Consider the following 122,677-nt stretch of genomic DNA (forward strand, 5'->3'; position numbering starts at 1 on the left):
CCGCCCGATCCCTCATCTGCCCGCCCGGCCCACAACAAATTTCTCGGGGGTGGCAATTGCCCCGTTGCCCCCCCCTGGATCCGCCCCTGAGTGGATGAACCTCTTAAGACATTCTACATACGCTGTTATCTCCATGATCTTGTGAGTTCAAAATTGTCTGTCTTAGAATAAAAATGTTTTAACTCTGCTGCACTAAGATGGAGCTGCTCTCCTTTGTGTTTTGCATTATACAGAGCCCCTTCTAGCTCGTCACGAGGTGGCAGCCGTCCAAAGTTAGCCCACCTGAGACCACCATTACATCTTGTGCTGCATATGAACCTCCATACATGTACTCCCTTTTACAGAGAGTTTTTTAATTGCCTGCTCTCTTCATCCAGCTGATAGAGCACACATGAATATATGCATTTTCCTGTAAAGCACATTTCTATTTTTTGAAATGTTTTTTGCTCATGATCATGTGGGGCGATGGGGATTTAGGGTAACCATTCACATACCTCCCAACATTTAGAGATGGGAATGAGGGACACCTATTAGAAAAAGTATGTAGGCATAGGACACACCCCCTAAAGGAGAATTATACCAAAAAACAATACCGGTAGTAAAACTCAAAAGTGCTTTTTTTAATCATTACTATTCCTTTATACTGGCTTTTTGTATTTACAAATGCAGAAATTGGATGAAAGGATCAGCACTGGGAAACACTTTTTAAAAGATAAGAAGTGAATTTCATATACAACTATATAGATCAAACCAAAATGAGGAGGAAAGAGCGACAGAATGACTTTGTTTCAAATCAGGGACAGTCCCTTGTAATCAGGGACAGTTAGGAGCTTTGTATTCATCTTATAGCATATCCAAAACCTCAAGTCACCCTTCACCCTTCCATGCCACAGATGGGAACAACAATTCCAAAACCTCATATGCTGGTCAGCCAAGTTATTAAGTTATTATACAGAAAGGCAGGACAGCCATCAGAAATTTTTGGGCCCCTTACACAGCTTTAGGCCTGCCTGCCCCCCCCCCCCCCCAGGGCTTGTCTATGGGCCATCCTCCCAAATCTGCACTCAGCCCCCACCCCCCTCAATCCTGTATATTTGTCAGCCCCCCTCACACCTGTATATATGGCAGTCCCCCCCCCACACTCCTGTATATATGGCAGCCCCCCTCACACCCACACCTGTATATATGTCAGCTCCCCCCACACTCCTGTATCATAGGCGTGCGCAGGGGGTGTGCCAGGTGTGCTTGGGCACACCCTAATCACTATGTGCATTCCCAACTTCCCCCTACTTCTTGGGCTACCCTCCCCCTTGTTGCCCCCCCCCACCCTGCAGTGCTGCTGGCTTCCCTCCTCTCTCCTGTTGCTGAGGGGGATGTTTCAAGATGGAGAGCAGGGAAGGGGCTAGTAAATAGTTCCTTTTCTTAATGAAGACAGTGAAGACACTTGCTCACTGTGTCCATTCATAACTGAAACATAGTAAACTGTGTTTACTATGTTTCAGTATGTGAATGAGCAAGAAGCCACTTAGCACAGAGCACTTCCCATTCATTCACTGCCCCGTGTAGTTGAGGCTGCAGAGAAAGATATGTGTGTTTGAGCTTTGGGGTACACACCCTAATGCAATAGGCTGTGCACACCTATGTCCTGTATATATGTCAGCCCCCCACACACCTGTATATTTGTCAGCCCCCCTCACACCTGTATATTTGTCAGCCCCCCACACACCTGTATATATGTCAGCCCCCCCCCCACACACACACACACCTGTATATATGTCAGCGTCCCCCACCACACACATCTGTATATATGGCAGCGGCCCCCCACACACCTGTATACATGTCAGCACACACCGCCACACACCTGTATATATGTCAGCGCTCCCCACACATACACACCTGTATATATGCCAGCGCCCCCCCACCTGTATATATGTCAGCGCCCCCCCACACACACACCTGTATATATGTCAGCCCCCCCACACACACACCTGTATATATGTCAGCGCCCCCCCACACACCTGTATATATGTCAGCCACCCCTCACACACACACCTGTATATATGTCAGCCCCCCTCACACACACACCTGTATATATGGCAGCCCCCCTCACACACACCTGTATATATGTCAGCGCCCCCCCCCACACACACACCTGTATATATGTCAGCCTCCCCACACACACACACCTGTATATATGTCAGCCACCCCCCCCACACACACACCTGTATATATGGCAGCCCCCCTCACACACACCTGTATATATATGTCAGCCCCCCCCACACACACACACCTGTATATATGTCAGCCCCCCTCACACACCTGTATATATGTCAGCCCCCCCACACACACACCTGTATATATGTCAGTACCCCCACACACACACACCTGTATATATGTCAGCCCCCCTCACACACACACCTGTATATATGGCAGCCCCCCTCACACACACCTGTATATATGTCAGCCCCCCCCACACACACACCTGTATATATGTCAGCCACCCCCCCACACACACACACCTGTATATATGGCAGCCCCCCTCACACACACCTGTATATATATGTCAGCCCCCCCACACACACACCTGTATATATGTCAGCCCCCCTTACACACCTGTATATATGTCAGCCCCCCCACACACACACCTGTATATATGTCAGCACCCCCACACACACACCTGTATATATGTCAGCCACCCCCCACACACACCTGTATATATGGCAGCCCCCCCACACACACCTGTATATATGGCAGCCCCCCCACACACACCTGTATATATGTCAGCCACCCCCCACACACCTGTATATATGTCAGCACCCCACCCCCCCACACACACACCTGTATATATGTCAGCGCCCCCCCACACACCTGTATATCTGTCAGCCCCCCCACACACACCTGTATCTATGTCATCCACCCCCCCACACACCTATAAATATGTCAACCCCGACACACACCTGTATATATGTCAGCCACCCCCCCACACACACCTGTTTATATATGTCAGCCACCCCCCCACACACACCTGTATATATGTCAGCGCCCCCCCCCACACCTGTATATATGTCAGCACCCCTCCCACACACACACCTGTATATATGTCAGCCCCCCCACACACACTTGTAAATATGGCAGCCCCCACACACACACCTGTATATATGTCAGTGCCCCCACACACACCTGTATATATGTCAGCGCCCCCCACACACACCTGTCTATATGTCAGCGCCCCCCACACACACCTGTATATATGTCAGCTCCCCCCACACACACACCTGTATATATGTCAGCCCCCCACACACATCTGTATATATGTCAGAGCCCCCCCCACACACGCACACCTATATATATGACAGCGCCCCCCACATACACACGCACACCTATATATATGACAGCGCCCCCCACATACACACCTGTATATATGTCAGCCTCCCCCCACGCACACACATGTATATGTGTCAGATCCCCCCACACACACACCTGTATATATGTCAGATCCCCCCCACACACAAACCTGTGTATATGTCAGCGCCCCCCCACACACACACCTGTATATATGTCAGCGCCCCCCACACACCTGTATATATGTCAGCGCCCCTCCCACACACACACCTGTATATATGTCAGCCCCCCACACACACCTGTATATATGTCAGCCCCCCCACACACACACACACCTGTATATATGTCAGCACCCCCCCCCCCCCACACACACCCCTGTATATATGTCAGCCCCCCACACACACCTGTATATATGTCAGACCCCCCCCCACACACACACCTGTATATATGTCAGCCCCCCACACACACCTGTATATATGTCAGAGCCCCCCCCACACACACACCTGTATATATGTCAGAGCCCCCCACACACACACCTGTATATATGTCAGCCCCCACACACACACCTGTATATATGTCAGCCCCCCACACACACCTGTATATATGTCAGCCCCCCCACACACACACCTGTATATGTGTCAGCACCCCCCCACACACACCCCTGTATATATGTCAGCCCCCCACACACACCTGTATATATGTCAGACCCTCCCCCACACACACACCTGTATATATGTCAGCCCCCCACACACACCTGTATATATGTCAGAGCCCCCCCACACACACACCTGTATATATGTCAGAGCCCCCCCCCCACACACACACCTGTATATATGTCTGAGCCCCCACACACACACACCTGTATATATGTCAGCCACCCCCCCCCCACACACACACACACACACCTGTATATATGTCAGCCCCACATACACAAATCTCTACACACACAAGCCTCTGGCTCCTCCCTGTACACAAACAACCCTCCTCCCTTACCTTCACAGCCCCTACTTGTAGTTTCCTACCTGGTCCCAGTTCGTTTTCACAAGTTGACATGTTGCTGAGAAGCATAGTACAGGCAGATCACTGTCTAACGAGGGGTGCACATGCACATAGTAGCCAGAGATGGCAGTAAAGAGCTTGATGTCTGAGTCAATGACACGAGAACTGCAGAAACTGTGAGACCGTTTCTATACTGCAGAGCACAGCATGGATCCCCTTCACCTGTCCTGCCTTCTTCTGGCCTGGGCGGGCCACTTAGGCCCCTTTCACACTGGGGCGGTAGGGGGCGTCGGCAGTAAAACAGCGATATTTTTAGCGCTGTTTTACCACGGTATTCGGCCGCTAGCGGTGTGGTTTTAACCCCCCGCTGGCGGCCGAAAAAGGGTTAAAACCCCTCATATAGCGCGGCTATAGCCGTGGTATTACCGCGGTATAGCCGCGCTGTCCCATTGATTTCAATGGGCAGGAGCGGTTTAGGAGCGGCTGACAGGAGATTTTATCTTCTCCTGCCAGCGCACCGCTTCAGTGTGAAAGCCCTCGGGCTTTCACACTGAACAAACAGCGGAGGCTGTTTAGGGGCGGTTTGCAGGCGCTATTTTTAGCGCAATAACGCCTGCAAACCACCCCAGTGTGAAAGGGGCCTTACAGTTGTAACGGCTGTACCCCCTGATGGCGGCCCTGCAGGAAGGTATTAGATGATAGCATTGTTCTAAAGGGAAAGCATCCAATCAGATGATGGTATTTTTCAAGTACAGTTTAGAAAATGTCAGTAAAGAAACATATTTATCACTTATCAGACATTATAAAATGATAGCTGGCAGAGAACAAAAGAATTATTGTTCTATCTGGATCAAGTGATGTCATATTTATAGTACACGTCTAAAAATGTCAGCAAATAAATATATTGCACTTTTTCCACAAGTTTTCTTTCAGTCATTCAGTAAGTGTGTCATTTTTTTATGCTTATATAATGTGTCAAATATCTGTGTATCCCTGCCAATGATAAATTGCTTTGCTTGTTATACTGATGTGTTTCTATACCCCCACGCTTTTCTTTTTATGTACTGTAGTTGCACCTTATTCTTTCTGGTATGCTCTCCTACGGGGAATTCTGTGCCGCTGCCATTAGAATGTAAATGGATTTGTTCCTACTTTCTGCTGCTGTGCCACATCAATTTCCTCCACTCCACTTTCCTATCAATAGATGTGAATTCCCTGCCAGATAGCACACCATAGTGCCTTTTTTAAGTATTGGCTTTTACAATGTAGTGTTCCCAACCTACACTTCATCCGCCAACACAGCGGCACAAAGCTAACCCTACTGAGCCATTATTTCTTAGTAATTATGCTAACTCCGAGCTGGCTGAGATAGCTACATGAGATTGTTTTTCTCATTTTTTAATTGATGTTGTTTTACTTTTAGTGGAGCATTAAAAGTTAAATTCAGTTTTTAGGAAAAATACAAACTGTGTTGGTTCATAAAATAATTTATCTTCTCTCATGCCGCATGGGTCAAAAGAAATCTTGTTTGAGGCTACATGCAGCCAATCTTTCATGACCTTACTTTATTAGAACAGCTTTTCTTTCCGTTCTTTCAAATTACAAAATTGCTTTGTACAAATCTACAGTTTATTGTGAGTGTTCTGCAGAACAGAACAAATGCAAAGGTTAAAGAATATTCAGAAACCAGCTTTTGAAGTAAGTCATGTGCTGTCATGTAGCAACAGTAATAGTAGAGGTAGCAACTGATGCCAGGGAGAAATCACAGGGCTCCCTGTACGTCATCATGCTTCAGGCGCTTACCCACGGTTAAATGATGTTATATGGCAAGACCATATAGCCTTTTTTGCTGTAGCAACTCAAGCTTTGTGACAATTTTGATGACAATTTGTATTAACTGAACAGCTGAGAAGGTTGCGGGTGACGTCACAAATAGACTCCGCCCCCGTACACGGCTTTACGTCCATACCGACTTCGTCAGCGAGGGTGGAGTCTGTGAGTCACCCTCGCTCCTCAAATAGCCGCCGCCTGTCAGCTGGGAGTGATTCATTCCCGAAAACGGAACCCACCTCGCAAGTAGAGGGGCCGCTGCATGGGAACACTAATACCAAATCTGACAGGAGCAATTTATAAAGGCTAAATAAAGGAGAACAAAGTGTGGGCTTAATTGGCCTCATAAAAACAATGAATTATCATTAAATGAGAAACATCAAACTGTACTGATATAATATACTAGAAAATAGTTAAAAGCAACCCCAAGATACTACAATTGGGAAATTAAGTAAAAAAAAAAAACAAAACTTTATTACTTATATAGTTTAATAAAATACCTAAAAAATGATAACCTGTGTGTACCCGCAACCTTCTCTTACAATAAAAATATTAATGCAATATAATCAAACAATGCTTTTTATCATCAGAATAAATACACTATAAATGAAAATAACTAAGATCTCATAACTAATTTTATTTGTCAGAGATAAAACAGTTGAGGTCGAACTCAACATTCAGACCTCTTGGGACCCCTACCCGTGTCTCATGTATCCATAAAGATTCTCTTTGGCTTAACTGCCTGATAAAATTGCCGCCTCTCCAATGTAGGGTTACTTTCTCTATCCCCCAGAATTGAAGTTTTTTCGGATCTCTATTATGACATAATCTGAAATGTTTGGACACAAAATGTGTCTTGAGACCTTTTTTGATGTTATTTACATGCTCGCTAATGCGGACTCCCATAGACCTAGAGGTTCTTCCAACATACTGGAGACCGCATTCGCATTGGAGCATGTAAACTACTCCGACAGTGTCGCAGGTGATTAAATTCCTAATTTGGTGCGTTCTATTAGTGGCGGTGGCTGTAAATTCTTTCCTCCTTTTGAGGTTAAACTTACATTGCTTACAAGCTGGACATTTTTCTTCAAACTCTCGGTGTTGCCATGGGCGCACGATTTGCACCTAGCGTCCCAAATATTTTCATGGCACACTGGGAGGAGGAATTTGTCTTTAGTAGTAGACCAACACAATTGGTCTGCTCAACGCTGTATCCTGGCCTAGGCCAACAAGGTCCAGGCCTAGGGCAGCACTTTACAGGGGGGGCAGCACAGAAAGAGTCACCACTGGCTTGTGCTACAATGTTAGTGTAGCGCCAGTCTTATGGGGCAGACTGGACTGAGAGGCAAATTAGTCTAGCGGCCCCATAAAGCGGTCACACTGCTTCCGGTATGTGGGTGTCCTGCTTTCAGCAACTTTGGGTGGGTCACCCCTTCTAATTTTGACTGTCCTATCATTCTGGACCACAAACTTTCCTCACTGTGCTATATGTTTTCTGCTGCACCATTGGCATGGTTATATCTTCTTAGTCCTCTCCATAAAATGATCAGAAATGTGTGCTTAAAGTAGAACTATAGGCAACACTTTTTTTTCATTTTGGATAGAATAAGGGAGGGTTATAGCCCCTGTCAGTTTATTTTTTACCGTCCCTGTCCCATTGCAGAGATTTATTTCCTTCACTTCCTGCCCCATAGCCAAACAGGAAGTGAGAGGAAATCTATGCAAATTAGGGGAATCCATTGCCCCCCCAGGCCCTCAGAACTGGTGTCCCCACTCGAAAATTTCAGGGTGGGTCTTAAACAGCAAGAGGTGTGGCCTTGACAGGAAGGGGTGGGTCATATTTAAATTAGGGGGTGCATGAGTTTAGTCAGGCCTAGGGCAGCACAAAACCTAAATACACTACTGGGTCTGCTACCAAAGATATATAGATGACCTATTCATGGTATGGGAGGGTGATCTTATTAGCCTCCAACTATTCATGTCTAGGCTCAATGTTAACACCAAAAATATTCGTCTTTCTTGGAATGCTGATGCTTCCTGCATAGCCTTCCTCGATCTAGAAATTTTTAAGCATGATGGGACTTTCAAAACTAGGAATTATTGCAAGCCAACAGATCGTAATGGGTACATTCCCTTAGACAGTTGTCATCATAACTCATGGTTGCTCAATATACCTAGAGGACAATTCATTCGCCTACGACGTAATTGCTTTCTCCATAGTGATTATTTCTCTCAGGCCAACGTTATGGCAGAGAAATTCATACAGAAAGGTTATACTCAGGAGCATATATTAGAAGAATTGACCAAAGTGGGCTCCATTGACAGATCTAGGCTGGTAGCAGATTCAACTAAAATAAGTATGGACCAGAATCCTCCTCAATATAGGATCATTTTAGATTACAATATAAAAAAGTAGAAAAAATCATTCTTAAACACTGGGACATTTTAAGAAGAGATAATTTATTAGGCCCAACTCTCCCAGCCCGCCTTAGATTTGTATACAGGAGACCTCCTACCTTAAGGGACATTATTGCTCCCGGGGTAGTGGATCCTCCTGTGTTTAGGGAAAATATAATTTTTTATTTTATGTCCGGATTTTACTCCTATGGAAAATGTCCAGCTTGTAAGCAATGTAAGTTTAACCTCAAAAGGAGGAAAGAATTTACAGCCACCGCCACTAATAGAACGCACCAAATTAGGAATTTAATCACCTGCAACACTGTCGGAGTAGTTTACATGCTCCAATGCGAATGCGGTCTCCAGTATGTTGGAAGAACCTCTAGGTCTATGGGAGTCCGCATTAGCGAGCATGTAAATAACATCAAAAAAGGTCTCAAGACACATTTTGTGTCCAAACATTTCAGATTATGTCATAATAGAGATCCGAAAAAACTTCAATTCTGGGGGATAGAGAAAGTAACCCTACATTGGAGAGGCGGCAATTTTATCAGGCAGTTAAGCCAAAGAGAATCTTTATGGATACATGAGACACGGGTAGGGGTCCCAAGAGGTCTGAATGTTGAGTTCGACCTCAACTGTTTTATCTCTGACAAATAAAATTAGTTATGAGATCTTAGTTATTTTCATTTATAGTGTATTTATTCTGATGATAAAAAGCATTGTTTGATTATATTGCATTAATATTTTTATTGTAAGAGAAGGTTGCGGGTACACACAGGTTATCATTTTTTAGGTATTTTATTAAACTATATAAGTAATAAAGTTTTGTTTTTTTTTTTTACTTAATTTCCCAATTGTAGTATCTTGGGGTTGCTTTTAACTATTTTCTAGTATATTATATCAGTACAGTTTGATGTTTCTCATTTAATGATAATTCATTGTTTTTATGAGGCCAATTAAGCCCACACTTTGTTCTCCTTTATTTAGCCTTTATAAATTGCTCCTGTCAGATTTGGTATTAGTGTCCCCATGCAGCGGCCCCTCTACTTGCGAGGTGGGTTCCGTTTTCGGGAATGAATCACTCCCAGCTGACAGGCGGCGGCTATTTGAGGAGCGAGGGTGACTCACAGACTCCACCCCCGCTGACGAAGTCCGTATGGACGTAACGCCGCGTACGGGGCGGAGTCTACCTGTGACGTCACCCGCAACCTTCTCAGCTGTTCGGACGCGAACAGCTGAGTCTCTCACTGGACGGCTCTTTGTGAAGTTCACTGCCTTTTTTACATTGCGCTTCAGCGCTTTTTACTGTTATTGTGCCTTGGAGGTCTTTATTAAATTAGTATACAGTCTGCACTTAGAGGACTCCTTTCTTTTATTTTTATTTTATTTTTTGGGCATCCCACCGATGTGTTTTCTTATACACCTTACTGAGGATCTTGTAAAGGAAATTCAGAGTGCTGTGATTTATTTTTTTTTCCTACAGATTTAATTTGCAAGAGTATCAGTGAAGAAATCATCTGTCCTATTTCGATCAAGAGTGGGATTGTATTCCATTTATGAGTTATTAAGGACTTTTATCTCCATTATCCATTTATAGATATCCTATCATTATTTTCTATACGTGTACATTTCTATTGCGCTGCACTTGTTTTTCATTTTTTATATATTTTGGGTTGGTGAATCCTTTAGTGTTCAGCCTGCATATTCTATTCATTTTCAATTTTTGCGCTGATTGCTTTCCATTTTAATTTGTATTAAAATTAGAGGTGAAACCTGTTAATTGCAACATTAGTAATGGGAGGAAGGAATCCCAAATGGAGACCCTCTACACATTAGACATCTAGTGTCTGGTACCACATCCTGAGAAAAATATGTGCAAACAAATACCCTATCTAAAGAATGATGGAAGGACTTTGAAGGTACCACAAAAGATATATAAAAAAGATCAACATTTTATTATACATATGTTAAAAAACTTTTGTTAGGAGATTTAAAAAGACAAGCATCAGTGTATATTGTCATACAGGTACATGGGTTGTTAGATCATCAAATAGTTCACTCAACATCCCCGACAAACTTGGGTGATGAGTTTCTTGCTGTAACTTTGACGTGTTTCATAGGTCGTTGCCCACTTCATCAGGACGATAACTACAGTTAGGATCTACAATAATGAAAAGTATATTTATCAGAACAACAATTTCAGAGAATTACATCCAATACAAGTCTCTCCTGCCCCCCCCCCCCCCCCCCCGGGAACAGCAGTACTACATACCTGTTATATATGTGCAAAGTTCATAAACACATCAATACATACAACCACCATTTGCACTAAATCAGGAAGTGGACTATTTGTCCCTTAGGGGTCCCGCACCAAGGACCAGGCTTCTGTCATAGCTGGTTGGGATTACTAAAAATGGAAAGGAAGGACATAATGGCAGTGGTGGATATATTGGTGAAAAATCATTTACATTTATAACATATGTATTCCCTGGTCATTACCCTGTCACCCCAGTAATTATATGTCAACTGCAGTATCGGGCACACAAATTCCCATATACACCACTACTCCACAATATTAGCCTCCCAATCTATTTCCCCTGTCATAAAGGGTCAATGTAAGTAGCCCGGTAATCACTTCTATAGTTATAGTCCCCTTGTACAAAAATACCCACCTATTAATAATATGACTCAGAATGTATAAAGGATATAGGTGAACTGTAATGGGTACAATCCTAAAACACGTAGCAGATTGATATCAATGGCAGACATCTGATGATTGATTTTTCCATTCTGTGTAGATGGTAGGTGATTATTATGTGATACATAAAAATGGTTTATTTTTTCCCATGCTGAGCTGGCATTAGAGTTTTCTTTATAGGAGGCAAAGACTTCAGACAAGCCTTTCATGACCTATCAGAGGTCTACCTGCTGTTTTTTCTTTTCCAGCAAAGTACAAAATTGCTCTGTATAATTATAGTCTCTTTTCCTTCTCAGGAGGTGGGTGTTCTGAGCCGCAGACACATATATCATTGTTCTGAGCTGTATTTATAAACCAGCAGATCTGAACCCATTTGTATAAATGCTGATATGAAAAAGTGTGCACGTGCATTTAAAAAAAATGTGACTGCAAAGATGAAACATAAGCCATTCTATGTCTGAGCAGGATAAATAGAAACTTGTCATATTTTATTGTAGAGCTGTCACTTTAAAGTGGTTGCAAATCTCAGACATGAACACACATATCCCTCTATAGTGTGTACTTGTTTCAATCAAGAGCACTAAGTGTCATTTCTGTCTGCTGCTTTGTTCCTCCGCTATCAGCATGAATCACTTCTGAAAAGTTTTCCTGTCACCAAGGAAAAAAGGTGACTAGGGAGGGGTCTCCAGCTGATTGACAGCCTCAGCTCTGTTCCTGTGTGCTGTGTAAAGGGGGGTGTGTCCCTTCCCTCCAATCAGCTCCCAGAACTCTCCTCACTGAGCTTTGCAGAGTGTAACTGCAGCTCTCTTCCCCTTTTTTCTGACAGCTCAGACAACTTTATAAATTCTGGATTTTGAACAGATGTAAAGAAGAGAGGGATGCCAATGAACAGTCACTTCACTGGGTATAAGTATGGATTTACAACCACTTTAGGCTTAAAGAGAACATGCCAACTGTACACTCCAATTGTCTGTCACAGTCCTTGATAATAACTTATACTTCCAGTTATGGGGAGCATGTGACCCTCTCCCCTAACCCACAGGATGCAAAACCTTGAGGTTGAGTGGCCATTAGCCATGCCCGAACACTGTCATCAATGGAAATGTTAAAAGGTCATTAACCTCCCTGGCGGTATTCCCGAGTCTGGCTCGGGGTGGATTTTCAGTACCAAAAGAGGTAACCCCGAGCTCTGAGGATCGCATCGTAGGATCCAGGAAGAGCTTACTTACCTTGTCCCCTGGATCCTGCAATGTCTCTCCACAGTGTGAGCGAGCCGTCCTCCACTCGACCTATCACTGTGCCCGGGCTCCGTTCCCTGCGAGCGTTTCAACGCACGGGGGCGGAGAACGGCGCCAAATTCAAAAAGTAAAACACACAATACACATACAGTACACTGTAATCTTACAGATTACATTACTGTATCAATTTATTTCACATCTCTTTTGTCCCTAGTGGTTTCTCCAGTGCCCTGTATGCAGTTTTATATTATAAAAACTGTTCTTTTTGCCTGGAAACTGGAGATTGTCTATAGCCACCAAACAGTTCCTTTACATCAAAAGCAGGTTTAGACCAGCTAGAAAACAGCGATAATAAGTTAGAATCACTTGCAGAATTGAGCGATAGTGATTTGTGGGGAAATCCGTCATCAAACACTGAAATTAACGACAGCGACAATTCTGCAACTGAGCAAATTTCAGTGTTTTTTATTTGATTACATTATTGAATCATTTTTATTATATTGTTATTTGTTATAATTATTTATAGCTATTTATTATATTATAATTTATGATTTAGTGTTTCAAACTTTATCATACCCAGGATGTCTACTAGACTCTTGTTTGGACAGATTTAAGCGAGTTATTCCTAAGAATTACAGGCCTACAATATAAAACGCCAAATTTCCATGCAAAATAATGGTACTGCTTTCAGCACCAAAAATCTGAAATAATCATACCGCCAGGTAGGTTAACCTATGTAAACTTCAGCACAGACCAACATAGAGAATACACAACTAGACTCCAACAGATGACTGTTACATCTTAGTTTAGGAATTAGGATGGTGTTAGGCAAAGCTATTGTTCCCACCAGACACAAATGCAAGGACATTAGAAAATCTAGTTTACAACAGTCTGTTCCTGTAACAGTAATAAAAATTTAGCCACTTTTCTTATTCCAACACATGGTTTATTTAGCACAGGAAAATTCTCTTGCAGAGAATATAATGTTCTGTAACTTTCTTTGGTTGGCTTTAATATTGTATCTGCTTTTTTATTTAGGTAAAATAGTACAGATGCCGAAATTATGATTTTCACAAAACACAACTGGGAGTTGAACTTTTCTTTTTACCCAAAAGGAAAATGTAAATCAGCCTTTCTCAATCTTTTTTATCACAAAGGAACCCTTAAAATGGATATAAACCCTCTGCTATACCCAGTGAAGTGAACAGCCTCAGATGATACACAGAGTATCCCTACATAAGTTTTACGTGTATTTCTGCTGTCTTCAGCTTTCTACATTCTTTCGAAAGTACACATTGCATTACAAATCTTTCTTCCTGTTTCAGCAGTGGGAGGGGAGCCTCGGCATACTCTGTGTGTGAGCTGATTGAAGGAAAGGCTCATCCCTCCCACATAGGCAGAGGAACCAAGAAACTTGCAGAGCTGTTAATAGACCAGCTCTCTGCTTATCTATCTCTACATTACCTCCCAGACACAAATTTCCAGCTGCTTTTATCCCTTGTGTCGGAGAACTTGTCAGAAGTTATCATGCTGATAACAGAGGAGCGCAGCAGCAGAAAGACACGGGACTTAGGGCTTTGGAGAGAGATTAGCAAACAGATATATGTGCTCTGGTCAGATTTCATGAATGCCTTACTAAACTACAGCCCATGGAACATTAGCGTGAACAGTATGTTATTTTATATAAAATAAATAAATGAGTAAGGAAAGTGGCATACTTATCATATTTGATACCCAGAACTGTCAAATACCACAAAGTGTTTTTAAGTAATAATAATTAAATAAAGCAATTGATAATAATGGACAGAAACGAAAGGCAGACATGGAAATAGTGATGTTCCTTCGTATTGGAGATCAGTGGAGAATTCCACCCTTACATTGGTGGTCAGAGGTAAAAAGACCCTCTTAAATTGGTGGTCAGTGGCAGGAGGACCCTCTTACACTGGTGGGCAGTGGTAAAAGGATTCCCTTACATTGGTGGCCAGTGGGAGAAGAAACTTCCCACTGGTCATCAATGCGCCATACATTAGTACTTGGTGGAAAGAATATCCCCCTTATGCCACGTACACACGATCGGAAATTTGGCCAGCAAAAGACCGATGAGAGCTTTTGGTCGGAAAATGCGACCGTGTGTAACTGTGTATGCTCCATCGGACTTTGCTGGCCGAATTCCAGCCAGCAAAAGATTGAGTGCATGTTCTCAATTTTTCGGTCGGAAAAAGTTCCTATCCGAAAATGCGATCGTCTATAGCAATTTCGACGCGCAAAATTCCTACGCATGCTCGCAAACAATTCGATGTATGCTTGGAAACATTGAACTTCATTTTCTTGGCTCGAAGTAGTGTTGTACGTCACCGCGTTCTTGATGGTCGAAAGTTCAGCGAACTTTTGTGTGACCGTGTGTATGCAAGGCAAACTTGAGCGGAATCCCGTCGGAAAAGCCATCATTTCTTTTTCCGACCAAAATCCCGATCGTGTGCACGCAGCATTACAGATTCTTAAAAAGATCAGTGGTTACTTAAAAGAGAGGCAGAAATTGTTAATTGCTCCAGGAACCCCTAGCAACCTCTGAAGGAAACTTGAGGTTTCAGGGAACCATGGTTAAGAAAGGTTGATTTAAATAGTAATCTAAATAGTGATCTGGTAATTAACCATTTGTTTCCAGGAGTATTTATACTTTGGAGATGTATCAAAAGTCCTAATTTACTAAATATGAGCCACTCCACTAGAAGATAGCTGATGATCCTCACTTCTGCTTATCCAAACAATGAGGGGATTTAACTAACATTTGTACGCCAGAATAATGGAACAGGGCTAGTAGGTGTATGGGACTTTAGGTGTACATTCTAGGGTATATCAAACACAGGCAGCAAAAATATAAAAAAAAAAATAAAAATATTTAGTAGAAATCATTTAAGCTAAAAAGCTGTTTTTTAAATACATAGTTACATTGAAACTATCAATGCCCCCCCCCCCCCCCCCCCCCGCTGAGACCAGGGAGGGAAGGGAATTCCACATCCTTGCAGCTCTTATAGTAAAGAACCCTCTACGTAGTTTAAGGTTAAAGCTCTTTTCTTCTAATTTTAATGAGTGGCCACTTGTCTTGTTAAACTCCCTTCTATGAGAAAGTTTTATCCCTATTGTGGGGTCACCAGTACGGTATTTATACATTGAAACCTTATCCCCTCTCAAGCGTTTCTTCTCCAAAGAGAATAAGTTCAGTGCTCGCAACCTTTCCTCATAACTAATATCCTCCAGACTCTTTATTAGCTTAGTTGCCCTTCTTTGTACTCGCTCCATTTCCAGTACATCCTTCCTGAGGACTGCTGCCCAGAACTGGACAGCATACTCCAGGTGCGGCTGGACCAGAGTCTTGTAGAGTGGGAGAATTATCGTTTTATCTCTGGAGTTGATCCCCTTTTTTAATGCATGCCAATATTCTGTTTGCTTTGTTAGCAGCAGCTTGGCATTGCATGCCATTGCTGAGCCTTTCATCTACTAGGACCTCCAGGTCCTTTTCCATTCTAGATTCCCCAGAGATTCTCCCCCCAGTGTATAGATTGCATTAGTATTTTTGCCACCCAAATGCATTATTTTACATTTTTCTATATTAAATCTCATTTGCCATGTAGTAAGTTGTAGTGGTAGGTTGGGACTTTGACGAAGCCATGGACTGGTAAGGCCGTGTATTTTCATCCCAAGGGACTTTAATGAAACTATGACCTGGTAAGGTCAAGTGTTTCAATCCCCAATCGATTCAAAGCAAGGGGGGGAACAAGGGGAAAGGGGATATTGGGACTTTATATGAAGCACGTAGTAGCAAACGAGTGAATTGGTGAATAGATAGGGATTTTTATTGATTACAATAATAGTAACATAACATAAAATGCTGGTAACATGGTAAAAAAAAGTAATTACAAGACGACATTGATTGGCAAATATGGTAATGTTTAGACATGATAAAAACATTGGTGTCACAAGGTAAAAGCACAATAAAAATCCAAAATTCACCAAGGCATGATTGGATAAAAAACGTAAGCAAGTTGATGCCTGCAAGACCAAGGGCCTCTTACACCTGTAGAGGTAGTAGGTAATAACTTGAAAAACTGTTATGTTGGTAAGAACACGGTATATGGTGGCTCTGCGCGTTTCGTGGCCTTTAAACCACTCGTCAGGAGCAAAGCGCGTGATAATTCTGTGATAGAAATATGGTATGTAATTAATTGTAAAAGATAAATAAAATATAAAAATAAAAGCAAACTTGAATTAATGAGGAGGCACATGACCAGGGGTGGGGTAAAGGGAACCCCATACCAAGTACATGCTTACTTACTCAGGTATGCATGTTGGTGGATTGGTAGGTCGGCCCCACAAGCCGTCTGCAGGTACCCCCCAACGGGAGCCATGGCAGGCAGCCCTGAGGGGACGAAACACACGGGCCGCAAACAAGGCAGGCATGGAAAACCACAAGGCACTCCTGTTTGGAAAAGGTGGACAATGAAAACTATAAAAAAGTTCAAGAAACTGTGCATGAAGAGAAGTAAAGTCCCAATATCCCCTTTCCCCTTGTTCCCCCCTTGCTTTGAAACTTTTTTTTGGCCTACAGATGTGAGCACATGGCTTGCTGCCGCCATGTTGATTTGATGGCCACCAATTGAGAACAACTGAGTGCGCTCTCCTAAAGTCGTGTGACTGTCTACCCAAGCAAGTTTCCATCCATGTCCACTAAGAGTGGTAAATGCCTTTTTGACCCATCTGTTAGTTCAGGGGTCCATTTGCTGAGGTGAGCAGTTTGGCTAACTGGTGGTGGAATCATGGGTTGCATTGCACTGTATGAACTGTTGTGAGCACCCAGACCACCGCAGAGGAGACCTTTTTTCTGTCAACCCATCTATTTCTACATTTAAAGGGGACTTTATTATATTTATGCAATGTGCAACATTTGAGTCTTCTGGTTGTATTTATACTGCACTGCTTATTTATTTTGTATTCTTTAAGGTCTTATATGTTTGCCTTCAGTGTTCAGCTGCTTTATTTTACAGTTAGGATATAGTTTTTTGCGCTGACTGAATTTCCATTTTCATTGAATCATTTGCCATGTCATTGCCCACCCCATTAATTTGTTCAGATGTTTTTGCAAGGTTTCCACATCCTGCGGAGAAGTTATTGCCCTGCTTAGCTTAGTATCGTCTGCAAAAACAGAGATTGAACTGTTTACCCCATCCTCCAGGTCGTATATGAACAAAATAAATAGGATAGGTCCCAGCACAGAACCCTGGGGGACCCCACTACCCACCTCTGACCATTCCGAGTATTCCCCATTTATCACCACCCTCTAAACTCGCCCTTGTAGCCAGTTTTCAATCCATGTACTCACCCTATGGTCCATGTCAACGGACCTTATTTTGTACAGTAAACGTTTATGGGGAACTGTGTCAAATGCTTTTGCAAAATCCAGATACACTACGTCTACGGGCCTTCCTTTATGTAGATGGCAACTCACCTCCTCATAGAAGGTTAATAGATTGGTTTAGCAAGAACGATTCTTCATGAATCCATGCTGATTACTGCTAATGATACCGTTCTCATTACTAAAATCTTGTATATAGTCCCTTATCATTCCCTCCAAGAGCTTGTATACTATTGATGTTAGGCTAACTGGTCTCTAGTTCGCAGGGATGTATTTTGGGCCCTTTTTAAATATTGGTGCTGCATTGGCTTTTCTCCAATCACATTGTACCATTCCAGTCAGTAGACTGTCAGTAAAAATTAGGAACAATGGTCTGGCAATTACTTGACTAAGTTCCCGAAGTACACTCAGATGCAAGCAATCTGGTCCCAGTGATTTATTAGTGTTAAGTTTCCTAAGTCTAATTTTAATTCTGTCCTCTGTTAACCATGGAGGTGCTTCCTGTGATGTGTCATAAGGAGAAACACTGCATTTTTGGTTACTGAAGCCCCCCGATTCCCTTGTGAAGACTGAGGAGAAGAATAAATTCAATACCTTTCCCTGTCCTCCCTTTTTTACTGTTTACATACTTAAAATTTCTTGGGATTTTTTTGCTCTCCTTCGCTATGTGTCTTTCGTGTTCCATCTTAGCTGCCCTAATTGCACCCTTACATTTCTTGTTGCATTCTTTATAAAGTCTGAATGCTGATGATGATCCCTCAACCTTGTATTTTTTGAAGGCCTTCTCCTTTGCTTTTATATGCATTTTTCATTGGAGTTAAACCATTCAGGACTTTTGTTCGCTCTTTTAAATTTATTACCCAATGGGATGCATTGGCTAATGCCCTTATTTATTTAATGCCCTTATTTAATATACTCTATATCTCTCCTTTGTGTTCTTTGTTCCTAAGATTTTATCCCAATTCATGTCTTCTAACAAGGTTCATAGTTTAGGGAAGTTGGCTCTTTTGAAATTCAGTGTCTTTGTATTCCCCTTATGTTTCCTATTTGTGTGATTTATACTGAAGCCGATTGACCTGTGATCGCTGTTTTCTAAATTGCCCCATATTTCCACATCCGTGATCAGGTCTATATTGTTGGTAATCAGTAGATCCAGTATCGTTTATTTCTAGTTGGTGCGTCTACCTTCTGAACCCTGAAATTGTCCTGCAAGAATTTTAGGAACTGGTGAGCCTTAGACGAATGCGTGGTTCCCTCCGCCCAGTCTATGTATGGATAATTAAAATCCCCCATGATAAAACTTCCCATCCTTGCTGCTAATCCAACTTGTGATAGGAGATTCCACCTCCTCCCTAGCTCCCTTAGTGATGCCATCTCTCACATTCACTTGTACATTATTCTTGATATATAGGCATACCCCTCCCCCTTTTTTACCCTCTCTATCCCTGCGATAAAGGGTATACCCTTGAATGGTTGCCAGCCAATCATGAGAGCTGTTGAACCAGGTCTCTGAAATTCCCATAAAATCCAAATCCTCCTTGTACAACAGTATCTCTAGTTCACCCTTCTTGTCCGCCAGGCTTCTGGCATTGGTGAACATGCCACGTAGTTTAGACCGGTCGCATACTATCCTCTTATTGGGTGTTCCGAGATTGCAACTAGGACTTGTTACTATACTTACCTTGGGTTTATGTGCTTTAGTCAACCTACCACTAATGCCCCCAATACTACCCTCTGGAATATGTTCCACGCTGACTATCTCTACCTCTGGGCCCTCCCCCCCGTCGCCTAGTTTAAAAACCCCTCTAACTTTTTGCCCATCTTTACTCCCAGCTGAACTGCACCCTCCTCATTTAAGTGCAGTCCATCCCTTCTATAGTACTGTGATCGACTGAGAAGTCGGCCCAGACCTCCAGCAACCCAAACCCCTCCTTACTACACCAGCTCTTCAGCCACTTGTTTACATCCCCAATCTCCCTCTGCCTTTCTGGTGTGGCTCCATGTACCGGTAGTATTCCTGAGAATACTACCTTCGAGGTCTTTTTCCTCAATTTAGCTCCCAAGTCCCTAAAATCGTTCTTTAGGACACTCCATCTGCCTCTGACTTTGTCATTGGTGCCAACGTGCACCATGACAGCCGGGTCTTCCCCAGCCCCTCCCAGTAATCTGTCCACTAGATCTGTAATGATGTGCCGAACCCAAACACATTCTCAAATTTAAGCAGCCACATAGATCTCAGGCTTGGCGTTGGGATCCAATTAATTAGCCAACATGTGAAACCCGCTTCATCAGGGCCTCAGATCCTCTAAAAAGTACTGTAATCCTATACAAGACAAACATATATAACACATTTGCTTATTACAAAGCGTGGTGTCATAAGACATTTCACATACATCTTTTCAATTCAGTATACAAAGTAAAACATATATCCACCATGAATATAAGAGGAAGAACGGACCAAATCTTACACATTTGTGGTTAGTAACTTGATATCAATCAAGAATGTGTAATATAATCCATTGCTTAATGTGGGTCAGTAATTTGTCAGTTGAAAATATTTGTCTGTAAAAGAAGTATGTGCAGAGATGATATTAGATGCCATGCACGTGGGGAACAGCACCAAATTCTCCAAGGCTACCTTGTACCCAAAAAGGGGGTACCTGAATGTGACAATCTGAATATTAAATAATTAATTATATATCAAAATTACGTTTTTTTTTGGGGGGGGGGGTTGAGGAGGGAGGGGGAAGGAAAGAGGGAAAGGAAAAAAGGGGGGAGGGGGAATAAAAATAAAAGGGAGAGTGGAGGTGATAAGAGGAAGGAAAGGAAATGTGGGCAGGGGAAGGGAGTGAAAAGGGGGAGAGGAGGGGGGGGAGAAAGGGGAAGGGGGGGGGGAGAAAGGGGAAGGGGGGGGGGGCTAAAGGCGGATGCTAAATAGGATCCCCATTAAATTCTTACCACAACTCTAAAGTGTCAGGATCTACAAACTTTCACATATTTCATAGAAGACAGAAGGACCCAGAACCAGGGCGGGCTGTGTTACTACAAGAAAATATACCTCCTACAGATTGGAACTAGGGTGAATGGTACTGGTGTCCTTATGAGAGAAAGATAGAGCAAACAAAAGAATATGCACCTCTAGATTTTCGAAGGTGGCTTCAACTTTGTAATTTTGTTAATAGCCTCCCAAACCCAAACATTTAGACTCTTAACCTGATGGAACAGGTATTGTTGCACACATCTGGGCCCTGCTAAGGTATATCACGGTTGTACAAACTGCTTCTTGCAGTAACACTTCATGGTTCACTAATAAAACTATATTGGAAAAGATTATCAACCTTAAAGTTCACCACTATAGCTTTCTCAGGATCACTGGGTACTCTTATACACAATATACCTATGTCTGTTTCTAAATTTACGAGATCATAGATACCTCACTTTCTTAATGCAGCCAAGAGCCTGTTTCCAAATACCAGAGAGCCTCTAGAGCGGGGAACGCCACACTTTTCAGTACAAGGGCCCCATTAAATACTTGACAAATATTCGGGGGCCCCAAGAAAATCAGTTTAATATTTGAATGTATACATTTAAATGAATGATTGAACACATTATGAGTAATAACTTCATATCAGAAGCGCCATATCATATCAAAAGCCTCCACATCACATCAAAGCCCCTCCATCACATCAGAGTCCCCCTTCACATCAGAAGCCCCTCCCCCAATCACTTTATAGTCCCCTTACATACCAGAGTCTCCTCTTACATCAGGGTCACCATCAGAAGTGCAGACCAGCTGATCTGAATCATCAGTGCACTGAGTTTGCACCACTGCAGGACAAATAAAATCTCATAGTGGGCAACATGTGGCCCACGGGACATAGGTTGGAGATCCCTGCTCTAAAGCACCACTAGTGGTTAATTGGATAGTATGAGTAGATAGGCTACATTGGAAGGAAGAGATTGCTATTCTTAAAAAAAATGCTAACTGTATGCTGTAGTATTACAATACATGGGTGAGCTGACTACATTTTAAAAACTCTAATTCCTGTAAATAGTCCCAGATTTTATTTTATAATAGAACATATTATCATAAATACTTAGCAGCATATGAGAAGTCCCACTAAATAAAGCACACCATAGCATAAAAGGTGGCTTATTTAGTAGAACAAAGATACACCCCCCTCCCACCCCATGATTCTTTTGTCTTTGTGTTCATGGGTTCTCTATTTGAAGATTTTGTTTCTCTGTTGTCATTGGGTGCTTAGTAATGTTATTCTTATAGATCATACTTCCCAGTCTTCCTGCAGTGGAGTTGGACGCTGCACCTGTCCTTGCCAGGCACTTGAAAATGCCGGGAGGGAAGCACTGCTCCTAGATGGCCCTGTGTGCAAGAGGATTAAAAGTCAGTCAATCTTTATAGACACATTTTTTTATTCACCTCTGCCTGCATTCAATGTAGTCAAAAGTGATGAGAAAGAAAAAGACAATTGGTTTTCCTTCCATCTATTTCAGGGAGCTATAAATAAAGACATTACTGCAGGCTCGTGTTTTTTAGCATTAGATGCATCAGGAAAGGTCTAAATAGAGAAGAATGTCAATTTACCTGCAGATTCATGTAGTCGCTTTCTGAGTTTCTTGATAGTCGAAAGGTGAAGGTTTACATCCTTCAGTATACAGTTTTTTCTTATATACAGTGCCTTGAAAAAGTATTCATACCCCTTGAAATTTTCCACATTTTGTCATGTTACAACCAAAAACGTAAATGTATTTTATTGGGATTTTATGTGATAGACCAGGGGTTTTGAACTAAAATCCAACGAGGTCTGGTCAGTAAAATTTTCTTCCAGCAGAGGTCCGAACATCATGTCGGTACCAGTGGCTCCTTTTCGCATGTGCCAAACTGCATGTTGCTGCAGCACCATGCAGCCTAATTCTGCATGATTGTGGAAAAAAACGTCAAGATCTTCTTTCTCCGTGTTTCTTGCGGGTAGTGCAGCACATTAAAATGGGCTGACTTGCCCACGATGTGTGCACCTAATGCACATGCACAGATCTGAACCCATTCTTACATCAGTGTCCTCAGACCCCAGTGCACATCCCAGTCCCCTCCCCATTTACATCAAGATCCCCACTAGAGTGTCCTCAGGTCCCCCTTTACATCACCCTCCTCCACCCCTTTTACAGTAGTGTTCTCACACCTCCTTGACATTAACCACTCCTGACAGTACTGTCCTCTGCCCCTATTTACATTATCCCCCCACATTACTGTCCTCAGTCCCCAACCCCCCCCCCCCCCCCACAATACAGTACTCAGCCACCATACATTACTGTCCTTATTGCCCCCCACATTACATTTCTCAGTCCCCCACATTACAGTTCTCAGGCCCCCCCCCCACACACACACACACATTACAGTCCCCAACGTTAATGTTCTCAGCTTCCTCCACATTACAAACATCAGCCCCCCTACATTAAAGTCCTCAGCCCCCCACTTTAATGTCCTCAGCCCCCCACACACACACACATTACAGTCATCAGTCCCCCACTTTAATGTCCTCAGCTTTCTCCACATTACAATTATCAGCCCCCCTACATTAAAGTCCTCAGCCCCCCACTTTAATGTCCTCAGCCCCCCCCCCACCCCCCACACACATTACAGTCCTCAGTCCCCCACATTAAAGTCCTCAGCTTTCTCCACATTAAAATCATCGAATAATACATAAATGGAACCGGCGCCAATAATAAAACAAAAAGGAAAGAAGAGTTGCTGCACCTGAAATTAGTGAAGACTAATGAAGAATGAATGCTGTGATAAAGGGCGCTCCCAATGAAATCATTAAAATGAAAAAAGTGATTTATACAAATAGTATGCATACATTCAAAACCGTGTATAAACCTGTATTAGACTACTTTCACACTGGGGCAGGCGGGCGTGCGTCGGCCGTAAAGCAATGCTATTTTTAGCGCTGCTTTACCATCGTTTTAACATCGTTATTCGGCTGCTAGTGGGGCAGTTTTAACTGTTTAATGGTTTTGCAGTGCTGCCCCATTGTTTTCAATGGGCAGGGTCGCTTTAGGAGCGGTGTATTCACCGCTCCTACAGCTCTGCAAAGATGCGGCTTAAAGGACTTTTTTTACCGTCCTGCAAGTGCACTGCTCCAGTGGGAAAGCCCTCGGGCTTTCCCACTGGAGAAACAGGAGAGGCTCTATACAGGCACTATTTTTAGCGCTGTAGCGCCTGTAAAGCGCCTCAGTGTGAAAGTAGCCTTAGTGAATGGCTTCACTTTATACACATTTTAACCTAGAATTTTCTTTTTTAATAGGCTAAATGTAATAATATATACCAGTGATGGCGAACCTTGGCACTCCAGAACTACATTTCCCATGATACTCATGCACTCTGCAGTGTAGTTGAGTATTATGGGAAATGTAGTTCCAAAACATCTGGGGTGCCAAGGTTTGCCATCACTGATATATACAATTTATTCAATTCACTATGTAAACAATTGTTTAAAATGAAATAACAGCTAAAGCTGGCCATACAGAAAGATCCGGCCAATATTTGAGGATTGAGTGATGCTGTTGGCACCCTCTCACCAAACAAAATGGACCAAACAAAATGGAAGTAGCCTGGTGGAAAATTGTAAGCTGAGCAACAGCTGCATCCAATTAAAAGAAAATTAAAAGAAATCTATTGATTCCCTATCCATGCTAAACAGCATGGATGGGGAATCAATAGATTTCTTTTAATTTTCATTTCATTTATGTCTACCCAAGACTAGTATTTAAGGTGATTGTAAACGATCACCTTGTAATACCACCCATTCAGTTTAAAATAGAAATGAAAGGCAAAACATTTTTGTATAGATATAAAAAAGAAAAAAAAAAAAAAAACAGAAAAAAATACCCTTTTCCCCTTTTTTTATAAATTATCACATGCCCTCTGTTCTCAGCTGTGCATATAAGCTAGGGGAGGAGAAGCAGCAATAAACTGAACTTGCCAGTGAATGGCTGTGCTGCGGAAGTGTGTCAGGACAAGTCTGATCATTGGAGGAGAGTACACTGGGTTCCCAGCATAGCTAGAGAACTGACCACAGTGTACTCTTCTGCTTAGTGTGGTCAGTTTTTAGGTTATTAGGTTATTAGGAAAGCAAGGGGACTAGCAGGAACACCAGGGAACAGGATACATTCTCATATACTGTAAGTACATGGTACAGCAGGCACATATCAGGAATATGAAGTGTTTGGGTAACAAACGCTTTAATTTTTTTGTTAGATGGTCGGGGGGGGGGGGGGGTAAACATTTTTAGTAAGCCTATTTAATTGGGACATCTAAGGTCCCAAGCACACTGGGCATTCATTTAGCCCTGATGCCCCAATATCAAATTGGGAGCAGTGGCTAAGTCTGTGCAACATCTAAATCACAATTGACATGAATGGGACTACCTGTATGGGGATGCATGGAACACCTGTGCATCCCCATGCAGGTAAACACATCCCTTACATGGGTGTACGCTGTAATACACCTGTGTGAACAAGGCCTTATCCATAGAGATCAGTTTTTACTGACATTACCTTTATGAGCTATGCAAAAAAAAAAAAAAACAAACTGGTATTTTGCAGTTTACTTTATTACTTTATAAAAACATTGACATTTTCAAGTGTCAATATATCAAACATTATGGATTCACTGGACCTTAACGTGTGGGTTTCCATTTGTAACTTCTTCAATATGTATCATGTTTTTTTTTTGATATTTATAAAATAAAAATATATGTGTAGATATTACTTAGGATTACTTTTGTATTGGCAATAACTGAAAGTTTTTCAAAATTGTCTGTTTGTTGTGGTTTTATTATTAACAATAGATTCAATAAAATAATATATTTTGAACACATTGGTTTGGTAGACTATAGAAGCCTTCTGAAACTTGTTCTAGAATACATTGTATTTATGAAGGCAAACCAAAAATTAGAGAGAAGTCGGACTATATAGGACAAAACATGAAGTCCTATATAAAATCATTAATTTTACTATACATGTTTTTTTTAAAACAAAAAGATTCCATAGAAACAGTTATCATGGTGCAACGGATCAACAGTACATGTAGACCAATTGTTAAAATCTTGCTTGGTAATTCCAATGACACAAAAAGTCTTCATGTGTCAACGGGTTTTGCCAAGCTATAGCTTCATCAGGACAAATGAACACAATATAGTAATCCTCTAAAGAAAAATTATAATGCTCAGAATATATCAATACATACGATAATATAATGCATTACTTTATTTGCTGTGTAGAACATAACTTAGCAACCTAGCACCAAATGCACATAATCACCACAGCAATGGCAATTCTATAGTAAAGAAATTGTAAATTCCCATAAGGTCTAGCATTGCATAAATCAAATAAAAATCCAGAGAACCACAAAGTGGGGGGATGGTAGTTACCTTGTTAATGCTTCCTGGGTGATATACTACATATACATATTTGGAATGAAAGGGATCACAGAATCGCATATAAGATCTGGCCCTAAAAGAAAGGGGAAGATGGGACAAAATAAACTCCACTATAACCAAAGAGAGTCATGGCTATATAAGGTTAATCACTTGTTCAACACATCATTTTACCTAATAAGATAAGCTCATAAGTAATAAGGTCCAAATAGGAAGTTACTATGTTCACATAGAAATAGCCATATAAGGGAACCTCTAAAACAAACAAAAACAACATCACTGGTAAGTCTATCTATAAGTATCTCCCATGCAGCTTCTTAGACAATTTATTTTTGAGGGCTTCCACTTGCTCTATAATGTAAGGTTTCCCTAAACCAAGGCCAGCCATGTCTTCCCTTCCAATTACATAGATAAGCCACAGGAGGTATAGCTGTATTGATAAAAACAAACAAAAAATGGATCAGCGCAAAAACAAAACATGCATCAGATTGTGATTCCGGCGCACAAACTAAAGGGAAATTGTCATATCCCATATGTGTTGCCTCATTAACAGCCTCTTGGTACGTGTATATAATAAAGGCAAATCCTGGTGATCTAAGGAATAATGTTTATTGGTAAAAAATAGTCCCAAACATAATAAAATGATGGTAAGTCAATAAAAGTTAAACGGTAAAAAATAGTACACTAGCAGAACTGACGATAAAAAGACCAGGCCGCTGTAGAAGGTGCAGTGAAATAGACCTGGATGGATCACTACTTTTGTCCCTGGCCAGGGAAGAAGACATGTAGGAGAAACAAGAAGAAAGACACACTGCTCCAAGCAATAATCAGGTGAAAAATAGATATCAGGTGCAGACCCTGGCTTACCACCATTCAACACGAATAAGACAAAGGAATGGTCGCACTCTGAAACTCCAAAGTTTGCTTGATGTTGCCTTTATTGTCACAAATTTGTCAGACAGACAGGAAAAGCAGTTGACGCATTTCACAAGCGATAGCTTGCTTGCGAACAAGCAAGCTATTGCTTGTGAAACGTGTCAACTACTTTTCCTGTCTGTCTGACAAATTTGTGACAATAAAGGCAACATCAAGCAAACTTTGGAGTTTCAGAGTGTGACCATTACTTTGTCTTATAAGAAGACATGTAGCTGGGGTGCCGAGATGGTGTAGACCGCACAGGGGATCGCTCAGCCATCACCACCAATCAGGATGGTCACCGAAGTTGCAAGCTGCTGACAGCTCCGGAGAAGAAGCTTGCCTGGCTGGATGGTAATCTTAGGCGCCTCTCTGTCAGCCTCCATGCTGAAAACAGAGCTGGGAGGAGCTGGAGGAAGTCACCCCTATGCAGCGCTGGTAGAGCCAGGATGTAAAGAACCTGCCGAAAATATGCAACTGGAGCCCTCCAAAGACTGAGCCAAGGGGGATAATGAGACTGGACTGGAGCAGGCTGATGATCCTGCAAATAGCTCATTTCCTGTATCCACTGCATCTATAGAGGAAGCCTGGTTGTTTCATAGGCTGGACTTTACACATGCCTGCCTTTGTTCCAAATGATACCTGAACAAATGTGGTTCTATCTTTCTAGAGTGACTATTTTTTACCAATAAACTTTATTCCTTAGCTCACTAGGATTTGCCTTTATTATATCCATGTACCAAGAGGCTGTTTAAGAGGCAACATATATGGGATATGACAATTTCCTTTTAGCTTGCACACCGGAATCACAATGTGATGTACAGTATGTCTGGTTTTTGTGCTGATCAATTTTTTGTTTGTTTTTGCTAGTAGTCCAGTCTCCATGGACATTTCAGCAGCATTCCATACATTCTGGGGACTTTATATCCGCAAGATCTTTTTATATTACAGCGCTGGTTCATGCCCCCTTCCCCTGGGGGGTGTTTTCAGCTTTTTAAAGCTGTATTAATGAAAGCAAATATCCAGCCATAAGTAATTCACTTCAGAGGCAAATCAACTGTGTCTCAGACAACAACCTACCAAGAAAACATCCGATGTCCGTAAACATCTGGGTTTGTTTTAGGGGTTCCCTTATATAGATATTTCTATGTGAATATAGTAACTTCCTATTTGGACCTTCTCACTTATAATCTTACCTTATTAGGTAATATATTATGTTGAACAAGTGATTAAGCTGCTGGGCGGCGGGGTATATAGGGGGACGGCCCAAATGTGGATGCTTTGGCAACTGTATACCCGGATGTTTGCGGACACTGGATGTTTTCTTGGTAGGTTGTTATCTGAAACGATGATGGATGCTTGGCTTGCCCCTGAAGTGAGTTACTTACGGCTTCATAATTGCTTTTATTAATACAGCTATATTTCCTGTGGCTTATCTATGTGATTGGAAGGTAAGACATGGCTGACCTTGTATATAGAGTAAGTGGCAGCCCTCAAACATAAATTGTCTTTGAACCTGCATGGGAGATACATATAGATAGACTTACCAGCGATGTTGTATCTGTTTGTTTTAGGGGTTCCCTTATATGGATATTTCTATGTGAACATAGTAACTTCCTATTTGGACATTCTTACTTATAAGCTTTTCTTATTAGGTAATATATTATGCTGAACAAGTAATTAAGCTGACACAGAGGGGAAAATAATTATTATCCCCTGCAGATTTTGTAAGTTTGCCTACTTACGAAGTAATGAAGGGTCTATAATTTTTATCATAGGTGTAAGTTAAATGATAGAGGCAGAAAATCAACCAAAAATCGAGAACAAAAACATAGAAAACAAATGCTATAAGATAAACCCTTATTGGTAAGCACAGGTAAGGTAAGACATTTCTTGTAGTTGGTGACCAGCTTTGCACATATCTCAGGAGGGATTTTGGTCCACTCTTCTTTCAAGATCTTCTCTAAATCCTTAAGGTTTCTTGGCTGTCGCTTGGCAACTCAAAGTTTTAGCTCCCTCCATAAATTATTTTATAGGATTAAGGTCTGGAGACTGATTAGGCCACTTCATGACCTTAATGCACTTCTTCTTTATCCACTCCTTTGTTGCCTTGGCGGTATGTTTTGTGTCATTGTCATGCTGGAAGATCCATCCACGACCCATCTTCAGTGTTCTGGCTGAGGGTAGAAGGTTCTCATCCAAGATATTACAATACATGGCCCCGTCCATTGGCCCCTCAATGCGGCAAAGTTGGCCTGTACCTTTAGCAGAGAAACAGCCCCAAAGCATCATGTTTCCACCTCTGTGCTTGACTATAGGGATGGTGTTCTTAGGGTCATAGTCAGCATTTTTCTTCCTCCAAACATGGTGAGTTGAGTTAATGCCAAAGAGCTAAATTTTGGTTTCATCTGACCACAGCGCTTTCTCCCAATCCTTCTCAGAATCATTTAGATGTTCATTGGCATGACTGTAAATGTGCCTTCTTGAGAAGGAGAACTCGCCATGTTTGGAGGAAGAAAAATGCTGACTATGACCCTAAGAACACCATTACTACAGTCAAGCACGGTGGTGGACACATAATGCTTTGGGGCTGTTTCTCTGATAAAGGTACAGACTGACTTTGCCGAATTAAGGGGTTAATGGACGGGGCCATGTATTGTAAAATTAAAAGGATGTACTGGAAATGGAGCGAGTACAAAGAAGGGCAACAAAGCTAATAAAGGGTCTGGAGGATATTAGTTATGAGGACAGGTTGCGAGCACTGAACTTATTGTCTCTGGTCTGGAGAAGAGATGCTTGAGAGGGGATATGATTTCAATAAATACCATACTGGTCACTTCAAAATAGGGATAAAACTTTTTCGCGGAAGGGAGTTTTACTGTAAGTGTGGCAAAGATGTGGAATTCCCTTCCACAGGCGGTGGTCTCAGCAGGGGGGGGGCATCGATAGTTTCAAGAAACTATTAGATAAGCACCTGAACGACCGCAACATACAGGGATATACAATGTAATACTGACATATAATCACACACATAGGTTGGACTTGATGGACTTGTGTCTTTTTTCAACCTCACCTACTATGCAACTATGTAACCCCTACCCTCTGACGTCACAAGGGGGCGGTTTCCAGGTGGCCCCACTCTTACCTTTATAAGAAATGTCAAACGACAAGCCAGGCATTCAGTAGTTTGCCTTCATTGACAGCAGAGTGTTTTCTTTTTCAGGTCCAGCGGTGGCGTTGATTGAAGATAGGTCTACATTGGGGGACACTGTTTTTTTGCTAGGTTGCTAAGGTATGTTCTACACAGCAAATAAAGTAATGCATTATATTATCATATGCATGGATATGTTCTAAGCATTATTATTTTTCTTTAGAGGATTACTACATTTTGTTCATGCGTCCTGATGAAGCTATATGAAGCTATATCTTCGGGAAACGTGTTGACACATGAAGACTTTTTGTATCATTGGAATTATCAAGAAAGATCTTACCAATTGCTCTACATGTATAGTTGATAAGCACCATGATAATTGTTTTTATGGAATTTCTTTGTTTTTATAAACCATATATAATAAAATTTATAATTTTATATAAGACTCCATATTTTTGCCTTTATAGTCTGACTTTTCTCTAGTTTTTTGTTTATCTATGCAATACGGATGTTGGCCTAGAGTGTCACATTATAAGGTATGTATTTATGAAGGTGTTGGGGGTCATTCACACTTGCGGAAGCTCTTGTTATCCATGTGAAAAGCAATCCATTGTGTTTTCTTTTTGGTGTACGCAGTCAGGGTAGGTAAATGCATGACTCAATTGCCTATTTTTACCACCCCTGGCTGCCCTTGTAAATGAGGCCTTAGTCAATACTGTGAATATTTTGTTTTGTATTTTTGTCAAATTCCCCTTGGGAGGTCGCATTTTCTCTCTATGTGTTTAATTTGTCATTTTAACTCTTGCGTGTTTTCAGCTTCTTTCCCTTCTCCTGACTATGGTCAACATGCAGAGTCCCATTTATTTTAATGGTCCCTGTTCACAGTATGGTCAGTCACTCTATGTTCTACACCCTACACTCAAAAAAGCACTTGAGCTTTTTTTCAGGGTATTCAGGTGTTTGTTCCCCCACAGACTTCAATGAGTGCGGCAGTAAATGCATGTGTTTTTGTGCATTTATAGAACTGTTCTCCTGTCTTTGCCCAGCCCAGGAAACACCCGAAGCTTGATGCACATGCAGAAACACATGCTCAGTTCAGGTAAAATGCTTGTACAACTGCAGAAAAAAAATGCTTCAAAATCCCTAGGAATACCCTCGGCTCAGTTGTGAAAGCAAGCTTACTTGTAAATATAAAAAAAGCTGATATTCCTATTACTGAATATGGCATATGCTTTCCTACAGCATATCTCGCACAGACTCCAGTATTGAGATCTCTTTAATTCCCAGGTGTGCATACCTGCTGTGACGATTACACACTTGCATATTATAATATGGATGATATATTAGAACATCTGCATTATGTCCTGTTTATAAGGACTCATTCATATGGGCGTACCTATGCGCATACCCCTGTGAAGGGCTATCTTTGCCTGTACATGTATGCACATGTGTGCAGGCAGTCCCATTTATGTCTATTGGGATATATTCTGTCTGCATTCGGGGACATACGCTCACATAGCTGTCAAATTGGGACCAGCATCCATACACGTGAATGGGCTTGCCTGCATGGAAGCCTGGAATGCATGGAATTGGATGCATGGAACACCTGTACATACCATGCGAGTAAAGAGGGCTCTTCGCAGGGGTGTGTGCATAGGTAAGCCCATGTAAATGAGGCCTAAAGCAGTAAAACTTCAAAGTGTCCAAAACTGTATACCGGTAATATAGTGGAGAATCTCATCATGTGATTTAAAAAGCCAAATATTTATTCTGCCAACTAGTCCTTATCTCTAATTGAAATGCCACTCTAAGGTGGAGTGACCCTTTAAATTTAGCCATGCCGCCTATGTCTGTAAGCTTATAAAACATCAAAAATATTTCTGCCCAGATATAAGGGAAATGTTGGGTTCGCTTAGCTTTACAGTTTCCTGATGAAAGGTTTAGGTTTAGCTCAGCTGTGACTGATGAGGGAATTAACATTCTTCTGTTCTTCCTCAACAAAATGAGAGAAAAGGAAAATAAACACAAATATATTCACACGTTGTAATTTGCATAGGGAGGAAGTGCAGCACTGGTTCATTAACAGGAAGCACAGTTCCTCTTATCTCAACAGACTGGCATATCATAGACTGGTATGACATGTGCAAGTAGGTCACAGTGATGATCGCTTGTGATCATAATAACAGATTGTCTTTCCCCACACAGAAGGGAAGAGACGTTTTAGAAAGTGCAGGAGTTGCATCGGGAACATAGGCACCACTTTATACATCGCCTGCAGGCGTATATATTTGTATGTATGAGAGGGGCATACGATTGTCTGATTCCAGTATTGCTAAATCCGTTCAGCTAAAATAAAAAGAGAAAATAGTCTGGGTTATTTGTACCATTTTGTTAAATTTTGAGTAGGGATGGGCGAACGGTTTGGCCCGAGCATGAGTTCTGGCCGAACTTTGACTGTTTTTGGACATCCTCCGAACAACCAAATTATAGGGTAGTTTGATCGTCAGTGTGGCCCGCCGAATGACCACAATGCACTGTGCCGCCACACAGTGCATTGAAAGGCCAGAATTGCTGAAGCAATCAACGCTTCGCCCAATCAGAGCACAGAGCACTGTCAGAACTATGATTTGACGCTGTCATGATGACTATCCAATCATGGCTCATTGCTCTTAATCCCGCCCAACACTATAAAAGTATTCTTTCCATAGCAGTCATTTGTAGTGTGATAGCGGCATGGAGAGAGATAGAATAGGGCTCTGTTCAGTGCTATTAGGCAGTTAGTTTGCTATAGTGTGCTATTCTGATTCTATTGTCAGTGTAGAATATCAGCTTAGTGTGTATCTAGGGAGAGTTTAGTGTGAGTGTAGTGCGACCATTCAATATTACATAAGCGTGAATGTAGAGATAGTTCAGTCATTGTGAGTGTAGTGCCACAATTCATCTTTACATTAGTGTGAATGTAGGGATAGTTCAGTCAATGTGAGTGTAGTGATTGTTTAACACAGTATATTTCATTGCATTACTGCAAGTTTAACGCCATATAGTTCTGTGCATAACTGCAAGTATAACGCTGTATAGTTTTGTGCATTACTGCAAGTTTAACACTGTATCGTTCATTGTGTTACTGCAAGTTTAACGCCATAAAGTTCTGTGCATTACTGCAAGTTTAACACTGTATAGTTCTGTGCGTTACTGCAAGTTTAACGCCGTATATTTCATTGTGTTACTGCAAGTTTAATACTGTATATTTCATTGCTTTACTGCAAGTTTACCGCTGTATATTTCATTGCGTTACTGCAAGTTTAACACCAGATAGTTCTGTGTTTCTGCAAGTTTGACGCCATATATTTCATTGCGTTACTGCAAGTTTAACGCCATATTGTTCTGTGCGTTACTGCGCGTTTGACGCAGTATATTGCAGTATATTATAGTGTATCCGTGGAGTGTGTCTGTGTGGTGACTACTCAAATTAAAGTGCACCAAACACCACTTCCCATTGATTAAAATGCATCCACGTACACATTTCCACATTTGTATTACATTTTGTTAATAAGCACCCCCCACTCCCCCCATCATGTCTGGGAGGACAGCAAGGAGAGGCAGATGTTCCCATGGCACTGTATAGGGGCCAACAGCGTATGTGTCCACAGGCAAAGGAGGACATGGTCGGTCCTCAGGCAGGGCATCATTTCCTCTGTTTAGTGATGTTGCCCATGCTATCCAGCCACAGCATGCAGAGGAGGTGGTGGACAGGCTTACTAAACTGTCTTCATCCTTCTCATCCTCCGTCACCCAAGCAGAGACTAGTGCACAGTCTCCTGCAGCTGCCAGAATGGCAAGACCTCCTCCTTGTCCACAGCTATTCCTGCCATAGCCCCAGCATCAGGCATGGAGGAGTCAGTGGAGTTATTTGAACACATCGTCAGCCACTTGCTCCTTGACAATGCACAGCCATTACTCAATTCAGATGTTGGTTCTGAGGTTGAGGGAGGCAGGAACATGAGCCTACAGAGAGGGGAGAAAACTGGTACACAAATTGGCATTCATGTGCCCCCCAGCAGCACCGTATTGCCAAGTTGTCTCCAGTGTCAATGAGAATGGAGGAGATGATGATGAGGTCACTGACTCGACTTGGGTACCGGATAGAGCAGAGGAGGTAAGTGAGGGTGAGGCACAAACCCAACAAGGCAGCCATCATGCAAGAGTAGAGAGCAGCCACCCTATTCCATCACATTGTGGAGCTTTTATCTCCCGGCCCACTGCCCACAGCTCAGCTGTCTGGGCTTTTTTAAGGAAATGTGCAGCCGAACGCACTGCTGCTATTTGCAAACTTTGTCTCCAGCACCTCAAGCGTGGCAAAAACACCAACCATTTGGATACCACATGCTTGACAAGGCTTTTAACCTCTCACCACTCAACAACATTGGCAAGAGCACCTAAAAGACACACAAAAGGGGCAGCACATATCTGTCCCTCCTCCCTTACTCACCTCAGTCAATGATGGTATAGCGCAGGATGTCCCAGGCCCTTACAGCACATCTGCCAGCAGCACATCACCAGATGTAGACTATAGCTGGCAAATTTCTCTGCCCCATCTGCTGCAGAGGGAAAAAAATACAGTTCCTGTCAAATTGGTGCAGAAAATTAGTTTTTTGGGTGTTAAATTGTGCCCATGAAACCTACACCAAAAACATTCTTCCAGATGAAATCAACACCCACAACACTAGGCAGCCTAGAAGTCCTGCAGAGATTCAACATCCCAAAAACACTTAATCGGTGACATTGGCATCAGGGGCTTCATAGCTGCTGGTAATCCAGGGCTGATTCATTTTGATAAAAGTCAGATGGTCTATTCTCATGACCCAGTAAGCCAGTGGATGGTCGACTGGAAAGCTCTCCATCTCTGTTTTCGCCCCTAGATATTCATCCACCATGTGATGCAGACGCTGCTGATGGTATGTAGAAGCTGACAGCCCTGGGCGGCAAGGACTAAATAAATTCAGAAATGCATCACTTAGGCGGCTGCCTTCTACACCGCTCCTCTCTTTACCAACAGAAGCCTCAAAACTACGTTTTCCACAACACTGTAACCTACAAGAATCGGGAAAAGTGTTTGATAAACTCCTCTTTAAGGTATCCTCAAGAGATTTCAGCTTCTGCACTCTTTGTGGGGATGGGATGAGTTCTGAGACTTCCCCCTTATAATGGTGATCAAGGAGGGTTGCCAACCAATAGTGATCCTTTCCCTTTACGCCACGTATTCTTGGGTCCTTTCGCTGGCTTTGAAACATGAGGAAGCCCATGCAAACAAATTTGCAGAGGCATGAGAAGCAGACTCCTTGGGGTAACTGAGGATTACAGTATCTGGAACTGCCTCCTCCCAGCCACGTACTTATCCCAAGGGTTCTGGGGATGGAAAACCATCACTTACTGTTTTTTTAACAACGAGGTTGGTCTTTATTTGAGAGTATGATATACAGAATGTAAAAAAAAAATGAAAATAGTGTGACAAATACACAGTACAGTTATGTAACGTATAGATATTATACAGCAGACATTATTAGCTCAGCATTTAAGTGTTGTACAGTTTGGTATTGCCAGGCAGTGGGGGGGGGAGGGGGGGGATGTCAGCATAAAATACAGATAGTCATTGCACAATACATAGGGGGGGGGGGGGTCAACATACCCATTACACACCACAATCCTGCCCAGCTCCACAGCCCTCAGAGACCCAGCAGGGAGGTCAGATCGGGTCAGTCCATGGTTGCCAGACTTTGGCGAATTTTTGGGGACAACCTCTACTTATATAAGTTAATTTATAAAGCGGTATGACCGCATTTATTGAGTCTTCCCAGGTTCTTATTGTAGGGGGACGACTAGACGTCCACTTTAACAGAATCACTTTTTTAGCATAGAATAACAGTAGGGCCAGTAGTATTTTGGTATAGCGAGGTCTCTGTTCGTCATCTTGGATACCCAACAGGGCCAATTCTGGCGATAGGGAAATTTCCAACTGTAGTCTGACCTGTATAAATTCCTCTATAGCAGCCCAATATCTGGAGAGTCTAGGACAGTTCCAGAACATGTGGATATAGTCACTATCCGGCGACTGGCACCTCGGACAATTCGAGGATCTCAACGGAAACGCTCTGTGCAGCCTCTGAGGGGTGAAGTACACCCTATGCAAAAACTTGGTCTGGATTAGTTTATCCCTAGAGGAGATCAGTACCTGAAGACCATTATCAAAGCACTCTTCCCAAGATTCCCTGTCTAGGTTCGGAATATCTGTCTTCCACTTAACCCACAAGGCTTCCATCCTGGGCGAGCCTTTCTTAAGTATTGTAAAGTATAGCGTAGACAAGGGTTTTTGCAAGGCCTCTTGTGAGAGCAACTCCTCAACTGCATCGGCCTGAATAATAGGCGGGGTCGGAAATTGTGCTTGGAAGGCATGTCGCAGCTGATAGTAACGAAAAAACATCCACCCCGGGAGATTATGTCTAGTCGCTAGTGTACGGAATGGGATAAGGGATCCTGACATTATAATATCTTTTAAGACCTTGATACCATATCTGGCCCAGACCTGCGGATCCAGAATGGTCCGAAAATGTGGGAGGGTGGAGTTCCCCCACAACGGGCAGAATGGAGACCACTGGTTGGCAGCTAAGAACCTTTTCCTAGCCATTCCCCAGACTCTTATGGTAGTTTCAGTGGGAACAGGCAAGGAGGGGTACGACGACGTCCCGCGGTAGGCCAGGTTGCTTAGTTCAGTAAGGGATCCCACGATAGCCGCCTCGAGACACACCGCTGCGTTAGCTCTAGATTGTTCGAACCACCACCTGATCGTGACCAGGACAGCCGCCCAGTAGTACACCGTCAGGTTAGGTAAGGCTAGGCCACCGAAACTCACAGGGAGCTGCAAAGTGGTGCGAGCTATACGTGGAGACGATCCCCTCCATAGAAAGGAGCCAATACACGTATCCAGATTCTTAAAAAAGATTTGGGGTATCCATGTTGGGCAGTTTCGGAATATATAATTGAGCTTGGGCAGGTATATCATTTTCAAGACATTAATCCTCCCAAGGAGATTTAGGGGCAGATTAGCCCATCGGGAACAGTGCTCTTTTAGTTGCGCGACTATTGGAAAAAGGTTTAGGCGCTGATATGCCTGGGGTTCTCTTGCAATCTTTATACCCAGGTACGTGAATTCGTCCACCCATCTCAATGCTGTCTGAGGAGCCAGCTCTTTTGCCCGCCCATCTAAGGGGAAAAGGACTGATTTGGACCAATTTATACGTATCCCTGAGAATTGCCCAAACTCGTCAAAGGCCTCCAGAGCAGCCTCCAATGAGGGACCAGCATCCTGCAAGTAAAGCAGGGTATCGTCAGCGTACAATGATATTTTCTCCTCCAGAGGACCAATCCTAAGTCCCACTATGCGGCTGGATTCCCGGACCAAAATCGCCAGGGGCTCCAGGGCAAGTGCAAACAAGCTGGGGGAAAGGGGACAGCCCTGCCGAGTGCCCCTCTGGAGGAGAAAGAAATCTGAGAGGGTATCATTTACTCGAATTCTTGCCCTAGGACCTTTATACAGGACCCGGAGCCATTGCATGAAGCGAGGGCCTATTCCAAACTTCTGCATGACCGCCCATAAGTACTCCCATTCAACAGAGTCGAAAGCCTTTTCTGCATCCAGAGAGGCTATGACTCTAGTTCCTCTGTTATCATGGGCGGCAGCTAGATTCAGAAATAAGCGACGGATGTTTATGTCGGTACCCTTGCCCGGCATAAAACCGGTCTGATCGACCTGCACCAGGTCCTCCATCACCTTACCAATTCTAATAGCCAGTATTTTGGCCAGTAATTTAGCATCTGCATTGATGAGGGAAATAGGCCGGTAAGAGGCGCAGTCTTCCGGGTCCCTGCCAGGCTTGGGCACCAACACAACAATTGCTTCGGATAACGAATCTGGGATGGATCCCAGTTCCGCCGACCGCAGCAGGAGCGAGGTGAGTCTTGGTGCCAGGAGTTCTTGGTATGTGGCATAGAATTCTATAGGGATGCCGTCCGGTCCAGGGGATTTCCCAGACTGCATAGCACCCAATGCCTCCTGGACTTCCTCTAAGGAAATGTCCCTATCTAACTCCTCACGCTTCTCATCCGTCAGGGAGGGGAAGGGAATCCTCTCCAGATACTGGAGTAGCTCCTCACCACTGAATCCCGCTCTAGCTGAGTACAAATTCTGATAGAACTCAAGAAACCTTGCATTGATGTCCACTGGGGTCGTCAATAGCCGACCATCCAGCGCCTTCACCCTTCCAATATGGGTGACACCATTCCTTCCCTTTGCTAACCAAGCCAATAGTCTTCCGTTCCTGTCCCCGAATTCGAATACTCTCTGCGCACTATCAAGCATAGATTTCTGAGTTAGCTCGACTCTAAGAAGGGACAGTTCCCTCAGAGAGTCCTGCCAGGGCACATAGTGGTTCTGATCAGGGTTTTGTATATACTCCTCCTCTTTCAATTTCGCCCGCACTTCCAGATCCCTCAGAGACTGCACAGAATCGCGCTTCTTGGCTGCGATGTGGGTCATATACTCCCCCCTAAGCCAGGCCTTAAAAGCATCCCACTGTACTAGAGGCCCGGTGGAACCTTCATTGTTTAGCCAAAAATTGCATAGAGCCTCTGGGAGCTCTTCTTGAATGTCAGGGTCCATAATCCAGTATTTAGACAGCCTCCACACTCTTTCACCCACCACATGAGAGAGTCGAATAGTAACCGATACCGGAGCATGATCCGAGATACCTCTAGAAAGGATCTCAGAGGATTCAATCCTCCGAAGTAACGTAGAGGAGGCAAAAGCCAAATCAATGCGGGACATGGTCCGGTATGTGGTAGATAAACATGTGAAAGCCCTATCCGAAGGGTGGTAGTGGCGCCAGACATCTGTCATGTGGAAGGCGGAGGCCCAATGAGAGAGTCCATGCTGGGGTGGACCGGAAGCATGGAGTCTGTCAGCATCTCTGGAAGGGGCCAAATTGAAGTCACCCATAAATAACACATTTTCGACATTATATAATATGACCTTTTGCATAAGTTCATGGAGGACAGCGACATCTGCCGGTGGTGGCAGGTACAGCCCCACTATTACAAAAGGGATTTCAGAGATTAAGGCATGTAAGAGAATGTACCTGCCCCCTGGGTCTAACTTCACCTCAACAATCTGAAATGGGAGGGATCTATGTACTAGTATACTAATGCCTCTCGCATAATTAGAGTATGGTGCATGGTAGTGCGCGCCCACCCAGGCCTTTTTTAGACTTAAGATGCGAGAACCGACAAGATGTGTCTCCTGAAGTATACACACTTGTGGGCGGAGTCTCCGCAGGTAAGCAAGTACCAGGGAGCGCTTAACCGCCGAGTTAAGGCCTCTCACATTCCAAGAAACCACCAAACACTTAGCCATGGGATAGGCGCGTCAATAAAAATAAAAATGGTAAAGTGTTAAATGTGTACAGGGAAAATAATTTCAAGGGAGAACCTGTCCCTCCCAAGCCACGCCGAGGATCCGTAACACACAGAACCTCAAAAAAAAAATCGAGCTCCATGCGATAGGGATGTGCCCACACATATCTGCCCATAAAGACCAACCGTGATTTGCGTTTACATTTTTGCAGACAAAAATAATAAGTAAAAACAATAAAACAAAAAAATAACATGGGTGCCCAAACATTAGCATCCCAAAACACCCCCCCCCCACCCCACGCACCTCGGAAACAGGAGTTGCGCTTGGATCCCCAAACACCCATAATACTAAGATTATAGACCTAAGTCAGGGTTGTGAGCTTGGATACAGACCTCACATCTCCCCTGAACCAGGGTTGTATGTGGGAGTAGTAAGTTCCTTTTAGAGCTATTGGAGTGATCGAGAAAAAAAAAAAAGACCAGAAAACAAAGATAAAAGTAACCAGGCATATTTAGGTAGAGAAATTGCAGCATTCACCTGCCTAAACAGGGGCACATTCTTAGAGTTCGTTACCATAACTTGCATCGTCCTCAGAAGATCCAGAGAAATCACCAGTATAGTCTGAATCGAAAGCAGCCTACTGTTGAAACTGACGGTCAGTGTAAGAGTACTTCCCGTGCTCCAAGGCAGTCAACTTGCTCAGGGTCCGGCATAACAAAACCACAGGAGCCGGGGGCACCTAACATAAACTTTGTCGAACACGCTTGTTGAAGCTGGAGCCCCAGCCTCTGTTATGTGGTAGCGATCAGAGTCAGGAAGTAAACAGAGATAGTCGGTTAAGTAAGATAGGAGAAACAGTTTACTGGTAAAGCAGAGCCTTGTAGAGTGAACTTCTTATGGGGGCAGAGTGTCCAGCCAAGCTGAAGCATCCCTGGGGCTGGTAAAGAAGCGCGCCGTTTCCCCATCGATCACCCTCAATTTGGCCGGGAATAAAACGCTGTACTTTATACCTTTCTTCCGCAGGGTCGCCTTCACAGCATCAAAGGATCGCCTCTGTCGTTGTGTTTCCATGCTATAGTCCGGGAATAGTAGGAGTTTGGTGTTCTGGAAGGGTAAATCTCCCGCAGCACGAGACGCCCTAAGCAACTCGTCTCGGTCCCGAAAGTTCAATAACCTGAGGATGAAGGTTCTTGGAGGGGCTCCCTCAGGACCAGGTCTTGGCGGTACACGGTGGGCTCTTTCGACCGCAAAATAAGGGGAGAGCTGAGCTGCCGGTAGCACGGAGCGTAGCAGCCCCTCCGTGAACTGTGACGGGGAACGGCCCTCCACTCCCTCCGTGAGGCCCACGATCCTCAAATTGTTCCGGCGGCTCCGGTTCTCGGCATCTTCTGCACGGTATTCGAACGCCTTGACCTTAGTTTGCAATATGCGAATGGAAGCAGCATGGTCGTTGACTGTGTCCTCCACCATTCCAACTCTGTTCTCAGCCTCCGTCACTCTGGCACGGATCTTGTCCAGATCTTGCCGAATCAGGCCGACATCTAACTGAACCTCCTCTATTTTTGAGGCCAAGGTAGATTGGCAGGAGGTAACGGCAGCTTGGCAGGTTGTAATTGCCGCCATGATCTCTGGCAATCCCGGAGACGCCGACACTGAGTTCTCCTCATGGTCTGTTTGCGACGCCATGTTGCTATGGCGCGCAGGGGATCTCGTGGAGCCGGAGTTTGAGACAGTCTCTACGGATAAATCAGGGGGGAACTTCAATTTCTTGCCCCTCTTCTGGTAGCCCGGAGTTCTGGAAGGCATCCAGATATTATTAGGTCTCTTTTAAGCAGGTGAGAGTAGATAGAACGGATAATTTACCGGATCACACTCCAGGAGAGCTCAGGAACACGTCCGCTCAGTCTTCCATCCCGGCCACGCCCTATCACTTACTGTTTGACGTATGGCTTCCTCTGCTTCAATGCCTCCGAAACTGCCAGAATCCTCCTCACTCTCCTCTTGTATGTTCTGTGGCAAATGGAACAATGGTGTCTGCATAAAGTGGGCCTTGAGAGGTAAGGAAGTACTTCTCTTTGTCCTGCTGCTCTGCCTCAAGTGCCCTGTCCATAATGCCCCGCAGAGTCTGCTCCAGCAGGAACACAACAGGGATTGTTTCACTGATGCATGCATTGTCACAGTTCACCATCCTTGTGGCCTCCTCAAATAGTGACAGTAAAGTGTATGCATCCTTTATGAGCAGCCATTGACGTGGGGAAAAAAAACCCAAGCCGGCCTGAGCCTGTCGTTGTGCCATACTCACACATATACTTGTTGACGGCCCTCTGCTACATGTGCAGCTGCTGCGGCACATGTAAACTCGAGTACCACCTGGTGGGTATGTCACAAATCAAGTGGTTTACGGGCAGGTGGAATTTTAGCAAACCAAGCACTGGCTGTGTATGATCATCTAAAATGGCTACAGAATCTTCTGGCCTGCTTTAGTAGATCTTCCAACCCTGGGTAGCTATTTAGGATATGCTGCACCACCAAATTGAGGACATGTGCCAGGCATTGCACATGTGTCAACTTTCCCTGTCTAAGGGAGGACAGGAGATTTGTGCCATTATCACACACCACCATCCCTGGCTCCAACTGGCGTAACGTAAACCACCTCTGGACCTTTCCCTGCAGAGCTGCAGGAATCTCTGCTCTGGTGTGGTTCCTGTCCTCTAGACACACTAGCTGAAGCACTGCATGGAACCTTTTAGTCTGACTCATGGAATAGCCCTTTGAATGCTTAGGGGGTACTTGCGGTTAATAGGTCAATTCAGCAGAGCAGGACATAGAGGAGGAGGAGGGGGTAGAGCTGACAAATTTCGCATTATCACCAGCTGTATGGAGACGTGAGGGCACAACAAGCTGCAGCACTGAGCTCTGTCCTGCATTCTTCTGAGTTGCAAGCAGAGTTACACAGTGTGCTGTGAACAAAATATATCATCCCTGCCCATGTTTGCTGGACCATGTGTCAGCAGTAACGTGGACGCGGCTGACTGCCTTGCTCAACGATGACACAACATTGCCCTCCACGTGATGGCAGAGCTGGAATGGACTTACGTGAAAAGAAATAGCGACTGGGCTGACAACCTGTCATTGTGGTACAACACATTCTGCAAATTCACGGAAGGAGGCAGATGCTGGGCTTGTACTGTCAAACTATTTTTACGCATCTGTTTGACAGGTGCATATCATTGCAATTTTTGACAACAAGCAACAAGGCGAATTCTGGCTTTCATCAGGGAGGGTTATGGTGTGAAGGAGCCACCGACACCCAAAGAACAATTTTTCTGCACCTGTTTTACAGGTGCATATCATTGCAATTTTTGACAACAAGGCCAATTCTTGCTTTCATCAAGAGTACCTCTATAGGGTTATGGTGTAAAGGCACCACCAACACCCAAAGAACAATCTTTCCGCACTTGTTTGATGGGTGCATATCATTGCAGTTCTTGACAGCAAGGCCAACTCTTGCTTTCATCAAGAGTACCTCTATAGGGTTATGGTGTGAAGGCGCCACAGACACCCAAAGAACAATTTTTCTACACCCGTTACAGAAGTAGAAATCCAAAGTCTGTGGTACAGACACCATAATTTATCCAAAAAATCTCTAATCTTGTTCCCAGTGCACTACATTGTGGCCTCATCATACAGACTGGATCCCCAAGCCGTTGCTTACAAAATAAAGAAGGCTTGCAAGGAAAATGTCATTTTTTGGGCTTTGTAAATGCAACTATTTCTGCAGCAGCTTCTATACACAGTACTGATGTGCTACTTTACAGGTAGACTAAGGGGACCCCCCCGGCACTATGTTGAAAGGAATTTTTCATTTTTATACTTTCACTTTAAGCATCAATAAATCACTGCTCATTTAAAAATTATGTTTTTTACAACCATTTTTTTTTATTGATACATGTCCCCCAGGGCAGGACCCGGCCCCCTATAACCATTGTATGCCCAATTACTTGCATATAAGCCTTCAAACTGAGCACTTTTGATTTTTCAAGTTCGAGTCCCAGGGGTTCGTTATTCGATTCTGAACTTTCCCAATGTTCGAAAGTTCTGGTGCGAACCGAACAGGGGGTCGTTCGGCCCATCCCTAATTTTGAGCATATAGGACATTGTGCATGGTAAAGGTCCAGTTTTGCTTACAGGGTGAGAGCTCCCATTATTTACGGTTGCTTTAATATAATATATGTACGGTAAAAGCATAATTCTATACTGAAATATCACAGGTCAGTTCTAAATTATTTTTCTGTATTATTAGATTTAATAGAAAGCTCAGTTGCAGTGTTAAAGTAGATGCAAACCCCAACTAAATGACATTTAGTGGCTAAAGCAGTGTGTATAATAATCAGTTGTCATTTTGTTTTAATTAAAATTATTGTAAAGCCTATTTTTTTTTTTTTATTAAAATAAAAAAGAGGTTATACTTACCTATTGTGTGTAGTCATTTACCTTGCCGATGCTTTTTGCTCCTGCTTTCCTGCATGTGCCCCCATATCAAGCCGTTTTCGATGTGGGCACACTCCCACACTAGGCTGTGTGCGTCCATAGACACAAATAGTGTGGCGCGGCCACACCCCTGTTCTCTCCTCACAAGATTTGACTGACAGCAGTAGGAGCCAATTGCTCCCGTTGCTTCCTGAGTCTTCTGTGAGACCAGGAAGTGAAGGAAGAAGAGCTGCAGCCAGGCACAAGACATGGATGGATTTGTGAGTTTGCTTTAAATGTTAAAAATAAATTAAATGGCATGTTTGGTTTGCTGTGCTCAGATTCAGTGCCGTTCTTCTTCATGGTAAAAAAAAAACAAACAAATACTTTAGAACCACATTAATAATTTATTTAAACTTTTTTTATCCTTTGGTGCATCACATTTATAAGTTCCAGTAAAAGTTGCGTGGCATTTCTCTGGAAGGGTTTCCTGATGCTGACAACAGTGGACCATGCCTGCGTAGTCTGTGTCTAAACAGCGACTTGTGGTCTCCATCATAAACTCTTGTGACAGGATCAAAATGCAGGGGGACCCAATAGAGAGACAGGGACAAACCATTGTCTTCCTCCAGTAGAAAGTGCCTAAACAAGGCCCTCCATGGTGGATGTCTGGGTAATGTTGCTGAACAAAAAATGATTGAGTTTATATAAATTATTTAAACACATTTTTCTTTACTAACCACCATGGTATCCTGGAAAAAAAGTTTGACTTATTAGCAAAATAAGTGTAAGTTTTGAAACCATGTTCTAGAAATAATAGTCAATACATTTTTGAGACATTGTTGAGATATGCAGTGTTTTGGCTTGAGGGCTCATTTATTTTTCATGTTCTGTGGTTTACTTCACACTTTTCCTTTGTGAAGCTTCAAAACTTGTAAAGAATCTACAATGATTTTTTTTCTACTCTCATACAGTAGTTATGAACTCACTAAAACTTTATTTTAGATATGTCGGACTAAACTCTGAAATCTTACAAAATGCAAACTGCATAAGTTCAATGCACTTTGCCTTAACCACTTCAGCCCCGGAAGGATTTACCCCCTTCCTGACCAGAGCACTTTTTACAATTTGGCACTGCGTCGCTTTAACTGCTAATTGCGCGGTCATGCAATGCTGTACCCAAACGAAATTTGCGTCCTTTTCTTCCCACAAATAGAGCTTTCTTTTGATGGTATTTGATCACCTCTGCCATTTTTATTTTTTGCGCTATACACGGAAAAAACCCGAAAATTTTGAAAAAAAATGATATTTTCTACTTTTTGTTCTAAAAAAAATCCAATAAACTCAATTTTAGTCATACATTTAGGCCAAAATGTATTCGGCCACATGTCTTTGGTAAAAAAAATGTCAATAAGTGTATATTTATTGGTTTGCGCAAAAGTTATAGAGCCTACAAACTAGGGTACATTTTCTGTCATTTACACAGCCTTTAATTTATGACTGCCTATGTCGTTTCTTGAGGTGCTAAAATGGCAGGGCAGTACAAAACCCCCACAAATGACCCCATTTTGGAAAGTAGACACCCCAAGGAAATTGCTGAGAGGCATGTTGAGCCCATTGAATATTCATTTTTTTTGTCCCAAGTGATTGAATAATGACAAAAAAAAAAATTACAAAAAGTTGTCACTAAATGATATATTGCTCACACAGGCCATGGGCATATGTGGAATTGCACCCCAAGATACATTTAGCTGCTTCTCCTGAGTATGGGGATACCACATGTGTGGGACTTTTTGGGAGCCTAGCCGCGTACGGGGCCCCGAAAACCAATCACTGCCTTCAGGATTTCTAAGGGCGTACATTTTTGATTTTACTCCTCACTACCTATCACAGTTTTGAAGGCCATAAAATGCCCAGATGGCACAAACCCCCCCCAAATGACCCCATTTTGGAAAGTAGACACCCCAAGCTATTTGCTGAGAGGCATGTTGAGTCCATGGAATATTTTATATTTTGACACAAGTTGCGGGAAAGTGACAATTTTTTTTTTTTTTGCACAAAGTTGTCACTAAATGATATATTGCTCACACAGGCCATGGGCATATGTGGAATTGCACCCCAAAATACATTCTGCTGCTTCTCGAGTACGGGGATACCACATGTGTGGGACTTTTTAGGAGCCTAGCCGCGTACGGGGCCCCGAAAACCATTCACCGCCTTCAGGATTTCTAAGGGTGTACATTTTTGATTTCACTCTTCACTGCCTATCACAGTTTCAGAGGTCATGGAATGCCCAGGTGGCACAACCCCCCCCCCCAAATAACCCCATTTTGGAAAGTAGACACCCCAAGCTATTTGCTGAGAGGCATGGTGAGTATTTTGCAGCTCTCATTTGTTTTTGAAAATGAAGAAAGACAAAAAAAAAAATTTTTTTTTTCTTTTTTTAAATTTCAAAACTTTGTGACAAAAAGTGAGGTCTGCAAAATACTCACTATACCGCTCAGCAAATAGCTTTGGGTGTCTACTTTCCAAAATGGGGTCATTTGGGGGGGTTTTGTGCCACCTGGGCATTCCATGGCCTCCGAGACTGTGATAGGCAGTGAAGAGTGAAATCAAAAATTTACGCCCTTAGAAAGCCTGAAGGCGGTGCTTGGTTTTCGGGGTCCCGTACGCAGCTAGGCTCCCAAAAAGTCTCACACATGTGGTATCCCCATACTCAGGAGAAGCAACAGAATGTATTTTGGGGTGTAATTTCACATATTCCCATGGCATGTTTGAGCAATATATCATTTAGTGACAACTTTGTGCAAAAAAAAAAAAAAAAAAATTTGTCTCTTTCCCGCAACTTGTGTCACAATATAAAATATTCCATGGACTCGACATGCCTCTCAACAAATAGCTTGGGGTGTCTACTTTCCAAAATGGGGTCATTTGAGGGGGTTTTGAACTGTCCTGGCATTTTATGCAAAACATTTAGAAGCTTATGTCACACATCACCCACTCTTCTAACCACTTGAAGACAAAGCCCTTTCTGACACTTTTTGATTACATAAAAAAATAATTTTTTTTTGCAAGAAAATTACTTTGAACCCCCCAAACATTATATATTTTTTTAAAGCAAATGCCCTACAGATTAAAATGGTGGGTGTTTCATTTTTTTTTTTCACACAGTATTTGCACAGCGATTTTTCAAACGCATTTTTTGGGGAAAAAACACACTTTTTTACATTTTAATGCACTAAAACACACTATATTGCCCAAATGTTTGATGAAATAAAAAAGATGATCTTAGGACGAGTACATGGATACCAAACATGACATGCTTTACAATTGCGCACAAACGTGCAGTGGCAACAAAATAAATACATTTTTAAAAGCCTTTAAAAGCCTTTACAGGTTACCACTTTAGATTTGCAGAGGAGGTCTACTGCTAAAATTACTGCCCTCGATCTGACCGTCGCGGTGATACCTCACATGCATGGTGCAATGGCTGTTTACATTTGACGCCAGACCGACGCTTGCGTTCGCCTTAGCGCGAGAGCAGGGGGGACAGGGGTGCTTTTTTTTTTTTTTTTTTTTTTTTTTTTTCTTTAATATTTTTTTGCTTTTTTATCTTATTTTTAAACTGTTCCTTTCATTTTTTTTTTTTTTAATCATTTTTATTGTTATCTCAGGGAATGTAAATATCCCCTATGATAGCAATAGGTAGTGACAGGTACTCTTTTTTGAAAAAATTGGGGTCTATTAGACCCTAGATTTCTCCTCTGCCCTCAAAGCATCTGACCACACCAAGATCGGTGTGATAAAATGCTTCCCCAATTTCCCAATAGCGCTATTTACATCCGGCGAAATCTAAGTCATAAAATGCTCGTAGCTTCCGGTTTCTTAGGCCATAGAGATGTTTGGAGCCACTCTGGTCTCTAATCAGCTCTATGGTCAGCTGGCTGAATCACCGGCTGCATTCTCAGGTTCCCTGTTGAGACAGGAGAGCCAGAGAAAAACACGGAAGACGGTGGGGGGGGGCATTCTCTCCCACTGCTTGTAAAAGCAGTCTAGAGGCTAATTAGCCGCTAGGATTGCTTTTACATGAAAGCCGACCGCTGGCTGAAAAGAATGATACCAAGATGATACCTAAACCTGCAAGCATCATTCTGGTATAACCACTCAAAGTCGTGAATGGTGTACCTAAAGACAAAAAAATGGTTAACAATAAAGCACAGTAAACGGTAAAGTATAAAAAAATTGCATACCTGAAAAACAAACATGATAAAACATAATAACAATAAAACATTGCAGAATAGAATACAGTAAAAAAGAGCAGAACAATAGAGAGAGAATAGAGAGAGAACAATAAAACGACAACTATTATTTTTTATTTTATATTTTTGTTTGTGTTTTTTTTTTTTTTTTTACACTTTTTTTGTAACTGTAACTTTTATAACTGTAACCGGTTCCAGGTTCGGGTCTCTCAAAATGCGATGGCATCTTGGGAGACCCTGTAAAAGTGTGCCTAGTCTGTGCAATGCTGTACCCTACGCTAATACTCAACTAGTGTATGGTAGCATTCAAAACATTCACCAATGCAAAGATCAGGATTGTCAGGACAGGAGGGACAATAATAGCGGGTGTCACGCCTATATCCGCGCTTGCTGCAGACACAACATCTTTTTTGGGGGGGTTCGTTGGGTAGGGGTACTCGGGAGGACATAAAAATGTCTCTCATGCAGCCGACTGCATTTGGTTGGGGATGTGAATGGGGGAAGTACGGGCGCTGCAGAAGTGGTGGGTTCCCAATTAGGATTGGCGAATGCAGCAGGAAGGGCACTATGGGCACGACGGGCCTGTGTTTGTCTTTTTGGTGGCAGTGGGACACTACTTGTGCTTGCCACCTCACCAGCTTGAACTGCACTTATGGGACTCGCCACGTCACCAAGTGTTACTGCAGTGCTGGTTTGACTACGACCGGGGTGTACTAGGCCGCTGGTGCTTGCCAGTTCACCAAAACGCTACAAAAAAAAGTGACAGTGATCGATCGATACTGCACTTGGGTGGGCTGGGCCGGGCGGAGGGGCAAAACGCAGGTGCTAGCAGGTATCTGGGCTGATCCCGCTAACACTGCGTTTTTGGGAACCCTAAACTGCTGGGGACGCTAGTATAGATCTGATCGGATCAGATATTGATCCGTTCAGATACTATACCACTAAGGGAGGCGTATGCTGCGTGCGTGGGTGTTAGCGGTACTGGCGCTAATCTGACGCTGCCTGGGGCGACGCATATCACCGCCGGGCGATCAGGGGGCTAAACCTTTATTCGGTAATAAACGGCGGGTGCCCTGACACTATAAAAAATAAACAAACTAACCAGCGTCACCCGTAACGGTTATACGGTGATCAGTGGTGAAAGGGTTAACTAGGGGGCAATCAAGGGGTTAAAACATTTATTAGGTAGTATATGGGGGTCCCTGTCGCTATAAAACGCTGACGGCGAACCTAAATATTTACGTCCCTAACTAGCGTCACCAGCGACACTAATACAGCGATCAGAAAAATGATCGCTTAGCGACACTGGTGACAGGGGGTGATCAAGGGGTTAAAACTTTATTAGGGGGGGTTAGGGGGGTACCCTAGACCTAAAGAGGGCCTAACACTCACTACCCTAACACTGTAACTGTCACAAACTGACACCAATACAGTAATCAGAAAAAAAAAAAAAAACCTGCTTGGTGTCAGTTTGTGACAGGGGGGGGGTGATTGGGGGGGATCGGGGGGGCTATCGGGGGGGGGGATCGGGGTGTTTTGTGTGCCTGGCATGTTCTACTGTGTGTGTGTTGTGCACTCACATTACAGTCTTCTCTCCTCGGCCCGGAACGGAAAATACCGAGCCGAGGAGAGATGACATCATTTCCTCTGCCTCTGTGTACAATACAGAGGCAGGGAAATGATCCCATTGGCTGGGAGCGATCGCGAGGGGGGGGCCACGAATGGATGGCCTCCCCCTCACCACCGATCGCCGTGGGAGATTTGCCGACCGCCGCAGGCACCGGGGGGGGTCCGATCGGACCCCCCACCCGCGGGCAGGCAAGGACGTACATGTAAGCCCTTTTGCCTGCCCGTGCCGCTCTGTCGACGTACATCGTCGTGCGGCGGTCAGCAACTGGTTAAAGTGGATGTAAACCAAATATTTTTTTTTTTTTTTTATGTCATAATGTAGAGTATAAGATTTCCTATCATTTGAGTCCAGTCTTGTCACAAAGAGTTAATGCAGCTCTGAGCAATCCTCTTTTATTGTTCAGTGAGATAAATCTTGACAAACAATGAAAAACTTTGTCAAATCCTCCCCCTTGCTGTGAGTGACAGGTGATTTACATATCTCGTGCACTAGCCTAAGACATGCATTATTTTTTAATTCCCACCCCCACTCCTTTCTTCAGCAGCTCTGCAAGGATTGGCTGATCCACACCTCAGTGTGATTTGGCATGCTGAAGTCATGTGGTTACTTTTCTGTCTTTTCACTGGATGTTAGAGATCATAGCAGAAGTTCAGTGCAGGAGAAAATGCATATTGACAAGGGGAGTGTAGAGGTGGGCGGGGAGTCTACTGACATCACAACTCCACCCACCGAGCTCCAGACAACAGACCCACCCACACAATCTGCAGTTTTTCGACTCATAACAGACAGAGGGGAGACATTTGACAGGTAAAGATACATGCAGGAGGCATGTGTATCCTTATAGATAACCCCTATGGCAGTAGTTTAGAAAGGAGGACTTTGGGTTTACATCCACTTTAACTTTGCAAAAGAGATAATAAAAAAAAATAGCTGGCCTTATTTTAAGCTGTTTTAGCTGATGGAGGATTTGTGCATCTGTCCATCCTCTCCTGAGATTTACATAGCTATGCCAGCAAAGCACAGTTGGGATGATGACTTTTCTCTACTGCAGTTAAGTAATAAGGTTAGATTGTTTCCCATCTTTTGACTGGACAGTGAAAGAGCAGCAGCAGGCTGATACGATCCACCTTCTGCTCTCCTCTGCACTCAGCATGCTCCTTGTTAGTATAAGTGTATACAGCACACTTGATTACAGGTTTCCTTAACTACTGTAGGCTGCCTAAAGCTTAGTTCTGTTTGGTTGTCATGGGTTACAACTGATTACAGATTTGCTTTTCTGTATCATTAAAGGAAATCATTCCTGACTAAAACATGGATGTTGTCATTGCTGACTTCTCTTTCTGTAAATTCTAGTTGCCTTCCTGCTGAGCATATGGCTTCAATATTTTGAGTCAGTAACCCAGAATATGTATGCAGATTAGAAACTCAGATATTCCTGATTTGCATACTTGTAAATCAGTCTTCTGTAATATGTACTGCAATGTAAGTGTCAGGGCTCTTTCACACGGGGCGGATCAGTGATGATCCGCCCCGTGAACACCCGCTTGCTCAGCGGGGATCGCTCCGCCGATCCCCGCTGAGCAGAAAGATGACAGGTCCATTGCTGCATCACTGTGCTCTCCCCTATGGGGGATCGGGTGATGACGGACCGTAGTGTCCGTCGTCACCCGATCCGATCCGAAAATGGATGGAAACGTAGGTTTTTCCTCCGTTACACTTTTTGGATCGGAGCGGGTCGGATGTCAGCGGACATGTCACCGCTGACATCCGATGCTCCATAGGGATACATGTATGTCCGTTTTTCATCCGATAACGGAAGGATGAAAAATTGACATACGGATCCCTCGTGTGAAAGAGGCCTAAAGCTGGCCATACACCATACAATTTTCTTATTCAATTTTCTTTAGATTTACCTTCAACTATGTAGTGCAAGGGTCTGCCTGATTGCATACACATTGAAAGGGTTTAGGTTTCACCTCATATTATATGGTTTTGGTAAATCTAAAGGAAAGTTGAACAGGAAAATTGTATAGTGTATGGCCAGCCTAACACCCTCTAGTGTGCTAGAAGTGTAAATGGGTTTTTTGTTAGTGTAGGTAAATTTGGCCTGGCTGAGAGCTAGGCTGGGTTCAATCTGAATTAGGGTGTGTGACTCAGGGAGGCTGGATGACTCATCAGGCAGAACCTCTGGTACCTCCCCCTACGTGGGGTGCACTACATAACATTTTGTCGTCCCATACTGTATAACATAGCAGGTATCTGATACAGTATCTTGTGACATAGCAGCAGTCACATTGTGTAATGTAGAAGCAGTAATCCAGTGTCTATTAACATAGCAGCAGCCATTCCTAGTTAGCAATCATAGTCTTCAACAGGAGAAGTAACTCATCACTTATGTAGTGATGACTCCCTAGGGAGCTACTGGAAATAATTGGGTTCTCCCACCTGCTCTCTCATAGTGCAGTAATTTAAATCATTTATTTAAAAAAAAGGTTGTATTGCACTTACATCAAAGAAGACAGGCATGTATTGTGTAGGAATCGCCACTCAGTCGGTTGTAGACTAAACGTTCAAGGAGTTTGGAGGCAAAAGGGAGTATGGGAGTGACTAGCGCATGTTTTAGAGGGTTGGGGAAGATGCCAGTAGAGAAGGAGAGGTTGAAGATATGAGTTAAAGAGTGTAGAATAGAGCCAGATGGTTCTGGAATAGTATTTTTGCAGGGCAGATTTATATTGGCTGAAATCTTGCTGTGACTTAGTCTTACACCACAGATGCTCAAGAGCGTGGCTACATTTTTTGAGGCTTCTAGTATGGTCTGTCTGCCAGGGTTGTAGCTTTCGGGTCCTGATTCTATGTGTAGTATCCAGGGTGGATGACAGGGAACTGTTGTAGACAGAAGTGGCCAGGTTGGGGCAGGACAAGGATGAGATTTTGTCATAGAGACCATCTGTAGCAGAAAAAACAAGAGAAGGGTTAAGAAGGCGAAGGTTTCTAGGAGGTAATAGTTTGGTAGTTGGAAGGTAAAGAGGAGGAAGATAAGGAGAGAGTGAAACTAATTAAGTGGTGATCAGAGAGAGTAAAAGGTATGTTGGAGAGGTTGTGTGGAGTGCATAGGTAGGAGATTTTAAGGTCAAGGCAGTTGAGTGAGTAGAAGCGTGTCCATTAATTTAGGTCAAAAGAGGTTAGGCTCAGCAGCTTAGAAGTAGCAGGAGTGTTAAGATTACCAGGGATGTTGAAGTGCTTTGAGGGGATAGGACGATTCCAACTCTACCTCCTTTTCATCCACTAAGCCTGGGAGAGTGATTCCACAGGAGGCCACCATAGGAGAGGGCAGTAGGAGAAGAAGAGTCAGATTCTTGAATCCAGGTCTCAGTAATTGCAAGTAGGTTGAGGGAGTTTGTGATAAATAGGTCATGAACGGTAGTGAGTTTGTTACAAACAGAGTGGGCATTCCAAAGGGCACAGGAGAAGGGGAGGCTGGTTCAAGGCAGAAGAGGAATTGAAATGAGATTGTGCAGCTATCAGAGAATAGGGGGTGCTGGGTATGTTGGCCTAAGGTGAATGATGGCGGTCCAGGATTTGGGGAAATATCTTGTGTGACTTATGTGAGGGGACACGTCCCAGTGTCCTGGAGGTTTTATTGGTATATGGGCTAAGAGTTAGCAGGAGCTGATGCATGCAGTAGTAAGGCGAAGACAGGAGTGAGGCTGATACATATAAGCTGTGGGGTGGAGAAGATGGGTGAAGGAGAGAGAATTTAAGAAGAGAGGATGCAACTGTGGGAAGGAAAAGTAGAGAGTGCATGATACAGAGTGGTGAGATTGAGAGGAAGCCTGGATGAGAGATAAAAAAGTTTGATGGAGAATCAGGTCAGGTCATCACCTGTAGTCTGTTTAGTGTTCTGCAGTAGTCTGTTGTGGATTTTCGCTTTGTGCATTCACTGAAGTGCTGAGCCGAAGTGTAATACTTAAATCGGAGTTCCATCCAAAAATGGAACTTCCGCTTTAAGGGAAGGTGACCCCCTGACATACCACATTTGGCATGTCACTTTTTTTTGGGGGGGGGGCGGAAACCCTCCCACTTCCTCTCGGGGCACCACAGTGCCAGAAGTAAATTCACCTTTCCCCCTCCCTCTCGGCAATCATCTGGGACACGTCACAGGTCCCAGATGATTGCCCGGCCAGTCGCAGCGCGGCTCGCGCATGCGCAGTGCGTGCCCGGCTGTGAAGCCACAGCCGGGCACCCACAGTGACAATGCTGGTGCCGCAGAGAGGAGGGTGAGACAAGCGGGGCTTCGTTCTCCCACATCACTGGACCCTGGGACAGATAGGTGTACGATTATTAAAAGTCAGTGGCTGCAGTATTTGTAGCTGCTGATTTTTAATTTTTTTTTTTAGTCAGAACTCCGCTTTAATCCAATATCAATACTTTATCCAAGATGATAGTTGCCAATGCAATCCCTGCATGTGCATTTATACTGAGTTTGGGTGGGGTTATTGCCAATTAATTAGTCAGAATTGCATAGGAGGAACACATGGCTAACAGAATGAACTTCGTTCTCACACTAAAGGCAGACTACAAGGCACAGCAAGAGAGCAGAAGAGTCAGATAAAGATAACAGCTCATAATATAGATATAGACAATAAGAAAGCAAAATAAACATCACAGTGATATGGACAGAGGTAAAGAATTTGAAGGTAGCATAGATTACCAAGAGCACATACACAGAAATAGCAAGCAGATCCTAGTTTCATTTAAAGGTAGAAGATGTGGTTGAGCTGACACATACCTGTGGAGGGATAGAGAAAAGTTGTATCCTTTTTATTGTATTGTAATGTATTCTTCGTTTTCCGAGAATGTGTGATCTTGGTCTTCTAATTTTTTTTGACAAATACTGAACTGATTAAACGAAAATCGTACGTTCTGGTATCATATGAGAAAAATGTTCGCGTTTGTCTCTTCACATAATTTTGCATTAACTGTCGTGACCGGCTCTTGAAAGCTGTGTACTAACACATTATCGAAAGATTTGAAAGCGGTATTTTTTGTCCGATTTTCTGATCGTGTGTTCTAGGCTTTAGACAGCACCTTGGAAGAAGGGACAAAGTACTACATGTACCCTGGCCCCATTGGGAACAGAGCACATTGATAAAAATCAAAGTGTGACTTCTTTAACTATAAAGAGGAACTGCAGCCTTTTCGCTCCCCCCCCTTAATTTTTGTTGCTGCTTACCTGTGATATTTGTCAGCACAATAAGCATACTCACCTGGCCAGCAGGTCTAGCGTTGGGCCGCTGGTATCCTTCTCTCTGCAGAGGCTGCATGGGTCCAGCGCCACCATGTTGTCAGATCAGCTTCCGGCTTTTCCGAGTGCAGGAGCTGCTCAGCCCACCCCCCTTTCATTTGCTGAATGGAATTGCACTTCATGCATCCCAGGAGGCACTGGGGGCACTGTGTAATTCACCTAGGAGAATTCCCCAAACCAGGGGGCGGGCCGAGCCTTTGATGGAAAAAAAAAGTAGGTAGGTTACCAAAAAAAAAAAAAAACACCTGTTATTAGCACTGTGGAGGGGGAGCAGGATGGAGAAGAGGAGAGTGCCAAGGGAGGGTGAAGATCTGCTTTAAGGAAGTGAAAACCTTTGCAAAACCCTGGTTTTGGGCCAGGGCAGGATGCAAGCATGTGAAGGCAGGTACCTTATATCACCAAAAGTATTGGGACACCTGCCTTTACACGCACATGAACTTTAAAGGCATCCCAGTCTTAGTCTGTAGGGTTCAATATTGAGTTGGCCCACCCTTTGCAGCTATAACAGCTTCAACTCTTCTGGGAAGGCTGTCCACAAGGTTTAGGAGTGTGTTTATGTAGCACTAACTCACGGTGGAGCTGCTGGTTTAAGCGGGTCTGTTACCTTCACCTTGCTTCCCTCTGTTTCACCGACACCGGGTCTAAGGTTCCGTTGAGTTTACTTCTGGACGACACACGCACCAACACTGGAGTACGTTTTCAATGCTTTATTGAACAGACAAACATTAGGAAGTAGCAGGAAAGAGGCGGAAAAGGAAACTTTTAGGAGAAACTCAAATATTTTCTTGTAGAATCTTAGCGGCAAATGTCCTGGTAGAATTCAGATAATTAGATGGAATGCGCTCCCCTTGTGGGACACACTCCTTGCTCGTCTGGATAGGCCTCTCTCACCGATCTAGCAGCCAGCACGCAGCATAAATCAAAAGTCTCTGCCACAGACTTGGTTGGGGGGTAAATCCGTACGATCCTCTGCCACAGGATGTATCAGATTTTTTGCAGTGAAAGTCAGTCACAGTGCCTGGACCTTTAAGCCGAACCGGCAACACTATGCTGTATAGTTACTTCTTTTGGATACGTCCTCCAACCGAGTCACCAGGCCCCTCTATAGACCAGCACAGTGCGTGATCTCTCCAAGACGGGTCCTCCCCTGGGATCTCCTCGGCTGTCCAGCTTCGTCACACAGGACCGACAGCTCAGGACCATTCCTCGGCCGCGGTGGTAGGCCCCAGACAAGCCTCTGGACCAACCCCTGCGCTGCCGATCGGGAGGCCCACGAGGTAGCTCCTCAACGCATACCTGTCGGCCAGGAGGGCCAGCAGGTGGCTGTAAAAACGACCTTAGAACATGGCGTCTGTCCCATAAATACCCTCTTCCCAGAATGCAACTCGGAGGACCACCTCCACCGAGCTTGTCTCCGAGACAGAGGAGCATCTATACACTTCGACACGTTGCATTTCCAACACTGACCAGTAGCAACAGCGACACCCACTGGTCAGCACGGAAATACACACAACGTCAGCCAAGCTGGAACAGAGGTGAACTTTTAACCTTCCTAACACACAATTCACTAAATTTACCTAAACTGCGGTAGATTGTAAATCTACCAGCGCTACATCTATTAAAATGTTTGACCATTCTTTCAGAAGCGCATTTGTGAGGTCAGGCACTGATGTTGGACAAGAAGGCCTGGCTCACATTCTGTGCTCAAATTCATCCCAAAGGTGTTCTATCGAGTTGAGGTCAGGACTCTGTGCAAGCCAGTCAAGTTCCTCCACCCCAAACTAGCTCATCCATGTCTTCATAGACCTTGCTTTGTGCACCGGCGCTCAGTCATGTTGGAACAGGAAGGGGCCACCCCCAAACTGTTCACACAAAGTTGGGAGCATGAAATTGTCCAAAATGTCTTGGTATGCTGACGTCTTAAGAGTTCCCTTCACTGGAACTAAAGGGCTAAGCCCACCCCCTGAAAAATAACCCTCCACCATAATCCCTCCTCCACTGCACAAAGCAAGGTCCATAAAGACATGGATGAGTGATTTTAGGGTATTGAACTCTACAGACTAAGACTGGGATGCCATTAGAGTTCATGTGCGTGTACTTTTGGTAATATAGTGTACCTTATGGTGCCTTCACTGTAGTGAACCTATTACTTTGGCCAGTATGTAAAAACTCCAGAATTACCTTAGGTGATCCATCTGGATTGGAGGCCCATAGGGCCCGATAAAAGGATTAGACCAGCAGATCTGTGTAAGAGGGAATCATGTTTCTCTATCTGCATAGGTCAGGTTATAAATAAGCACAGAAATAGAGTCTGTGTTACACTGCCAAGACTGGCTCATGTTGACATAATCTTAAAAGGGATATTTCTAAGGCTACTGTGTAAGTGTGGAGAAGGTAATATCATGGATCTAAATTCCAGTTCGGTTTACCCATTTCTTCATGTTATGCTGGATATACTGGATATAGCTAGAAATAAAAAGCAGCTCTGCCAGTGCATTAAGCATGCAGCCCACTTTTGTTTTAGTAACCATACTTTTCTAATCCCGATAAAGGTTTTGCAGACTTTTTTGAGCCAGTAAAGTTTTGAGGACCAAGAACAGGATACTGTAAGTATAGGCTGCAGTGAAGGCCAATTAAAGGTACACAGCAGTAAAACAAGGGCCAAGCTTTTCAAGGCTTAGGTATCACAGAGGAATATATCAAATTATAGGTAATATTTAATCTGCTTATATTTTGCCTTTCCTGGTTTCTCCCAACACCCCTCATCAATATGCTAATTAAGTTTTTTTAATAAAAGCTTACTTTATTTTTGACTCAGTGACAACATCACTATGTCTCTGTGCTTCTCTATGCAATGCAGGCAGATCATGACTCAAAAGAGGGACTGTACATACCTTCTTAAAAACAACAGCATGCCCTAGGTAACAACCACATCTGATATTAATGATGACCATACACACTTTGATAAGTAATTATTTATTTTTCCAATCAATCTCTTCCAATCTGAATAATCGATCTGTAGTCGACAACGCATCCAATCGTTATGCCGCACACAGGTAAGTGGATTTCTATTGATCGTAACTTATGATCGTATGCCATCGATTGCATTTTTTTTTCCACCATGTGATCTCATAATCCGATCGTATTCATGAACAAAGTTTCTTGGTTCTGCCAATTGGTGCAAAACGATTGATAATTTTCTGCCCTGGACAAACCACTCAATTTGATTGAATCCTATTAAAAGTAATCCAAATAGATCACAGGGGAAGATATGGCTATTTTATTGTTTGCAGATTTGATCAATTTTTTCAAATCGCAAAACAATTAGATAAACACAATTAAAGCTTGTGTACCCATCATAAGTCTCCTTGTTTGATAGAGCGGAAATCCAATGAATGAAATGGGTGGTCCAGAGACTGAATAGCTGGAAAGGAAAGCACTAGTTGATGCTAAATGTCCTTCAGCCATAAGAGATACTCTATCCGACTTGTATGTTCTAATGCACCCCAAAGCTCACAGTGTGCAGTGAAATCAAAGTAAGCAATTTTAGCACAAGAGAGGAGCCTCTACAACTGCGCAAGACTAAAGTTAAGGCTGGAGTTCTGATTTAAAGATATTCTTACAGAATATACTCCAAGTGCCCTAAAGAACGATTTTAGGGACTAGGGAGCTAAATAGAGGAAAAGGACCTCCAAGGTAGTATGCTCAGGAATACTTCCAGTACCTCGAGCCACACTAAAAAGGCAGAGGGAGATTAGGAAAGTAAACAAGTGGCTGAGGAGCTGGTGTAATAAGGAGGGGTGTCAGGGAATAGGCCGTGGAAGTACTGGCAATCTTGCCAGTAGAAGAAATGGGCACCATAGGTGCATCATGTGACAGATGTTTCCCCCTGCTGGCCTAAATAAGGCTGCCTCTGTCTGACCCAAGTTGCTGGATTGTCTTCAGCTCTCCCTGAGTTCCTGAACCCACACCTGTTTCCTGCTGTCTCGCTGTGACCCGAATTGTTCCTTGGCTTACCCTGATTTTCTCCTGGCTCTGACCCAGCTTACCCTAAGGATTACTCTTCTGCCTATTCAGCCTGCTTGCCCGTGTATGACCCCGGCTTATCCTAAGGACTACTCTTCTGCCTAACCTGTCTGCTTGCATGTGTATGACCTTGGCCTGTTTAAAGGACTTGTTTCTATCTGAATACCTCTCCTACTTGTGTGTGACCCCGGCCTGCCTTAGAGACTTTGCTATTTCCTACACCAGTCTACCTACCCATGTATGATCACAGGTGTTGGATCCTCGGCCAGGCCTTTGCTGACTTCCCTGGATAACCTACCCCCTGTATCCTGTCCACATTCCTTAAGGACTGCTTCCAGCACCTCCTCAAGTTGCCTGCTGCCTTAGAGACTTTGCTGTTTCCTACCCCAGTCTACCTACCCGTGTATGATCACCGGTGTTGGATCCTCAGCCAGGTATCCTGTCCACACTCCTTAAGGACTGCTTCCAGCACCTCCTCAAGTTGCCTGCAAGTGGTCAAGTCCTGCACATCCTGCTGGCAACCCGTGCTTCTTTGGGCTTCTTTTGAACCCTCTGTGCCAACATCAGGGGTATACTGAGCTCAGCTGCAAAAGGAGCCGCTTTCAGCATCTCTGCCTCGGAAAGGTAATCTGACAGTACAATCCAGCCATGTCAGAGGTCGACAGAGTTGGCTCCTCACTCGAGGCCCTATGCCAGCAGGTTACCACCCTTACCCAGGCAGTACAGAGACTTCAAGAGGACTATTTTCAAATGGGGGTGGCTTTATTACCAGTGCCTGCAGACCAAGGCCCCTCATCTGCCAGTGCAGCCCCAGTTTCCTCTCCACAACAGCAGGCCAGCTCGAATCCTACTGTGGTAATGACTCCCCCTGAACCAAGAGTCCCCATGCCTGAATGTTTCAGGGATGATCGGAAGAAGTTCAGAGCCTTCAGGAATGCTTGCTTACTGTACCTAGCTCTCCAACCCAGAACTTTCTTCGCAGAGTCTGTAAAGGTGGGATTCCTTATCTCTTTGCTGTCAGAAGAGCCCCAGGCCTGGGCCCACAACCTGCTGGAACAGAAAAGCCCTGTATTGGATTCTGTAGATACTTTCTTGGAATCAATGGCTCAGCTTTATGATGACCCACAGTGTATGGCCACCGCTGAAACCATCCTGCACACACTGACCCAAGGTAAACGCCCGGTTGAGGACTATACTGTGGACTTTTGTAAATGGTCTGCTGACACCGGGTGGAATGAGGCCACTCTCAAGTATCAATATCACCATGGCCTTTCAGAGGCTCTTAAGGATGAACTTGCCCGAGTTGAGACCCCCGCTACCCTGGAGGGCCTAATCCAACAAGCCATCAACTTGGACAGGTGCCTGCGGGACTTCCCGGCCTACCTGGATGCTACCTAAAGTTCCACCAGTTCATTCCACTCTACCTGCCCCTTTCTCTTCTCCTGCTTCCAATGGGAACCCATGCAGCTTGGTCTGGTCTGTTCTCCCTTGACATTTGATGGGATGCAACGCTGCCGTCAGGCCAATCTTTGCCTGTATTGTGGAGGAGGCGCCCACTTTCTATTAAATCGCCCTGTGAGGCCCAGTAAGTCTCGTCGACAGCATATGCTAAATTGTCAGGTGGCTAGTCCTATCTCTTCTCATCTGGTCCTCCCAGTTTCCCTGCGGGTGGCGGAAGAGGAGATTCGATCCCAAGCCATCGTTGACTGCTGGGCATGTAGCTGCTTCCTGGACTCCTCCTTGGCAAAGAAAGTTTGTATTCCACTCCATGAGAAAAAGCAGAGCTTTAAAATACACCTAGCAGATGGCTCTTTGCCCTGCTCTGGACACATTACCAAGGAAACCAGGCCCATGCTCACCACTACATTTTCCGTCCACCAAGAATTTATCAGTTTTGACTTCATCTGTTTACCTATATTTCCTATTATTTTAGGACTTGCGCTACAGGCCTATAATCCACACATAGATTGGGGCACAAAAGAGATATCCTTCCCTTCTGCTTTTTGTTCCCAACATTGTCTTGCCCCAAGGACTTTCAAATCAGGCAATTGCCTGACAATTCATCCTAGTTCTAATGAACATCAGAATGTCCCACCTGCATACCAAGAGTTTATGGACATTTTTGATTAAAAAAAACAGACAGACAAAAACTCCCTCCGTATCGGCCTTATGATTGTCCAATTAAATTATTACCCGGAGCTGAAATCCTGTTTGGCCGAATATTCCCCCTATCAGAAGTCGAGTTAGAAGCTTTACAGACTTATATTGACGAAAACCTTGAGAAGGGCTTCATTCACCCTTCCTCATCCCCAGATGCTGGAATATTCTTTGTTGAGAAGGATGGCAACTTGAGACCCTGTGTAGATTATAGAGCTCTCAACAAGATTACCATCAAAAATCGCTACCCGCTCCCCCTCATTCCTGAACTATTCCAGAGGTTCCAAACTGCCCGCATTTTCACTAAACTGGACCTATGAGGAGCCTATAATCTTGTATGAATCCGGGAGGGGGACGAGTGGAAGAAAGCCTTTCAGATCTCGATTTGGCTATTTTAAATACCTTGTCATGCCATTTGGACTCTGTAATGCTCCGGCTACTTTCCAACATTTGGTAAATTACATCTTCAGGCTCGGTTCACATAGGGGCGACTTGTCAGGCGACCTAGTCACCTGACAAGTCGCCTCCCGTTCTGTGCTACGGAACCGTTCTAATAGGAGCGACGCAAGTCGCTCCGACTTAGAAAAAGGTTCCTGTACTACTTTGGGGGCGACTTGGGGCGACTTGCATAGACTTCTATACAGAAGTCGTTTTGCAAGTCGCCTCAGAAGTCGTTTGCAGGTCGCCTCGCTGAGGCGACCTGCAAGTCGTGCCGCCCCTGTGTGAACCGGCACTTAGGGAATATCTTGACAACTTTATGATTGTCTATCTTGATGACGTCCTCATCTTCTCTGCCACATTGGAACTTCATCAAAACCATGTAAAGAAGGTGCTTTCAACTCTCAGGGAACATGGACTTTATGTAAAAGCAGAGAAGTGCGATTTCGAAAGACCAGTTGTTCAGTTTTTAGGATTTGTCATCTCCACTGAGGGAATTGCAATGGATCCACAAAAGGTCAAGGCAATTCTGTAGTGGCCAGCCAATGTAGATAAGAAGGGTGTCCAATGATTCATTGGTTTTGCCAATTTCTATCGAAGGTTTGTGAAGGGATTCTCTGCTATATTGCACCCATTACCCAGTTCCCAGTTGACTCACCAGCAGGTTCAGTTTCAGTGGCCCTAAGAAGCCTAAGTGTCCTTCGATAAATTGAAGAAGTTGTTAATTTCCGCTCCAGTACTGCAACATCCTGATCCGGCTTCACCTTATGTGATGGAGGTAGACGCCTCAGAAATAGCCACAGGGGCAATCGTGTCCCAACATCAAAGGCCTAAGTCACTCCTTCACCCTGTAGCCTTTGCCTCACGGAAGTTGAGTCCACCAGAGAACATCTATGACGTGGGCAATCGGGAACTATTGGCCATCAAATTTGCTTTAGAAGAATGGCGGTACCCACTGGAGGGAGCTGCTCACCCTATTATGATTTTTACGGATCACAAGAAACTGGAGTATCTTAGAACAGCAGGACGTTTAAGAACTCGTCAAGCTTGGTGGGCATTGTTCTTCTCCAGGTTCCACATTCCCTACCGTCTTGGCTCTAATGCCCTGTACACACGGTCGGATTTTCCGATGGAAAAAGTGCGATCGACAACAAAATCCGATCCTTTAAATTCCGATTGTGTGTAGACAAATCCGACGCACAAAGTGCCATGCATGCTCAGAATAAATTAATAGATGAAGGCTATTGGCTATTGCCCCGTTTATAGACCCGACGTACGTGTTTTACGTCACCACGTTCAGAACGATCGGATTTGTCCGACTGTCGGAAAAAATCCGATGGATTTTGTTGTCGGAATGTCCGATCAATGTCCGAACGTATGTACAGGGCATAAGAATGGGAAAGCCGATGCTTTGTCTAGAATGTTCCCAGATGTTACCAAAACAGTTGAACCAGGTACCATCCTGTCTGCGCAAAATGTTTTGCTTATACAACCTCACCGCAATTAGGCAAGCTTCCAGGCAGTGTACTGAACCTGAGGTACCTTCTCTGACAAATCAGGAAGGATTACTTTGGTTTCGAGGCAAGATATTCATCCTTCAACAAGTGAGACTCCAAGTCTTAAGGACCTTCCACAACCATAAGCTTGCTAGTCATTTTGGGATTCAGAAAACCTCTGAGCTTTTACAGCGCTCCTTCTGGTGGCCCAGCTGGAGGCAAGATTGTAAAGACTATGTCAAGTCATGTACCATTTTCCAACGTAATAAAGGGGCCAATACCAACTCTTGGGACCATTGCCCATCCCAGAACAGCCCTGGAGAAAGATTTTGATGGACTTCATCATAGAATTGCCCCCTTCCGAAGGTTTCTCAACTATTTTGATAGTGGTGGATAATTTCTTACCTATGGTTGGCATTCCCTCTGCTGTTGACCCAGCGAATATTTTCATTAAAGAAATTGTCAGGTTACATGGATTACCAGATAGCATTGTATCTGATAGAGGAGTACAATTTACTTCTAAATTCTGGAAGGATCTTTGTAAATCTTTAGCAATTGAAGTATGCCTTTCGTCTTCCTATCATTCACAGAGCAACGGTCAGACTGAAAGGACAAATCAGGAACAATATCGTTGTTGTTTCTGCACCTGTTCTCAAGATGACTGGTCCTCTCTTCTCCCTTATGTGGAATTCGCCTACAATAATTCTTTACATACTACCACTAATCAAACTCCCTTCTGGGCCAATTATGGCTTTCACCCATCATTCTTACCAATTCCATTCCAGAAACATCCATACCTGTAGTCCAGGACAGGATAAAATTCATCCAATCCAATTATCAACAACTTCGGGAAGCCATGCAAGAGGCGCAAGATAGTTACAAGAAATATCATGACATAGGGAGAAAAGACAGCCCTATTTTCAAGGTAGGAGATGAAGTTTGGCTGTCCTCAATAAACCTCAAACTCTCATGTCCATCACAAGAACTGGGACCAAGGATCATTGGTCCTTTTAAGATAAAGAAGGTGGTAAATCCAGTAGCCTTTGAATTGGCATTGCCCTGTTCCTACAAGATTCACCCGGTATTTCATGCTTCACTGTTGAAACCAACAATTTCAAGTCCCTCCCTGGAAAGAGAAGAATTACCACCACCTCCAGTCTTAGTAGGAGGTGAGACCGAATTTGAGGTAGAGACCATCTTGGATTGCAGGAAAAGAGGGAGACAAGTACAGTACCTCATTAAGTGGAAGGGGTACCCTCCAGAGGATAATTCCTGGGAGCCCTCAAGCAATATACAACTAGTACAAGCCTTCCACAGCAGACACTCCGAGAGAATGGCTAGATTGGGCATCCGGTGGCTGCCCCTTGGGGGGGGGGCACTTTGAGGGAATAGTCCATGGGAGTACTGGCAATCTTGCCAGTAGAAGAAATGGGCACCATAGGCGCATCATGTGATAGATGTTTCCCCCTGCTGGCCTATATAAGGCTGCCTCTGTCTGACCCAAGTTACTGGATTGTCTTCAGCTCTCCCTGAGTTCCTGAACCTGAGCCAGGCCTTTGCTGACTTCACTGGATATGCCATGCCCTGTATCCTGTCCACACTCCTTAAGGACTGCTTCCAGCACCTCCTCACGTTGCCTGCAAGTGGCCTCTGCTCAAGTCCTGCAAATCCTGCTGGCAACCCGTACCTCATTGAGCATTTTACCCTCTGTGCCAACTTCAGGGGTATACTGCGCTCAGTGCAAGGGGAGCCACTCTCAGCATCTCGGACTCGGAAAGGTAATCTGACAAAGGGGTTTGGGTTCCTGGAGGACTGGGCCGACTTCTCAGTCGGTCACCAGTACTATGGAAGAGATGGACTGCACCTAAATGAGGAGGGTACAGATCGGCTGGGAGTGAAGATGGGCAAAAAGTTAGAGGAGTTTTTAAACTAGGCGACGGGGGAGGGACCAGAGGTAGAGATAGTCAGCGTGGTACATATTCCAGAGGGTAGTGTTGGGAGCATTAGTGGTAGGTTGACTAAAGCACATAAACCCAAGGTAAGTATAGTAACAAGTGCTAGTTGCAATCTCGGAACACCCAATAAGAGGATAGTATGCGACCGGTCTAAACTACGTGGCATGTTCACCAATGCCAGGAGCCTGGCGGACAAGATGGGTGAGCTAGAGACACTGTTATTGGAGGAGGATTTGGATCTTGTGGGAATTTCAGAGACCTGGTTCAACCGCTCTCGTGATTTGCTGGCAGCCATTCAAGGGTATACCCTTTATTGCTGGGATAGAGAGGGTAAAAAGGGGGGAGGGGTATGCCTATATATCAAGAATAATGTACAAGTGAATGTGAGAGATGACATCACTAAGGGAGCTAGGGAGGAGGTGGAATCCTTATGAGTAGAGCTCCAAACGGATGAAGCTAAGGGGAAAATAATAGTATGCTATAGGCCCCCTAACCTGAGGGAGGAGGGGGAGACAAATCTCCTATCACAATTTGGATTAGCAGCAAGGATGGGAAGTGTTATCATAATGGGCAATTTTCATTATCCAGACATAGATTTGGTGGAGGGAACCACGCATTAGTCTAAGGCTTGCCAGTTTCTAAATGTCTTGCAGGACAATTTCATGTGTCAGATGGTAGACGCTCCAACTAGAAATAAACTGTTACTGGATCTACTGATTACCAACAATACAGACCTGATCACGGATGTGGAAGTACGGGGCAATTTAGGAAACAGCAATCACAGGTCAATTGGCTTCAGTATAAATCACACAAATAGGAAACATAAGGGGAATACAAAGACACTGAATTTCAAAAGAGCCAACTTCTCTAGACTGCGAACCTTGCTAGAAGGCATAAATTGGGATGAAATCTTAGGAACAAAGAACATGGAGGAGAAATGGGTTTGCTTTAAGAGCATATTAAATAAGGGCATTAGCCAATGCACCCCATTGGGTATTAAATTTAAAAGAGCGAACAAAAGTCCTGGATGGCTTAACTCCAACGTAAAAATGCATATAAAAGCAAAGGAGAAGGCCTTAATAAAATAATAGGTTGAGGGATCATCATCATCAGCATTCAGACTTTATAAAGAATGCAACAAGAAATGTAAGGGTGCAATTAGGGCGGCTAAGATAGAGCACGAAAGACACATAGCGGAGGAGAGCAAAAAAAATCCCAAGAAATTCTTTAAGTATGTAAACAGTAAAATAGGAAGGACAGACCATATTGGCCCCATAAAGAATGAAGAAGGACATCTGATTACAAAGGATGGGGAGATGGCGAAGGTATTGAATTTATTCTTCTCCTTAGTGTCAGTTCAACTTGATGCTAGGTGACAGATGCACACCGTTGGGATCAGGAGTGCACCGCAAGGTAGTGGACCCTACGGCTGACTGTTGCGGATGGCAGTCAGGGTGGTAAGGAAAGCAGGGTCGCTGCAACACCAACACGGATCCCACCGGGGTTAGAGCGTAAGATTCCCTGGGGCGCAGAGTCTAAAAGCCAGCAGGTGTTCACCAGAGCCTCTAGTGGTGAGGATGGACAGGGCTGCAACTGGCTCCAGGTCACGACCCCCAGGGACCCCCAGATCACACCCACAGTAGGCAACAGGAGGATAGGGATAGTAAGGGAATAAGCCAAGGTCAGGGCCATAAGCAGACAAGGACAGAGTTCATGCCAAGGTTCAGGGTCACAAGCAAACAGGGATAGTCGGGGACATGCCAAAGGTCAGGGTCACGAGCAGACAGGAATAGTTGAGAACACGCCAAGGTCGGTAACAGAAACGTAGAGCACACGGCAGGCAGGAACAGGAAGCCAAAACACACAAAGGTTGATCAGCAGGGCTGGCCTGCAGTGCAGAGGTTAATATAGAGTTCTCTGATAGGAGCTGGGGTGGAGCCATGCTAGAGGAGAGTTTATAAAAGCAGTCAGGTGACAGTCAGATGGTCTTTAGAGATGAACACATGGAGACAGGTAAGCTGACAGACAAAACTCTATTGCATAACCATGACACTTAGTCTTCACGAGGGAATCAGGGTGCTTCTGTAACCAAAACTGCAGTGTTTATCCTCATGACACATCACAGGAAGCACCTCCATGGTTAACAGAGGACAGAATTAAAATTAGACTTGGGAATCTTAACATTAATAAACCACCGGGACCAGATGGCTTGCACCCGAGGGTACTTGGGGAACTCAGTCAGGTAATTGCTAGACCATTGTTCTACTGACTGGAATGGTACCAGCTGATTGGAGAAAAGCCAATGAAGCACTAATATTTAAAAAGGGCCTAAAATGCATCCCTGGGAATTACAGACCAGTTAGCCTAACATCAATAGTATACAAGCTCTTGGAGGGAATGATAAGGGACTATATACAATATTTTAGTAATGAAAACAGTATCATCTGCAGTAGTCAGCATGAATTCATGAAGAATCGTTCTTGCCAACCCAATCTTAACCTTCAATGAGGAGGTGAGTTGCCATCTAGATAAGGGAAGGCCCATAGACTTGGTGTATCTGGGTTTTGCAAAAGCATTTGACACAGTTCCCCATAAACCTTTACTGTACAAAATAAGGTCCATTGGCATGGACCATAGGGTGAGTACATAGATTGAAAACTGGCTACAAGGGCGAGTTCAGAGGGTGGTGATAAATGGGGAGTACTCGGAATGGTCAGGGGTGGGTAGTGGGGTCCACCAGGGTTCTGTGCTGAGACCAATCCTATTTTATTTGTTCATTAATGACCTGGAGGATGGGGTAAACAGTTCAATGTCTGTATTTGCGGACAATACTAAGCTGAGAAGGGAAATAACTTCTCAGCTGGATGTGGAAACCTTGCAAAAAGATCGGAACTCATTAATGGGGTGGGCAACTATATGTCAAATGAGGATTAATGTAGAAAAATGTAAAATAATGCATTTGGGTGGCAAAAATATGAATGCAATCTATACATTGGGGGAGAACCTCTAAGGGAATCTAGGATGGAAAAGGACCTGGGGGTCCTAGTAGACGATAGGCTCAGCAATGGCATGCAATGCCAAGCTACTGCTAACAAAGCAAACAGAATAATGGCATGCATTAAAAAGGGGATTAACTCTAGTGATAAAACAATAATTCTCCCGCTCTATAAGACTCTGGTCCGGCCGCACCTAGAGTATACTGTCCAGTTCTGGGCACCAGTCCTCGGGAAGGATGTACTGGAAATGGAGCGAGTACAAAGAAGGGCAACAAAGCTAATGTAGCGCTGACAACTGTTGTTTCTAGCTCTTTGTGTAATATTCAGTATAATAGTTGTGTTAGTGCCATCTTGTGGACAATTGATAAAGTACAATAAGTTTACGTCTCGGAATTAAGTGACATGGAAGTGATTCATTGCAGCTATGACCCACCCACAATGCTCCTGGACAGGTCAGAGCTGAACTGCATTGTGGGGGGATATAAAATGTAAGCAGCGGCCATTTTAAATGGATATATAAGAAATACTGCGCTATAAGTAAAAAACATAAAAAAGCTGTGACTAAAAGTGTTATACTACACCAAACCTATGTATATAATAAAATGTAAAGTCGCGCTAAGCGATGCAATTAGCAAAGATACAGACCCAACAAATGTTACATGGATAGCAAACTAATAATTACTAATACATATTGATATCTACAAATTACAATAAGTATATCAAATGACCCAAAACGTGATTAAATACCAAATGTGAAAGTGAATATTTTGAAATGATACAAAATTAGTCCATAAAAGAACAGTCTGTGTGAGTGAACATCACATATTCCAATAGATTCCAATGGAGGGTGAATCCACAGTGATGAGTGGTGAAAGTTCACACCAAAGTGACTAGTGAAATGTGAAAGTCTCCTCCACCATTGAAAAATACTGCCGCTTACCAGAACGTGTTGGTCCCTTATTACAGGGGACCACACAAAACGAATGGCTGCAACCCCAGCCCGGAATCTCTCTGGCAAGCCCTGGTCTCCAAGGTGTCAGCAAAGGTGGTCAGCAGACAGGATCAACAGGAACCAGTATTATGCCAGAAAAACAAGAAAACTCCACATAGTGTAAACCTGTTACATTTATTAAAGTAAAAAAACAGGTGGCAACTTACATCAAAAGGAGAGTAAAACGCATTTTTTAGATTAGATTAGCCGGCCGGCTTAAACAAAGCCCGTATGCTTCCGGGACTCAACGGTGATGTCAGGGCGTAGCTCCTCCTCCCTACGTTGTTTCGTAACAAGTGGACGTGGTCACGTTCAAGCCAGCCGGCTAATCTTTTATATGCGTTTTACTCTCCTTTTGATGTAAGTTGCCACCTGTTTTTTTACTTTAATAAATGTAACAGGTTTGCACTATGTAGAGTTTTCTTGTTTTTTTGGCATAATACTGGTTCCTGCTGATCCTGTCTGCTGACCACCTTTGCTGACACCTTGGAGACCAGGGCTTGCCAGAGAGATCCCAGGCTGGGGTTGCAGCCATTCGTTTTGTGTGGTCCCCTGTAATAAGGGACCAACACGTTCTGGTAAGCGGCAGTATTTTTCAATGGTGGAGGAGACTTTCACATTTCACTAGTCACTTTGGTGTGAACTTTCACCACTCATCACTGTGGATTCATCCTCCATTGGAATCTATTGGAATATGTGATGTTCACTCACACAGACTGTTCTTTTATGGACTGATTTTGTATCATCTCAAAATATTCACTTTCACATTTGGTATTTAAATCACATTATGGGTCATTTGATATACTTATTGTAATTTGTAGATATCAATATGTATTAGTAATTATTGGTTTGCTATCCACGTAACATTTGTTGGGTCTGTATCTTTGCTAATCTCATCGTTTAGCGCGACTTTCCATTTTATTTATACAGCAGCCATTTTAGGCCTCTTGTGCCTGGGACGCGTGGCCTGCCAGCAGAACTCTGTGGGTGTGTGTGTCCAACAGGGTTGTGGCCTACCTGGCAAAGGAGCAGAGCAGCTGTAGTATCCTGCCATCGCATCGCAGTGAGCCGGACAAGAGACGTGATCATTCCGGAAGACCCGTGGGGATGTAACCGAGGACTCCCGATCATTTGTGAACGGAACAGTGTGACGGCGTGGTGGTGCCTCAGAACTGCTGAAGACATCCACCTGCTTGGATCCTGTCTGGTGAGAGGGTTGATACCCAGAAGTTTAATTGAGTATTACACACACATCTTTAGAACTGTACAGAGAATTGCTGGGACTGATAGTCCCACGGAACAAGTTAAGTCTGAGAGTATTACATCCAAATAGACTTCAGCATTCAAGAGCGGATGTTAGATGTTTTGTTTCTTCATATAAAGACACCTAGTCACTCATTTGGATTACAATTGTTTTAGTGTGTTATACTACACTACATAGCACACAACAGGAACCCTCTATACGGATTACAATTATAAAAGCTAGCGAAGACTGAAGACGTCTGGACTGCCTTTTTCATTGCAGGGCCCTGCATTTTAGTATAGTGACTTTAAGGTCTAGATTAAGGGGAGCTCCTGAATATAGATTTATACCAATATATATATATGTCTGTGATTGTTATTGATTGTCATAATCATTTCTTATACTATCACACTACGTTGGTGTGATAGTATATTTATTGAAATAACTTTTTATATAAATATATTACTTATTCAAAGAAAGAAGTTACTTTTGGTCATTATTGAAGTTTGTGTGCAGTGTTGTCATTTCTCCTACAGGTGGAGCTACCAGTACCCAGGTAGAGGTAATCTTAATTGTAAGTGTATATTGAACAATTTAAGAAGGGTGTAAAGCAAAGAGGACAGGCCTGCTTAAACCAGCAGCACCACCGTGAGTTACTGCTACATGTGGGGGCTCGTCTGGGATCACTGTCACTCTAAAGCCAAGCACCCTCTTAATAACCCTAGAATGGATCCCCTCACTGCGGCACAGTGGTGTGAAGCGAGCGTAGCCATGGAACTCTCTGGGGATATCTGGGAGAAGGAACACATTAACCAAGTGGTGAAAACACTATCCCCAGGACAAAGAGCCAAGGTGGTCGCAGTAAGACCTGATCATGAGACATGCTGCACCTATGCCTTATTAGAATGGAGAAAGGGAGATCCGGAAAACTTCAAGGGTGAAAGTATTGAACTCGCTGACAAGACAAAATTTCACCTGACCCACCCAAAAGAGCAGGGGAGGATCCTGCCACCATCTCTCAGATGTGTTTAACAAGAGTCAGGGTCCATCACAGTCAGCACCAGCTGCAATTGAGCCTGAACTCATCACAGCCCTTGTAAACTTGGTGTCCCAATGTTAGAAAGGGAGCCCAACCTATTCAGGGATTGGGTACCGAAAACTGGGCATCTTCTCGGGCCAACGGCCTGTACCCAAAGGAGAAGATACCTTTGAAGAGTGGTTGGAACAGACCACGCAGGTGCTGGATGAGTGGGACATCCCTGAAACACAGAAGAAGCAGCGGATCACTGAAAGTCTCAAGGGGCCTGCTTCCGAGGCCATTCAAACTTTTAAGCTCAGCAAACAGAACTGTGTAGCCCAAGACTACTTAGATATCCTGCAAGATGTGTTTAGACGTACTGAAAAGGTTTCCAACCTAATTTACCAATTAGAACACACCTATCAGGAAACTGGAGAGAAGTTATCAGAATATATGAGACGGCTGGACAAGGTCATTCACCAGATATTACTGAAGAAGGGAATAGACCCTTGTAAGGTGGATGAGATTCGAGCCAAACAAGTCCTGAGGGGTGCACAGCCTTTGGACCCATCATCCTCCAGTTAAGAACCCGCCAAGATGGAGGCATATTGAAGTACCCAGATCTAATTCGGATTGTAAGGGAGGAAGAAGCTATCCTAGAAAGGAAGGAGATCATTCAAGAACCAAAAGCACACTGTTAGAGTCCGAACAGTTAATGTGATGGAGGATGATCCCCAGATTGAGCTTCTTAAGACTCAGGTGAGTCAGTTGATGGAAATGATGGCTTTGCTGACCACAAGGCCCCCAAATCTGCCCAGTGAAGAAACAGAAAAACTGAAGAGAGTACCAGACTCCACCTTCAGAAGCCGATCTGAACGTTGTTTCAATTGTGGGGGGGTTGGACACTTCGGGAACATGTGCCCAAGTCCAAGAGCAGCAGTGCAATGTCAAAAGCCGGCGGAAAACTTCAAAGGGCCCCAGTGAAGGAGTCAGCTGGGCGCCCTGTAACTGTTGTCAACTCCAACAAAACCCAAGTTCCCAAAGTTTTGAGAGAAGGAGGAAGAATGAAGTTGAGGAAGCGTCCATGGAAAGGAGGAGTCAAGATGCGCTCTAGTAGGCAGGAGAAGCCGAACCCTCAGAGTGAATTTCCCCGCAACTTAGTGGGACCCTCTCCGATCATCCCAATCCAGGTAGAAGGAATCTACGCCAAGGCACTGTTGAATACCGGAGCCCAAGTGACCTTACTATACAAAGATTTCTACATGAAGCATCTCAAGCATCTGCCCCTGCAAAAGTTAGAGGAATTGGAGATATGGGGTTTAGGTACCCAGAACTTTCCTTATGAAGGGTATATCCCTATCAAACTCACCTTTGACCCAAGTGTGGCTGGAAAGGCAGACTTTCGACACCCTGGCAGTTGTGTGTCCCCGGCCCCCTGGGGCACACAAAAGTTCCCTCATCATCGGAACAAACACTGATCTGGTCAGAAGACTCCTGATACCCCTTGTACAGAAGGAAAATGCCCCAGCCATGAAGGTACATCCCATGCTAACTCAAGTGTACAAGGACATAGTACAAGAGCAGAAGGCCCCAGCAGAAGGAGTGGGAAAAGTTTGGCGTTTAGACCGAGGTGAACAACTACTACAACCGGGTGAAGTGGTGTGCATGAAGGCCTCTGTTAAGTTGAGCTGGAGACGACCTGGTCCTTTCATTGTCTTGGAAACGGACACCCAGGAAGAGAATGTGGATCTGGAAATACTTCCAAAAGTGTTATCGACTAAGGCACTTAAGAGAAGCTGAGGGAGAGTCTCAGTCAGTGTTCGGAACACGACAGCCTTGCCTGTGAAGATACCAGCAAGAATGCTGCTTGGGCAGGCGAATCAAGCAACCCCAGTTTCGCCAAGAGATGTAACAAGGAGCGCCGAAGAAGAGATTCCCATAGAGAATTTCTACCCAAAAAACACCTCTCTTATGCCTGCTTGGATGGAGAAGGCCAAAGCAAAGCTCATGAGATGAAAGGAAGTTTTCTCAAAGAGTGAGTTTGACGCGGGGTATGCCAAAAGTGCAGAGCACAAGATCCGGCTGGAAGAAGACAAGCCCTTCCGGGAAAGGGTAAGGAGAATCCCATTGGGAGACCTTGAAGACCTCCGAGAACAGCTGGCTGAGCTAAAAAGGACTGGGATTATCAAAGAGTCCAGGAGTCCATACGCCTCTCCGATAGTGGTGGTGAGGAAGAAAAATGGGTCACTCCGGCTGTGTATCAATTACAGGAGTCTGAACCGACGGACCATCCCAGATCAATACACTACCCCCCGTATAGAAGATGCCCTACAGAGCTGGTCAGGGGCGAAGTGGTTCAGTCTATTAGATCTGAAGAGTGGCTATTATCAGATCCCCATGAGTCCTGAGGATAAAGGAGAAGACTGCTTTCATCACCCCCGTGGGGTTCTATGAATTCAACCGGATGCCACAAGGTCTGTCTGGGGCCCCAGCAACTTTCCAGTGGCTCATGGAGAAGACAGTAGGCGACATGAATTTGATTGAGGTCTTAGTATACTTAGACAATATAATTGTGTTTGGCCGAACTATTGAAGAGCATGAACAGCGACTGGAAAAAGTTCTAAAGAGGTTACATGAAGAGGGTTTGAAACTTTCAATGGAGAAGTGTCAATTCTACCAATCTTCACTGAACTATCTGGGGCACATTGTGTCCGAAGAAGGGATAGCAACTGATCCTGAGAAATTGGAAGCTGTTACCTCTTGGCCAAGGCCCACGAATGTAACTGAGCTCAGGTCCTTCCTAGGATTCTGCTCCTACTAACGGAGGTTTGTGGAGGGGTTCGCAAAAATAGCTCACCCACTCACAGAACTACTAAAGAATCAGGAAGAGGCTGATGTGGATTCGGAGAAACCTGGGAGACAAAAAGAAGGGCCCCGGAAGAAAAAGGAATCTATTCTGGATCAGTGGACTCAGGAATGTGAGGAGACATTCAGTCTATTGAAGAAGAGTCTTACAACTGCTCCAGTGTTAGCTTATGCAGATCCTACCAAGCCCTATGAACTGCACGTGGATGCCAGCCGAGATGGGCTGGGCAGAGTGCTCTATCAGGATCACAATGGACAATTAAGGCCTGTTGCTTATGTGAGCCGAAGCTTGTCTCCTGCTGAGAAGAACTACCCAACTCATAAACTTGAGTTTCTGGCCTTGAAGTGGGTTGTGTTAGACAAGCTGAGGGATTATCTTTATGGTGCCAAATTTGTAGTGAAAACAGATAACAACCGCCTCACATACTTATTCACCACCGCAAAATTGGACGCCACAGGCCATAGGTGGTTGGCTGCTCTCTCAACATTCATTGGGCGAGTGTTCTGAAACCACAAAGATTACCAGCAAAAGGAACATTGATGAACCTAGTTCCTACTCAGTTAGTCTGGATAATGAGAGCCCTGCTTCACCCCTTGGCACACCTGTATCTGATACTAAAGTGACAGTTGTGGGTACACAGAGTAGCTTTCCGACACCTGAAAATTGGTGGGAGGCTCCCCTGTAGGTCCTGTGTTCTCGTTTGTAGGCTAAGATGTGTAGCAGAAACAAGGTCCTACATATCTTTGGGGACCAAAGATTTAGAGCAGGGGGAGTATGTAGCACTGACAACTTTTGTTTCTAACTCTTTGTGTAATATTCAGTATAATAGTTGTGTTAGTGCCATCTTGTGGACAATTGATAAAGTACAATAAGTTTACGTCTCAGAATTAGGTGACACGGAAGTGATTCATTGTTTACTTTGGAACTGCAGCTATGTTCCACCCACAATGCTCCTGGACAGGTCAGAGCTGAACTGCATTGTGGGGGGATATAAAAGGGTAAGCAGCGGCCATTTCACTCTAGTGCCTGGGACGCGTGGCCTGCCAGCAGAACTCTGTGGGTGTGTGTGTCCCACAGGGTTGCAGCCTACCTGGCAAAGGAACAGAGCAGCTGTAGTATCCTGCCATTGCATCGCAGTGAGCCAGGCAAGAGACGTGATCATTCCGGAAGACCCGTGGGGAGGTAACCGAGGACTCCCGGTCGTTTGTGAATGGAACAGTGTGACGGCGTGGTGGTGCCTCCATACGGAACTGAGAACTGCTGAACCAGAGACATCCACCTGCTTGGATCCTGTGTGGTGAGAGGGTTGATACCCAGAAGTTTAATTGAGTATTACACACACATCTTTAGAACTGTACAGAGTGTTGCTGGGACTGATAGTCCCACGGAACAAGTTAAGTCTGAGAGTATTTCATCCAAATAGACTTCAGCATTCAAGAGCGGATGTTAGATATTTTGTTTCTTCATATAAAGACACCTAGTCACTCATTTGGATTACAATTGTTTTATTGTGTTATACTACACTACATAGCACACAGGAGGAACCCTCTATACGGATTACAATTATAAAAGCTAGCGAAGACTGAAGACGTCTGGACTGCCTTTTTCATTGCAGGGCCCTGCATTTTAGTATAGTGACTTTAAAGGTCTAGATTAAGGGGAGCTCCCGAGTATAGAGTCATACCAATATATATTTCTGTGATTGTTATTGATTGCCATAATCATTTCTTATACTATCACACTACGTTGGTGTGATAGTATATTTATTGAAATAACTTTTTATATAAATATATTACTTATTCAAAGAAAGAAGTTACTTTTGGTCATTATTGAAGTTTGTGTGCAGTGCTGTCATTTCTCCTACAGGTGGAGCTACCAGTACCCAGGTAGAGGTAATCTTAATTGTAAGTGTATATTGTGGGTTAGAGTTAATGCTCATATTATTCCAACACTGCACTACAGTTGTGTCAAGGGGAGTGAACAATTTAAGAAGGGTGTAGAGCAAAGAGGACAGGCCCGCTTAAACCAGCAGCTCCACCGTGAGTTATTGCTACACTAATAAATGGTCTGGAGGATATTAGTTATGAGGAAAAGTTGCGAGCACTGAACTTATTCTCTCTGGAGAAGAGACGCTTGAGAGGGGATAAGATTTCAATTTACAAATAACGTACTGGTGACCCCAGCATAGGCATAAAACTTTTTCGCGAAAGGGAGTTTAACAAGACACGTGGCCACTCATTAAAATTAGAAGAAAAGAGGTTTAACCTTAAACTTCGTAGAGGGATCTTTACTGTAAGAGCGGCAAGGATGTGGAATTCCCTTCCACAGGCGATGGTCTCAGTGGGAGCATCGATAGTTTCAAAAAATTATTGGATGAGCACCTGAACAACCACAACATACAGGGATATACAATGTAATACTGACATATAAATCACACACATAGGTTGGACTTGATGGACTTGTGTCTTTTTTCAACCTCACCAACTATGTAACTATGTAACATACAGAACACCCGCAGATTTCCATATTGCATTGAATTTTACAAAAAATGATGTCTGCAAATTGAAAAGTAAAGGTAATTCCTAATAAGAATAAATTATATGGCTTGTCAACAATTGTATATACTGTTTATTTTTTTATTTGCTTTATTTTTTCCAAAGTGGAGTTATGCTTTAAATCTGTCAGTTGTCATCTGTGCTCATGAATGTTGATTGGGTATTCTGTGCTTTCCACTTTCATAGGGCTTATTATTCAGGATAGGAAATGATTTACCAATTTCTCACAATACCCAATAGTAAAAAAAATAATGGTGGTTGTACAGCTGACATCAATGCAGCAATTCTTTAGTCCCTAAAATTGAGCTATTACACTTTATTTTTGGAGCTGTAAAGATTTATTTTCAGTAACAGATACGTAGGTGTGTTGTGTGATGACAACATCAGTCAGATCATAAACCCGTCTGAGTAGGCTGGGCTGCCATTGTGCTATGATCCCTTCTTCATGATTAACAGATCCCGTGCAGCAGAGAAAACCTATGTCATATGAAGCAATGATACTCGAAAGCAGTTCACTGAATCATAAGTATTGTTTGGAGTCAAAGCTGGTGACGCAAGTTAAACCTTTCAAGCAACTTTTATTTTTAGAAGTTTTATGGTATGTGTGCTTAAATGGAAGGGCTGGGAAGAACCTTTTTATGCAATTCTCAGTGCTTTGTTAAAAAAAATTGAGAAGTACAAGGTCACGGTACACAACATCTATATAGACAGCTAATTGGTGGAGCTCCCATAAGCCGTGCCCAACAGTTTTTCAATAGAAAGTCATAGACATAACTATCCCATTAGTATCAAGTAAAGTATAAAAGCTGCGTGCTGCCAACAGAGTGTATTTAGCTAAAATACAGCTGCTGCATTCACTAAATGTGTTCCCACAACACACTTAAATTATAAACCTCTAAAAGTATCAACCATCAGTATTAGTAAATACACCGCAATTCTCTCAAAAAGAATCCCACTAATTGAATAAATGCAAATTCATACAAATGATATTCATACATATAATACAAAGCACCAAAACATCAAAATATTCACCAATCCCCAACCAATACAATGTGAACAAATACATATAGTATATAACAGTAAAAATAGGTGCAAGGGACTTCAATGCATAATGTATAACACCAGTGTGTTGAAATGTTCAAAAGGTCCAAATAAAGTGCTCTATTAGTGTGTCTTCCGTTTTAAGCTCTTCTATTATGCACACTAGTGTATTAAAAAGTTGAAAAATCCAATAAAGTGCTCTAATAGGAGGGGCCCATCCAATCAGTAACTCCAAAAAGAACTCTTGCTTGCTGAATGAATATGTTACTCCCCCAGTGTTCTGTCAGGAGGTCTATAACCCCCTTCTGACAGAATTACAGGATAAAGGTTTAATTTTAAGTAAACTATGTGTTGGTTGTTATGTTATAACTGTCAGCAGGCTTATAACCCCCTTCTGACAGAAAGTTTGTAAAGTGTACAGATAGTTGATAGGATTTTGTTTGTCTGCTTTGCAGGACTCTTCAGGATGGGACGGCTGTCTATCCATCTCCAGCTGGAGCTGCAAATCCTGTGGACAGAGGGTTTCCCTTATGGGGCAAATGCTCTGGACCTATGTTTGTGCATAATTGCATGCAGCGGTAGGGCCTGTAGTTAGGAATGTCATGTATATGCTGTAAATACTGAACAAAATACTATTTTATATTTTTGATACATATTAATTTGTATATATGTCCCTCATCCAAGTTTGTTCCCCTTTTCCCCTTTCAATTTATTTTATGGGATGCCCTAGCCTTTATTTTCTAAATTTCCCCAGCCAAGGGACTGGCTGAATTTTGAATTTTGGTGGGGGGGGGGGTGAGTGTAGCACCCTCTAGGTAGGTGGTAGGTGCTAGAGTTAGGATTTTTTAGAGGGTAGGTACATTTAGGAAGGCCTGGCTGGCAGCCAGGCCTGTCTGTTTTTATCTGGGCATCACTGGGACCTCCCTCTTCTTTTCAGAGTCTGCTAGAAAGATCTGGAAAGAGAGGAGGAGAGGTGGAGCTCTCTGGGGTGTTTTGGGAGCCCTGACCAATCCCCAGCCTGGATTGGCAGGGGGCAGGCCTCCTTAAATACCCAGGGTCAGGCCATCTGGGGATGAGTTGTCAGGTGGAAGAGCTGAAGTGAGATAGTGTGGAGGTTGTCAGGGCCTACAGGGAGCTCCCCAGTCTGGGGGGGGTGACCTTGGGCTGGGACTCGGGTGCACCCCAGGAAAAGAGAAGAGATCCTGGGAGAGGCGCACATGAGAGAGCAAGGATAGCAGGAGAAAATACTGCTAAGAGACTCCAGGGAGGACAACTGGTCACAGCCAGGAGAGCTGGTGAGTGAAGCACAGTCGGGAGGACTGGGGAGGCACGCCTGAGAGAACTGGGAGTTTGCAGTTTGAGATGGGCGCAGAACCAGAAGAGCGGACTATGGGAAGGGCAGTGGAGAGAGGTTGTTGCAGCCAAGCTGGCTGGCAGGGCCTTTAGAGAGCTATCTGGGATCAGTAGCTGGATGGAGGACAGTTAGCACCTGAACTATTTCTATGCCATAAGGGTCCGGGGCCCCTGCTTGGAAAAGGCAATCCACTGAGGTCTGGCTGAGTTAGTACCAGGCCTAATCATGCGGTGCTAGCTAGTCTGGAGGTGTAACGGTCTGCAGCAAGTGAAGTGCTGGTGGAGTGAATGGAAAGAGGTCTTAAGCAAGAGTTGTGCTGGAGAGAAGACAGGAGTGTATATACAGTGCCTTGCAAAAGTATTCAACCCCCTCTTGGCTTTTTACCTATTTTGTTACATTATAGCCTGTAGTTCAATGTTTTTTTAATCTGAATTATATGTGATGGATCAGAACACAATAGTCTAAGTTAGTGAAGTAAAATTAGAAAAATATATATGTAGCGCTGGTAGATTTTCAATCTACTGCTTATAAGTAAATTTAGTGGGTTATCTGTTTATATATAGTCAGATTTGTCTCTGTTCCAGCTTGGCTGAGTTGCATGTAGTTTCACACTGTGCCTGTGGGTGTCGTTGTCACCATGGGTTGGTGTTGGAAAGGCAAAATGTTAAAGCGTATGAGTGCTCCCCTGTCCCGGAGATAACTCGGTGGAGGTGGTCCCCGAGTTGCATTCTGGGAGAGGGTATTTATGGGACAGACGCCATCTTCTAGGGTTCGTTTTCGTTCCACCTGCTGGCCCTCCTGGCCGACAGGTATGTGCTAGGAGTACTACCTCGTGGTCCTCTGTCCGGGAGGCCAACGTCGCTGCAGTGTGGGCCCAGAAGCCTGTCTGGGGCCTACCACAGCGGCAGAGGAATGGTCCTGGACTGTCTATCCTAGAGGGAAGACGCTGGACAACTGAGAAGATCCCAGGGGAGGACCCGTCATGGAAGGATCATGCAGAGTGCTGGTCTGGAGAGGGGCCTGGTGACTCAGTTGGAGGATGCATCCTAAAGTAATCCTACCGCATAGTACTGCCGGGTCGGCTTAAAGGTTCTAGTGCTGTGTTTGCTGTTCATCGTAACCATTACATCCTGTGGCAGAGGATCGTACGGGTTTTGTTCCAGTCAAGTCTGTGGCAGAGACTTTTGTTCGTGCTGCGTACTGGCTGCTAGGTTAGTGAGAGAAACCTATCCAGGCGGGCAAAGATTCAACTCTAAAGAGAGAGTACATTCATCTACAAGCTTTCAATTCCTAATACTACACTAAGAAAAGGTATTTGAACTTCCCTGCAACTCTCCTTCTACTTCTTTCCTGCTACTTCCTTCAATTTACGTTTATTAAAGCATTGGAAAAGATACTCAAGTGTCCGGTGCCTACATTGTCTGGTATTAAACTCAACGGGACCCTAGACCCGGTTATGGTGAAATAGAGGTAACGAAGGTGACGTTAACAGTTATTGCTACATATACATAAAACTATTTTTCAGAAATAAAAAACTGATAATTGGCATGTGCATATGTATTCAGCCCCTTTGTTATGAAGCCCATAAAAAGCTCTGGTGCAATCAATTACCTTCAGAAGTCACATAATTAGTGAAATGATGTCCACCTGTGTGCAATCTAAGTGTCACATGATCTGTCATTACATATACACACCTTTTTGAAAGGCCCCAGAGGATGCAACTCCTAAGCAAGAGACACTGCCATGAAGACCAAGGAACTCTCAAAACAAGTAAGAGACAATGTTGTTGAGAAGTGCAGGTCAGGGTTAGGGTATAAAAAAAATCCAAATCTTTGATGATCCCTAGGAGAACCATCAAATCTATCTAACGAAATGGAAAGAACATGGCACAACAGCAAACCTGCCAAGAGACGGCCGCGCACCAAAATTCACGGACCAGGCAAGGAGGGCATTAATCAGAGAGGCAGCACAGAGACCTAAGGTAACCCTGGAGGAGCTGCAGAGTTCCACAGCAGAGACTGGAGTATCTGTACATAAGACGACAATAAGCCGTACCCTCCATAGAGTTGGGCTTTATGGTAGAGTGGCCAGAAGAAAGCCATTACTTTCAGCAAAAAACAAAATGGAACGTTTTGAGTTTGCAAAAAGGCATGTGGGAGACTCCCAAAATGTATGGAGGAAGGTGCTCTGGTCTGATGAGACTAAAATTTAACTTTTTGCCCATCAAAGAAAACACTATGTCTGGCGCAAACCCAACATATCACATCACCCACAGAACACCATCCCCACAGTGAAACATGGTGGTGGCAGCATTATGCTGTGGGGGTGTTTTTCAGCAGTCAGGACTGGGAAACTGGTCAGAGTTGAGGGAAAGATGGATGGTGCTAAATACAGGGATATTCTTGAACAAAACCTGTACCACTCTGTGTGTGATTTGAGGCTAGGACAGAGGTTCGCCTTCCAGCAGGACAATGACCCCAAACACACTGCTAAAAGCAACACTTGAGTGGTTTAAGGGGAAAATGTAAATGTGTTGGAATGGCCTAGTCAAAGCCCAGACCTCAATCCAATAGAAAATCTGTGGTCAGACTTAAAGATTGCTGTTCACAAGCGCAAACCATCCAACTTGAAGGAGCTAGAGCAGTTTTGTAGGGAGGAATGGGCAAAAATCCCAGTGGTAAGATGTGGCAAGCTCATAGAGACTTATCCAAAGTGACTTGGAGCTGTGATAGCCACAAAAGGTGGCTCTACAAAGTATTGACTTTAGGGGGGTGAATAGTTATGCACATTGACTTTTTCTGTTATTTTGTCCAATTTGTTGTTTGCTTCATAATAAATAAAAAAAAAAACATCTTCAAAGTTGTGGGCATGTTCTGTAAATTAAATGATAAATCCTTAAACAATCCATGTTAATTCCAGGTTGTGAGGCAACAAAACACGAAAAATGCCAAGGGGGTGAATACTTTTGCAAGACACTGTAGTAGTCCCAAGCAAGTTGCACTGAATCTTTCTCGGTATCCAATAATTTCCCATTCCCATCCAAGTTCAATCCCCTCAATAAAAAAAAAACAAAAAACAAAGCTTATGAATTGGTTTGTGTCTCTGAGTGCCTGAGAGATGGATGCCGGGCTGGGCAGGGTGACAGGTGAACCACAACATTCAGCAACCCTTACAGGGGCATGGCTGCATAAAGGTGGGCAGAAACTTGTTTCATACAATTCTCAGTAGTCTTTTTGAAAACTAATGCCGCGTACACACGACAGGACTTTACAGCATACTTTGCCCGGCGGGCTTTGACGGACTTTACGACGGACTTTCCGAATGAACGGACTTGCCTACACACGATCAATCAAAGTCCGATGGATTCGTACGTGATGACAAGGAAAACAGGAAAACAAGGAAGTTCATAGCCAGTAGCCAATAGCTGCCCTAGTGTCGGTTTTTGTCCGTTGGACTAGCATACAGACGACTTTTCGACCGGACTCGAGTCCGTCGGATAGACTTGAAACATGTTTCAAATCTAAGTCCGTCAAACTTTTGAGAAAACAAAGTCCGCTGGAGCTCACACACGATCGAATTGTCAGACGAAATCCAGTACGCCGGACCAAGTATGCCGTAAAGTCCGATCGTGTGTACGTGGCATAAGTCCGTCAAACTTTTGAGAAAACAAAGTCCGCTGGAGCCCACACACGATTGAATTGGCTGACGAAATCCAATACGCTGGACCAAGTATGCCGTAAAGTCCGATTGTGTGTACACGGCATTAGTATCCCCAGCATAGGGCATTATATTAGGGAATATGCAGATTGTGGTCAGGAATGGGCTAATCTGAATTTACATGATTAATTGTCACCAGATTTAGCAGTGTTAGTTAAAAAGTGAAAAAGCTAATTATCACCACGCAAATGGTCATATTGCACAAAGAAAAAAAAAAGCACACGCTACCCTCAGTGTTAATTCCACTAGGAACACCGGGGCTGTGCACCAATGCTGCATGGAGCCTAAAACAGGAACATCTAAACGCAGGAAAAAAGTGAGGCATAAAATTTAGATGTACAGTACTTCCCAGATAAAAAATTTACATAGTTATATAGTTACATAGTAGGTGAGGTTGAAAAAAAGACACCAGTCCATCAAGTCCAACCTATGTGTGTGATTATATGTCAGTATTACATTGTATATCCCTGTATGTTGTGGTTATTCAGGTGCTTATCTAATAGTTTCTTGAAACTATCAATGCCCCCCGCTGAGACCACCGCCTGTGGAAGGGAATTCCACATCCTTGCCGCTCTTACAGTAAAGAACCCTCTACGTAGTTTGAGGTTAAACCTCTTTTCTTCTAATGTTAATGAGTGGCCACGAGTCTTGTTAAACTCTCTTCTGTGAAAAAGTTTTATTCCTATTGTGGGGTCACCAGTACGGTATTTGTATATTGAAATTACATATTGTAATTGGAATAGGCATGTTCTAGTCACAAAAAAAAAAAAAAAAAACTGTTTTATACTTACATAGTTACATAGTAGGTGAGGTTGAAAAAAGACACAAGTCTCTCAAATCCAACCTATGTGTGTGATTATACAGTTGTGCTCATAAGTTTACATATCCTGGCAGAATTTATGATTTCTTGGCTATTTTTCAGAGAATATAAATAACACAAAAACATTTCTTTCACTCATGGTTAGTGTTTGGCTGAAGCCATTTATTATCAATCAACTGTGGTTACTCTTTTTAAATCATAATGGCAACAGAAACTACCCAAAAAACCCTGATCGAAAGTTTACTGGGCCCAGCCCTTCCATCTCTGAGCTGGCCGCTCAGCTGTCGGCTAATTGCCAGCTCCTATCTCTCCACAGTGACTCACCTGTTGATGATCCTGCTCGTCGGTCCTGCCTACTTAAGCCGTCCAGTCCAGATGATCTCTGCCTTGACATCTCTAGAGACGTGTTCCTATTAAAGACTTGCTTGGCTGACATTTTTCTGGCTCCCTGACGTTTTGGCTTGTCTGACTATCCGTTCCGGTTCCTGAACTGTGGCTATGTTTTGACTATGTTTACTCTGATTACTTTTTTTTTTTATTATTATTAAAAAAGTGTGATTTAACTGTACATCTGTCTCAGTCTGATTCATGGTTTCTGACAGAAGGTGAAGGCCATGAATTCAGAAGATGCAGTCAATCCACTTGTTGGTAATATTTTTTCCAGATTGGATGAGCAGGATCACCGCATGGATCAGTTTGCCATGGCCTTACAAGCGCTCCTGAGTTGCACGGCTCACCTGGAATCTCCCACTGGGGCTGCTCTGGTACAATTTGTGTTGCAGGCTGTCCCTGCTGCTGCTCCAGTCTCTGTGCAGGCACCCACCTGAGTTTACCTGAGTTTGTGGCTTCTTTTAAATAGGTATTTGATGTTCCCGCACGCTCCGCTTCTGCTACCAAGTGCCTCATGTTCATCAGAGTATGAGAACTGTTGCCGATCACGCCATTGAATTCCGTACTCTGGCAGCAGAGGTTGCTTAGAACAATGAGGCCCTTGTGGCTGCTTTTTCTCATGGTCTCTTGGATACCATCAAGGATGAGATAGCAGCCTGAGATATACCCACTGAGCTGGAGAAGTTGATCATGTTTGCCATCCTCATTGACTCCAGACTCAGAGAAAGACTCTTTTTTTAAGGAGCGCTTGCGGAAGCCTCCTGTACATTTGTCTCCGAGCTTTACAGTCCTACCCTTGCCTCCCCCACCTCCCATGCCTCCTGATACCGAGTCGGTCACTGAAGGTGAACCCATGCACTTGGGTTTCACACGTTCCTCTGAGGATGAGAGAACCTTTAGGAGGAGGGAGAGATTGTGCCTTTATTGCGGCCAGGCAGGTCACTTTTTGAAGTCTTGTTCTACCCGTCCAGGGAATGCCTGAACCTTGAGGTCCTGTTATGGACAGACCTTAGGTGGTGTTTCGTCCCCAGTTATCCAGAAGGATAAGCCCTTGGTTTTGGTTACCCTTTCTTGGACTGAGTCGTCCATCGAGATACAGGCTCTAATCGACTCTGGGACTGCAGGCCTGTTCATTGATGCTGCCTTTGTATCGAAGCACTCGATTTTGCTGCAGCTGCTTGACACTCCACCTGCTATTGAGGCTCTTGACGGGAGACCTCTACAGCCTGCCCATGTGATTCATGAGACTGTTCCGTTGTCCATGGCCATAGGGGCTCTTCACCATGAGATAATCCAATTCCAAGTTATTTCCTCACCTAAGTTTCCGCTGGTTATTGCTTATCCTTGGTTACAGAGGCACAACCCCTCTTTTGATTGGCTCCGTGCTGAGGTTCTCTCCTGGTCGCCACAATGCAGTAAGACATGCTTCCAGAAGGTAGCCAAGATCCTGTGCACCTCTTCACTCTCCTCCCTGCAGGAGGAGTACCGCGATTTTAGCAATGTCTTTGACAAAGGTCAAGCCGGTAGTTTGCCTCAACACCAGTCGTATGATTGCACAATTGACCTTCAAAGTGGTGCCATACCCCCTCGTGGCCAGGTTTACCCTTTGTTGGTCGTGGAGGATAAGGCCATGGTGAAGTATTTTGCAGACGCACTTTCTCAAGGTTTCATCCTCAAATCCTTGTCTCCTGCTGGTGGTGGTTTCTTCTTTGTGAAGAAGAAGAGTGGTGAACTGAGACCTTGTATTGATTATAGGGGTCTCAAACATTTCACGATTAAGAATGCCTATCCGATTCCATTGACTACGGAGTTATTTGACCGCCTCAAGGGAGCAACGGTTTTCACGAAGCTTGATTTGAGAGGGGCATACAATCTTGTGAGGATTAAGGAGGGTGACGTGTGGAAAACTGCATTTAATATCAGAACAGGCCATTATGAGTACCTCGTAATGCCTTTTAGCCTTTGTGACGCCCCGGCAGTTTTCCAGGAATTTATTAGCGATGTCCTCCGAGATTTGTTGCAGTTATGTGTGGTGGTTTAGCTCAATGATATCCTCATATTTTCCATGTTCCTGGAGAGCCACCATACAGATGTCTGTCGTGTGCTACAGAAACTAAGAGAGAACAATCTCTATTGTAAATTGTAGAAGTGCGAATTCCATCATGAACAGGTTAAATTCCTGGGTTATGTCATTTCCCCTGCTAGTTTTTCGATGGACCCAGAGAAACTTTCAGCAGTCCTACAGTGGCCCGACCCATGGGTTTACGTCCTCTGCAGCGTTTTATTGGCTTTGCCAACTATTATCAGAAGTTCGTAACTTCTCGTCTCTGGTCAAGCCCCTGACTGATATGACCAGAAAGGATGGTAACCCACAGAGTTGGTCTCCGGAGAGTCTCAAGGCTGCCTTTGTTTCTGCTCCTGTGTTGGCACATCATGATCATACGTTACCTTTTATCCTTGAGGTTGATGCTTCTGAGACTGGAGTTGGCGCCCTTCTGTCTCAACGTCCTACCTCTGAGAGCACTATGCATCCTTATGGCTACTTTTCCAAGAAGTTGTCACCTGCGAAGTGCAATTACGAGATTGGTGATAGAGAGCTGTTGTCATGAAGATCCTGCCAGTAACCAGCGATCCAGGCGCACGGGAACACGGCCACGGGTTCCACTGCGCATGCGCGCGCATTCTCGGGTGCGGTCACGCACGGGCACGCGCGCGCGCACTCCCGCTGTTGTCAGGCGGGCTATTTAAACCAGTCTGTCACACTTCATCCCCGCTGTCTGCTCTACAGCGTTCTGTGTGTGTTACCTGATCTGACCTGTGTATCCTGTTATCTGACCCGGCTTCCTGTTTGACCATCCTGCTATCCGCCTGCCCCAGACCCTCTTGGCTTGCCTGACCATTCCTCTGCATTTCCCTTGGTACCTCTGCTGCCCGACCGATACCGACCACCGGCTTGTTGACCCTCCGCTGTGTATACCAGCTTCCAGTCTGCTACCTACTGCTTGTTCCTGGTTCCAGTTCAGCGTTCCAGTCTGTTACCTACTGCTTGTTCCTGATTCCAGTCCAGCGTTCCAGTCTGCTACCTACTGCTTGTTCCTGGTTCCAGTTCAGCGTTCCAGTCTGCTACCTACTGCTTGTTCCTGATTCCAGTTCAGCGTTCCGGTCTGCTACCTACTGCTTGTTCCTGGTTCCAGTTCAGCGTTCCAGCCTGTTACCTACTGCTTGTTCCTGGTTCCAGTCCAGTGTTCCAGGCTCCTACCTGCTGTTGTTCCTGGTTCCAGTCCAGCGTTCCAGCCTGCTATCTACTGCTTGTTCCTGCTTCCAGCCCAGCGTTCCAGACTCCTACCTGCTGTTGTTCCTGGTTCCAGTCCAGTGCTCCACTATCCGGCTCGCTTACCTGTTGGGCTTCTAGTCCTATCTGCATTCCAGTCTCTGTCTTCAGTCTTCTCTTCAGGTTCCTGATTCCAGAGGGTGCCACCACTACTGAACTTCCAGCAACTGTTGATCCTGCCAGGCACCCATACCACTCTTCACTCCTGGCCCTCTGTTTCCATTCCAGGGGAACGGGAGTGGGAGCTGTAAGGGAGGCCTTTCCCTGCACTTCAGGCTCACAACCTACCAGGTACGTGACAGTAGCAGACAGCCATGTCTGAGCCTGAGCAGGGAACGTCTCCCATGGAGGAACTCTGTGCACACCTGGCAGGATTGACTGAAGCAGTCAAAAACCTACAGCAAGGATACACCAGGCTGGAGGAACGAGTGTTAACCCTGCCTAATCCCATTGGGGTCCAGGGAGCTCCCTCTGCTCCTGCTCCTTCAGTCGGGCCTTCCTCAACGGTGGTAATGCTTCCTCCAGAACCTAAGGTTCCTACACCTGAACGTTTCTTCAGTAATCGCCATAAGTTCAGAGCCTTCCGCAACTCCTGCGAATTAATTTTTGCTCTTCAGCCACGTACCTTTTCCCTGGAGGCTACAAAGGTGGGCTACGTAATTTCTCTACTCTCTGGGGACCCCCAAACCTGGGCCCATCGCCTCTTAGAGCAGAAAGACATATCCCTGACCAATCTCTCCACTTTCTTTGATGCACTGGGTCAGTTGTATGATGACCCCCAGCTGTCCGTAACCGCGGAGACGGCTCTGCATACCCTTCAACAGGGTCGCAGAGCAGCAGAGGACTATGTGGCTGAATTCAGGAAGTGGAGTGCGGATACTAATTGGAACGATGCGGCTCTCCGCTATCAGTTTCGGTTGGGACTTTCTGATCCGCTGAAGGATGAATTGGCCAGGGTGGGTACACCACAGACTTTAAATGCTTTAATTGATCTAGCCATCCAGATCGATCGACGCCTGCAAGAGCGTAGGTCTGAGAGAGCTATGGGGTCTTCTCGTCCAACTTGGGTTACCCCTAACTTTCCCCATCATTCTTCACCAACACCACCCACCTCTACGTTTAACTTACCTGAGCCAATGCAACTGGGAGTCCTGCGGCCTTCGCTCACCCAAGAGGAACGACAACGTCGTCGAGCAAATAATTTGTGCCTGTATTGCGGGGAACCTGGGCACTATGTCAGGAACTGTCCCCTTAAACTCCGTAAGTGTTTATCTCTATCTACTGACTATGTGACACCCCTGGTTAAAAATACCACTCACCTTGCTCTTCCTCTTCTGCTACAGCTTCCAGGAAAGACTCTACAAATAACCGCCATTATTGACTCGGGAGCTTGCAGCTGTTTCATGGATTCTCTTTTTGCCACCCAACACCAAATACCTTTGTCGCCTAAAACCCATGGACTCTCTATTCATCTAGCTGATGGAACCGCTATAAAATCTGGACCAGTTACTCAAGAGACTATCCCAATATCCGTTTCCATTTTCAACGTCCATCAGGAACATCTACGCCTGGACATTATCGCTTCACCTCTGTTCCCCATAATTCTTGGCATGCCATGGTTACAGGCTCACAATCCGGACATTAACTGGAACACGGGTGAGGTTACCTTCCCCTCTCCGTATTGCCAACAGTTCTGCAAAACTCTGAATACCCAGGAGAACCCTACTCTGCTATGTCTAGATACAGATCCTAGTCTACACCCATCCATTCCCTCCGCCTATCATGACTTTCTGGACGTATTTAGCAAGCAGAAGGCAGAGGTGTTACCCCCTCATCGGACCTATGACTGTCCCATTGAGTTACTTCCCGGTGCTGAAATTCCTTTTGGAAGAATATTTCCCTTAACCGAAGTGGAACAAGGGGCGTTGAAAGAATACATTGATGAAAACCTTAAAAGAGGCTTCATTCGTCCATCCACGTCTCCCGCAGGTGCAGGCATCTTCTTTGTGCAGAAAAAAGATAAAACCCTCAGACCTTGTGTGGATTACCGCAAACTAAATAAGATCACTGTGAAGAATCGGTACCCTCTCCCCCTAGTACCAGAACTGTTCCAAAGACTAGGGACGGCCACCATATTTACCAAACTTGATCTCCGCGGGGCCTACAATTTAGTTCGTATTAGGGATGGAGACGAATGGAAGACCGCTTTTCGTACCCGCTATGGACATTTTGAGTACCTTGTGATGCCTTTCGGCCTGTGCAATGCCCCTGCTACATTTCAATACTTTATTAATGATGTGTTACGTGATTTTCTAGACCTGTTTGTCATCGTCTATTTAGACGACATATTGATTTTTTCTTGTTCCCTTAAATCCCATCGCAGGCACGTCAGAAGTGTGTTGGGCCGACTTCGACAACACGGTCTATATGCAAAGGCTGAAAAATGTGAATTCGAACAGGAAAGTATTCCACTTTTGGGGTTAGTCATTTCGAGTAAGGGCATTAAAATGGATCCTCAAAAAGGTCAGTGCAGTCCTAGATTGGCCAGTCCCGACAGACAAGAAAGGAATCCAGCGATTCGTTGGATTCGCTAATTTTTACCGTAAATTTATTAAAGGGTTTTCAGCCATCATTACACCCATCACACAACTAACCAAACAAGGTACACGCTTCTATTGGTCTGCTGAAGCTCAAAAGGCTTTTGAGACCCTCAAGGGTCTTTTCACCTCCGCCTCTGTACTAAAGCATCCAGATTCCTCTCTGCCATTTATACTAGAAGTGGACGCATCTGAAATTGCAGTAGGGGCAGTGTTGTCCCAAAGACAGGGAACTAAGGCCCTGCTGCATCCTGTGGCCTTCTTTTCTCGTAAATTGTCCACGGCAGAGAGAAATTATGATGTAGGTGACAGAGAGTTGTTGGCAATCAAGTCGGCATTGGAGGAGTGGTGCTATCTGTTGGAGGGTGCCGCTCATCCAGTTTTAATTTTTACAGATCATAAGAACCTGGAGTATTTGAGATCTGCAAAGAGGTTAAAACCACATCAGGCCAGGTGGGCTCTCTTTTTCTCCAGGTTCTCCTTTCATGTCACTTACCGCCCTGGTTCCAAAAATACCAAACCCGACGCCTTATCTAGGATGTTTCACAAACCCCAAGAGATTTCCCCTCCAGACACCATCCTGTCCCCGGGGAATTTTCTTTTACTTCAGGGAGATCTGCTCTCTCAGATTAAACAGGCTTCCGCAGGATTGGAATCTTCCATTAGAACAGGGCTTCAGGTTAAGGATGGATTACTGTGGCATGAGAGTAGGATCTTTATACCTGAAACATTACGAGTTCCAGTACTAGAGCTCTGCCACGATCATGCACTGGCTGGGCATTTTGGCGTAGCTAAGACCACTGATTTGGTACAGCGTGCCTTCTGGTGGCCTCAGCTACGCAAGGATTGTAAAGAGTTTGTAAAGTCCTGTACCACCTGCATTAGGAACAAAGGGCACAAAACAAAGGCATGGGGTCTACTAAAACCCTTGCCTGTCCCAGACAGGCCCTGGAAAATGCTTTCTATAGACTTTATTGTAGAATTACCCCCGGCTGGGGGCTTCACCTCAATCTTTGTCATAGTGGATCGGTTGTCGAAGATAGCTCATTTTGTCCCAATGAAGGGCACCCCTTCAGCTACAGAAACAGCACAAGCATTCATTAAAGAGGTCATCAGGCTCCATGGGGTACCAGTCAATATAGTTTCAGATCGAGGGGTACAATTTACCTCTCAATTCTGGAGGGCTTTGCGTAAGACCTTGGACATTGAACTTTCATTTTCATCAGCTTATCATCCCCAGACTAATGGGCAAACAGAAAGAACAAACCAGACCCTTGAACAATATTTGCGCTGTTTTTCTTCTTTTGCCCAAGATGATTGGATTTCTGTTCTGCCGTTGGCCGAATTCGCTTATAACAATTCTATTCATTCTGCTATCAAACAGACTCCGTTTTTTGCGAATTATGGTTTCCACCCTTCATTTTTACCTAACTCTCTTCCAGAATGCACGGTACCTGCAGTCCAGGAGAAATTGGATTTCTTTACCTCTAACAACCAGGTTTTACAGGACACCATGACCAGGACCCAGGAGTATAATAAAGCAACCTTCGATAAGAAAAGGTGAGGTGAGCTCTTACTTGCACCTGGGGATCAGGTATGGTTGTCCACAGTAAACCTCAGGTTGGCTTGCCCTTCCAAGAAATTGGGTCTCAAGTTTCTTGGGACCGTTTTCTGTTAAACGGAGAATTAATGAAGTTGCATATGAACTTGAACTCCCAGATTCACTAAAGGTACATCCAGTTTTTCATGTGTCCTTGCTCAAACCATCTATTGCCAACCCTTTTCCAGGTCGAAGTACAGATCCTCCTGATCCAATCCTGGTAGATGGGGAGGAGGAATTCGAGGTGGAGGCTATCATGGACCATAGGAAAAAAGAGGTAACCAGAATCAATTTTTGATAAAATGGAAGGGGTTTGGCCCAGAGGAGAATTCTTGGGAACCAGAAGATAATATTCATGCTGAAGATCTGTTACAGACCTTTAAAAGATCCCATCCAGAGAAATTTCCTCAAAGGGGCAGCCGGAGGCTGCCCCTTGGGGGGGGGGCAATGTCATGAAGATCCTGCCAGTAACCAGCGATCCAGGCGCACGGGAACACAGCCACGGGTTCCACTGCGCATGCGCACGCGCTCTCAGGTGCGGTCACGCACGGGCACGCGCGCGCGCACTCCCGCTGTTGTCAGGCGGGCTATTTAAACCAGTCTGTCACACTTCATCCCCGCTGTCTGCTCTACAGCGTTCTGTGTGTGTTACCTGATCTGACCTGTGTATCCTGTTATCTGACCCGGCTTCCTGTTTGACCATCCTGCTATCCGCCTGCACCAGACCCTCTTGGCTTGCCTGACCATTCCTCTGCATTTCCCTTGGTACCTCTGCTGCCCGACCGATACCGACCACCGGCTTGTTGACCCTCCGCTGTGTATACCAGCTTCCAGTCTGCTACCTACTGCTTGTTCCTGGTTCCAGTTCAGCGTTCCAGTCTGCTACCTACTGCTTGTTCCTGATTCCAGTTCAGCGTTCCAGTCTGCTACCTACTGCTTGTTCCTGGTTCCAGTTCAGCGTTCCAGTCTGCTACCTACTGCTTGTTCCTGGTTCCAGTTCAGCGTTCCAGTCTGCTACCTACTGCTTGTTCCTGGTTCCAGTTCAGCGTTCCAGGCTCCTACCTGCTGCTGTTCCTGGTTCCAGTCCACTGTTCCAGGCTCCTACCTGCTGTTGTTCCTGGTTCCAGCCCAGCGTTCTAGCCTGCTATTTACTGCTTGTTCCTGGTTCCAGCCCAGCGTTCCAGACTCCTACCTGCTGTTGTTCCTGGTTCCAGTCCAGTGCTCCACTATCCGGCTCGCTTACCTGTTGGGCTTCTAGTCCTATCTGCATTCCAGTCTCTGTCTTCAGTCTTCTCTTCAGGTTCCTGATTCCAGAGGGTGCCACCACTACTGAACTTCCAGCAACTGTTGATCCTGCCAGGCACCCATACCACTCTTCACTCCTGGCCCTCTGTTTCCATTCCAGGGGAACAGGAGTGGGAGCTGTAAGGGAGGCCTTTCCCTGCACTTCAGGCTCACAACCTACCAGGTACGTGACAGCTGTTAGCGACCATTTTAGCCCTGAAAGAATGGAGACATCTCTTCGAAGGTACCACTGTGCCGGTTCTCATTCTTACTGACCATATGAATCTCACATTCTTGTCTGAGGCTAAACACCTCTCTCCCAGAAGGGCGCGATGGGCTCTTTTCTTGTCAAGTTTCAATTACATTGTCTCATTACCTGGTACTAAGAATGTAAGGGCTGACGCTTTGTCACAACAAATATTCCTCCACTTCCAAGATGGAGTCGGTTTCGACCCCTGTGATTCCTCCTGATCGTATTCTGGCTATGGTTCGCACCAGTCTCACTTCTCCTTTGGGTGACAAAATTCTTGCTGCTCAGGTCCATGCTCCTCCTGAGAAACCTTGTGACCACTGCTTTGTCCCAGAGAGTCTCCGTACTGCCGTGCTCCAGACTTACCATTCTCCCAAGGCTGCTGGCCACCCCCCGGGAAGAATCAACCTTTTTGGGCCATTTCCCAACAATTCTGGTGGCCTAGTCTACACGCTGATGTAACCACCTTCATAATTGCCTGTTCCGTGTGTGCTCAGAGTAAGACTCCACAACACCTTCCAGTGGGTCTCCTACAACCCATACCCAATAGAGAGAGGCCCTGGACCCACCTGTCTTTGGATTTCATTGTGGAGTTACCCAACTCTCAGGGCAACACAGTTATCGTTATGGTGGTTGACCGGTTCTCGAAAATGTCTCATTGTATTCCACTTAAGAAGTTGCCCACTTCTAAGGAACTGGCTTCCATTTTTACTCGGGAGATCTTTTGCTTACACGGGCTATCCAAGGTTATTGTCTCGGACAGGGGTAGTCAGTCTGTGTCCCTTTTGTGGACAGTTGGGAATTCAGCTTGCTTTCTCCTCTGCGTATCACTCGCAGTCTAATGGGGCCACAGAACGAGACAGTCTTTGGAGCAATTCCTACGTTGCTATATTTCTGACCATCATAACAACTGGTCAGACCTCTTAACGTAAGAGGAGTTTGCTCACAATAGTGCCTTGAATTCTGCTTCCCGATTGTCCCCGTTTATGATGAACTATGGTTTCCAACCTTCTATGTTGCCTGACTCTTTTGTTCCGCAGAGTATTCCTGCGTTGGATGAGCATCTCCGTGGTCTTCGTTCTACTTGGGCACTAGTCCAGGAGGGTTTGCGACATGCTAATGATAGGTACAGACTCAATGCTGACCGCAGACGTCTGCCTGCACCTTCCTACCAGGTTGGGGACAGGGTCTGGCTGTCATCTCGCCTCCTTCGACTTTGTGTTCCCTCTCACACTTGAATGAATGAGAGGTGGTTTTCAGGCACTTAGCAAAGGCTATTTCCAGCGCTTAAGTGCCTGAAAACCGCCCCAATGTGAAAGGGGTCTAACAGGTGATTTCCCCTGGTCACAAGCTGCATGTAATCATGGGCAATTATCTGTTCCTAACTGCAGGTCTGCAACCACCTGTGAATTCACTTGCAGAAATCTTCTGCAGCTGAAGTTAAAATGCCATGTGAATGAGGCCTAAGAATTCTACCTCCAGGTGTACTCACTGTACATTGTAATTGATGCTATCTTGCTATTTCCAATTATAACCATTTGAATTATTATTTGTAACTGATGATGATGTGCAATTGGTATTTTATTATGATGGAATATTGTATATAAGACTTTAATTGCATTACTTTTATTAAATTATGAGATACTTTTTTGTATGTAGGATTTTAATTACATTGTTAAAAAATAAATATTGTTTGAGAATATTATTGTGTTACCAGATCTCATATCGTAAAGTACCTGCAGATTGGTTATTAAAATATTCCTTCCCATCAAGTCACAAACAGTAGACATGGAGGCATTACTTTTCATCTCTTTTAATTACTTCTCATTCATTAAAGGGCACATGGTTTTCCACAACATTGGTAGGGTGATGAAATTCAGCATCTCAATTGCTTCTGTTTAGTAGGTATGTGAGGCTATACTTTACTACCTTTCATTCAGCCCTTGCATAAGGATATGATTATTCATGTCATTTTCTTTTTTTAAATGGAAACATCTTTCCTGGAAGCCTGTGTCAAGGTTCCTATGGAGGCTGCAATTGGTGATCTCCTTTTGAAAATGTTATTTGACTAGCAATAATTTACCAGTGGCTTTTATACTTTCCAAATCACTTTGCAAGTACTGAGTTTTCAGAGCAAGGTGTCAACAATGTCAACCTTGATGTATCTCCAATTAGAACTTTCTCTCAAATCTTTATCCCATGAGTGGTTCTTCTACCTTAAAGGCTGGAAACATACAGTAGATACTGCAACAAAGATATTTAATAATAGTCTCATGTAGATCCTTATATTTGTGCATTTTTAGGTTTTATCAAAGTTTATATTGATGCAAATGTATTTCTTGTCTATCCTGCTTCAAACCAGTATTATCAGTCACCATTTGGACAGCAGAAACATGGCCATGTGGATAACGAGTCACACCCTCTAGAGATAAGCCATTCAGTACTGATCTGTATTTAACCACTTCAGCCCTGGAAGGATTTATTCCCTTCCTGACCAGAGCACTTTTTACAATTTGGCACTGCGTCACTTTAACTGCTAATTGCGCGGTCATGCAATGCTGTACCCAAACGAAATTTGCGTCCTTTTTTTCCCACAAATAGAGCTTTCTTTTGATGGTATTTGATCACCTCTGCCGTTTTTATTTTTTGCGCTATACACGGAAAAAGACCGAAAATTTTGAAAAAAAAATGATATTTTCTACTTTTGGTCTAAAAAAAATCCAATAAACTCAATTTTAGTCATACATTTAGGCCAAAATGTATTCGGCCACATGTCTTTGGTAAAAAAAATGTCAATAAGTGTATATTTATTGGTTTGCGCAAAAGTTATAGCGCCTACAAACTAGGGTACATTTTCTGGAATTTACACAGCCTTTAATTTATGACTGCCTATGTCGTTTCTTGAGGTGCTAAAATGGCAGGGCAGTACAAAACCCCCACAAATGACCCCATTTTGGAAAGTAGACACCCCAAGGAAATTGCTGAGAGGCATGTTGAGCCCATTGAATATTCATTTTTTTTGTCCCAAGTGATTGAATAATGACAAAAAAAAAAAAAAAAATTACAAAAAGTTGTCACTAAATGATATATTGCTCACACAGGCCAAGGGCATATGTGGAATTGCACCCCAAAATACATTTAGCTGCTTCTCCTGAGTATGGAGATACCACATGTGTGGGACTTTTTAGGAGCCTAGCCGCGTATGGGGCCCCGAAAACCAATCACTGCCTTCAGGATTTCTAAGGGCGTACATTTTTGATTTTACTCCTCACTACCTATCACAGTTTTGAAGGCCATAAAATGCCCAGATGGCATAAAACCCCCCAAATGACCCCATTTTGGAAAGTAGACACCCCAAGCTATTTGTTTTGAGGCATGTTGAGTCCATGGAATGTTTTATATTTTGACACAAGTTGCGGGAAAGTGACAAATTTTTTTTTTTTTTTTTTGCACAAAGTTGTCACGTCACTAAATGATATATTGCTCACACAGGCCATGGGCATATGTGGAATTGCACCCCAAAATACATTTAGCTACTTCTCCTGAGTACGGGGATACCACATGTGTGGGACTTTTTGGGAGCCTAGCCGTGTACGGGGCCCCGAAAACCAATCACCGCCTTCAGCATTTCTAAGGGTGTAAATTTTTGATTTCACTCTTCACTGCCTATCACAGTTTCGGAGGCCATGGAATGCCCAGGTGGCACAAACCCCCCCCCCCCAAATGACCCAATTTTGGAAAGTAGACACCCCAAGCTATTTGCTGAGAGGCATGGTGAGTATTTTGCAGCTCTCATTTGTTTTTGAAAATAAAGAAAGACGAGAAAAAAATTTTTTTTTTTCTTTTTTCAATTTTCAAAACTTTGTGACAAAAAGTGAGGCCTGCAAAATACTCACTATACCTCTCAGCAAATAGCTTGGGGTGTCTACTTTCCAAAATGGGGTCATTTGGGGGGTTTTTTTGCCACCTGGGCATTCCATGGCCTCCGAAACTGTGATAGGCAGTGAAGAGTGAAATCAACAATTTACGGCCTTAGAAAGCCTGAAGGCGGTGCTTGGTTTTCGGGGTCCCGTACGCGGCTAGGCTCCCAAAAAGTCTCACACATGTGGTATCCCCGTACTCAGGAGAAGCAACAGAATGTATTTTGGGGTGTAATTTCACATATTCCCATGGCATGTTTGAGCAATATATCATTTAGTGACAACTTTGCGCAAAAAAAAATAAAAAAAATAAAAAATTGTCTCTTTCCCGCAACTTGTGTCACAATATAAAATATTCCATGGACTCGACATGCCTCTCAGCAAATAGCTTGGGGTGTCTACTTTCCAAAATGGGGTCATTTGGGGGGGTTTTGAACTGTCCTGGCATTTTATGCACAACATTTAGAAGCCTATGTCACACATCACCCACTCTTCTAACCACTTGAAGACAAAGCCCGTTCTGACACTTTTTGATTACATAAAAAAAATATTTTTTTTTTGCAAGAAAATTACTTTGAACCCCCACACACTATATATTTTTTTAAAGCAAATGCCCTACAGATTAAAATGGTGGGTGTTTCATTTTTTTTTTTCACGCAGTATTTGCGCAGCGATTTTTAAAACGCATTTTTTGGGGAAAAAACACACTTTTTTTAAATTTTAATGCACTAAAACACACTATATTGCCCAAATGTTTGATGAAATAAAAAAGATGATCTTAGGCCGAGTACATGGATACCAAACATGACATGCTTTAAAATTGCGCACAAACGTGCAGTGGCGACAAACTAAATACATTTTTAAAAGCCTTTAAAAGCCTTTACAGGTTACCACTTTAGATTTACAGAGGAGGTCTACTGCTAAAATTACTGCCCTCGATCTGACGTTCGCGGTGATACCTCACATGCATGGTGCAATTGCTGTTTACATTTGACGCCAGACCGACGCTTGCGTTCGCCTTAGCGCGAGAGCAGGGGGGACAGGGATGCTTTTTTTTTCTTTATTATTATTATTATTTTTTTTATCTTATTTTTAAACTGTTCCTTTCATTTTTTTTTTTTTTTTAAATCATTTTTATTGTTATCTCAGGGAATGTAAATATCCCCTATCATAGCAATAGGTAGTGACAGGTACTTTTTTTGAAAAAATTGGGGTCTATTAGACCCTAGATTTCTCCTCTGCCCTCAAAGCATCTGACCACACCAAGATCGGTGTGATAAAATGCTTTCCCAATTTCCCAATGGCGCTGTTTACATCTGGCGAAATCTAAGTCATAAAATGCTCGTAGCTTCCGGTTTCTTAGGCCATAGAGATGTTTGGAGCCACTCTGGTCTCTGATCAGCTCTATGGTCAGCTGGCTGAATCACCGGCTGCATTTTCAGGTTCCCTGTTGAGACAGGAGAGCCAGAGAAAAACACGGAAGACGTTGGGGGGGGCATTCCCTCCCACTGCTTGTAAAAGCAGTCTAGAGGCTAATTAGCCGCTAGGATTGCTTTTACATGAAAGCCGACCGCTGGCTGAAAAGAATGATACCAAGATGATAACTAAACCTGCAGGCATCATTCTGGTATAACCACTCAAAGTGGTGAATGGCGTACCTGAAGACAAAAAAATGGTTAACAAAGCACAGTAAACAGTAAAGTATAAAAAATTGCATACCTGAAAAGCAAACATGATAAAACATAATAACAATAAAACATTGCAGAATAGAATACAGTAAAAAAGAGCAGAACAATAGAGAGAGAATAGAGAGAGAGAACAATAAAACGACAACTATTTTTTTTTATTTTATATTTTTGTATGTGTTTTTTTTTTTTTTTTTACACTTTTTTTTGTAACTGTAATTTTTATAACTGTAACCGGTTCCAGGTTCGGGTCTCTCAAAATGCGATGGCATCTTGGGAGACCCTGTGAAAGTGTGCCTAGTCTGTGCAATGCTGTACCCTACGCTAATACTCAACTAGTGTATGGTAGCGTTCAAGACATTCACCAATGCAAAGACCAGGATTGTCAGGACAGGAGGGACAATAATAGCGGGTGTCACGCCTATATCCGCGCTTGCTGCAGACACGACATCTTTTTTGGGGGGGTTCGTTGGGTAGGGGTACTCGGGAGGACATAAAGAAAATGCCTCTCATGCAGCTGACTGCATTTGGTTGGGGATGTGAATGGGGGAAGTACGGGCGCTGCAAAAGCGGTGGGTTCCCAATTAGGATTGGCGAATGCAGCAGGAAGGGCATTATGGGCACGACGGGCCTGTGTTTGTCTTTTTGATGACAGCGGGACACTACTTGTGCTTGCCACCTCACCAGCTTGAACTGCACTTATGGGACTCGCCACGTCACCAAGTGTTACTGCAGTGCTGGTTTGACTACGACCAGGGTGTACTAGGCCGCTGGTGCTTGCCAGTTCACCAAAACGCTACAAAAAAAACTGTTAGCGATCGCAGGGATCAGGCCTGACTCTGCGAACGCTGCAGTTATGCGTTTAGTGTTTTGTAAGTGACAGTGATCGATCGATACTGCACTTGGGTGGGCTGGGCTGGGCCGGGCGGAGGGGCAAAACGCAGGTGCTAGCAGGTATCTGGGCTGATCCCGCTAACACTGCGTTTTTGGGAACTCTAAACTGCTGGGGACGCTAGTATAGATCTGATCGGATCAGATATTGATTCGTTCAGATACTATACCACTAAGGGAGGTGTACGGTGCGTGCGTGGGTGTTAGCGCTACTGGCACTAACCTGACGCTGCCTGGGGCTGGTGCTTGTCAGTTCACCAAAATGCTACCAAAAAAACTGTTAGCGATCGCAGGGATCAGGCCTGACTCTGCGAACGCTGCAGTTATGCGTTTAGTGTTTTGTAAGTGACAGTGATCGATCGATACTGCACTTGGGTGGGCTGGGCTGGGCCGGGTGGAAGGGCAAAACGCAGGTGCTAGCAGGTATCTGGGCTGATCCCGCTAACACTGCGTTTTTGGGAACCCTAAACTGCTGGGGACACTAGTATAGATCTGATCGGATCAGATATTGATGCGTTCAGATACTATACCACTAAGGGAGGCGTATGCTGTGTGCGTGGGTGTTAGCGGTACTGGCGCTAATCTGACGCTGCTTGGGGCGACATATCACCGCCGGGCGATCAGGGGGCTAAACCTTTATTCGGTAATAAACAGCGGGTGCCCTGACACTATAAAAAATAAACTAACTAACCAGCGTCACCCGTAACAGTTATACGGTGATCAGTGGTGAAAGGGTTAACTAGGGGGCAATCAAGGGGTTAAAACATTTATTAGGTAGTATATGGGGGTCCCTGTCGCTATAAAACGCTGACGGCGAACCTAAATATTTACGTCCCTAACTAGCGTCACCAGCGACACTAATACAGCGATCAGAAAAATGATCGCTTAGCGACACTGGCGACAGGGGGTGATCAAGGGGTTAAAACTTTATTAGGGGGTGTTAGGGGGGTATCCTAGACCTAAAGGGGGCCTAACACTCACTGACCTAACACTGTAACTGTCACAAACTGACACCAATGCAGTAATCAGAAAAAAAAAAATAAAAAAAATAAATAAAAAAACCTGCTTGGTGTCAGTTTGTGACGGGGGGGGGGGGTGATTGGGGGGGATCGGGGGTGTAATGTGTGCCTGGCATGTTCTACTGTGTGTGTGTGTTTGTGTAACTCACAGTACAGTCTTCTCTCCTCGGCGCCGGAACGGAAAATACCAAGCCGAGGAGAGATGACATCATTTCCTCTGCCTCTGTGTACAATACAGAGGCAGGGAAATGATCCCATTGGCTGGGAGCGATCGCGAGGGGGGGGGCCACGAATGGATGGCCTCCCCCTCACCCCCGATCGCTGGGGGAGATTTGCCGACCGCCGCAGGCACCGGGGGGGGGGTCCGATCGAAACACCCCCCCCCCCCCCCGCGGGCAGGCAAGGACGTACCCGTAAGTCCTTTTGCCTGCCCGTGCCGCTCTGAGGACGTATATGTTCGTGCGGCGGTCGGCAACTGGTTAACAAATATATTAACACTAGACTGCAAATTGCATCATATATGAATAAAAAATGCTTCAAAATTATAAGCAAAAATAAGTCTGTTAGATGGAATCTAACATGTTGGTGCTGCTAATTTATCATATATTTGTGAGTTAAAGAAAAGGGCAATGGTAAGCAGAGACTTACTCCAGTACACTATCAAATGCTAATGTGTAGCATTAAAAGATACCAAATTATTCTGTTGCTCAGTAGTGTAAAAACTGAAGATGTCCATGTTATTGTTTTAAAAACCTGCTTTCTGTTTATGGTGTGTAAATATGCAGTACTCTGCAAAACTTTTGGGCAGGTGTGAAAAAAAATACTGTAAATTAAGAATACTTTCAGAAATAGAAGTGTTAATAGTTTATTTTTATCAATTAACAAAATTGAAAGTAAATGCACAGAAGGGAAATCCAAATTAAATCAATATTTGACATGATAACCCTTTGCCTTCAAAACAGCATCAATTCTTCTATGTACACTTGCACACAGTTTTTGTAGGAACTCTGCAGGTAGGTTGTTCCAAACATTTTGGAGAACTAACCACATATCTTCTGTGGATGTAGGCTGCCTCAAATCCAGTTCTCTCTTCGTGTATTCCCAGACAAATTCAATGATGTTGCGATCAGGGCTCTGTGGGAGCCAAACCATCACTTCCAGGACTCTTTGTTCTTCTTTACACTGAAGATAACACTTAATGACATTGGCTGTATGTTTGGGGTTGTTGTCCTGCTGAAGAATACATTTGAGGCCAATCACATGCTTCCCTGATGGTATGGCATGATGGATAAGTATCTGCCTGTATTTCTCAGCATTGAGGACACCATTGATCCTGACCAAATCTCTAACTCCATTTACAGAAATGCAGCCTCAAACTTGTAAGGAACCTCCACCATCCTTCACTGTTGCCTGCAAACACTTATTATTGTACCGCTCTCCAGCCTTTCAGTGACCAAACAGCCTCAGTCTAGAGCACCTGCTGACATTTTTCTGCACTCCGGTTCCTATGTTTCCATGCATACTTGATTCGCTTAGCTTTGTTTCCACCTATGGTATGGCTTTTTGGCCACAATTCTTCCATGAAGACCACTTCTAGCCAGAATTCTCCGGACAGTAGATGGGTGTACCTGGGTCCCATTGATTTCTGCCAGTTCTGTGCTGATGGCAATGCTGGGCATCAATTGATGTTGAAGGGAAGTAAGCATGATGTGTCTTTCATTAAGTTTTCCTGTCTGACCACTGGGTTTACAGTCCTCAAAGTTGCCTGATCAATGGTCTCCTCAATGCTGAGAAATACAGGCAGATATTTAGCCATCATGCCATACCAAAAATGTTTGTTTTTGGAGTGTTTTTTTCAGATTTTCTATTGGTTAGTGAGGTCAAATGAATAACTGATTTCAACTGTAGTAACAAGAAAATTTGAAGGGGCAGGATTGAAATTTTTTTCCTGAACAAACAAAATTCTAGCTGTGAATGTAGTTTTCATTTTGGAAAAAAAAAAGTATATATTTGTAAGAGGTATAGGCATGTTCAAAGCACCAAAAAAAACCCAAAAAACAACAACAGTATAATACTTGTAGCACTAACCCCCGAAGGAGCTGCTGGTTATTATTTTGGGTTTTTGCCGTTAGCCCTTATTCACAGTTCACCACACTAGAAACTTAGAGTCTGTACTGGGCCTCGCGCCCACCCATATATGCACAAGTCATTTCGTTCTTTTTTCCAATGCTTTTTTTATTGAACAACTTGAGCAGTAGAGGGATGGAGGGTTTAAGGGAAAGTTCAGATACCTTGTGCAGATCACTGAGGAACTTTTAGATCCTGTAGACAAGTACTCCTTCAGTCAACGGATCTTGCTCACCCGGATAGGCTTCTCTCACTGACCTAGCAGCCGAAATTATGCACGGACAAAAGTCTCTTCCACAGACTTGATAGGAACAATAATGGTTGAACAATCCTCTGCCACAGGATTTAGTATTAACTGGACGATCCTCTGCCACAGGATTCAGTAATGATAATGAACACAGCAACACAGTACCAATAATTCCTTTAAGCCATCCGGCAGTACTGTGAGGTAGATTTGGTTAGGATGCATCCTCCAATGGAGTCACCAGGCTCTTCTTGAGATACCAGCCTTTCGCTCGGTCCTCTCTAAGATGAGTCCTCCCCCGGATCTTTCAATTGCTCAGCTTCTTCCCGCAGGAAAGACAGCACAGGACCACCTCCGAACCAGTAGGCCCCAGATAGCCCCGGGCCAGCAGGGCCCCGAGAGAGAAAAGGAGTTGTCACATACCTTAGGCCAGGAGGTGAGAGAGCGTAAAATATAGCATCTGCCCCTTAAGTATCCTTTCCCAGAATGCACAGTGGTGAACCACTCCCACTGGGCTGTTTCTGGGAAAGAAGGACACTCAATACACCTTAGCCTGTTGCCCTTCCATCACTGGCCTGTGGTGACAACGACACCTACAGGCGACAGTGTGGAATTGCACGCAACACAGCCAATGCTGGAACAGAGGCTAATTTAGCCATATCATTGAATCTGGACTATGTACAGAACAGATAACCCACTAAATTTACATGCAAGCACCTGATCAACAGGAGCAGGGCGCTACATCCTTATAGAATTCCATTCAGGTAGCAGGTCTGGATTAAATTTTAAGGCCTTTCAAACAAAATTAGTGGACTAAATGATGGCATGGATTGCCATTTTTAATGTAAGGGCACACCTAATTGCCGGTTTTACTGTATAATGGTTATTTATTTATAAAAGTACTACACTGTGATGTTGATTTACTAAAGGCAAATAGACTGTGCACATTGCAAAGAGTAGTTGCACTCTGTAACCATTACTGTATAATGGTTTTTTATTTATAAAAGTACTAAACTGTGGGGTTGGTTTACTAAAGGCTAATAGATTGTGCCCTTTGCAAAGTTGTAGTTGCACCCTGCAAGGGCAGTTCCTCCAGAGCTTAGTAAATGAGGTAACGCTTCACTTTGCAAAGAATACCCAACCACATGCAAGGAAAATAAATAACAGCTTTTTTGCTTGAACATAATTGGATGATGGACATCAGCAGAGCTTCTGCTCATTTACTAAGCTTTGGAGCAACAGCTCTTGAAGAGTGTAACTGCACTTCGCAAAGTGCACAGTCTATTTGCCTTTAGTAAATCAACCCCACTTCTCCAGGTTCTGTGAAACTGAATCAATGACAAAGACATACATCCACATTAAGACATTTTTTTGTATTTAACTTATTACAAGGTTCTTAATATACATGCAATGGTAAAGTATTTATTTCAGATGATAGGACCAGGAACTTGGGGACCCCCACATCAGACCGCCCCCTGATTTTGGTGTGTTGCTGGTCCCCAAGTTCCCGACCCTAGCAGGACATCATAAACGTTCCATCTATTTTTGGTCTTTTATCTCCTGTATTGTGAGGAATGTTGGTGCAAGTTGCACTTAGGCCCATGCTTATAGGCCAGTGATCTACAAACTGTGGCCTGAGAGCCAGATACAGCCCTTTGCTTAACTTTATCTGGTCCTTGGACCACTATTTCTCCCACTGATACGAGGCACTATTCCTCACACTGACTGCAATCATGGAGCACTCTTCCTCCCACTAACAACAAAGGGGCACTATTCCTCACACTAATACCAATGATTGGCATTGTTTTTTTTTTCCCCACTGACACCAATTAATTTTCTCCTCATACTGACCACAGTCCAGGTACCCTAAAGTCTGAAGGACAGTAAATTGGTCCTTTGTTTCGATAGTTTGGAGTCCTCTGTTATAGACTGTTGGTAAGGAGAGAGAGAGAGAGAGAGAGAGAGAGAGAGAGAGAGAGAGAGAGAGAGAGAGAGAGAGAAAGAGATTTTAGCCCCATACTAAAAAAAAAAAAAAAGAAAGAAAGCATTTTTGGATGGTAAATGATAAAGTGGTTCTCCAGTCTGTAACAAAAAATGAAAACTTAGCAGCTACCAATTCTGACTTTTAATAATAGGACACTTACCTGTCCATGGATCCAGCACCATCCTCATCGGGCTAGTTTTTCAATAGGGTCACCTGGGTTCTTGGCACCAGCATATTAAGTGTGGACGCCTGGCTGTGGCACCTTGCAGCTTCACAGTCAGCTGCCCATTGTGCATGCGCGAACCATGCTTTGTGAATGGCCCCGCAGTCTTCTGAGACCTGTGATGTGTCCCAGAAGACTGCGACAAGGAAGGGGGAGAGGAGAACCTGTCACCACTAGGTACCCCCTCCCTCCCCCTGCCCCCCCCCTCCCAAAAAAAGTATGTGCCAAATTAGGTAGATGAGGGGGAGGAGAACTTAAAGTGGAATTTTCCCTTTTGGGTGAAGTTCCGCTTTAACATCTGTTGGAGAAAGCTATTTGTCTGTTTTTATACATAACACAAAAGGGCTTTACTTAGGAAAACACATTCAAAAATATGATTTAAAACAAGTTTAATGAAACCTTTAACCCCTTCCCGCCGACCGAACGCATATATGCGTCCTCGGCTTTCCGGGGTTATACCGGGATGATGCCCGCAGCTGCAGGCATCATCCCGGTACCGTTGTTTTCAGCGGGCGATCGGCTACCCGAATATAACAACCGATGCGGCTAAAAGCCGCTCGGTTGTTATACCGGAGGAGCGGGAGGGGACATCCCCCCCCTCCCGCCGCCTCCCGCCGCTGTTACCGGGCCTCCCGTGCGATCGGGAGGCCCGGTGTCCGGTCCGCTGCCTTCGGCGGCTGGGGGCGGACTGGAACGAAGCTGCGAGCGGCTTCGTTCCAGCCTTCTTCTTGTAAATGCGGAAGCGACGTCATGACGTCACTTCCCGTTTACTCGGCTGCCAATGGCGCCGAATTTAAAAAAGTACACAGTATTCAGAATCGCCGTTTTCGGCGATCTGAATACTTTGAAGTGTAAAGGAGGGATGGGGGGTCTTTTAGACCCCCCATCCCTCCATAAAGAGTACCTGTCACCACCTATTACTGTCACAAGGGATGTTTACATTGCTTGTGACAGCAATAAAAGTAAAAAAAAAAAAAAAAAAATTTAAACACAATTTATAAAGTACAAAAATAAATAAATTAAATAAAAAAAAAAAAAAAAAATTTTTTAAAGTGCCCCTGTCCCCGCGAGCTCGCGCAGCGAAGAAAACGCATACGGAAGTCGCGCCCGCATATGTAAACGGTGTTCAAACCACACATGTGAGGTATCGCCGCGATCGTCAGAGCGAGAGCAATAATTCTAGCTCTAGACCTCCTCTGTAGCTCAAACCTGGTAACCGTAAAATTTTTTTAAAGCGTCGCCTATGGAAATTCAAAGGTACCGTAGTTCGTCGCCATTCCACGAGTGCGTGCAATTATAAAGGGTGACATGTTTGGTATCTATTTACTCGGCGTAACATCATCTTTCACATTATACAAAAAAATTGGGGTAACTTTACTGTTTGGATTTTTTAAAATTCATGAAAGTGTCACTTTTCCAAAAATTTGCGTTTAAAACACCGCTGCACAAATACCGTGTGATAAAAAATATTGCAACAATCGTCATTTTATTCTCTAGATTCTTTGCTAAAAAAATATATATAATGTTTGGGGGTTCTAAGTAATTTTCTAGCAAAAAATATGGATTTTAACTTGTAAACACCAAATTTCAAAAATAGGCTTAGTCATGAAAGGGTTAATACTCTGCAGGGTCAGTTATACATGATTATGTGACACAGTTACCTTTGTATGACTTAATTATTTCTACCACATGAGATATAACTTGCAATTATATAGGACCTATTACATTTATCTGAAATGTTTTAAAATTGATTTCCAAAAGGAGATCAGATAGATCTAATGGATTTGGTGATCATGTTACAAACAGTACCATTAACACGGGATGATACAACAATAATTACACCTTGATGTATTTTTTTACTGCAAATGTGCTGCAAGCACAATTTAATCATTTATTACATTAACTGCGCCATCTGGTTCTGAGCTCTTGTATCAATACAGGCTGTAATCTCACTGTGTGGGAAAAACCTTGTTTGATATAGCTTATTAATTGTTTCTCTTTCTCTCTGTTAGGGGAACATTTACTTTGTTTTGTTGGGATTGAGCAGAAATGTAAATGTGAGATCATAAGGGTCATATGACATCCAGTTAGGGGCAGTAAGACTCAACTGTCCATAATATAGCAGCACCAGTTACACAGTTACATCTTTAGAATAGTAAGTAAGGGGGCTTGATAAAGCTGGGATGGTTCAGGAGCTTTGTCTACCTGTGCAATAACCGTCATTGCAACTAAAAAAATGGTTACTGAAAAATGGATGTGCTGAGGACCTCACTTATTCTTCCATATAGCATTCTTGTGAATGGCAAAATACAAGAGGGGCTTAGGAGACTGTTCTGTTTAAAACGCCACTTTATGCATTAACATACCTCTTTAGAACCAGTCTGTCTCGACAGTATAGTCACTTAATCACTTGACACCATCCACAGAGGAGGAGGTTCAAAGGATCCCTGTAATGACCAGGGACCTTCAGATGTGGTGGATAGGGATGAGCTTCCTGTTCGAGTCGAACGCATGTTCGAGTTGAACATCGTGTGTTCGGTAGTTCACCGAATTACGACCGACATGGGCCGTTCGCGCCAAATTCGACTGGCGCGTCACGGACCATAAATCACTGCAGCATCGCAGTGCATTGCTGGCTGATGATTGCATGCACTATGACCCGCATGCTTGGCCATTCACAGCGCTGTGTGTACAGAGAGCTGTAATTGGCCAAAGCCAAAGAGGCTTTGGCCAATTATGGCTCAGGGGGTTTAGTACACGCCCCACACTATATAAGGCCGCCTCCGTGGCGGCCTTGTGTAGTGTGTTGCGGTGGAGACTGGAGAGAGATAGATAGACAGAGAGACAGTGTCATTTGATTTACGTTAGATAGAGTAGGCAGGTCGAGTCAGTTAGCTGCACTTACAGTGTATTGTGTGTGTATATATATATATATATATATATATATATATATATATATATATATATATATATATATACACACACACTATACTGTATTCAGTTTAGATAGATCCTGTTCTCTTCCTAAAATACTGACAGGCAGGCAGGTGTTTTTCCAGTATTTCCAGTTAGTGTACTGTGTACCCTGCACAGTTGCACCTACATATAGCTACCTGAATCCAGGTGCTTGTGTGGGCTCTTGACGTATTTCCAGTTACTGTACTGTGTACCCTGCACAGTTGCACCTACAGTATAACTACCTGAAGCCAGGTGCTTGTGTAGGCTCTTGATGTATTTCCAGTTACTGTACTGTGTACCCTGCACAGTTGCACCTACAGTATAGCTACCTGAAGTCAGGTGCTTGTGTAGGCTCTTGATGTATTTCCAGTTAATGTACTGTGTACCCTGCACAGTTGCACCTACAGTATAGCTACCTGAAGCCAAGTGCAGGTGTTCTCATACTAATAATACTACAGGCAGGCAGTTGATTCTGCTAGCTGCAGTATAATCGGTATATATATACATCCCAGTTTTGTGCAGCTACATCTCACCGCAGGCCAATAGTATGTCTGGAAGGCCAACAAGGAGAGGCAGACAGTCACAAGCCAATTAAAGAGGGCAAGCAGGCAACAGTGCTGGTCATGGACACGGTGCATCCTCATCAGCACGTGGCCGTGGGACACGCTTGGCCTTTTTTTCGGCAGCTGGCCGCGTTGAGCCGCAACATGCAGAAGACTTGGTCGAATGGATGATCAAGCCGTCCCCATCCTCCTCATCCTCGCTCACCCAGGCTCAGGTTACTTTGTCTGGCAAAGCAGCTGCCAACGCGGCCTCTTCCCTCGGCTCAATGGCATCAGCGACTCCTTCCCTAGCCCCACCATGTCCTCCTGAGGAGTCCCCCGAACTGTTTGACCACAGTGTCGGGTACATGCTCCAGAAGGATGCCCAGCGTTTTGCAGGAAGCCAGTAACGTGAGCCCAGACAGAGGGGGTGCCCAAGAAGGACAGCAATCTGGCAGTCATGTTCCCCCTGCTGCAGCATACTGCCAGGTTTGCTCCAGTGATGAGGAGGGAGGGGATGATGAGGTCACTGACTCCACGTGGGTACCTGATAGGAGAGAGGAGGAGGCACATCACCAACGAGGCAGAATGCCCTCCAGGGGCCAGCCTAAGGGCAGCACACTGACTGCATCACACCGCAGAGCTCCGCATGTGCAGAGCGCTGCTGTCTCTGCGCGTTATTCCAAAAGTTCTTTGGTGTGGGCCTTTTTTGAGACGAGTGCATCAGATCCCAACGCTGCTATTTGCAACATATGTCTCAAGCGTATCTTGCGTGGCCAAAACATCTCCCGCTTGGGCACCACATGCTTAACCAGACATATGTTGACCTGCCATGCAGTTCGTTGGCAAGTGTACCTAAAAGACCCACACCAAAGAACAAAGAGGACCTCTCCTCATCAGCTGGGATCTCCAACCCCACTATATCTTCAGTCCTCTCTGAGACCTGCACTGAGAGGAATGAAGGTGTAGAATTAGGTGTGTCACTGCCAAGTACTTGCGGGCAATCTGCTATCGGTACACCAACGTCAGATTGTACCAGGCAAATTTCCCTGCCCCAGCTGCTGCACAGCAGAAAGAAGTTCGCTCCCAGCCATCCACATGCCCAGCGGTTGAATGCTAGCTTGGCAAAATTGCTATCACTTCAACTGCTACCTTTTCAATTGGTAGACTCTGCCCCTTCCATGAGTTTGTGGAATAGGCGGTTCCTCGGTGGCAGGTTCCCAAACGCCACTTTTTCTCACGGCTCTCTACCGGCATGTGGAAGGCAATGTCTTGGGCTTGCTGAACAGGACTGTCAGTGATAAGGTGCATATTACCGCTGACTCATGGTCCAGCAGGCATGGACAGGGACGTTACTTAAGTTTAACGGTGCATTGGGTGACCCTGCTGGCAACTGGGAAGGATACAGGACAAGGTGCAGTAGTGTTGGAGGTTGTTCCACCACCACGCCTCCAAAATGCCACTACTAGTGATTCTGACAAACCTCTCTCCTCCACTCCCCTCCTCTTCTTCTTCCTCCATGGCCTCTTCCTGTGCTTTGTCCTTGGATCCAGCGGTGCTCTGTAGGCGTTCAAGGGGCTATGCAAGTACGAAGGCCAAAAGATGCCATGCGGTGCTTGAGCTGGTGTGCTTGGGGGACAGGAGCCACACTGGGGCAGAGATTCTGTCAGCTCTGCGTGGGCAGGTTCAGAGGTGGTTGACGCCACGCCAACTTAAGCCAGGAATGGTGGTTTGCGACAATGGCACCAACCTCCTCTCTGCCCTCCGACAGGGACAACTGACCCATGTGCCCTGTTTGGCTCACGTCCTTAACTTTGTGGTGCAGCGGTACTTGGGCAGGTACCCGGGCTTACAGGATGTCCTGAGGCAGGCCAGGAAAGTCTGTGTGCATTTCTGGTCATATAATGCCAGTGCTTGGCTGGCAGACCTCCAAAAGGAATTTAACCTGCCCAAGACTTGCCTAATCTGTGACATGCTTACCAGGTGGAACTCAACGCTGGCCACGCTGCAGCGGCTGCACACACAGAAGAGGGCCATCAATGAGTACGTGTGTGACTATGGCACCAGGACAGGGTCAGGGGAGCTTGTTTTTTTTCCCCATGCCAGTGGGCCATGATCAGGGATGCATGCACTGTCCTGTCACCATTTGAGGAGGTCACGAGGATGGCGAGCAGTGACAGTGCATGCATCAGTGACACTGTCCCCCTTGTCCACCTGTTGGAGCACACGCTGCGTGGAATAATGGACAGGGCACTTGAAGCAGAACAGAGGCAGGAAGAGGAGGACTTCCTTAGCTCTCAAGGCCCCCTTTTTCCAGACAGTGTTCCTGCGTACCTGCCGATCACACAAGAAGAGGAGAAGGAGGATTGTGTCAGCATGGAGGTGGAGCCTGGCACTCAGCATCAACAGCAGTCTTTAAGGGATCATTTACAGTCCCAAGAAACCCATGGACTTGTATGTGGCTGGGAGGAGGTGGCTGCGGATCATGTCGTCCTTAGTGACTCAGAGGACTCCGGACCGAATGCCTCAGCAAACCTACACTGCATAGCCTCCCTGATCCTGCAAAGCCTGCGGAAGGATCCTCGTATTCGTGGTAACAAGGAGAGGGATCGTTACTGGCTGGCAACCCTCCTTGATCCACATTACAAGAGTAAGGTTGCAGACCTCATCTTGCCGTAGCAGAGGGAGCAGAGAATGAAACATCTTCGGGAGGCCTTGCAGAAAGGTCTGTGCAACGCGTTCCCAGAGACTGGGAGGTTACAAACTCCTGTTCCTGGACAACGTGTTGCCGAGGCTTCGGTCAGTCAAAGAAGGAGCGATGGAGAAAGTGGCCGTCTGACCAATGCGTTCAGACAATTTTTTAGTCCACAGCCCCAAGGTATGATCGGTTCCAGCAACCATCGTCAGCGTCTGTTTTACATGGTGCAGGAATACCTAGAGGCAAGATCTGACTTGGACACCTTTCCCACCGAAAATCCTCTGGGTTACTGGGTCTTGAGAATGGACCACTGGCCAGAGCTTGCACAGTATGCAATTGAGCTACTGGCCTGTCCTGCATTCAGCGTTCTTTCGGAACGCACATTCAGTGCTGCTGGAGGCTTTGTAACCGATCACAGGGTGCGCCTGTCCACTGACTCGGTCGATCGACTGACTTTCATAAAAATTAATCAGACTTGGATCACCACCAGATACCAAGCACCTGATGCTAATGTAACCGAATACATTTTTTTGAAATGTCAGATCCCTTCAAGACTGCTTATGCTGATGCTGAGTGATTATTCTGTTATGCTGAGTGACTATCCTCTTCCTCCTCAATGATCATGCTGATAGCTTGTAAGAATATTTTTGTTTCTGGGCGCCGCCATCAGTGGCTAAACCCCAATTTTTCAGCCCCTGTTTAACAGGGGCGTGTAATTACAATTTTTGATGCAATTCTTTGCTGCAGGGCTCGTTCCTGCGCTCCAACTATAGTATCTGTGAGGGGTTGCAGTGTTGGGGCACCAGCACCAGTGCCTAAGGCCCAATTTTTCTGTCCCTGTTCAACAGGGACATGTAATTACAATTCTTGATCTAATATTTCACAGCAGGGCCTGTTCCAGCGCCCACCAAGAGTAACTGTGAGGACTTACAGTGTTGTGGCACCAGCACCACGACTATCACCAAAGGCCCAATTTTTCTGCCCCCGTTCAACAGGGGCATGTAATTACAATTCCTGATCTAATATTTCACAGCAGGGCCCTGTAAGGGCTTACAGTGTTGTGGCAACACCAACACCTAAGGCCCCAATTTCTGCAGAGTATATAGGGCAGGCCCCTACTTTCAAACATCCAACTTACAAGCGACTCCTACTTGCAAACGGAAGGAGACAACAGGAAGTGAGATGAAATCTACCCCTAGGAAGGGAAATTCTCTCCTGTAATGCCGCGTACACACGGTCGGACTTTTCGTCTACAAAAGTCCAACGGACGCCGACGGACTAAAGCTGGCTGGTAATCCGATCGTGTGTGGGCTTCTCTGGACTTTCAGCAGACTTTTTCAGCCTCAAATCCGACGGACTTTAGATTTGAAACATGCTTCAAATCTTTACGTCGTAACTACGACGGACCCCGAAATCCGCTCGTCTGTGTGCTAGTCCGACGGACAAAAACCCATGCTAGGGCAGCTATTGGCTACTGGCTATGAACTTCCTTATTTTAGTCCAGTGTACGTCATCACGTACGAATCAGTCGGACTTTTGTGTGGTCGTGTGTAGGCAAGTCCGTTCGTTAGAAAGTCTGCTGCAAGTCCGCCGAAAGTCCGCCGGAAGTCTGTCGGACAGGCTGTCGGACTTTTGTAGACGAAAAGTCCGACCGTGTGTACGCGGCATTAGAGTTAATATGGGAAAAACGTCTCTCCTTTCCACTGATGCTTTATCACAAATCCTTGTTTCACTAAAAACCCCAAATTTTCTAAAAACATTTGTCATTGTGACATAAAGTAAGGTGAAATCTTCTGAAGAGGAGCACAGACAGCAAAACAAATATCACAATGTCCAAAAAGCTCAAAAATAGATTTTTTGGCTGGAGCTACACTTTACAAATGTACCAGTTCAAAATTACAAACAGATTCTACTTAACAACAAACCTACAGTCCCTGTCTTGTTTGCACCGCCTGTATACTGCTGTTCAGGGTATATAGGGCCTGGGGGCCCCACGCCTTTCCTTTTTTAATTTGGGTGTGGAGTTCCCCTTAATATCCATACAAGACCCAAAAGGCCTGGTAATGGACTGGGGGGGGGGGGGTACCCATGCCGTTTGTCTCACTGATTTTCATCCATATTGTCGGAACCCGACTTTACCTTAAAGCCGCAAGCAGTTTTAAATGACTTTTATTCCTTTAAAAAATGTCATTTTGTGCAGGGACTGTTCTAAGCACGGGAAACATGCACCACTTTATAGGCATACTATAGACACCCCCCAGGTACGATATTTAAAGGAATATTTCACTTTTATTTTTTCACTTTAACCACTTGACGACCGCCTCACGCCGATGTACGTCGGCAAGGTGGCACGGACAGGCAAAATCACGTACATGTACGTGATTTGCCTTCCGTGGGTGGGGGGTCCGATTGGACCCCCCCGGTGCCTGAGGCGGTCGTCTTTTGTCCCACGGCGATCGGAGGTGAGGGGGAGGCCATCCGTTCGTGGCCCCCCCCTCGCGATCGCTGCCGGCCAATCGAATCATTCCTTTGCTGCTGTATGCTAAACAGCAGCAAAGGAAATTATGTCATCTCTCCTCGGCTCGGTAATTTCCGTTCCGGCCCGAGGAGAGAAGACAGGTATGTGAGTGCACAACACTACACACACACAGTAGAACATGCCAGGCACACAAAACACCCCGATCCCCCCCCCCGATCGCCCCCCGATTCCCCCCCCCCCCCCCGTCACAAACTGACACCAGCAGTTTTTTTTTTTTTTTTTTTTTCTGATTACTGCATTGGTGTCAGTTTGTGACAGTTACAGTGTTGGGACAGTGAGTATTAGCCCCCTGTAGGTCTAGGATACCCCCCTAATAAAGATTTAACCCCTTGATCACCCCCTGTCACCAGTGTCGCTAGGCGATAATTTTTCTGATCGCTGTATTAGTGTCGCTGGTGACGCTAGTTAGGGACGTAAATATTTAGGTTCGCCGTCAGCGTTTTATAGCGACAGGGACCCCCATATACTACCGAATAAATGTTTTAACCCCTTGATGGCCCCCTAGTTAACCCTTTCACCACTGATCACCGTATAACTGTTACGGTTGACGCTGGTTAGTTTGTTTATTTTTTATAGTGTCAGGGCACCCACCGTTTATTACCGAATAAAGGTTTAGCCCCCTGATCGCCCGGCGGTGATATGCGTCGCCCCAGGCAGTGTCAGATTAGCGCCAGTACCGCTAACACCCACGCACGCAGCATACGCCTCCCTTAGTGGTATAGTATCTGATCAGATCTATACTAGCGTCCCCAGCAGTTTAGGGTTCCCAAAAACGCAGTGTTAGTGGGATCAGCCCAGATACCTGCTAGCACCTGCGTTTTGCCCCTCCGCCCAGCCCACCCAAGTGCAGTATCGATCAATCACTGTCACTTACAAAACACTAAACGCATAACTGCAGCGTTCGCAGAGTCAGGCCTGATCCCTGCGATCGCTAACAGTTTTTTTGGTAGCATTTTGGTGAACTGGCAAGCACCAGCCCCAGGCAGCGTCAGGTTAGCGCCAGTAGCGCTAACACCCACGCACGCACCGTACACCTCCCTTAGTGGTATAGTATCTGAACGGATCAATATCTGGTCCGATCAGATCTATACTAGCGTCCCCAGCAGTTTAGGGTTCCCAAAAACGCAGTGTTAGTGGGATCAGCCCAGATACCTGCTAGCACCTGCATTTTGCCCCTCGCCCGGCCCAGCCCACCCAAGTGCAGTATCGATCGATCACTGTCACTTACAAAACACTTAACGCATAACTGCAGCGTTCGCAGAGTCAGGCCTGATCCCTGCGATCGCTAACAGTTTTTTTGGTAGCTTTTTAGTGAACTGGCAAGCGCCAGCGGCCTAGTACACCCTGGTCGTAGTCAAACCAGCACTGCAGTAACACTTGGTGATGTGGCGAGTCCCATAAGTGCAGTTCAAGCTGGTGAGGTGGCAAGCACAAGTAGTGTCGCGCTGCCACCAAGAAGACAAACACAGGCCCGTCGTGCCCATAATGCCCTTCCTGCTGCATTCGCCAATCCTAATTGGGAACCCACCGCTTCTGCAGCGCCCGTACTTCCCCCATTCACATCCCCAACCAAATGCTGTCGGCTGCATGAGAGGCATTTTCTTTATGTCTTCCCGAGTACCCCTACCCAACGAACCCCCCCAAAAAAGATGTTGTGTCTGCAGCAAGCGCGGATATAGGCGTGACACCCGCTATTATTGTCCCTCCTGTCCTGACAATCCTGGTCTTTGCATTGGTGAATGTTTTGAACGCTACCATTCAATAGTTGAGTATTAGCGTAGGGTACAGCATTGCACAGACTAGGCACACTTTCACAGGGTCTCCTAAGATGCCATCGCATTTTGAGAGACCCGAACCTGGAACCGGTTACCGTTATAAAAGTTAGTTACAAAAAAAGTGTAAAAAAAAAAAAAAAAAAAATATATATAAAATAAAAAAAAAATAGTTGTCGTTTCATTGTTCTCTCTCTCTCTATTCTCTCTCTCTATTGTTCTGCTCTTTTTTACTGTATTCTATTCTGCAATGTTTTATCATGTTTGCTTTTCAGGTATGCAATTTTTTATACTTTACCGTTTACTGTGCTTTATTGTTAACCATTTTTTTGTCTTCAGGTACGCCATTCACGACTTTGAATGGTTATACCAGAATGATGCCTGCAGGTTTAGGTATCATCTTGGTATCATTCTTTTCAGCCAGCGGTCGGCTTTCATGTAAAAGCAATCCTAGCGGCTAATTAGCCTCTAGACTGCTTTTACAAGCCGTGGGAGGGAATGCCCCCCCCCCACCGTCTTCTGTGTTTTTCTCTGGCTCTCCTGTCTCAACAGGGAACCTGAGAATGCAGCCGGTGATTCAGCCAGCTGACCATAGAGCTGATCAGAGACCAGAGTGGCTCCAAACATCTCTATGGCCTAAGAAACCGGAAGCTACGAGCATTTTATGACTTAGATTTCGCCGGATGTAAATAGCGCCATTGGGAAATCGGGGAAGCATTTTATCACACCGATCTTGGTGTCGTCAGATGCTTTGAGGGCAGAGGAGAGATCTAGGGTCTAATAGACCCCAATTTTTTCAAAAAAAGAGTACCTGTCACTACCTATTGCTATCATAGGGGATATTTACATTCCCCGAGATAACAATAAAAATGATTAAAAAAAAAAAAAAAAAAAAAAAATGAAAGGAACAGTTTAAAAATAAGATAAAAAAAAAAAAAAGCACCCCTGTCGCCCCCTGCTCTCGCGCTAAGGCGAACGCAAGCGGCGGTCTGTCGTCAAACGTAAACAGCAATTGCACCATGCATGTGAGGTATCGCCGCGAAGGTCAGATCGAGGGCAGTAATTTTTGCAGTAGACCTCCTCTGTAAATCTAAAGTGGTAACCTGTAAAGGCTTTTAAAAATGTATTTATTTTGTTGCCACTGCACGTTTGTGCGCAATTTTAAAGCATGTCATGTTTGGTATCCATGTACTCGGCCTAAGATCATCTTTTTTATTTCATCAAACATTTGGGCAATATAGTGTGTTTTAGTGCATTAAAATTTAAAAAAGTTTGTTTTTTCCCCAAAAAATGCGTTTGAAAAATCGCTGCGCAAATACTGTGTGAAAAAAAAAAAATTAAACACCCACCATTTTAATCTGTAGGGCATTTGCTTTAAAAAATATATAATGTTTGGGGGTTCAAAGTAATTTTTTTGCAAAAAAAAATAACTTTTTCATGTAAACAATGAGTGTCAGAAAGGGCTTTGTCTTCAAGTGGTTAGAAGAGTGAGTGATGTGTGACATAAGCTTCTAAATGTTGTGCATAAAATGCCAGGACAGTTCAAACCCCCCCAAATGACCCCATTTTGGAAAGTAGACACCCCAAGCTATTTGCTGAGAGGCATGTCGAGTCCATGGAATATTTTATATTGCGACACAAGTTGCGGGAAAGAGACACATTTTTTTTTTTTTTTGCACAAAGTTGTCACTAAATGATATATTGCTCAAACATGCCATGGGAATATGTGAAATTACACCCCAAAATACATTCTGCTGCTTCTCCTGAGTATGGGGATACCACATGTGTGAGACTTTTTGGGAGCCTAGCCGCGTACGGGACCCCAAAAACCAAGTACCGCCTTCAGGCTTTCTAAGGGCGTGAATTTTTGATTTCACTCTTCACTGCCTATCACAGTTTCGGAGGCCATGGAAAGCCCAGGTGGCACAAAAACCCCCCAAAAGACACCCAAAGCTATTTGCTGAGAGGTATAGTGAGTATTTTGCAGACCTCACTTTTTGTCACAAAGTTTTGAAAATTGAAAAAAGAAAAAAAAAAAAAAAATGTTTTTTCTTGTCTTTCTTCATTTTCAAAAACAAATGAGAGCTGCAAAATACTCACCATGCCTCTCAGCAAATAGCTTGGGGTGTCTACTTTCCAAAATGGGGTCATTTGGGGGGGTTTGTGCCACCTGGGCATTCCATGGCCTCCGAAACTGTGATAGGCAGTGAAGAGTAAAATCAAAAATTTTCACCCTTAGAAATCCTGAAGGCGGTGATTGGATTTCGGGGCCCCGTACGCGGCTAGGCTCCCAAAAAGTCCCACACATGTGGTATCCCCATACTCAGGAGAAGCAGCTAAATGTATTTTGGGGTGCAATTCCACATATGCCCATGGCCTGTGTGAGCAATATATCATTTAGTGACAACTTTGTGCAAAAAAAAAAAAAAGTGTCACTTTCCCGCAACTTGTGTCAAAATATAAAATATTCCATGGACTCAATATGCCTCTCAGCAAATAGCTTGGGGTGTCTACTTTCCAAAATGGGGTCATTTGGGGGGGGTTTGTGCCACCTGGGCATTCCATGGCCTCCGAAACTGTGATAGGCAGTGAAGAGTGAAATCAAAAATTTACACCCTTAGAAATCCTGAAGGCGGTGATTGGTTTTCGGGGCAGCTGAATGTATTTTGGGGTGCAATTCCACATAGGCCCATGGCCTGTGTGAGCAATATATCATTTAGTGACAACTTTTTGTAAATATTTTTTTTTTTTGTCATTATTCAATCACTTGGGACAAAAAAAAATAAATATTCAATGGGTTCAACATGCCTCTCAGCAATTTCCTTGGGGTGTCTACTTTCCAAAATGGGGTCATTTGGGGGGGGGTTTGTACTGCCCTGCCATTTTAGCACCTCAAGAAATGACATAGGCAGTCATAAACTAAAAGCTGTGTAAATTACAGAAAATGTACCCTAGTTTGTAGACGCTATAACTTTTGCGCAAACCAATAAATATACGCTTATTGACATTTTTTTTACCAAAGACATGTGGCCGAATACATTTTGGCCTAAATGTATGACTAAAATTTAGTTTATTGGATTTTTTTTATAACAAAAAGTAGAAAATATCATTTTTTTTCAAAATTTTCGGTCTTTTTCCATTTATAGCGCAAAAAATAAAAACTGCAGAGGTGATCAAATACCATCAAAAGAAAGCTCTATTTGTGGGAAGAAAAGGACGCAAATTTCGTTTGGGTACAGCATTGCATGACCGCGCAATTAGCAGTTAAAGCGACGCAGTGCCAAATTGGAAAAAGACCTCTGGTCCTTAGGCAGCATAATGGTCCGGGGCTCAAGTGGTTAAGCATCATTAAAATTACTGCTCCCGAAAAAACGTCAGTTTTTAAAACTTTTTTTTGCATTGATACATGTCCCCTGGGGCAGGACCCAGGTCCCCAAACCCTTTTTAGGACAATACCAGGCAAATTAGCCTTTAAAATTAGCACTTTTGATTTCGAACGTTCGAGTCCAACAGACTTCAATGGGGTTCTAACATTCGTGCAAATTTTCAGTCCGTTCGCAGGTTCTGGTGCGAACCGAATCGGGGGGTGTTCAGCTCATCCCTAGTGGTGGGTGCAAATATTGCCAATTTATGAAAACATCCAAGAGCATCACGCTGCCCAATGTTGAAAAATATAGGCCAAAACATTACGCCAATTGCAGAACAATAGGCATGGTCTACCTTCTTTTATGTGATTGTGCATGCTTCTAAGTGGGTAAAACCATGCTAGAATTCTGGCAACGAGCAGAATTCTGGACCGTATACACCCTGGCTTATGAGGAGGGGATTGGAATAAAATTAAGTTAAACAATTCCATATCCTTCAGACCTTTTTTAGAGGGTTTCACATCAGGTGGACCCAAATTTGAATTAGATATCCCAATTTAAAAATAACTGTCTCTCCCATTGAAGGACTGTTTTCATATTTATTCTTTTCTTCCCTTATGACTTTCTCTGTTTGTACTGCTATAATGACCAAATGTATCAAGTGCCCAAAGAAATATAATGTGTATGTTTCTATATGTTATTCCTGTATATACTGTGCATCTGCGTTTTAAATCATATGTATGTTCCTTTATGTTTTTTGTTTTTGCTCTTCTGTGTAAATTTTTTTCAGCCTGCCATCAGAAATCAGTCCACCAGGGAGTTGCTCGCGGGTTTCTGGCCAGACCCATTCACTCGGTGCACAAAGGCTGCCAGTGACGTCACGTGCATCGCTGCCGGCTTTAGATTTGTCACCAGTAACCGAGTGTACACTCAGTTGCTATGGTGCCTGTATGCCCTGAGGGCCACTGACGCGCCCATTTGCCAGATAACGTCCTGCCTGTCTGGCCGTCATCACCACACTCGGCCAGCAGCGTTTATTCTGGGGGCGATACCACTTTGTAAAACCTCACTCTATGTGCCTTAGTATGCCACAGCAGCTGTCGAAAGATCAAATTTACTTCTTGAAAAATGCTCAATGGTATAACCACATGTGTCTTGTGTAAGAAATACAATAACTGGGGCATGAAAGTCATTTTGACTAGGTTTACTGTGCCAGCTAATGATAACCAGAGTCTGTTCCAAATCTGTTTCAGGGGAGAGTGTGGTATCACCTAGCAGTAGCATTATGTCTTAAATGTGCCTTTTCCCCCAGGAATGCTAAATGTTTAAAAAATACCTGTGCAGGAAAAAAGTTATATAATATACTTGCTTTTGCCTGTGTATTTCTGTCAAAGGTCACTGGCAGTATAAATGACTGTATATACCTTCATTAGGCAGGTGCTGGCACTCTCTCCTTCCATGTTTTTGTGTGTTCAGGCAGTGGTTTGGCTCGCTCGCACTTGTAGTTCACCGCCTCCACATGTATTCCTTTCAGGAAGATCAGAGTTGAGCAGGTGAGGTCAGAGGCAGCTTCCTCTTTGGGTTGCCTAGCAAACATAAGAATGCTCACTGCTGATTTGCAGCAGCCTCTGTCCTCTAGTCTAGGCTGATCTCAGTCTCCAGCTGGTCAATCTGCTACTCTGCTCTGCTCTGGTAAGCCTCCTTCCAGGTCTCTCATTACTTCTGCTGTGTTACTTGTGTGTCAGAGTATTTTTATTATCCTTCCTGTACCTTCTAGGACTGGGGAATTTTGCCTGACTGCCTTAGCACTGAACATTTGGATGGAGAAGTTTATTTGAATTGTATTTATTTATTTTTGTTTAAACAAAATTTTTTATTTATTTATTTATTTTTTAAAAGAGAGCACATCCTCTGTGTTTTACAGATAGAAGGGCCCAGTGCAGGATAAACTCTCGCAAAGAGGTTCCAAATCGGCATTCCAGCCTCAAAACTAGGGTTATACCGATACTAGTATCGGTATCGGCACCGATACCGAGCATTTGCCCAAGTACTTGTACTTGGGCAAATGCTTCCGCCGATACCTGGAAGACAGCTGTGATCGGCGCGTGGGGAGTTACAAGCTTCTCCCCCAGCGGCTTTCACCAGCTTTAGTGACATACAGCGGTGATCGCTCACCGCTGACTGCCACTGCATCCTCCTCCGTGCCCCCTCTTTTTCTCTGTGCCTCTCCGCTGTCCCCTGCATTCTTCTCTCCTTATCTGTCCCCTCCGTTCTGCTCTCTTTATGTGTCCCCTCCGTTCTGCTCTCCTTATGTGTCCCCTCCGTTCTGCTCTCCTTATGTGTCCCCTCCGTTCTGCTCTCCTTATGTGTCCCCTCCGTTCTGCTCTCCTTATGTGTCCCCTCCGTTCTGCTCTCCTTATCTGTCCCCTCCGTTCTGCTCTCCTTATCTGTCCCCTCCGTTCTGCTCTCCTTATGTGTCCCCTCCTTTCCTCTGTGCCTCTCCGCTGTCCCCTCCGTTCTGCTCTCCTTATGTGTCCCCTCCGTTCTGCTCTCCTTATGTGTCCCCTCCGTTCTGCTCTCCTTATGTGTCCCCTCCGTTCTGCTCTCCTTATGTGTCCCCTCCGTTCTGCTCTCCTTATGTGTCCCCTCCGTTCTGCTCTCCTTATCTGTCCCCTCCGTTCTGCTCTCCTTATGTGTCCCCTCCGTTCTGCTCTCCTTATCTGTCCCCTCCGTTCTGCTCTCCTTATCTGTCCCCTCCGTTCTGCTCTCCTTATCTGTCCTCTCCGTTCTGCTCTCCTTATCTGTCCCCTCCGTTCTGCTCTCCTTATCTGTCCCCTCCGTTCTCCCCTCCGTTCCTCTCTCCTTATCTGTCTCTCTCCGTTCTCCCCCTCGCTTCCTCAGTCCCCCTCCTCCGTCCTTTGTGTATGGATAGAGTCAGCTGACTCTGTCCATTCACAATAACTGAAACATTGTAATCTCCTGTGATTACGATGTGTCAATTTATGAATGGAGAGAAGCT

At 44.4% G+C, this 122,677-nt stretch overlaps 1 long non-coding RNA gene across 1 annotated transcript; it reads right to left on the bottom strand.

Annotated features, from left to right (window-relative positions):
• Nucleotides 1-10,503: 10,503 nt before the first annotated feature.
• Nucleotides 10,504-121,213, bottom strand: LOC141146136 (uncharacterized). Its single transcript, XR_012244724.1, has 2 exons — nt 121,083-121,213; nt 10,504-10,732 (listed from the first exon to the last, which is right to left on the bottom strand). It is a non-coding gene; the product is annotated as an uncharacterized lncRNA (long non-coding RNA).
• Between the last annotated feature and the right edge of the window lie 1,464 nt (nt 121,214-122,677).

The sequence above is a fragment of the Aquarana catesbeiana genome, linkage group LG05 (assembly GCF_042186555.1).
Source record: "Aquarana catesbeiana isolate 2022-GZ linkage group LG05, ASM4218655v1, whole genome shotgun sequence".
NCBI lineage: Eukaryota > Metazoa > Chordata > Amphibia > Anura > Ranidae > Aquarana > Aquarana catesbeiana.